General features: G+C 41.9%; 2 protein-coding genes across 9 annotated transcripts; one reads left to right on the top strand and one right to left on the bottom strand.

The window, feature by feature from the left end:
* Positions 1-35,613: 35,613 nt before the first annotated feature.
* LRRIQ3 (leucine rich repeats and IQ motif containing 3) lies at positions 35,614-121,450 on the bottom strand. 3 transcript variants are annotated; one of them, XM_084757662.1, is made up of 8 exons: positions 121,332-121,450; positions 116,092-116,340; positions 111,045-111,368; positions 97,885-98,018; positions 83,464-83,623; positions 62,808-62,937; positions 41,204-41,930; positions 35,614-36,115 (listed from the first exon to the last, which is right to left on the bottom strand). In XM_084757662.1, exons 2-8 carry the CDS (start codon positions 116,338-116,340, stop codon positions 35,965-35,967), a joined length of 1,875 nt encoding a protein of 624 aa, XP_084613788.1. In that variant the 5' UTR covers positions 121,332-121,450; the 3' UTR covers positions 35,614-35,964. The 3 variants fall into 3 exon arrangements, with proteins under 3 accessions (XP_084613788.1, XP_084613789.1, XP_084613790.1); XM_084757663.1 differs by lacking the exon at positions 121,332-121,450 and adding an exon at positions 121,000-121,205; XM_084757664.1 differs by lacking the exon at positions 121,332-121,450 and adding an exon at positions 121,053-121,209 and having other exon boundaries at positions 35,618-36,115.
* Positions 119,587-129,132, top strand: FPGT (fucose-1-phosphate guanylyltransferase). 6 transcript variants are annotated; one of them, XM_084757668.1, is made up of 4 exons: positions 119,587-119,727; positions 120,774-120,884; positions 122,635-124,232; positions 126,252-129,132. In XM_084757668.1, exons 3-4 carry the CDS (start codon positions 124,211-124,213, stop codon positions 127,703-127,705), a joined length of 1,476 nt encoding a protein of 491 aa, XP_084613794.1. In that variant the 5' UTR covers positions 119,587-119,727; positions 120,774-120,884; positions 122,635-124,210; the 3' UTR covers positions 127,706-129,132. The 6 variants fall into 6 exon arrangements, with proteins under 6 accessions (XP_084613794.1, XP_084613791.1, XP_084613792.1 ...); XM_084757665.1 differs by lacking the exons at positions 119,587-119,727; positions 120,774-120,884 and adding an exon at positions 121,277-121,414 and having other exon boundaries at positions 122,635-122,802; positions 124,140-124,232; XM_084757670.1 differs by lacking the exons at positions 119,587-119,727; positions 120,774-120,884 and adding an exon at positions 121,507-121,642 and having other exon boundaries at positions 122,635-122,759; positions 124,140-124,232.
* Positions 129,133-144,179: the final 15,047 nt, after the last annotated feature.

The raw sequence follows: 144,179 nt of genomic DNA, 5'->3' as shown, positions 1-144,179 counted from the left end.
TGGGTTAAAGTCCATGATGGCAGAGCAAACTCTTTGTAGCCAAAACAGCTGAAAACGTGTATCTTGATCTGCAAGTATAGAGAGAGCGAGCAGGGAAGGGGGAGAGGGAGAGAGAGTAAGAAGAACAGGGGAAACTTGACAGTCCACCCCCAGTGACATATCTCCTTCAACAAGGTCACATCTCCTAATCCTCCTTCAACAATTTCACCAACTGGGGACCAAGTATTCAAATATATGAGTCTGTGGGGGCCATTTTTATCCAAACCACCACAGGTCAGATTCCATTCCTACACTGGACTGGAATTCCAGTTGGGTATTCATGGAATAAATGCAACAATAATGACAAAACATAGTCCTCTAACTAGGCAGTTTTATCTGGACAATGTCAAACTGCAGCCCTATAAACAGAACATGTCTTCCCCTTTGTGTCTCTGGGTGAATAGAACCAATATATCTCTCCAGGTGACTTACTTAACACTCAGAATATTCTGCCTTTACAAAGCTTTCCCATTCCCATCCTTGGCCTGGTGAATCCTACCTGTCTCCTCTGAGCATGAGAACAGTATGTACCACTTGGAGTCCAGTTACTTTTTTCCCTCTTAGGCCCCTTATCTTTGAACCACATTCACTGGAGCAGCACCCCTGAGGCTGGCTGTTCTCAGAGAAGATGCTGCCTCACTCAGAGAAGATGCTGCCTCACTCAGGGAAGATGCTGCCTCACTCAGGGAAGATGCTGCCTCACTCAGGGAAGATGCTGACTCACTCAGGGAAGATGCTGACTCACACAGGGAAGATGCTGCCTCACTCAGGGAAGATGCTGCCTCACTCAGGGAAGATGCTGCCTCACTCAGGGAAGATGCTGACTCACTCAGGGAAGATGCTGACTCACTCAGGGAAGATGCTGACTCACACAGGGAAGATGCTGCCTCACACAGGGAAGATGCTGCCTCACTCAGGGAAGATGCTGCCTCACTCAGGGAAGATGCTGCCTCACTCAGGGAAGATGCTGCCTCGCTCAGGGAAGATGCTGCCTCACTCAGGGAAGATGCTGCCTCACTCAGGGAAGATGCAGACTCACTCAGGGAAGATGCTGCCTCACTCAGGGAAGATGCTGACTCACTCAGGGAAGATGCTGCCTCACTCAGGGAAGATGCTGCCTCACTCAGGGAAGATGCTGCCTCACTCAGGGAAGATGCTGCCTCACTCAGGGAAGATGCTGCCTCACTCAGGGAAGATGCTGACTCACTCAGGGAAGATGCTGACTAACTCAGGGAAGATGCTGACTCACTCAGGGAAGATGCTGACTAACTCAGGGAAGATGCTGCCTCACTCAGGGAAGATGCTGCCTCACTCAGGGAAGATGCTGCCTCACTCAGGGAAGATGCTGCCTCACTCAGGGAAGATGCTGACTCACTCAGGGAAGATGCTGACTCACTCAGGGAAGATGCTGACTCACTCAGGGAAGATGCTGACTAACTCAGGGAAGATGCTGACTCACTCAGGGAAGATGCTGACTAACTCAGGGAAGATGCTGCCTCACTCAGGGAAGATGCTGCCTCACTCAGGGAAGATGCTGCCTCACTCAGGGAAGATGCTGCCTCACTCAGGGAAGATGCTGCCTCACTCAGGGAAGATGCTGACTCACTCAGGGAAGATGCTGACTCACTCAGGGAAGATGCTGACTCACTCAGGGAAGATGCTGCCTCACTCAGGGAAGATGCTGCCTCACTCAGGGAAGATGCTGCCTCACTCAGGGAAGATGCTGCCTCACTCAGGGAAGATGCTGCCTCACTCAGGGAAGATGCTGCCTCACTCAGGGAAGATGCTGCCTCACTCAGGGAAGATGCTGTCTCACTCAGGGAAGATGCTGACTCACTCAGGGAAGATGCTGACTCATTCAGGGAAGATGCTGCCTCACTCAGGGAAGATGCTGCCTCACTCAGGGAAGATGCTGCCTCACTCAGGGAAGATGCTGCCTCACTCAGGGAAGATGCTGCCTCACTCAGGGAAGATGCTGCCTCACTCAGGGAAGATGCTGCCTCACTCAGGGAAGATGCTGCCTCACTCAGGGAAGATGCTGCCTCACTCAGGGAAGATGCTGCCTCACTCAGGGAAGATGCTGTCTCACTCAGGGAAGATGCTGACTAACTCAGGGAAGATGCTGACTCACTCAGGGAAGATGCTGCCTCACTCAGGGAAGATGCTGCCTCACTCAGGGAAGATGCTGACTCACTCAGGGAAGATGCTGTCTCACTCAGGGAAGATGCTGACTCACTCAGGGAAGATGCTGACTCACTCAGGGAAGATGCTGCCTCACTCAGGGAAGATGCTGCCTCACTCAGGGAAGATGCTGTCTCACTCAGGGAAGATGCTGACTAACTCAGGGAAGATGCTGACTCACTCAGGGAAGATGCTGCCTCACTCAGGGAAGATGCTGCCTCACTCAGGGAAGATGCTGCCTCACTCAGGGAAGATGCTGCCTCACTCAGGGAAGATGCTGCCTCACTCAGGGAAGATGCTGCCTCACTCAGGGAAGATGCTGACTCACTCAGGGAAGATGCTGCCTCACTCAGGGAAGATGCTGCCTCACTCAGGGAAGATGCTGACTCACTCAGGGAAGATGCTGACTCATTCAGGGAAGATGCTGCCTCACTCAGGGAAGATGCTGACTCATTCAGGGAAGATGCTGACTCACTCAGGGAAGATGCTGACTCACACAGGGAAGATGCTGCCTCACTCAGGGAAGATGCTGCCTCACTCAGGGAAGATGCTGACTCACTCAGGGAAGATGCTGCCTCACTCAGGGAAGATGCTGCCTCACTCAGGGAAGATGCTGCCTCACTCTGGGAAGATGCTGCCTCACTCAGGGAAGATGCTGCCTCACTCAGGGAAGATGCTGCCTCACTCAGGGAAGATGCTGCCTCACTCAGGGAAGATGCTGCCTCACTCAGGGAAGATGCTGCCTCACTCAGGGAAGATGCTGCCTCACTCAGGGAAGATGCTGACTCACTCAGGGAAGATGCTGCCTCACTCAGGGAAGATGCTGACTCACTCAGGGAAGATGCTGCCTCACTCAGGGAAGATGCTGCCTCACTCAGGGAAGATGCTGCCTCACTCAGGGAAGATGCTGACTCACTCAGGGAAGATGCTGACTCACTCAGGGAAGATGCATACTCACTCAGGGAAGATGCTGACTCACTCAGGGAAGATGCTGACTCACTCAGGGAAGATGCTGACTCACTCAGGGAAGATGCTGCCTCACTCAGGGAAGATGCTGCCTCACTCAGGGAAGATGCTGCCTCACTCAGGGAAGATGCTGACTCACACAGGGAAGATGCTGACTCACTCAGGGAAGATGCTGCCTCACTCAGGGAAGATGCAGACTCACTCAGGGAAGATGCTGCCTCACTCAGGGAAGATGCTGCCTCACTCAGGGAAGATGCTGCCTCACTCAGGGAAGATGCTGCCTCACTCAGGGAAGATGCTGCCTCACTCAGGGAAGATGCTGCCTCATTCAGGGAAGATGCTGCCTCACTCAGGGAAGATGCTGACTCACTCAGGGAAGATGCTGACTCACTCAGGGAAGATGCTGCCTCACTCAGGGAAGATGCTGACTCACTCAGGGAAGATGCTGCCTCACTCAGGGAAGATGCTGCCTCACTCAGGGAAGATGCTGCCTCACTCAGGGAAGATGCTGCCTCACTCAGGGAAGATGCTGACTCACTCAGGGAAGATGCTGACTCACTCAGGGAAGATGCTGACTCACTCAGGGAAGATGCTGCCTCACTCAGGGAAGATGCTGCCTCACTCAGGGAAGATGCTGACTCACACAGGGAAGATGCTGCCTCACTCAGGGAAGATGCAGACTCACTCAGGGAAGATGCTGACTCACTCAGGGAAGATGCTGCCTCACTCAGGGAAGATGCTGCCTCACTCAGGGAAGATGCAGACTCACTCAGGGAAGATGCTGACTCACTCAGGGAAGATGCTGCCTCACTCAGGGAAGATGCTGACTCACTCAGGGAAGATGCTGCCTCACTCAGGGAAGATGCTGACTCACTCAGGGAAGATGCTGCCTCACTCAGGGAAGATGCTGACTCACTCAGGGAAGATGCTGACTCACTCAGGGAAGATGCTGCCTCACTCAGGGAAGATGCTGACTCACTCAGGGAAGATGCTGCCTCACTCAGGGAAGATGCTGACTCACTCAGGGAAGATGCTGCCTCACTCAGGGAAGATGCTGACTCACTCAGGGAAGATGCTGCCTCACTCAGGGAAGATGCTGACTCACTCAGGGAAGATGCTGCCTCACTCAGGGAAGATGCTGCCTCACTCAGGGAAGATGCTGCCTCACTCAGGGAAGATGCTGACTCACTCAGGGAAGATGCTGCCTCACTCAGGGAAGATGCTGACTCACTCAGGGAAGATGCTGCCTCACTCAGGGAAGATGCTGACTCACTCAGGGAAGATGCTGCCTCACTCAGGGAAGATGCTGCCTCACTCAGGGAAGATGCTGCCTCACTCAGGGAAGATGCTGACTCACTCAGGGAAGATGCTGCCTCACTCAGGGAAGATGCTGACTCACTCAGGGAAGATGCTGACTCACTCAGGGAAGATGCTGACTCACTCAGGGAAGATGCTGACTCACTCAGGGAAGATGCTGCCTCACTCAGGGAAGATGCTGCCTCACTCAGGGAAGATGCTGCCTCACTCAGGGAAGATGCTGCCTCACTCAGGGAAGATGCTGACTCATTCAGGGAAGATGCTGACTCACTCAGGGAAGATGCTGACTCACTCAGGGAAGATGCTGACTCACTCAGGGAAGATGCTGACTCACTCAGGGAAGATGCTGACTCACTGTGCACACCTTCACCTTTACTTTTGCTTCTCCGTACCTGGTGTTTTTAGCCTTTCTGTCTCTATCTGTTGACTCTCTGCGTGCAACCAAGGTTTTGTTCCACCATGACAGCATTCCTCTTCTTTTACAAAGGCCACTGTATATTCTTTACTTAAGCCCATTTTTATTTGATAAGATAAAAGGTGAAATAATTATCTGATTTGAAGAGAAGTCAAAGCACACTTATTCACTATTTTAGTAGAAAAATGACCCTCCTCCCCTACATAATCTATGTATGTAATTTAAACATCTAATATGGGCCTAGTTTTAATTTCTTTCTAATGATTCCATTCACCATCTTTCTGTCTCAACGAAGTGAAAAGATTTATGAACATTCAAGTTGAACAAAGGGAAATGTTTAGAAGTGCTATCAAACAAAAGTGCTTTGCAAACAAGAGGTCTCAGATTCTGTCTAGGGATTTGGGGAGCATTTGTGTCCCTGGCTGGTAGGGTACTACACTGCCTCCCATTCCTCCCTTAAGATTGAACATGCACTGCCATCTACTGGTCGGTATGGCAAGTTCAAAGGAAGACAAACCACTTCCTCCCCCCTCACACATCTGTTGGAAAGATGGAGTCCTCCAGAAACAGACCTGACAACACATGTCTGCGCTCTGTGCACCCACCATGTTTGTCCTCTCACCCTGTATTTTCACAAAATGGTTTTAGGTACAAAAATAGTGTGAACTGTGTCAGGGTTAAAAGTCTGAATGAAATTGACTATTGTATAATATTAGTTTAGTTGTATAATCTAATGAAGTTTCAACTCAAAAAGGGTAGCCTGTCCAGAGCAGGACCAGTGTCCCCTGGGGGTTGGGGAGAAAGATATAACCACAGCTCTCTTCACAAAGAAAAAGAATCTGATCTTCACAAGCACTCCCATTGCTTAGGACTGCTTAGCACAGTGTAAGGAAAACACAAGAGAAGAACAAAAGCTGAAGTGAAACACACAAAAAATAAAACAAAGGAGAGGAAGTTCTCCCAGTTGTCATGGTTCCAGAACCATTTTCCAGTTTTCAATCTTCAAATGGACCTCTCTCAGCAATTAAAACCTTTTGAATCACTGTAAGATAAATGTAAGCAGCTATGAAACAAATTATATCTCCACTAAGGAAGGACAATTAGGAACAATACCCTCCAGCTATATGTTAATATTATACTTTTGTGCATATTGGGATTCATTTTTCTGTTTGACATCAGTGATGGGGCTTTCCGTAAGATTAATGACTGAAACAGCTACACCAGCAGCCGCTCGAGAGCCTGCAGAGACAGGCAGGAGAGACATGGCACAGTGAGGAGCTGCACTGGAAAGTGAAGGCAGCAGGGGAATCAAGCCTCATGCACATGTGAGTGCACACACACACACATACACACACATGTACATGCCTGCTTGTACACAAATGCACACAGGTGTATGCACAGGGCATGTGAATACACATGCACAAATGCATGCATGAAAGTTTATACATATATCTGTATATGTATGCACACAACTTCATGTGTAAATGCACATAGCATATTCACATACATGCACTCACACAAATGCATATATATATACACACACACACACATGCACACAGCATGTGCACACACCTACATGCATGCAAAAGCACACATATGCCTGTACATACCACATAGACATACACACACAACTTTGATAATTATCTTTTAATATCAAATTTACAGGCCACAGATGGCAAAATTTAAGTGTTCCCCATCCTCTATAGGTAATGGAATCACCTCTACATGAAGACAGTTCCTTGCCTTAAGCAATTTCCTTTCAAGTGCCAGATGCTTCTACGCTGAAAAGGAATGTAAGTAGATGTGTGTGCTGTAGGACAAAGAGCACAGCCTCCCATTTTCATAGTGTCTGTGCACCGTTTCCTGCAGCATGTGTGCAGCTGTCACTGCGGGCGGACACTGCCCACCAGCTTCAGAGTGCACATTTCCCAGGTATTAGGTGCTAATTAGGTTGATAAATCACACTCATTAATAGTAAATGAAGTTGCCCATATCTTCTATGCTATTATTACTTATTTCTGTTCTGGATCAATCAATTGCTGAAAATACATTAAAAGTTTGCACCATAATAAGAAAATCATATTTATCTATTTCTGTGGTGTGTGCGCGTGTGCGTGTGCGTGTTTCTTATATTTTAAGGCAGTTGTACTAATTATTCTCTTTATTCTTAATGATGTTTTTATATTATGTAAGTAATTTGATACTACTCTAAACAGGCTAAACTTAGTAGGGGAAGGTTCAGGGGTCTTCTTAGGCACTCTCACTTCTGACCACAAAGGAAGAAACTTAAGTGTCCCTCGATGATAAGTTCTATAACTCACTGCAGAGATTGGCAGGAGCCACTGGAGCAAAGTATGGCACTCGCAGCTCTTTTGTGGTAGCAAAGTGGTACAAACAACTAGATGGTCTGGGGAGGGGGAGGCACCCAGGGCAGAGTCTGGGAGGATTCCAAGCTCTTGTTGTTTTTAGATAAAATAATCTAGGTGTTTTTCAAGAGTCATATGGAAATAATGGACGAGTCACTGGGTGAGTAAAATTCACGCCGTAATGACACATAATGACATTCTTCAGTCACCAGAAGATACAGAAATGAACAAGTGAAGAATGTTTGGTCCATCGCTGGTGGGACAAGGAGAAAGTCTCTTACATTGCTACTGCAGTATGACTGGCTTTATTAACTCTTGGAAATGTCATCGATGTGTACTTATCTACAGATGGATGCATGCGAACCCTTTGTGCACCCAGCACTCTTCCTTGGCATGTATGCTTAACGGTCACATTGAACAAAAGGTATTAGAAAGACATGTCAGCTTTATTCATACAGCACAAAAATAGGGAGAATTCCATCTAACCGAAGATCTGAAATGGAAGCGAAGCCGTGTGACCCTGGCTGCTTGGAAGCCTTGGGTAGGAGTAACCCAAGTTCACTCCTGTCTGCAGGAAAAGGAATTCAGTCCAGGATGAAAACTCTAGTGAGACTGCCTATCAACTTTTTTAATTAAAAGCTGGGAGGCATGGCAGCTCTAGAGTTGGTCATTGGTCAGGCACACGCAAGGTCCTGGGTTCCACCATTGGTACTGGGGAAAAAGGGGCTTAAATGTGTAATATTATAAATGCAAAAGAAAAAAGAAAAATTATTTACCACAACATAGATGAATCTTGTGCAATAATTTTAATAGAATAGAGTTAGACAAAAATAGTAAACCTTATGATTATAATTAAAATAAAAATTCAGCTTAAGACAGAAAAATCTATGGTGATAAAAGTCAAATTAGTGTTTGTCTTTGCAGGGAAATACTGAACAAAAGAGACTTGGGGAAATTCCATGGGGGCACAGTCGCCTTGATCTTTACTGTGGTTAAATGGGGGTCAACATCCATATGCAACATATATGCCTAAGAAAGCATGCCTAAGAAATTGTATGTTGAAGATACAAGCACTTGCTTCCACACTATGTACCATGCTTCAGTGAAATAATTAAAACATTAGGGTGCATGAAGATAATTGCTCTGAGGGCAACCTCCCCTTCTTCAAGTCAGCAACAGAAATAGAATGCCGAGATGAGGTGTTTGGAGTGAGAAGGAGGGTGGGGAGGTGGGACTATAAAGGCGTGACCTCATCAAAGAAGTCAACATAGTTCAACAATAGCCTTTTGGCGAGTAGGTTGCAGAAAAACAGAGCTAACAAATGCAAGGAGGAGTGTTCCTCAGTGTGGGAGTCCTCAGAAGGGAAGTCCTTTGAATCGTCGCCTCAGTCCTCTGCTTCAGCATCTGGAGTCCTGAGGGCAGCTCACTTTCTGAGATGCTTCATTCCCGCAATCCACTTGTGTCGCCAATGAACAGGCTACACAGAGAAACCCTGTCTCGAAAAACCAAAAAAACAAAAAAAACAAAACAAACAAACAAACAAAAAAAACAATGAACAGGAACAGGCTGCGTACTGACCATAGCCTCCCCTCTCTACAAGGAAGGTGGCATTTCTGAGAAGCAGCTGCATATCTTGCGGTTCTCTTTCTAAGAATCCCCCGTGTGTCGGGCCATACTGGCTTTCTAGGACCACTGCCACACGGTGCTACAATCCGAGCAACTTAGCGACACAGATGCTTCACCTTCTAGTGGTCAAGGCTAGAGATCCCAGCTCTGAAATTTCTGAGGAATCATCTGCTCCACACCTCTCTTCTAGTTTCCTTCGAAGTGACATAGTTCCACTGTACACGGGTGATCTCTTCTTTTGTAAGGCCAGGGTCACACTGGGTTAGGAGGCACCTTGTTTATAGTCTGCAGAGAGTCTGGTTCAGGGAGGGATCTTCCTGTTCACAAAACGTCCCGGGGCAGGGCGTCAGCACCATCGGAACCCTGCACTTTGACACGTGACACCAGCTCTCCGTAGTTTTACTTCTGCTGTCATACTGTCCTTTCCATTCACCTGAGCTAGGTGTTCGAAAGCAATTTCTTGTTTCAGGACCTCATTGGCTCCATGTAACACCCACCATTCAAACCCACCAACAACACCTGGCTGTTCTTCTCTCAGGTGGCGGTCATTTCAAGAACTCCTTGCTGATGATAAGGATCCCGTGACTCTGGATGCAAAGGCGTTCTGTCCCTGTGGATGCAGGAATGCCCTGGAAAGACGCTCAGCACATGCACCAGGAGGTGTGGGAATGGGATCACTAACACATTACAACGCTGACCTCTACCACAGCCACAGCCTACACTGGAGCCTTCCCACCGCGTGCCTGGATCATTTGAACAATTCCCAAATGGGTTTCTTTCGTCCACTCTCACCTCCGACAAATGCATTTCCCAAGATGTTCTAAGTCACCAAATTCCTCCTTCAACAATACTATATTAGCTCAGAATGACCCTCAAGATAATGCCCTATATTTTGAAAATGTCTTTCAAGCCCTTATTGAAGTGAAATTCAACTGTAAATGCACCTCATTCCCTCCGACCTTGTGAAAATGTCCATGACTTTTTCTCTTGCTTAGAATATTCTTTCACAGCCATCCCCTGCTAAACCTTTAATCCCTGCGTAGACCTTTGCATATTCTCTATGAGCTAGATTAGGTGCGACTTTCCACCTCTATCAAGATCTGACAGAGGACACAGTATCTAAGTCTTCTTGTTGCTTTTTAACGTTCTGTTAATAGAAAACCAATTTTATATTTCCCTAGCACCTCTATAAATAGCTATGGGCTCAACATCATCTGTTATCTATCCTATTCACCACTATGTTTGCAATGGCTGTCGGTATATCCCTTCACATAGAGCTCAAAGAAGATTTTAGAAATGGATAAATTCAGAAAATAAATTAATTGGTTGCTACCAAGATTTGTTATATATAACTATCCCCAAACTCATTTTAGAACATAAGATTCACTGCTACTGTTATAATGGATTAATAGAATATTAAGCTAAAGTTTTAAAGTGAATGTAGGGTGAAGTTTTGTTGAGTTTCATCCAAATCACACGAGACACTAACTTTTCTAACGTTGTTGTACTATGGCCAGAATTGCAAGTCTTAGATGTCAAAAGATGAAGCAAACGCATCCATTGGGGCCACGCTCTCCTGGCCTGCAGTTCCGCAAGGGGTTGATTATGAACTCAGAGATGGGAGATGCACAATAAAATGTGTGAACTATCACAGGCATCGTGAGGTGTGGAAATGCACAAGTGCCACTATTGTTCATAAAACAGAACTGTGAACACACACGTGTGCACACACACGCATGCACACACACATACACACACATGCACACACACACACATGCACACACACACACACACACACACACACACACACACACACACACACACACACACACATCCAAGATTTACCAGGTAGAAAATCACTTTGAAAAGGATGAGGAAAATGCTGTGAATTATAAGCTCTTTCTGTTCTGCCTTATACAACAGGGATCCTGAAACTTCTCAGGCCTCCATTACACTAGTTAGTGTTCAAGGAATGAAACAGAAGTAAAACAAATGCTCTGACTATATATACACATATACACATACACATGTATATATAATTTATATATATATACACACACACATATGTGTGTGTGTGTTTGTGTGCATGTGTGGATAGGTGTAATTTGCCATAGTTTTACAAATAAAGTACCCATATTAAAGCAAATTTTCCTATGGGCTAGTGTGTTGCTCCCAGTGGCTGTAAACTCAGACGCCTATCACAAGCATATCCAGCCACGGGGTGACAGGCGTTCATGTAGCACACAGTTCTGAGATGGCTCTGCACTACCCTAGCTCTGTGCACCTTTGTGCAAGGAGCTGGAGCCTCAGACCCTGGCTCACCTCATTGACAACTGATTACAATGGCATTCCTTAGTGACAGGTCGCTTGAGCCTCTAGTCCAAAGGTAACAGATCTAATGCTGTTTCCTCTCAGAGCCACTCAGCTTTCTAAGGGGAATTATATCTCTCCATGTTCTCAGTGCATAGCGAGAAAAAGGTCCCTCTCTTCCATTCTTTCAGTATGAAATAATGTAGCACAATTCTATTCTCTAATAAAACTGTACGTAAATTTCAATAGAATCTACAATGTTTTATTATCTGTTATCTCCTAAAGTAAAATATAAGACAAGCAGAAAATCCTTCCTTGCATTTCAGTATTTAATTTAGAAGTGGGACAACTTCTGAGAGGACCAGTCAGCACAACTTAATGCCTCTCTTATCTGTGTCAACAATGTCATAATTGAATCTAAGTTTGCTATTAGGGAAACTTGGGGGACTTATCCTGGTCATTCTCCTGGATGCATGCAAGGTCCATCCTCAGTTACCGCAGAGCAGTGTATGGTGTCAAGTCAGCACATCTCAGTTTTCAAACCATTGCCTGGTCCAGGTTTTATCTACCAAACCTCATAAAGCAGCTGTGCCTCGACTTGATGCATTGATGAGTCAAAAATCACCAGTAATACTAATACTAATCACCAGTAATACCAAATATTAATAAATAAATGGAAATGAAGACTGTGGAAAGTGACTTAGCTGCATTCTAGGATCATAAAATGTATTTTCTACGAGGCAAGCAGGGTTTGAAGGTATTCTGTTGAAAAAAAACTCTAATGAAATTTTATTCTTTCTTGGTGTAAGTTATACATGCACAGAAGTCTGATGCACTTTAAAGTATAAACAAGGGATAAGCAAATAGACTTTAAGGGGCTGTGGAGTAAGAATTCAATTCATGTAATTGAAGAAGAAATTGATCCTGCATTTTCAGCCACTTATGAAGGAGTACTGAAGTTCTTGGGACTACTCGGAAGCTGTGGGACAGTAAGGAGCTGTCAGTGATCTTCTTGAGACTCTATTAAGAGAATAGGTACCTGGTGATTACAGTTAATTAATTAGTTAACTAATTAATTATTGAAAGGTCTATGAGGGAAGAAAAGGCTCATGAAAACAAAAAGAAAGGCAACAGTTTTCTGAGTATGTGCAGCTTACAGGTCACTTGAAATCATTTAACATGCCAAGCCTTTACTGCCCGTGTATTAAACGGGAGGAATCATCTTATACACTATAAATATTGTACACTCGGGCCTATGGGCACAGTGTTAATCCCACTGAATGAGAGTAAGGACCACTACCTAAATTCTTGGGTTAAGTTAAGCAAGCCTTATCCTCTGTCAGGCTGGGTTATCTCCCCAAAGTGAGGTTTGAAAAAAAATAGCATCAAACACAGGAAAGGGTCGGGTTTAAATAGTCCCAAACCCTCCAGAACCAGGGGTTTTCAAGAGCAGGGGTTTTCCAGAGGAACTTTGGTTATGTTGGTGCTTGGCTGAACATTTTAAAATTATTTAGCAGAACATGTTACATGCATACAGGGTACACACAAGGTGTGGCTCAAACTCCCTCCAGTGGGGAGCGTGTCAAATTCCAGAATCAGGTGGAAGCATGGTCAGCTTGAGGTTTGCAGCCAACAGAAATGAACTTGTTTTGACCACATAACAGAATAGCTTCTATTCCTAAGACAGAGTCAGGCTGGTCCATTGCTCCTCTTTATCTTCTGTGTCCCTTTCAAATCCTTGATAGGGAATGGTCATTTATATCTGCCATTGGCAATATATCCCAAAGGATGGGATAATGCAAGCATCTTAGCATTTTCTCTTTCGTGAGACACAAAATTTGTATCATGGCTATGTCTTCTCTACAGCTGATGGGTTAACATAAAAATAATAAGCTTTTCTTCACAGCATCTTCTTTGTCCTGCATAGAGCAGGTTAATTATCATATTGTAGAACTATTTTAGTTAATGAATCTACCTGTTGGACTGTTTGGTTTTACCAGGTGTCTTTTGACAATGAGGGAACTTGGTATGCGAAATAGGATATGTGTGTTCGTGTGTGTGTGTGTGTGTGTGTGTGTGTGTGTGTGTGTGTGTGTGTGTGTTAGTATTTTGTTCCCTTTTCTGGGGAGTTTCCTTTGTATCTATTATTGCAGCCTTTGTTGAGGGTAAGAGGCAATGTCTTCTTTTAACTACTTCCTGCTGAAATTAGAATGCAGCTGTTTGCCCAGGAAGGCTGGAATGCTAGTCAGTGGCTGGAAGGAGATTAGGGCAGTGGCCTATTCATCAGAAACATCTGCTGTCCTGACCGAGCTGTAGAGACCTGACTGGCCTGCCTCAGTGTTCAGCAAATAGGACTGCTCAGGGCTGGCATGCTGCAGGTCACCTCAGGAGCAGCTGATCTCCAGGTGATGTCAACCAGGCAAGTGCAACTCTGCCAAGACAGCTGCAGAGTATGGGCAAAAGCCAAAGTTAAATAACTAAAAGAAACTTTTTATTTGGACCTTCCAGGCCCCTAGTTTTAGTAGCTGAAGGAGGGAAGGAGTCCCAAGGCCAGGGAGAGACCCATCCCAACCTTAGGAACAGGCAGATGGGGAACCTCAGGTGTTGGCTGACATTAGGTGGAGTCCTGTTGACCTGTCACAGATGGATCCAAGTCTCGTGACTTCCCCAATTCCCTGAAGCTTACTTGAATTATGTTTAGTTTATAAAATCAGATAAAAGGGGGACCTCTTGCCCCTGTATATGATCATAGGGTATCAAGTCTCTTCTTGGTAGCCTGCTGTCCTTTCTCTGAGTGCAACCAGGCCTCCCCATCCAGGGGACGTGGTCAAATATGAGGCACCAGAGTTCGTGTGAAAGTCAGACCCCACTCTCCACTCAACTGTGAAGAACGTCCTGTCCATTGGCTAGATCTGGGTAGGGATTCAAAGTTTACTTCACGTACTGTCCATGCCTAGTGCCATAGTTTGAGGAGGACCCCTGGGCCCAGATCTTCTTGTAGGTTTCTAGGACCCTCTGGATCCTTCTAGTTCCCCATTCTTCCATGCTTCTCTCACCTAGAGTCCCAGTAGGATGTCCTCCCCTCTGTCCCACTTTCCTGGTAAGTGAACACTTTCATGGGACATGGCCCTTGGGCTAGTGTCCAGATATAGAGGTCCCCCTCCTTCACAGTCATAGAGGAGGGAAGTAAGGGGAAATGGGAGGGAGGGAGGAATGGGAGGATACAAGGGATGGGATAACCATTGAGATGTAATATGAATAAATTAATAAAATATATTTTAAAAAATTTTTAAATCAGATAAAAGCTGTTGATATATTAGCAGTATCATTGCTTGCAATCTTACTTAAATCCTCATTAAAGAATCAAGCAGGTGTCTGTAAATGAACTGAATAGACTTACAGCTTGAGTCTAGCACAAGCTATGCTAGGGGCTATAGAGCGTGAATATTCTTTTTGTCCAAAGAGCTGGATATAGATCGGAGAGATGTTCTGTTTTGTTTTTCAGTGTGATGAGAAGCATCTTCAAATCTATATTTAGAGGACAACCAGTGACTGATAACAGTAGTCAGTGTTTTACCAGCTTAGGAACGCCACTGATCAGTGTTGAAGCTCTGAACCTTTGAGATCTTGGCTTAGTAAATGTATAGAGTAGCCTGCATTTAACTCTTTGGTTGTTTTCTTAGATCTTCTTTTTTAATTTTTTAGTAATTCTTACATTTACATTTATATTATTACACCTGTGAAAATAAACTACATACAGAAAGAAGAACCACAGAGCATTCAGGAATTACATTCATGTTACATTCCTAGTGTGTTGGCTGTTTGTATTTGGCAACCTTGAAGAAAACATTTTCCTATCTCGGTGAGTCTAAATTTCTGAATATAACTCAATATCTATCATATCTCATCTCTGTCAACTTAAACCATCTATGTAGACCTAAAAACATCTTAACCCCTAAGCAACTAGGCTTAATTGTGAAACTCAACTATTTGATCTTCAACCCTATCAGAGACTTGAGAAGGAATAAAATTAATTACCTGAGTAAACAGGAAGCATGGGTTAGCAGCTTTCAAATTTAATAATAATAATAATAAAATAACAGAGACAATTTTCTGCCTGAACAGTCACCCATATCTCTCTAAAACATCATCTTCCCATTGCCACCCTCCCTTCCTCTTCTGCTTATTCCCCTCCCCTAGACCTCTGGGAACAGCCTATCATCAGGGCAGTCTGCATCCTCTTCCACTGTGTGCCCCCCAGTATCGAGGCCCAATGCATGGCAGAGGTTCAGCAGCAATCCCAGCTCCTTCCCCATGCAGAGAATGCACAATTAATTGGCTACATCTGAGAAAGGTGTCTTGGTTCTCTGCCTGCGTTGTTCTCGACTGGAACCTCAGTTAGTGCAACCCCCCACCCTGTGCCTCAATTCACAAGCCTTGATGGTCTCCCTGTGGGGCTCCTGCTCCCTCCAGGACCCTCCAACCCCCAACTCTTACCTGCAACTCTCAGCACACTGCCCAGAGTCCAGCTTCAAGTCTCAGTAACTGTCCCTATTCCCCGCTGGGTGGCTCTCAGAGGTCATCTATGTTGAGCTAAAATCCACTTATAAGCGAGTAAATACCATGCGTGTCTTTTCTGGATCTGGGTTATCTCACTTAGGATGATCCTTTCTAGTTCCATCCATTTGCTTGCAAATTTCAAATTTTTTTTTAAAATTGTGTAAATGTACCACAGTTTCTTTATCCATTCTTTGGTTGAGGGACATCTAGGTTGTTTCCAGATTCCAGCTACTTCAAATATAGCTGCTTTGAACATAGTTGAGCAACTGTCCTTGTGATTTGGTGGAGCATCTTTCTGGTATATATATGTCCAGGAGTGGTGTAGCTGGGTTGTAAGGTAGAACTATTCCCAATTGTCTGAGAAAGCACCAGATTAGTTTCCAAATTCTTAGATCTTTATAGTTTACTTGAGTTTTTATATCCTCAGACCTTTTAACATATTTATCTTACAATATTTTCTCAGACTTTTAGAATTTACATAAATTTAAAACCTTTTTTATCTGATTATTTACCTTGAGACCTGGGTAGTTGATTACTAAGAGCAGTCAATGCAAAGCAAGTTTCTTTAAATAGTCAAAGTTACACCTGAAACCTGGTTATCCTTTAATATGAAGCCTGCCGTAAGAAAAACCTGTCTGTGAGTTTGCCCTTCTCCTCCAGAATCGAACAGCTCTACGAGGGCAAGGGTGCATGGATTGCATTCATGAGATGTTAACCTGATGAAGCTACAGTTAACCATCAACACCATGTGAGCTAAGAGAAAGATGAACTGTACCAGGAGGTGTAATCCACGTAGACAGAGACTTGTTGTTAGATAGTTACCAGCCTCCAGCAGTAGTTTCCTTGGGAGCAAAGATCACTCTTCAGCTGTTACACAGGGCAGCACTGGGCACAGGCCTTCAACTGTCAGATGCAGAAAGGCTAAGAGATTTTCCTCTGAACAAGAAAGTTGGTGAAACTGACCTCACAGAGCCAGAATATGGAAGTTATTCAGTGACTACAGCTTTGGTCGAGGCTTGGTAGCAGGTGAGGGATGGGGCAGTTCCTCCCACTGGTTAGTGTCATCACAATCCAGACTCATGCCCCATCTGTCTTCCTTGGAGAGCTGCCCCGAGGAGCTGGCATCTCTATATATCATAGGAAGCTTTTTCCATTAAACATTGTAAATGCTGTATTCAGCAGATCTCTGAAAACTTTTGAAGACCATCTTTTAAGAATACCTGATATTAAATACTTTGTTTTTAGCTATTTGCCTTAGGCTTAACCCTGAAAACATATATAGGGGGCTAAAAAAGTTTATTCCTAAAAATAAATTATATTTGTAGCCAGCATAACAACAATCATAGTGTGAACATATTAAAGAATTTGGTCATTTATAAGGTGGCTATCAACCTGCACATCTTAATTACTATAACTTTTTTACACTCTATGACAAGTTAGTTACTTTTATAAGATTAGAATTCAAATTTATTTTTAAATCGATTGTCATTTTTATTTTAACATTAGCTCTTAGAAACACTGAACTGTAGTCGAGTTTTAGACTGGGAGGGCTGTAGGCCCAGTAGAAGAATTTAACAGGAAACACAGGAGCCATGGATGCCCCACCTTCATCTAGCACTAAGAGTCAGTCCTTAGCATTTGCACCGCTTGCTGCCAATAACCAGCACCTGGGTAGCAAAGTATCTGGGCTTTCATCCCAACAGATAGTCTGCAGAGCCAGCACCAAGCTCTGCACATCACCAAAATCTTTGTTTCCAGGCAAGACAAACTTTAAGATGCCATTTTTACTCTAGAGTTCACTGTGGAACCTCCAGTTTTGGAATCTTTGTTTGCTTCTCAGTTTCTCTGAGTTTTGTTCTTTATCCATCACCTTCTTCTTGTTTTGCTTTAGACTCTTTGTGGCCATTTTCATCTAGACCCTGAGCTTAGGAGTCTAATTCTACGAGGTCTTTACAGACCCTCCCTGGCTGCTCAGATGGTGAAAATCACATGCATACGTATAGATATTGAAGGCTATGTAGAAATCATTTATGTAACGTTATAGCAAAGTCTGTCAGAAAAAAATCCTTGTGCATAAAAATATCAAATAGGAAGTAACCCATCCCGTCGGGCAGAGGGAGAAACTTGCTACGGCATAGTGAGAGACTGCAGTTCGGCCTGTGTCCTTCACCAGAAAGAAATCACCTTAAGTTTTTTTGTTTGTTTGTTTGTTTGGTTTTGTTTTGTTTTGTTTTTTACTTATTGTTGTAGCAATGGCTTTTGGGGGGGTCTTTTTGTCATTTTCGTCTTGTCTAGAATTTTGGCTAAATCCTGTCTAATGACACTAAACCTCCCCTGGGTCTTTCAGGTTGTATTTTAATCAGAAAACTAACTAATGATGGTGGTCCCAGGAAGTGACTATCAGCTTGGCATCAAAGTCTGTGCTGAGAGACAAGCAGGAGGCACCCCAGCTGATTTTCTCCCATGAGCTTCTTCTATCTTCCCTGTTTTGGTTTCTCTTTTGAGTGGGGAAAGACTGGGCAGCACTGTGGCCATGTTTATAATAAAACGGCTTACATCCCTAAGATGGAATCAGGCTGGTGCATCAACAGTCCTATGATTTTTGGTATTGAGGTGATATCACACAATGAAAGTATATCATTTTATTCAAAATAACTATGACAGGAAACACAAAGTTTCTACCTGAGAGAATCCCAGATAAGTTTTATGAATAACAAAGAAAATCAATTGCTACCAAAACACTTTCTTGATAATTTTAGTTAAATCAATCTTATTATGGGGCAATAACTTTAGAAGGCTAACTTCTAACTGACCCCAAGACTAAGCACAGTATTTATGTACCAATCTCCATACTGGTCACCTAACACCCACCTTTGTAAATCATCTTTAAGGACCTAGATCCATGGGGGCTGGGAGAGATGGCTCAGCTGTTAAGACCATTGACTGCTCTTCCAGAGGTCCTGAGTTCAGTTCCCAGCATAACCATCTATAATATGGTCTGATGCCCTCTTCTGGCCTGTGGGTGGACGTGCAGACAGAGCACTGTAAATATAATAATAAATAAATCTTGTTTTAATAAAAGGACTAGATCCTAAAATAAGACAGTAAAAAATATGCCCTGATGCAGAGGCGTCCTGTAAAGGTTGCTGAGCCATGGTGGTGACACAGTGACTATTCTGAGAGTGAAGCTTGGGTTCTATTCACCCTAGCAGCCTGCATTGTATGTCTTTTTGCTAAATAGGCTAAAATGAAATCACCCTTTGGGTATGCCTTTCATTTAGAAGGGAATCATAGGAACCTGCCAACCATTTTGTTGGTCATTACATAATCAGGAAGCCTGTGCTCTATTATATCCAGTTATTGCACCCATTGATGACTCTTCAGTTACTAGGTGAGCTGGCAGCGTGTTCGTGGGAACATTCTCTGTGACTGGTTAAGCTTTTGTAGACATGCTTTCCTTTCAGAAGCCATCTTGAGCCTTTGTGGATGCAGGACTAAGGTCACCTTCTCATCGTGACAGACCATCGCCTGTTGCATGCTGGGTGACATGCCCTGCATGAATGTTCTCTGTGTTTTGTCAAGGCATTAACAAGAAATATAACAGTCCAGCCACCGTGAGGACATTCGTTCAATTAATGGCTTTCAAAAGTGATGTTAAACTGAGTCCACGTTCTAGGTGTAGTACAGGAATGTTTGCAGAAAATGCTCCACAAAACTGCAAGTGGCAGGCTTGATTTAAAGACATGATTGTGTCTAATGTACAGTTCTCTGGAAGTGAGTGGTGGTTAATCTTTAATGAACAACTTTAATGAAAAAAATTTTATTTACTCATTTACTTACTTATTTTTTTCATTGATTACAGTTATTTACAGCCCAATTCTAGCTTTGCTCCCTTCTCTCCTCCCAGTCCTTCCCTCTCACCTCCCTTCCCCCCATCCATCCTGTCTCACCTACCTCCTCAGAAAAGAGGAGGCCTCCTGTGGATATCAACCAGCCTTGGTGTATCAACTAGATGCATCTTCTTCTTTTGAGGTGGCCCAGTCAGGGGAATTGGATCCAAAGGCAAGCAATATAGTCAGAGACACACCCTGCTCCCACTTTAGGGGTACCACATGAAGACCCAGTTGCACAACTGTTACACATGCGCAGAAAGCATAGGCCCATCCCATACATGCTCTCTGGTTGGCAGTTCAGTCTCTATGAGCCCCTGTGGGCCACACATTAGAGATGGATCAGAATTTGAGGGAAGGGCCAACCAATGACTGGCCCACCTGGAGACCCATGCCATGAGAGGAAGCCCACTCTTAATAATACTAATGATATTCTACTATATTTGCAGATAAAAGCCTAGCCTAACAGTCAACAGAGAGGCATCACCCAAAAAACAATGGAAATGGATGCAGAGACCCGCAGCCAAATGTTAAGTAGAGCCTGGGGAGTTCTGTAGAAGAGGGATTGGAGAAGCCAGAGGGGTCAAGGATACCACAAGAAAGCCTACAGAATGAAAACTTTTAATAAAAATCTGAATAAAAGTTCAGGGATCAGAGAAGAGTTGTGTCAAAGAATAAGAGGTCAGATGCTTTCCAGATTGTTGCCTTCACAGCTGGGCACGAGGTTATCTCTGCTCCTTTTACAATCACACACTTGCCATTCAGGTCCTGTAGGTGCTGAGAGCTACACATGCTATTTTGTTTTGTTTTATGATTAATTTTAAAGTGGAAAAATATCAAATGCCAAATTATGAATAGTTTTAAAGCATCTTTTTAGGTGGCTCCATGAACAATAGGTAACACACTGGGGGGTTAGGATAATTTTTTACCAACTTTATCTGATTAAATGGACTTTCAGAAATTATATTTATTATTTTGTCTATCATTTCCATTACAGTATTTAATCTTAGCTACAAGCTGGATTCGATGGATTGATGCCTGACAGAGTAAGGAACTATGCCCTGGATGTGTCCATATGGCATTTCCATTAGATTGCAAGGAATCTGATCAGATCTTAATCAAACCTAATCAAAGATTTAATCTACCAAGAGATTCAAATTTTAAATAAACTTTTGGGGGGTTGGTGATACGGTAGAAGGTCAAGCCTAGTTGGAGAAGGTAGGTAACTAGGAACAGGCACTTAAAGGCCATTTCTCTTCTCTGGGCTCTGTCTGTTTCCTGGCCACCATGCATTAAACACTTTCCACTGGAAGGCTTGGCCTCACCAAAAAAAAAAAAACAAAAAAAAAAAAACAGTGGAGTAGATCCAGAAGACCTCAAACTGAACCCTCCAAAAGATGAACCAAAATAAACCTGTTTTTTAAAGGTATTTTTGTCTCCGTAACAGAAATGTGACTAACACGTTCTTGCTATTTCTTCTTGACTTGTAAGAACTACATACTAGTCCACTGGGTTAATGAAGACCTTCTGTGATTTAAATCAACCTTACAGCTCACGACACAGAAATGGACAAAACAGAATCTTACATAATACTCTTCATTTACTCAGTGAAGTAACAAAATTGCATTCCATGGACGATACAAGATGCCATGATGGTGATGGATGAATTTGGTCTTTCTTATGATTGACAGCTTGAGATTCTTGTCATTTTCTTGCCCTACTTTTGTGTCTTAAAAAATCTCAAATTCATTTGTAGAAAGTACTTTGTGCATCATGAAAAATCTGTAAATATCTCTCTTGCTATATTGATGTCAGCTTCTCTCTTGCTGTGTTGATGTCAGCTTCTCTCTCACTGTGTTGACATAAGCTTCTCTCTCTTGCCATGTTGACATCAGCTTTCTTACATCTTACATAGTTACTTTTCACAGTCAGACTGTTGATGTTTTTAGCTGTGTGAAATACATTCCTATGACCTTCTGAAATAAAAATGTCCTTGCATATGTTTATAACTTCAAGAAGAACAACATCACCTGAAAAATATGGGTGATAATTTCTAAACCAACCATTTAGCTAAGATTAAGTGGGAACAATAGACATTATTTTTATGATACTGATGTTCTACCTTTTCATACTTAAGATCATACAACTCATTTCATGTTATACACCTCTTTAGTTATTGTTTATAATTGCCCAACTTCTTTCTAATACAGAAAATATTTTCTTCTCATTTATTTCCTATTCCTAGCTTGAAACAGTTGCTACTGATACCATTAATCAGCCTTCAGCTATATATACTGTCTCAGGTGCCCCTCTGCATCATGGGAAAAAGAGGAGCTAGATGCTTTGTTGTAGCCCTAGATGATTGAGTACACTAATGAATTCCATTTGACATGTACTCTCAGAAGCATCAGGTGTACAAGAGAAACACGTTATAAATGTCCTAGGTCAGATGCCAAACTTAATTATCATAGCAAAGAATCCACTCATAAGTGCTCACTGTAATGTCATTGCTGACAATATTAGGAAAATCATTTCATCTATATAAGTAAAACAATGGCTTCACAAGATGTCTGTTGGCCAGCAGATGAGTAACAACAGTTAATTTAAAGGAAGTTTACAGCACATATCTGCTGTGAAGTCACAGAACATCTACAGTCAGAGAACATACATACTCACCTGCTTGCCTGCGTCTGTTAAAATGGATATGTTGACATTTTTATGGGTTAGAGCATGCTGCCGAGGGAATGCTGATGCCCACAGTGGACTGGGTCTTCCCACATCAGTAACAAAGACAATCGTCCGCAGACATGGCCACAAGCCATCCTAATATAGATAATTCATCACTGTCCCAAGGCGGTTCTAGGTTGTGTTGGCAAAGCTCATCATCACACTTATAGTTTCCTCGTTGTGACAGCCAAGCTTAGAAAAGCTGTACAGTTATATGGAAAAATATGGTATCAAAGGAGAGAGAGAGAGAGAGAGAGAGAGAGAGAGAGAGAGAGAGAGAGAGAGAGAGCGCAAAGTGTTCTCATGCCGAAGTCCAAGTCTTTTCCATTTACTCAGCACACCCTTAAGTAGCCTACCCTCTCTGGCTCCTCCTGCTCCATCCACATTCTCATCTAGACTCCTTCATGGTGGCCTCCTATTGGCCTTCTCATGTACCGCCATGTAAATCTATCTATCTATCTACCTCTTGCCCTTTATTTCTTCCTACAAGTTGATTTCCCAAGCCCCATGGCCTTTAGCTTTGTAACCCACTAAGTTACCATATTATCATGAGTGTGGAATTACCCTTTGCCTATTTTCAATGAGCTTGCTGTTTTGTCTGAGTTTGAGGAGCATTATTCATGACCCGAGTGTCACTCCTTATATTATAGTTTGAAAGCATCTCCTCATGCTCAAAAGGTTGCTCCTCAGCCTGTTTCCCATGGTCATGCCGCGCAGAAGCTCCTTGGTCTGAAGAACTCCCACTTGTCTGTCTTGCTCCTGTACTGTTTGCCTCCTTCACAGTGGTTTTTTCATTTCCTTGTGCTTTACTCTAGTAGTTTCATGATTTCTGATTTTATTCTTATGTTTTAGTTCTTGTAGAGTCAACATTTATAATTGGTGAGAGGCAGCTGTGTAGTTACAGTCTTCTGTGTGTACTTTATGTGCTGGAGAAACTGCCCTCTACCAATGTTCCTTCTTAACCTGTTCCTTGAAATCTTCTGATCATACACCCGACTTGTCCAGGTGCCTCTTCCATGCCGATACAATGCTACTTTCATTGCTATAACTTCCTTTTATATCATAAAATCAGTAGTATGGCTTTTGTGTCTTTTTCTCACGTGGCTTTGTCTACTCATGAAGGTTTCTGTGTAGTAACATATAACTCTTTGAGTAATGTTTCTGATTCCTTAAAGAGAAATATTGGCATTTTAATAAGGATTCTCTCAATTTTTGTAAGATAGACATCTTAGCAATATTGATTAATCAAATCCAGAAGCAAAAGTTGCCTGTGTTTTTAATCATAAACTGCTCTAATAAATGAACAAATGTAAATTTTGTGAGACTTCCACACAAAAACAACTTTGTACATTTGAGTATAACAGAAATATTGTGTTTAAATTATATGAGAAGCAGAGACACAGTGAAAGCAAAACAAACAACACATAGCTTTTATGATTTTTTTTTGTTTGTCTAATTTTTCACTCTGTTGCTTCTATGTATCATGGTACATACAAGTGACATAAAGAGGTCCCTGAAGCAGTCATGGAAGCCTGTACTTCAATTTTTTAAATGTATGCATGTGGGAGTAAATTATAGATGTTTAGAGATAGTAAAGGGCTAGTGGTATCAAGGACTATGCCTCAACACCTAGTGTGGGTGCTGGAGCCCTGAGTGTCTGGGGAAGGGGAGAGATGCACATTGCACTAGTGAGAGCAGGAGTGGTACCTTCCACACCTCAGACAGAGGCGATAGTTCTGTGGGTTACTTGGGGTATTGTATGGGTTCACTTCCTCTGCCACTTACCCTTTCATGGGCACTTATAATCTGACCATTTTTCTTTCTATTTTATTTTCTTGGGAAAAGAAAAGATGGTGCCTATAATCCTTTGACTTCCTCCCAGGGCAAGTACGTTCTAGTGGCTCATACACAGAGGGGCTCAGGAAGGATTCATTTCTTCTTGACAAATGGGTGGACTGATTGCAATGGATTAACTTAATACTTACTGAGAAAAGGAGGATAATTGCCACTTAGGAAGGCATTGCAGAAATCTTATGGGTAAGAGTAAAAGTGCAGATGCAGAGAGCACACAGGAGAATCCCTGATCCTAAATATGACCAATCTATATGCCAAATGTGTGGCATCTTAGAAACTATTTAAATTGTAGCACAATTATTATATTTATTTTTTCTTCATTTTAATCCAACCTGCTTTCACAACAATAGGCTTTCAAATATATTTTTAAATAATTTTTGTATAAAACTTAGAAAATTACAGCTTAAAAAGCATGTTTGGTGGTAGAGTATGTATTTAAAATAATCTACATGAAACAATAGAGCTTTGTCATTTTGCTGTCCAATAATAACCACAAGGTATTTGTTTGATATCTGTGATATATTTGTAGTTGAAGCCTCTCTTTTTATATATGAGTAATTATGTCTCCATCTGCTAGTCTTGCCATATGGAGAAGAGGCAGGGAGACCAAGAAAATAATGAAGCAACTCATCTAGTTGTTTGAAAAGCAAAAATATATAAGAAAACCAAATCTGTTGAGATTCCCTTTCAACGGAACAGTGATTTTATACTGTGAGGATGCTGGAGAGAGAGAGAGAGAGAGAGAGAGAGAGAGAGAGAGAGAGAGAGAGAGAGAGAGAGAGAGAGAGAGAGAAGAAGAAGAAGAAGAAGAAGAAGAAGAAGAAGAAGAAGAAGAAGAAGAAGAAGAAGAAGAAGAAGAAAAAGAAGAAGAAGGAGGAGGAGGAGGAAGAGGAGGAGGAGAAGGAGGAAAAGGAAGGAAGGAAGGAAAGAAGGAAGGAAAGAAGGAAGGAATGAAGGACGAACGGACTTCTGGGAGATAAGATGGTTAATGATTTATAAGACATCCATTTCAGAAAACACAGCACAGCAGCTTCTCCCCAGTGCCCATGGTAACACCATAGTAGTGAAGGACAGTAACTCTTTTTTAACATAAGAGTAGAAAGGGGTCCCCAAGAATCTGATCTGATGATGAGCTTAGGCACCGTGGTATAAGTGTGAACTCTTGCTTTAAAGAAAAGTCAATCTGGAGCACACAGTCTCTTACCTATAATTTACAGAAAGAGGAAAGGTAAACCCAAGAGACTACTGCTCAGTCTGAGGAGACTCTGGGACAACAGACATGAACAGAAGCAGATATCAACAACTCAAAGTTAAGACAGCAAAGTCTCTGTGTTTTAACCAAACAAGCAACATTACACCACCTAGCATTACAAAAAACGAGTAGAAATAAATTCACTAACAATGCTGATAATTCATAAGATTATATAATTACTGATAACATTATAAATATATAAACATACAGTAGGAATATGCTTTAAAAATAAGTAAAACTATCTCTATGTCACACAAAACAAGTACCAATAAAAGAATCATAAGAGCTCTTTAAGTAAGAATTTCATACTGCCCCTCTTTAAAGAAAGTTTATGTGGCTGAAGAAAGAAAGTTAACTTTCAGTTCCTGTTTGTTCAGTGTTCCTGCTCAGCTCCTTTTGTCACAACTGACAGGTAGATATGTAGTCACCAACCATGTGCTTCCAGCCGCAGCCTGAGCTTTCATTTCACTTAATTTCTCAAGCTTAATATTTATTTTGTTTATTTAAAAATATTCCAGTGCAAGGAGGAGTTGGATGGGATTCTTTAATTTAGCTTCTCTGAAAGAGTAGAAGGACTCGCAATGACAGTAATTCAGTTAAGACCATCATAGAGAGAAAGGAAATAACAAAATCTGTAACAAAATCAGCACAACTGAAAATTATTATAAAAATAATCCCATCCCAGAAAAAAAATTCTTAACATTAAAAGTGTGATTATATCTATGGCAATTCTCCTTATCTCTCCTCTGGTCCCATTTACTTCTCCTTCCCAAGATCTTCTCTGTCTCAAAAGCCCATGAACTTTTGCCAATACGTGGGGCCCATAACAGTCGGTAGTAAGAAACTCAGGAGAAAGCAACTAACAAATATGAAGCACCAAGCAACCCAGAGATAGCTCACTTCTGCATGTTGTCTTTTGCCCTTCATACTGTTGCCAGAAAATGCACATGAAGAAATGAATAAACAAAGTTTTTAACTCATGAAAATATTCTTATCATTTCTATAATTCTAATGATTCATTTTGATTATCGACTTGACAAAATCTGGAAAGAGAGTCTCAATGAAGGACTGTCTGCAAGCTTTTTGCTTGTCAGTGGAGGATTCTCTTTACTAATGAGGGAAGGTGTAACCACTGTGTGCATTATTTCCTAATCACAAGGCCCTAAAGTGCACCAATGTAGAACAACCCATGTGAGTGTAAGCAGGTGAACATGCCTGTGCTGATTTCTCTCCTGCTTTTGCTGCAGAAATGACATGACTACTTATCTTAAGTGATTCCCTTGACCTTCCAAAAATTATGGGCTGTAATCTGGAATTATAAGACAAATCCTTTCTCTTCTAATCTTCAAACAATCTCTACTCTTGACCTTCCAAAAAGTATGGGCTGTAATCTGGAATTATAAGACAAATCCTTTCTCTTCTAATCTTCAAACAATCTCTACTCTTCAAACAAAACTTGAAGAGTAGAGTGCCCTGGTCGGTTCAGAGCTATTGCCCATCATGTGATTGTAGCCATGTGATCTTGCCTAGCTAGTGATTACTTCTCTGTGTGAGAAGCCCAGAAGATCCTTCAGCTCTCGCTGTCCTCCTCCTCCTCCTTTAAGCTATTCCAAGCATTCTGGTTGAACGGCCATATTTATAAAGAAGCTAGTAAATGCCGAGCATTAGCTGCTCTCATTTTATGGGCCCCTTTGTCAGACTTATCCCTGACTTCATTTCTCTTATTCTATGTACTTTTTCTAGAAAAAGGGATCCTTGGCAATTGAATGAGCTCCAAATTCCTCCTCTGCCTTATTCCAGCCCAGATGTTTGTCTGGGATGTGTTCTTGTTTTGTTTTGTTTTTTTATCAGTTATTTGCATTGTTCAGAGAAAGTACCAGATATTTTCTCTCCAAAGCATGGAGAATAGGCCACATAGTCTGCTTCCTTAGGTTCCTAGACATAGGGTGAATCCCTGAGTGATTACCTCATTTCTTTTCTATCACTGATCTTTTCTTAGACCAAATTTGACCATAAGTATTCATAGATATAAAAACGCACATACTCCTGAAGTCCTTTGCACATCGGGAAGGAACAGTTCAGACAGGTGTCTTAGTCACTATCCTATTGCTCTGAAGAGACACGATGGCCAAGGGAACTCTTATTAAAGAAAGGGTTTCATTGAGGACTTGCTTACAGTTTATTAGTCTATAGGGATCATTTTCACACAAACCATCTCAAAAGACATTCTTCATAACGGAGACATTTATGTGTTATTATCACAAGGTGAGATGGTCAGGGTCTGGGGGCCACTGACCCTCAGCCCAGCTCTGTTTGTGAGGTTTCCCACTGTGTTAAGCACAGTAACTAGAGCTCTCTAACTTGCATGCTAGGGTCTTTGGAGCTACAGCTCCAAGTCTCTTCAAATAGAATAAAGCTGATACCAGGTTTCCTCTTTGCCAAAACCCTCCTCTCAAAAGAGGGGTGCAGTGGGGTTGTGCCCACTGGCTGGGAAGCAGGAGAGGCAGCAGAGAAGAAGGCTCCAGGAGGAGAGTGTTTAACAGCTGCACATGCAAGGAGAGGGTAAGCACCCTTCCAACACATGATAAAGTGCTCCATTCCTCACTTAGCTCTCATAATCACTCTCCTCCTTATCTAAGGAACCACATTTTCACAAGTAAAACTCTAAAAGAAAAGTTTGCTTTCAGGCTTAAATTTTCTCCTCTGTGTGGGGAAAAAAAAGTGGGTGGTTTTTTAAAAGTCGCATAAATGGGGATTTTTAACCTAAAAGTTGATTCAACTCATATATAGTTGAAGTGGTTATTCAAAGAAACTTGCGTAGGGCATTTTCATCTCAAGGTCTTATGGCACTAAATGTTTTTGTCTCAGTTTTGCCAATATACAGAATAGACTCCTCAACCTGAGGACTCTACCCAGGATGAAACCTTTTCATAGAAATGATCTAGTGTTTACAGGGTAATCCTTTGTTATTGAAAGCATTGCGAGGGCTAAGCAGTGTAATTAAGGATAATAATTAAATGCAATTAGAATTATTCCTCTTTCCTAACTAACGGCAATTAAAGTAAATACAAGGGATCCATAGTTAACTTGGTGGAAAAGTATTTAATCAAATTCTAATTCCATATAAGCACCAAAAAGCTTAACACAAAAACAGTAAGAAAATGCATTTAAACAGGACACTACACCCTGTCAGAACCAATAGAAGTTTGCACAGGTATAGTGCAACTGAAACAGAAGACTGGTACTGCTTTCAGGATCATGAGTAGACGAACACAGAGCAGTGAGGAAAGACTGAGGAAGATGTGGCTAATAAAGAACTGCAACAGACCAAGGTGATAGAAGGTACCCACAAAATGATCTCTGAGAGGAACAGGGCAATTGCAGCCTGTACAGTCTGTCTCTGGGGCCATGTGAGAGATGAAAATGAGCCTGTTTGGTGTGTGCTCTTAGAAATGCATCAAGAACATCACAAGAGTACCTACACAGTCAACTAACCTGGGCCCATGGGGCCTCACAGAGACTGAGCCCACAACCAAGAGCTTGATTTTTACTAAGAAGCCAAAACCATACAATGGAAAAAAAGACAGCATCTTCAACAAATGGTTCTGGTCTAACTGGAGGGCTACCTGTAAGAAAATGCAAATAGATCCATATTTCTTACCCTGCACAACACTCAAATCTAAGTGGATTAAAGACCTCAACATAAAAACAAACACACTAAATCTGTTAGAAGAAAAAGTGGATAAGAGCTTTTAACTCATTGGCAAGAAGACAATTTCCTGAATAGAACACCAACAGCCCAGGCTCTAAGGTTAATAAATAATAAATGGGACATCATAAAACTGAACAGCTTCTGTAAGGCAAATGACACTGTCAATAGAACAAAACACCAGCCTACAGACTGGGAAACAATCTTCACCAACCCTACATCCAACAAAAGACTAATATCCAAAACGTAGAAAGAACTCAAGAAATTAAACACTGCCAAACAAAATAACACAATTTTTAAAAGGAGTACAGAGCATTTTAAACAGAGGATCCAAAATCTTGAAATTTGCAGGCAAATGGATGGAATTAGAAAAGATCCTGAGCAAGGTAATCCAGACCCAGAAAGACACACACGGTATATACTTGCTTATAAGTGGATATTAGCTTGATATAGATTTCCTCCGAGAGACTCCACCCAGCGGACAATAGAGACTGATACTGAGACTAGCAGTCAGTCTCTGGGCCAAGTGCTGAGAGCTCTATGGAGGAGTTGGGGGATGGAAGGACCCAAAAAGGCCAGGAGCTACACACGAAGACCATCAAGTGAGAGAGACTTAGATCAGATTACTCTACCACACCGAGGCAATGTCGTAAGATAGAAGAAATGCCACTCATTCATTATTCATTGTCAAAGCATGACAGTATCTCCACATGCTTCAAACAGAAACAGACATAGATGGATATAGTCAAGAAAGGTACACAGGAATTTAAGAGAAAGACATAGTAAGTTATTGCATAAAATGTTTTACTAAAACAAGAAACTCAGGGCGTGGGCTGCACAGCCTGAGGCATCAGCCAAAGACATTGCAATCAGAGAACTTAAAGCCCTTGTTCAGATGTAGCTCATTCTCAACCTGGAGGGGGAGGGAGAACAGGGACATCCTCTGACGTGAACTCTGGTGGCACCGATTTGATCAACGGCCCTTGGCTGGGCAGCCTTGCAGGCACACTGAGGAAGGGGATGCAGGCGATCATGATGAGACCTGATAGGCTGAGGTCCACTCCCCGACCCTGGTCAGAGGTATAGGGGAGGAGAATGGGACAGAAGAGCAAAGGAGGGTGGGAAATGGAAGGCAAGAGCAAGGGGACAACAATTGAGATGTAATATGAATACATTATAATAAATAAAACATAAAAATTAAAACAAATCTTTAAAAATGTAAAAGTGTTATGGCTTTTATAAAGCATAGCAAGTGATGCCATAAACACAGTGGTGGAAAATATAGCACCTTCCTTGAGATTGTGGCCGCTGGTAGGCTTCCCAAGCCTAGTGTGTGTCTCCCCACCATGCACATACCTGCATCACTAACTGGACTCATGAGTTAATTAATAAATAAACCAATAAAGATAGAAGGGGAGTGAGATGAGAGTTACTGGAGGTGGGGAGTTAGTCAGAGGGGAAAAGGGGGGTGCATAAGATCAAGATGTGTTGTATACAAGTATGGGAATTTAAAGAAAAGTTAAAATATGATTTTCAAGTAGACTAGGGGGCTGGAGAAATGGCTCGGGGTTAAGAACACTTGTTGCTTTAACTGAAGACCCAAAAATGATCCTCAATACCCACATGACAGTTTACAATCATCCATAATTCTAATTTCAGATTTTTCTGGTACACCTATATACATGTAGGCAAAACATGAATACACATAAAATAAAATAAATCCAAGAGAGAAAATATATGAGGGATATGTAGTGTCATCAATTGCTTCTGAATATTCTAGAAAAATAACGCAAAGTCACTGGTAACTTTGCTGAAAGTATTTTTATTTTATTTTATTTTTTAACAAGTCGGCATTTTATTAGCATGTCTAGCATTTAGGCAGGTTACATAAGACACTTTTGTAAAGCTGTATGTTCTCCTGTAATCTCCTGAAGCCTGCCCTCCTTGAGTGTTCATTGTTTTCTCTCTGTCCTGGGTCATGGGAATACCTCACAGAGCATTCAGTGTCTTGCTGCTATTTCAACCATTTCCACTCTCCTACTCCCAAAACTCACCAGGTGGAACCCATGATCTCGGGAAGCGTCTGTTCCTTCTTGGTGCACTCCTCCAGCAGCTAAGGTCCTCCCTGCAGCTGAGGAAGCTCGTCCACTAGACTCTTAGGAATATCTTCCAGAATTTCCGCCACTGGGTCCCTCGGGTGAAGTTGCTCAGGTTACTGGCCACCTGGGCTGCCAGTATGTGGGGAGTGCACTTATTGTTCCCATTTGTTTCCAGAAAATGCAACATGTCTTGTGTTGATTATGACAACAACATGGTCTCCATAATCACTCAGCCGACAGTACATGGGCTTATGTAATCCTTGAAGCTTTTTCTTTTTTAATGCTATGGCTTTAAGTTTGCCAGGGGGATGTATTTTACCATCTAAGAGATGCCACATTCCAGAAAAAGTGGACCATTGCTGGGGCACCCTAAAGAAGACAGACGTGCCTCCCGGCCTCCTTTAGTTCCCAGTGACCCAACCCTGTTGAAGGTATTTTCAAAACCTGCAGTGCAGTACGAGGAGACAGAACTCTGCTTATGCAGGATTGATAGACACATTAGAGAGGAAGTGATTTTAGATAAGATTTGAATGGCATAAAATGCATACATTTAGCAGAAGGGGGATAGTAAACAGATGAATAAAAAGCTGAGGTAGATAGAAAAATTCACCCAAATGGGAATGATGATTTGATTATTTCAATGCACACATTTATCCCAAAGAAATATGTACATATATAAATTTATCTGTCACACACGGCCTTTCTCTGTTTAGGTGTACTCTGTAAGAATAGTCCTCTACTTTAAAACAAAGGGTACAGAAGGGTCAAGGCCACCAAAAGAAGACCTACAGAGTCAACTAGCCTGGGTTCATAGGAGTTCACAGAGACTGAACCACCAGCCAAAGAGCATGCATGGGCTGGACCTAGGCCCTCTACACATATGTAACAGATGTGCAGCTTGTTCTTCATGTGGATCCCCTAATAAATGGAGCAGGGGCTGTCTCTGACTCTGTTGCCTGCCTTTGGCTCCCTTTCCCCTAGCTTGGCTGCCTCATCGGGCCTCAGCTGGGGAGGATGTGCTTAGTTCTTCTGTGACTTGATGTGCCAGGGTGGGTTGGTACCCACGAGAGGATAGGGGAGGTGATAATGGGTGAGTGAAGTGTGAGGGTGGTACTGGGAGGAGAGGACGAGACTGTAAAGTGATTAAATGAACAAATGTAAAAACTAAAAGTAGTAATTAAAAAGAACAAGCACACATCACAAAAGAAACAAACAACAAATCTTCCTGCTTTGGCTGCCTGTGGCCACACTTCTCCCACCATTAAAGACTTTGCCTCTGAGACCCTAATTGAAATAAACACTTCCTTCTATGAAAAAAAAAAGCAAATAAACAAACAACAACAAAAAAAGGCTGCAGGCTGCCCACTCTGTGGCTCAAACCTTCTTCAGTCTCTTGTTTTTGAGAGTCGCCTTCTGTTAGCCTTTGCTCCAGGACAGCACTTGACTTAACTGCTTTCATAGTGTGGGCAAGTATGATGTCGATTACCTGCACCCATGCTTTAGGGTGATTCACTAACATGAGGGAGGTTACAATAAGCATCATTTAATTTTTTTCTAACAGTCAAGGTTTATTTATTTGGGATACAGAACCTAGCACCCTTTCATGACATCTAAAACCTTGTCAGCAAAAATACCTAGAGAAAAGGTCAGAGAGTTATGTCACCTGGGCGAGCTCTGACTGGTCTGTTATATAAAATACCCAGCACTGGAGGGCAAGCACTACTAACCACTGACTTCTTACCATGGCTGCAGGAGAGCACAACAGAAGGTGAGTGGCCATGACAGTCCATATGAGCCACGGAGTCCTTAGAGAAAACTCCATCCACCTTCGGGACACATCAACAGCAGATCTGAGTCATAGTTCTGTCTGCAACGTTGGTGTCCTTACCAAACAGAGATGCTAGAACCATACAGTCTGAGTTACTCTTGTTTTTTATAACAAGACTTCTACTTATTAAACAGCTGTTAGCTCCCATGGTTCATTTGATTGTTTGATTCACAGGAGGAAGGATCGTATGAGTCAGACAGGTCAAGAACACTAAGGAACAGGACAATAGCAACTAAGCAAGGCTCACGGAGGCTGACATAGCAACCATGGAGCCTGCATGTGTCTGCCCTAGAGCCTCTGCATGAATGCTATGGTTGCTAGCCTGGTGGTGTCTTTCTGGAACCCCTAACAGTAGGAGTGAGTTGTGCCTGGTCTCTGCATCTTGTTGATGGCATTTTCAGTTGCTATCCCTGGGAGTCCAGCTCCTTTCTGAAGGGGAATGGAGAAACAGTAGAGATGTGGGGGTTGGGAGGATTGGAAGGAAAGAAAACTGCAGTCAGCCTGTATTGAATGAAAGAAGAATTTGAAAAGAAATACCTGTTAGCGACCACTAGATGTGATTAATGGACACTTGGTATAACACCCCAAGCAAACCAGGAACCCAGATCCTTTCCAAGTATGGCTCGCTGGTTTGTCTGGTCTTCCCATTGGTCAAATAGGGAGAATTGATGGAAGTTGCGCAGCCGTACCACTTACAGTTTAAATGTGTGCTCCAATTACTTGCAAGAGAGACTGGGATGTAAACCCGAGAGAGAGGGAACTGAACTGATGAGAAGATAGCCAGCACACTATAAAGACTTGTGGATGACAGAATTGATGGAATATAATATTTAATAATTAGGAAAAATGTATGATGCTGGAAGGTACTGTAGGTGGGAAGATGGAAGAATGGTAACAAACACAACTTTAATTTTAAAATGTATTTTTTAAAAAAACCAAACCTTTAGGCCTTAAATGAAAAGCATCACATTCATATTTTGGAAATGTCAGAGACATGTAAGAAACATGACCCGGATACAGACTTTTAGATACTTTAAAATGTGAACAGTGAGAAACAGTAATACAATGAGATCAGCTTAAGACAAAACATACATGAGACATATAAAAAGGAAAGGTGGTCTGTGTAGGGGGATGCATGCGTGTGTGTGTGTGTGTGTGTGTGTGTGTGTGTGTGTGTGTGTGTGTGTGTGTGTGATTTATCTGCTTTAGTGTGAAGCACTATAGCCACAGAGAGGGGGAGAATCTTTTTTTGCCTTTTAGCTCAGAGTTGCATGGAAATGGTCAAGGAAATTTGGGTTGTATGTTATGACATAAAAGCTGTAAAGTATGGAATGGGAGAATCGAAAAACACAGTCAATGTTGATACCAAATGAGTAAGTTGTTCTTAATACACCACACAAAATGAATGTTACTATTCTTGTTCCTGTCTGCCAAGCAGTCTCTCTATCCGAGATTAGTAAATGCTCCTGTAAGCAGAGAAGCATGCTCACCTCTGCTTCTATAGACTGACAGTCAACAAATGCTTAGCTCGTGCAAAACACCATGCTGCTTGATGTATGCTTCATTCCACATATAACTCTCCAAATAACACTAACTGATATGGATTACTATTTTTGTTAAATATATAAAATATACATGTAACTTTCAAAGGTTGAATAGAAAACAGGAGTAACAGACATTTGCTCATTTGCAGTGGAAAACTGTTTGGTGGTGATCTCTGTAGCCAATTCTATTTCTCCTTGTTCTTTCTGCAGAATGATTAAAAATACCAAATGAGTTGCTTGTTAGTCATATGCTAATTAGCAGGACGATGGGAGTTGTTACTGTGGACTTAAATAGGTAGCTATCATTTTGTGAAAATAATACTTGCATTAGATAGCCGTCCAGCACCGAAGCACACATGAAGAACTACAGCTGTAAAGTGCTTAATTTTTAGAAAATTACAATAGATTGATAAAAATCAGAGGGGTTCTGAAGTATTACTACTTTTAAAGTCTATGCATATAGCTGGTGAAAATTAAAGATAGAATTGAATGGCAACCTGTCAGTGAACGCCACAGTGACATCAGTGCACACATTGTCCTAGATCATGAAAACATGGTAAAAGAGAGATGTTTACATTTTAATGTTTGTTTTTCAAATATTCTACCACTAATATTGAACACTCAAGTGCTATTTCTGTATAGTTTATGACTGCCCTGACATAGTTTCACACACTTTCCTGTTCATTATTTTCCTCTGTTCTCTGGGCGCATTTCTCTGTAGAAAGGACAAATACATCAAAAGTCTTCAAGGAAGATGGTAGAATGTTTAATTTCAACAATTTATGTCTTTTAATTTTTAGGAGTATAAATAATTGATACATTGGTGAAACCTTTATTTGAAAAATAAACAACATGCAAGAACTGTTTTAATAAGATAAGCAGGAAATATGTTATAACTCAGTATATGAAATTTGGTCATTAAAGGTTTTACTACATATAATATTTTAATAAAATTTGGCAATAAGGTAAAAAATTACCAGAGAAAATTGAAAGTAGCTTTAAAACTTCTCATTGTCAAAGGTATAAAAATCTGTAGTCTTTGGAAGACTTTTATATGAAGAAGTTATACAGCTTTGATTCCTTTTGGACATCAAGATACATAATGACCCTTTGTCTTCAGCACAAGAAACACTTGGAGCCTTCTTCTCTTTTTCAAGATGTGTATACTCAGATCAACCTTGTATACAGTATGTCTTCCAACTATTATTTCAAGAACCTTTAAATAAAAATAATGGCCACAACTCATAATTATAGTCAATATAGCATGGCGTTGGTTAATTCTTACTTTTTTATAAGAGACCTAGAGGAATAATTTGTCCTAATAAATTCAGCTTTTGCTTTAGCCTCCTCAAGTCTTTCACAGGCTTTTTGAAAGATAAGTGTATCAATAACAAATTTCTCTTCACAGTGTCTTCTGCGGGTTTCTTCAGCTCTATGAGGAAAAAAAGAAAAGTCAAGTGAGATATTTTTAGATTAGTCAACTGTGCACACTGGTGTGCTATGGATGGAACTGGACATTTTCCAAATGGACATTTATAAACAGGAAAAGGACACAGCTCAGTCTACATAATATTATTATACTGGTAAATGATACTCAATCCATAGTGCACTGATATTTATGAGATCTCATTGCAAACATCTGAGAATTTCCCATAATTCTGCTTAGATTTCCCCCCAAAGTATCGAAATTGCCAGTGTTATAAACAATAGACCTCCCCAAGAGCCAGGGAGTCCAGGCTTCCCTCATGGCTCTGCAAGTGACAGTATGTCTTCCCTCAGAATTCCTCTGCTAGATTCCCAGCTCAGTATATTAGAGTGTGGATGCCTTTCAGATGGATGGCATCAGAGCCAGCATGGCTGAGGCTCCAATGAGAAGAGGAGCATATACCCACTCAGGGAAGAGTACATGTGAAACCATAGTAAGGCGGCAGCCAGCCATCTGCAGCCAATAAACACATCAAGGGAAAACCAAACCTATCTGCGCTTATCACTATCAGACTTGCTGGAACTCAAGAGCAGTCAAAAAATAAGTCCAATTTACTTAGGCTGCTCAGCCTATGGTATCTTGTTACAGCAACTCCACTAGACAAATATACATTCTAAGTGAGAGAGACCTAGATCAGATTAGTCTACCACACCCAGGCAATGGCATAAGATTGAAGAAAAGTCACTTGTTCATTATTCATTGTCAAAGCATGACAGTATCTCCACATGCTTCAAACAGAAAAGGGACATAGATTGACATAATCAAGAAAAGTGCACATGGATTTAAGAGAAATATATAGTAAGTTCTTGCATTAAATCTTTACTAAAACAAGAAACTCATTACAGAACAGGATAAGATTAGAAGTGAGATAAATGCTGGTAATAAAGCCAATAGAACAAGGGGAGAGAAGAAAAAAAGAGATTCAAACATGAAATAACCCTACACACACACACACACACACACACACACACACACACACACACACATATACATACATGTACATATACATATATATATATACACACACACACACACACACACACACACACACACACACACACACACATTATATAGCATGAATGGCTAAGACTGAGGCAGAGGCAGCAACATATTACATATGTTCTGAGAACTGTTATCACTCTTTCCGCTCCAGTCAGCTGCAGGGGAATGGCTCGCTTTGATTCCTGAAACACTACATTTCTGCACAGGTATAATCAGAAACATGGAGTCAGGGTGGATGGAAGGGTTGAGTTATAAGCTTTCAGCTTACTGGCTGGATTTTCAATAAGTCCTCTAGATTCTCTCTGCCTCTTCTATTTCTTTTCCATCGTTAAGAACTGGATGGTCTAACTAATATGTTCCATTCAGTAAAAGATGAAGAGAGTTACACATTGTAAATTTCTTGAAGATGACTTGGAATTTAATGCGTCCCTTTAGTGGGTAGTAAATAGAAAGTGTAGGAATAGCCAGAGGATGGGAGAGAGGCTGCAGTTCTCTTTGGAAACAATGATACTCAGAGCTGTCCCTGTGGTCACTGCCAGGGAGCTGGGGATGGGGACACAGTGACTGGCCTCAGAGCTGTCCCTGTGGTCACTGCCAGGTAGCTGGGGATGGGGACACAGTGACTGGCCTCAGAGCTGTCCCTGTGGTCACTGCCAGGTAGCTGGGGTGGGGACACAGTGACTGGCCTCAGTGCTGTCCCTGTGGTCACTGCCAGGGAGCTGGGGATGGGGACACGGTGACTGGCCTCAGAGCTGTCCCTGTGGTCACTGCCAGGGAGCTGAGCTGGGGATGGGGACACGGTGACTGGCCTCGGAGCTGTCCCTGTGGTCACTGCCAGGTGACTGGCCACTGCAAGTCAGGTTCCATAGCCATTCTCTTGGTGTACAAAATCCACCTTGAATTTTAGGGGCTGAAATTTTGGATGGACTATTTAAGTTGTCCATGTCCGTTTTCTTCATCATTGTGAAGAGGACAACTCAGTTTAGACATTTTGTGTGAAGTAATTGAACACGACAGAGCATGCTGCCCAGGGGCAGAGCTTCTGACTGGCATGAGCCTGCTTCCAACTCTAGTACTGGGAAAGAAAGGAGAAGACAAGCCTACCATTTGGCAGTCACTCCTTAACTATCTGTTCTCAGTCTAGAACACAGATAAAGCACATAGCTGGCCATATAGCTGAGTAGAAATCAAAGCGAACAGAACTTTAAACATACGAAGAAGAGCAAAGTGCAAGTCAAAGGATTATATTGCAGTCATTATGCTGAAAGATAAAAATAATGAGCAACAGAAAAATGTAAATAAAATTACTATTCAAAAGAATCAATGAGTGATCAATACATGTGAACCAATTGTACTTGGACGGGTTAGCGTCTAACAACTGAAAAAGGAATGCAGTTCCACTGATTCTAGGAAAAAAGCACACTTAGCTATGGATACTTAAGGAAAACTACAGAAGGTCTATATCTGACATGATACACTGCAAAGCTAAAGTGATCATTGGGGTAACACCCTGTGTGTGAACCCCGTGTATGAACCCCATGTGTGAACCCCATGTGTGAACCCCGTGTGTGAACCCCGGAGGTGAAGTCCCTTCCAAAAGCATTTCCACTCAGCATCACCACCTGTCACTGTTTTCTTGGGTTCAGTGATTCTAATAGACTTCTTACATGCAATATTTATATTTTAACTATAATTATGATTAATGCAGGATGAAACTAATGGAAAATTTTACCAAGTTCAGGAATTTGAAGACATCACTACACTTTCAGTTCTTTTCAAACCACAGCCTATTTCACACAACCTCAGTTTCTGTACCAGGAACATTCATAGTAGAAGCTAACACTGACTTTAGAAAAATCAGTGTCTTACCCTGAAGCAGCAGACAGAGAACGCAGAAATTATCTACGCCTCCTAGAATACTGTGTCCATACATGTGCTGGGTAGAAGGAATTCAACCTTGAGGGCTAAGGGTCCTTTAGAAAATACAGTCGCCTGCTGGGGCCCTGGGGATACACTGGCGTTTGGAACTGAAGCTTCATATTTGGTGAAGGCTTGAAGCTGCTGTTGTGTGAGGAGACACTGAGGAATAGAAGAAGCTGGGTTTATGAAAGTCACAGAGTGGTGATTTTGTCTAGTTAGTGACGTTAGATCATGTGGATGGCTGTGATGCCCACAGGCAGGAAGTGGTGGTAGAGGGCAGTCATCACTGTGAAGAGAACACAGACAACAGAATGCCCAGAGTGATCTGGAGAATCTGGACCCTACAGTCGACAGGAGACGCACATGGCTAGCATTGCACAGGTGGGTGTCATCACATATTTTGAGCATGCATGTGGTGAAGGCAAGGGAGTAAAAAATTGGTAGACTTTGGGCACAAATGAATATGCAAGAGTTTAACTGCTCAGAGATAGAGCAGTGCCTAGAGATTAGGCTCCCCCGCGTGTATGTGAAAGTGAGTTATTAGCTTGGTATTAATGTGAATGCTGCTTGGAGCCCAGGCATGTTCTTGTCATGTAAACAGGGCAGCTCTCGAATCAAGTTGGAAGTTATGATTATACAAGATGCTGTTTGGAGAAAAGCTTTATAAGTCAGGATATAAAGACTGCAAAGAGCACTTCATCTAGTATGTGAAGTGTCCTCTTAGGGCCTGTGTGTTTCAACAGCTGTCCCAACTGTGGACTTTTTGTTTCACTTGTGTGTGTGTGTGTGTGTGTGTGTGTGTGTGACAGAGAGAGAGAGAGAGACAGAGACAGAGACAGAGACAGAGACAGAGAGACAGAGAGAGACAGAGACAGAGAGACAGAAGGGGGCAGGGAAAGAGAGAGAGATTGAGATTATTTTTTAAAGGAAAATAGGAGGAAACTTAAACTTGGCTGGCTAGGGAAGTAACAAGGGTTGGGGAGGAGTTGTGACAAGAAAAAACAACATGATCAAAATATATTGTATAGAAGAAATTACATTTAAAAACTAAGAAAAGAAAGAAATTGAAATATTTCAATGGCAAATAAATGAAAATGTCTTTGTAGCTAATCACTACAAGTTGGAAACAGAACTTGTAGATTTTCCCACTTTTTGTGCTTTGCCTCAGAAGAGGAGAGTCTAAAGATGAGAGGTAACTCCACAGAGATGTCAGCCATCCACAGGCCTTCTCGTGCATGTACAGACAAAGCTTTCTACTCAGTGGGTACCATGAAGTGTTGATATTTTCCTCACAGAAATGGTTCTGTAGCCTTCCTTCATGCTGCAGGCACATTAAAGAAACATGAGATAGTGTGAGTAAAGTCAGAGGATAAGAAAATACAAAGTTGAGTAAGAAATAGAGCCTTCTGTTATGGCAAGAGGTTAAAACTGTAGTGGAAAACATAGGGTAAGATGACTACAGTAAAACTAAGTATATGTGTGAAACATCATTCAGAGGCCAAAGACTCTGTGAGAAGGGACAAGGTATCCATGTCAGGAAGAATCTGTATGGTCAGAACTGCTAAGGGGGAGGATGTAGTTCAGTTCAGAGTGCTTGACTAGCCTGTGTAAAGTCCTGGCTTCAATCTCCAGCAACACACAAATGTGATGTGGTGACTGACACATGCCTCTAATCCGGCCCTCCTGAGGAGCGTCAGAAACTCAAGGTCACTCTCTGGGACACAGAGTTTGAAGGTAGCCTGAGCTACTACTTGAGACCCTGTCTCAAACAGACAAACAGAAGCAGTTAAGATTTACAGGAGGATACACAGAGAGGAACTCAGGAAAGGCTGGGGGGGGTGGCGTGGAGGAGGGGTACAAGTAGAGACCTGGGTGATAAGGACCGTGTGGACTCTTAGAGACTAAACCAGTTTAAATTAGAGACACAAAAATAACAAAGCTGGCTCTATCCTGGCTTCTGCTTAGAAATCAGTTTGCTTAATGCCTGGTAACAACTCAGCACACGATTTTTCCCCCTTTAGTTTACTTCCATTTTCCAAAGAATAAAGTATCAAGCTACAGGAAAGCATCCTGATAGAGCCCAGCGGTGGCTGTGTCTAAGCCGTCACATACCTCAGCTCCTTCATCTGCCTCAGCAAACTTTGCTTATGCTTTTCTGTTTTCCACTTTTTGCTAACAGTCAGACGCTTCTCTCTCAAGCGCTCCAAGTTGTAGTTCATTCTGTCCACGTGGATGATTCCCTTGAGCAGCTGGGTCCTCTCATTGTTGATTGACTGAACTAAAGAGTGGTCTGCGGTGTTTAGCTTTTTTTCAGCCAGGAACATAGATTTCCGCTCTCTAACTTTCGCCAGGTAGGTGAGTTTCTCCTTCCAAATTTGCTTTAAGTCTTCCTGGAGTGCCTCGTTATCCTTTTCCATTAGATTTTGCGCCATACTCGCTTTCTTCCTTAAGTGCTCTCTGATGTCGAGCCTAGCTCTCTCCTGGGCAACCTGTGCTGCGATCACGGCCGTTACATTCCTCGCTTCATGCTCTTGCTGCTCTCGACCTGATTGATATTTATCGACGTCATTGAACATGTGGAGCTGCATGCCAGCCTTGTGTGTGGTTAGAAACTCTCTCCTTTTCTTTAGCTCCCGATATGTCTCTCTTTCAATTGGGGGCATTGAACGCGAGGCAGGAAGCGGCTGGAGATAGCTTGGGAAGTATCCGTGTTTCATCTGTTTCAACATTTCCCCGTACTTGAGGGGTCTGTGGGAATATAAAGGAATCTTCATTGCAGGTACCCTAAACCTGATGTCCATTTCTTCTTCGTCAGACTCAGCTTTTGCCTCCTGCTGACCTATATCAGAGTAGACAGACAACATAAAGAGCTTATTTTCACTTCAAATACTTTGGAAGCTACATAAATTCACTGGGAGGACCTGAACCGCCTTAAGCACGTTTTCTCCAGGGTTCAACTTCTGATATCAGACAAGAAAAACACCACCATCACATCATCTCCCACGTCAATGAATGCGCTACTTCATGTAGTTTGCTGTTCCTTGTACCACCTCTCACTGTTATTTAACCTGTACGGCGACAGCATTATCATTTATCTTACATGTGGTAGTTAGACATAGTACCAAGTAGATAGTCATTTGGCATAGTTTTATGTACTTAGATATATTTTGTATACTCGGTCATAATTTTTATGGAGTTAGACATCATTTTTATATACCTAGACACTGAATTTTGTATATGGTTTGCTAAAAAGAAAATAATGAACAAACAGGTCATGAGTCAGGTAGCATGGTCACCAGTGGGAACGCAGAGCAGTCTGCTCTGTGAACAGCAGGGTTAGTTACAGTCTCCCAGCAGACCCCTCAGCAAGCTCGGAACGGCAATATCAAGTGGCATGCCCAACCCGAAGATGTTCAGAGTCCTATGCCTGGAAAGAGCTACAGGAAGTGTTCAGCCCTGTGACTGATCACTGCTGAGAGCAGAGTTAGCCCCTCTCAGGTAATATCCACTAATTGTTTATCCAGTACAAAGTAGTGAGCCCTGAAGTCATATGCACAAAAAGCAGACTCAGCAAGTTGTATTTATATGCATGCATGTGTGCATGCGTGCATACGTGTGTGTATGTGTGTAAGGATAATATAGAAAAATAAGCCATCAAACTGAGAGGGCAACAACTGGAAAACATGGAACATGGGAGGGGTTGGAGGCAAGGAAAGAGATAAAATTATGTTAACTATATCCTAATTAAAATTATAATAAAGAAAATGTTTTGATAATATTAGTTGAATTAATGAAATGATAATAGATATACTGAGGAGAAATGGGCTAAAGATTACCTGTCTATATGTGCAGAGGGAACAGCAGCAGCTGTGGCACAACCTTTGGATAGGAAGGACACTGACATAAAATAATGTGAACTGTCATGTTATGGTGCAGGAAAGAAGAGGACAGAGTGACATTAGCACATTTCTGTTCTGCATGTCTGACCCAGGCTGAGTGCAGAGAAATGCCTGGAGATACAATGGTCCACATTTTCCAGACATTGCTTGACACTGCTCTTGGAATAGCCTTTTATTCAGCTTACTCCACCAACAGAAATATGATTCGTAGAGTTTAATTTAGCACTCTTAATTCATATAGGTTTTTTTAAAATTTAGAGTAAAAAGAATTGGCATTTGAAATATGCCCTCTTGAGCATATACAGGGGGAGGTAATCCCCCTCAGGAACAGTCATAGGGGAGGGGAATAAGAGGAAAATGGGAAGGAGGGAAGAATGGGAGGATGCAAGGGATGGGATACCATTGAGATGTAACAAGAAAAACATTTTTAAAAAATCAAAAAAAAAAAAAAGAAAAGAAAAAAGAAAAAGAAAGAAAGAAAGAAATATGCCCTTAGAAATAACAGCTACTTTGGTGATTTAAACAGTAGTCCTGATACTACATAAAAACTAAATATTAGGGGAATTTCTAGCTGTGCTGAAACACCACAATACAGTAAAATATTATGGTGGAAGTTTGAGCACATCCATAGGTGTCCCTGAAACTCCTGCACTCTTAATGTATCAGAAGTGCTTTAACACTCACCACACACGGGTATTTCTTCTCACCCTCACACCATTGCTACTGTCTTTAACAAGGTATCACTTAAAAAATAATTTATTCAGATTATATCTCAATTGTTATCCCCCACTTGTATCTTCCTGTTCCCCCTCCCTCCCGCCTTCATCCTATTCCCCTCCCCTAGGTCTGTGACAGAAGGGGACCTCCTCCCCTACCATATGGTCACAGCCAGCCTATCAGGTCTCATCCTGGTAGCCTTCTTACCCTTCCTTTGAGTGCTGCCAGGCCTCCCCACCAAGGGGAAGTGGTTAAATAGGGGGCCACCAGAGTTCGTGCCAGAGTCAAAGTATGACTTTTGACAAGTAACAGAAATGGAAATGTTCCTGTATAAAAATTGTGCTTGTTTTGTGTTTTGTGACCTCATAAAGGAGCACAGATCTGCCCATTAAGCTCTCCTTGAGTAAAATAAGGGCATGAATGGTTGCTGTCTCTGCTACAGAGACATATGGTCCACAGAGACATGAGACACAGGTGTCATGGAAGGGGTAGGTAAACCCCTGTGGAGATACAGTATGGACCATTGTAACTCCAGGATGGAGCTCCTGTGGAGGTACAGTGTGGACCATTGCATCTCCAGGATGGAGCCCCTGTGGAGGTACAGTGTGGACCATTGCATCTCCAGGATGGAGCCCCTGTGGAGGTACAGTGTGGACCATTGCATCTCCAGGATGGAGCCCCTGTGGAGGTACAGTGTGGACCATTGCATCTCCAGGATGGAGCCCCTGTGGAGGTACAGTGTGGACCATTGCATCTCCAGGATGGAGCCCCTGTGGAGGTACAGTGTGGACCATTGTATCTCCAGGCATTTCTCTGCACTCAGCCTGGGTCAGACATGGAGAACAGGAATATGCTAATGCCACTGTGTCCTCTTCTTTCTTGCACCATGATGTGGCAGTTCACATTAATTTATGTCAGTGCCCTTCTGAAAACAGAAACCAGCCCATTTCAAAGAAACCTTTCCTGGCTCATCACATTTCTTTACATCTAAAAAGGATCACAATTCAAATATGATTTAAAACTCTTTTATTTCTTTGTTTTTTTTCTTTTATATGTTTCTTAAGAAGAAGCCTAAAAGAGTGTCCATAAAAATAACGAATTTAATACTGTTTAGGTGGGCAACAAAGGAACACTGAGCTATGCGTTGGCATATATTCTCCATGTCTGAGAACTTGAACTCCTTGCTCATTTTTAAAATCTAAAATTAGGCCTAGCTGGCAAATTTGCCCCTCCCCCTAAATTCTAAAAATTGTCTAAAATGCAAATAAGGTGAGACAGCCATGCCGTCACCACACTGCTTTGTGTTTGATATTCAGTTGGAACATGCGAGAAGGCACGCTGCATCTCTGACAGCTTCAGTGTCTGTAGTTTGTGGTGTCCAGGAGTGCTCTGATCTCAAGCAAACCCATTCAAGCAACATTAATAGAAACACCTCAGAGGCTCTATGAATCAACTTCCAAAGAAGAAATAAATACAAGTGTTAGAAGCAGATGGAGCCTTCAAAGATCACACATATTCACAGTCTCATAAAATACGTACATTTCTGTACCTGTATCTCTTCATTGCTACCTATAACCTATACCTACCTATACCTATATTTCAGATGATTTTTTCTTTCTCCTGAATTATTTATTTCTAATTTTTTATAGTAATTCAGTCTGTTGTATTACTGATTCCTCTATTTTAATTTCTTTCTAGATAATGAGGCTGGTATATTCAAAACTACGTGGGCATTTATCTAATCATCTCAGTTTTCAATTTCAGTGGCTTACTACTATAGACAAGACCAATTTCCTTCCACTGGCAGCCACTTAACATGTCCTGTGATCTCACTGAAGAACTGAATCTAGCCTCCTAAAATTATCTTGATTGCACGTACTAATTTTTCTGTATATCTTTCAAGACCCCCAGCTTTACATTAGCAGGTACACGTGTAAGTCACACCGACAGGTCACAAAAAAAAGGCAATTCCTACTCAACTCCCTCTAAGTTCCAGCTATTACTCTGTCTGTAATTTTAGTTTCCTTCTTATTGGAAAATTGAGAATTCTTCATTTTAATACAGAGCACCTACCTCTCTTTAACCCAAAACTGTTCACATACAAATCCATGAATAAGTATATGAACATTTGAATATTTGTTGTGTTTCAGGTGTATTATTTAACAAATGAGGGAATCATCCATTAACACATTCATTGCTTCCTGCCCCAGGAGCTTCTCTTGAAGACAGGTGACAGCCCATCTTCAGTTAAGGACCAGTGCCCTGATGAACGTGCATATTCATGGTTAAGGGATTCTATTGGATGGATGAGGGCAATATATTTAGAGAAACTGACATAACTTCAGACGAGAACAATAAGAATGAACAGGAGAATATTCAGGGCAGGCAGTGATGAACATTCCAGAAGAAAAGATAAGCTATATTAAGGTAGGAGGCAGGAAATTGTGAAACAGATCCCAGTGAGCAGAAAGGAAGTGGTAGTAATTGCAGACAGAGAAATGAAGCAGGATCAGATGCTGTGCAGCTAGGTCACAGCAGATGGTGAGCAGTGGCGGCCATCGGTACAGAAGGTGTGCGATGTAAGACATGTTATCATGAAGGGAATAGACGTGAACTTGGGCCACAGGACAAGGGGAGGTGACTGTTGAAAGGACCAAACGGTGGTTCAAGCACTCTGTGGTGATAAACAGGAAAGCTGCAGGATGGCGCAGACGTGTGGAGTGCTTCATATGTGAGTTCAGAAGCCTTGCTGTCGAATCACATGGCATCAGAGTTAATAAAAAGCTATCGAAGATCACTAACAGCATGTAGAGTGCACAAATCAGTAGGCAGTGATAATGTTTGTTCAGAAAGGAAAACCTGGCAAGCTTCATTAAAGATGTGCACATGTGGCTGCTCCTGCAGCTTGCAGTGTCTGTACTTAATCACGTGCACAAGTACTCTATTGTAGTGTCTGTATGGTGTCTATATAGTGTCAGTATTTAAACATTTATCTACACATTCAATTCAAAATTGTATCCATTTTAATTTCCATTAAAATTTTTATTAATACGATCTATTTTCAAACTGTTGTCTTGTTACAATAAGAAGATCCATTTGAACCAACACATACTGTTTCTATTTACACGGTAAATAGTACACTAGTAAAACTCAAGGTAAGGAGGTAAGGGCTCACAAGTGCAAGACCAGCTAATCTACAAGGCAAGCTTGTGGCCAGAGAGGGATGTACAGTGAGATCCCCAGACCCCGTAAGCAGAACAGAAATGCTCTGGTCACTGACATTTCTCAGACTTTAGTGTGGACAACATTTGGTAGATGCTGGAGCACAAGTTGCTGTTTCTCAGTTTGCAGAGACTATTTCTGAGATAGTGCAGCATGGTTTTACTTTGAACCCGTGTGCTTACAAAACCGCAGTGCTAAGTGGATAGCTCCACTTGGGCCACTTCTCTGCGTGGGAGCCCAACAACCGGGTGCTGCTGTACCTGGCTTTCTGTCATCTCACTCGTTTTCAGGTCAGCGGAGCCCTGGGACATTGTGCTGACAGGCCTCATTTGATCTTTCTGAATATATTACAGGATTACAGGTTTATGATCCATCTGTGAGGTGCCAACTGGTCTAACTGATTTAAAAATCAGTGTAATCCTGACACACCCTTTCATATATGATGTGAAATGGTTGTTAATGCTGGCACACTCTCTTGAGTGCTCAGCATGGGACACAGCCTGAAACAGTGCACAGAATTTGCAGTGTTACTATGTGGAAGAGAAGAATAGGGTAACCGAGGGCGCGTGAAGGAAGGCTGCGTGAGGGTACTGTTTAGAAGCAGTAGTATTAACGTCTATAATGTAGAGTTTCTTCCTGTTCTGTGAAGGATAAAAACAGGATCTATGGTACTGGCCCACATCTTCCACTTTCTGCTTTGCAACTTACAATGCAACAGGCTTTCTGTAATTCTTCCCTGAGGCCCATTACATTTGCACCTACAGAATAAGCAGGTTGTGTAAGCTATGAACTATGAAAATTAAAGTTTACCACAGTTATATCTACAGGAATGTCACACTCTACTCTAAAGGAGCTGTGCTGGGATCATCTCACAACAGTATAGAAAGTGGATTTGTAGACAACTGGTTTACCCTGTTCAGAAGCATCTCCTTCCTCCCCGTCCCATCTCTCATTTGTATGTGTGTATACATGTACATGTGCATGTGTACATGTACATGTGCATATGCATGCATGTGCATGTGTGTGCATGCCTGCATGTGTATGTGAGTGTGTGTGTGCGTGCGTGTGTGTGTGTGTGTGTGTGTGTGTGTGTGTGTATGCATGTGTGTGTGTGTGTTAGGGGGTATGTGTACATGAGTATGAAGGCCTGGAACTGGAGGTGCAGGAGGTTGGGAGTCACCCAGTATGTGTACTTGCAACAGAATTGGCATCCGATGCAAGAGCAGCCCATACTCTTCAGTGTCAGGGCACCTGTCCTGCCCTCAGTTGTCTACTCCTGAAAATCATCCATTCTGTACAAGACCTGTCTGAGAGCATACTTTTCTGGATTCTGCCAGTGAAACCTAAATCCATTCTGACTCTCAAGTTTATAAATATGAAATAGTGAACACTAAAATCATAAAAATAACTTCAACATAAGATTTCAGGACTGTTCACTTTGATTTTAAATTAAATTAAGCATGTGGACCTTGGTTCTAACTGGTTAGGGAGCGCTTGCAGCTACTTCCTTGCTGTCTTTCGGCCCCTGCTGGTGGCAGCATACAGCAGACCTACAGCTGTCCCGCAATGTGTTTTAAAGTGATTTATATGTGATTTTACTTCATATTCCTTGGGAGATATTAAAGCTACTTTAAAAATTAACTGCTGAGCAACCACTACACCCACTGGAGTCTGTGTCAAAGGTGAGGCAGCTTGTTTGTGGCATGCAGAAGCTACACCTGCACTCACTAACTTGGTGACACTTTTCTGTGAAGATGTTGTTTCTGTACTAAGGGTCTTGGTAAACATGCATAAGCATGCTCGCCACACACATGCGTCACTGATGTCACTGTCAACTTTATCCCCATTTCACAGACTTGAGAACTGTGAGTTAAGAGAGCATATTGGGAATTGTGAGTTGTCAACTTTAATTTTCTGTACATTAAAGATGTACACATCTTTACATTAAAGATACTTTCGGCATGTAAAGTTTGTTGCATTCTATAAATGATTTTAGAACCAGTGCTTCTGTTTCTAAAAATGACACTAATAATTAGGCTTTTACAGGATGATGGGCATGGCTAGATTTCTGGGGACACTTGTAACTGCTCTCAAGGCCGTGTGTAGAACCCTGGGTTTTCACTGCTGTGTTATCTGTTCCTACCTTCGGTTTCCCCATGTATGCTTTCAACAATTTTGAAAACATATATTTAAAAGATTTGTTTATATTTATTTTATATTACCAATGTGTTGAATTGATTATCAGAAATGTGCTTATTTATCCCTAGTAACATTTTTAAATTTTATTTCTGAAGTATTAATATAGTTACTTGAGCCCCATGACATATAAAATTCTAAAACTCAAATGTGGTTAGTCTCAAAAACATACATAGCCACTTTAAAAAAAATTGTTCACATTACATCTCAACTGTAGCCCCCTCCCTCATGGCTTCCTGGTCCTACCCTCCCTCCATCATCTGCCCTACCCCCTTCCCTAGTCCTCAGAAAGGGGAAGCCCTCCTCCCCTGTCATCTGCCCTCAGCCCTCAGCCTATCAAGTCTCATCTGGACTGCCTGCATCCTCTTCCTCCGTGTCCTGGCAAGGCCACCCCGACAGGGGGACGTGATCAATGAGTGGGCGCCAGAGTCCGTGTCACGGGACCCACAAGGATACTATGCTGCATATATACTACATATAAATCAACAACTAATAAATGGGACATCATGAAGCTGAAAACTTCTGTAAGGCAAGGAACACTGTCCACAGAACAAAACGACAGCCTCCAGACTGGGAAAAGATCTTCACCAACCCTGCATCTGACAAAGGGCTAATATCAAAAATATATAAAGAACTCAGGAAGTTAAACACCACCAAAGCAAATAATCCAATTAAAAAACGGAGTACAGAGCTAAACAGAGAATTCTCAACAAAAGACTGTCAAATGACTGAAAAACACTTAAAGAAGGGCTCAACATCCTTAGTCAACAGGGAAATGCAAATCAAAACAACTCTGAGATTCCATCTTACACCCATCAGAATGGCTAAGATCAAAAACTCAAGTGACAGCACATACCAGTGAGGATGTGGAGAAAGCGGAATACTCCTCTATTTCTGGTGAGAGTGAATATTTATACAACCACTTTAGAAACCAATCTAGTGCTTTTTCAGGAAATCAGCAATAGTTTTACCTCAAGCCCCAGTTATACCAATCCTGAGCATATACCCAAAAGATGCTCCACTGTACAACAAGGATATTTGCTCAACTATGTTCACAGCAGCCTTGTTTGTAATAGCCAGAATCTGAAAACAACCTAGATGTCCCTCACCTGAAGAATGGATAAGGAAACTGAGGTACGTTTACACAATGGAGTAGTAACAACTACTCAGCTATTAAAAACATAGAACATTTCTATCCAATCTTTCCATCTTTGTTTTTTCCTTCTCCTATGTCTCACCCCCTTTCTCCTTATTTTTCTTCCTTGTTGCCTTCAGTTTACATTAAACAAACATTTCTTAAGTATCATTTCAAGCCCTTCAGTGATTTCTCATATGATAAAATTTGTAATAAATGTCAAAATTCATTTCATATTTATGCTTACTAAATGATTCTAGTAAATATAACTTCGTTACCCATTTTCCTGCAATTACAAATATCACATATAGTTTCATATGTGTCTATACAGGTTAGAAAGCACACAATACTTTGGCATAATACTCTTGTGGACTGTGTACAGTTCACCCTTATTCATTCAAATGCTCATTTCTCCACCTGACTGGACTCTGGATCAATCAGGACATTGCATTGTGATGTTTATTCTAAGTATCTCCAATTTCAAGTTTGTGTTAAACGGGTCACCATTTGTTCTCTGTGTTGTCAATAGAAACAAAGTAGCCAGTGCTAAGCAATAACAGAGAATAGGGTGGGGCATCCTGATCCAGTGAGGGGAGGAGAAAGAGGAGGTAGGAGTGGGTGGGGCCATGAGGTGAGGACTGAGAAGCATCAGGAGAAATGAACCAGGCCTAGGAGATGATTTAAAAGCAAGTATAAAGGAGGAAACTATTCCAGCATTGAGATTTAGGATGGAGTAAATATTGCACAGCATTGGGCTATAGGCTAATTAAATAGATCCTGGTGTCACTGTGTGACTACTTGATTATAAAGCCAGTTAAGGAGTAACTACTGATATTACTAAAATAATAATTCAATATTAAATATTAATAATAAAACACAATGCTTTCTGTAATCAATACTTTATGCAATGACTTTAGAAATTTGACGAAGAGGCACAACTATACATTGAGAGCTCGCCATCTCCAGTTTGCTGCATTCCAGGGCTCTACTTGTGTGGTTGGCATCCACTTCACTTCTTCTCCACATTGTTTCTCCACGTTTGCTAACGGTGCGCTACATTCCTCTAGATTATACAGTCAGAATCGCATATTCTATTTATGTTGTTTAATTAGTTACTATTCACAACAGTTAAAAAACAAAGAGAAATACTGTACTTCACAATTACTGGAGCCATTCCTTCATGGGGACTTTTTGTGCGGATTTGCAATACATATTTGATGTTGCTTGCTGTCAGCCTGAACAACTCATCTTTACTTTTCTTCTAGGTGAATCTCTCAGCTGTTATACTCAGCTTTAACTTCATGGAAGTTTGTGTTTCATGTTCTCAATTCTCGTTTCCCCCCCAGAGCTCAGGGTAGGTCATTCCGCAGCCCCAGGCTGCCATTATTTCTGATAAGCGGTCACTTATTAATCTCATTAAGGCTCTCCAGGAAATGGCGAATTATTTTTCTCTTTCTGTTTTCAAAAACATTACTTTGTTTGAAATACATTTACTTCTAAAACTATGAATGTAATTTCTTCTGACATGAATATAGATGAAGGCACACTGAAAGGATTTATCAATATGTATGAAAAGCATAGGATAATACAGCACCACTTTGACTTCTAATATGCATATTGCTTTCTGGGTGAACTTTCTTCCTGATTATGCAGGCTTGCCAGGTTTAAGTGCTATATTTTAAGTCTACGGTGCACGCCATTTCACCTGAAACCTCTGAAGCTCGTTCTCAAGCTGTGGCAGTGATTGCTTCATCTTAATGCAATAATATTTCACACAGTCTTCCCAAGGATTATTCCTTCTCATCATAGAACAGAGTCCATGTCTTCAGCTATGTCCTTAAATGTATAACATAATCAGGCAAATAGAAAGACACTTATTTTACCTAGAACCGTATTACCTTTCTCTTAATTCTATTCCATTTATTAGGCTTCTTCACAGGACATAGGACCACTTAGAATTACTTCATTCACTCATTTGTTTATTGACTATTTAGTCATTAAAATGTAAACCTCATAAAAGATGGGCAGTTGACTATTTCAGATTCTCCTCTGGATCAGCAATCCTCACCATCTGCTTTATTACCCATAAATTCACTATGAACCTCAAGACAATCATGTCAGGTGTGTGTGTGTGTGTGTGTGTGTGTGTGTGTGTGTGTGTGTCACATCTAGAAATGCATAATGTATTATGATTTTGAACTGCTTTTAAAATATTTACTTGTTTCAAATAAAACAATACACTCATTACACATTAAAAATAAGAGTGATACCACCACACAGACAGACGGCCCCACACAGACACACCAACACACAGACACACCACCACACAGACACACCACCACATAGACACACCACCACATAGACACACCACCACACAGACACACCACCACACAGACACCCAGTAGCTCACTGTGCTTTGTATCTGCTCCTTAGTTCAGGAACAACTTTAATAACAATCTGTTGACTAAAAGGTAAAATGCAAGTCTCTAACCAAAAACCAACAAAAGCTGAGAAATTAATAAATAGAAAATATTTTGTAAGCATAAAATCATGACCATTGGTCACCAAAAACCTGTTGTTCTCCTTGTCCAAGCATCCATCACAGTAATGAAAGAGCACTAAGAGTCCCGTACATATCAAAATTGGAGTCTGCATGCACTGTCTCCCAACAAGGTACGGGTGAGATTTTAGCATAAAGATATAAACCAAATTCCAGTCACTGCCATCTGCCTCATGTGCCCCCGAGATATGCTGACTATATATTAATAAGAAGAGGGAAACCTCAGGCACCAGAGGGCAATGCCATAACTCATGTGTGGTCCTCAGACTGTAAGCATGCCTGCTTCCTGGGTGAGGCCTCATCCTACTTCCTCTGATGGCTTCTTGAGCTTTCTGAAGCTTCTCTTTCGTTCGTCTGATCCTCACATGGGAACTTCGGTAAATACTTCAAGTAGAAGCCACAAAAGCCTCCCTTCTGGGGTTCCTTGTGTGTGTTGACGATTAGAAGACTCTGAGAATCAGACTAAGCTTCTCTGCTGACATCGTTCCTTATAACTGTGGCTATGACCCATTGTATTCCACCAGCTCGAGACACCAGGAATCACAATGAAATGTTGTGTTGAGGCATGTGTGATGTTTAGACCTTTTCTTCATAATTATGCCTCACACAACTCTAGGAATTGAATAGAAACTACTAGGGGACTATGCCAGAACTATAGACCAGAAATCCACACACTCTTACGCTCGCCACCATTTTGACCTAGGCATTGTGTGGAGGGTTTACTAGCCAATGTTTTAGCACTTAAGCTGTAAGAGGTAATTTTCCCCATATGGAGGCACACACAGTGCCTTGAGGTTGGAAGTCTTCATCTTCTTGCCTTACTTTGTAGGCCATAAGCTTGTCTCTGTTGGTCTCTCCTCCATGGAGTAAATGGCCACAGACAGACAGGTGCCAACACACAGAACCAATGCTTTCTGACTTCCTCCCGGGCAGCTACAAAATACTTGGCATATAGGTGGACTTCTGCGTATCCGAGGAAAATATTTGGTACTCAAAACACAACTGCCCTCTTTCCAGTCAAGGCGGGGCAACAGTTTGCTCACTTCTGACAGCCAGCTACTTAGAGGTGACTGTGTCTCAGGGTTCACGTTGTGCTGCTAGCTTCTGTATTTACCAGAACAAATCATCCCAAGCCCCATCGCAGACAAGCCCCATTGGAAGAGCTTGGCACAGTGAGGCTGACCTGTGGGTCAGGAGGCCTTCACAGCTGAGGAGGAGGAGCACATGTCCTCCAAGCTGATAGCACTTCTCACTTTTGTTCTTCACTCTGAAGGGACGAGCTGCTCTTCTGCTCACAAGCAAGTGGAGAGATTGCTCACATCGTCTCCATCTAACTTTGCAGGAGGCTGGCAGCAGAGGGGAGCACATGAGCGGGGTGCCAAGGTTGCTTAGTTACAAAGTAATGTGAAATATAGCCAATTTGATTTCTATGTGATCTTATCCCTCTTTGGTGTGCCAGTAATACCAATATTGAAGAAATCTGAATTATCATATAGAAGAAAAAATAAAACACAGCATTATTTGTTTTAATGTTAAACTGCAAAAGAAAAAATTTAGTTTATGTGTACATGTACTGTAACTGTATATTTGAAGTAATTTAGTTAATATTATTTCAATCTTACCTTAATGTTCATTGTTCAAGCAAACAAGTTAGGAGTACAGCAAAATGACTGCTAAAATCATATGACGAAAAGTTGGCTAAAATTAGTAATATATGAGAGAGGAGATGAATTTGGAGGTAAAGGTTGGAGATAGAAAATGGAAAGAAAACCCAAAACATTCTCAGAGTCTTCACTTCAGAATCTAAGTAGATCTGGAGGAAGACAGAGAGCGCAATGAAGGAAAATGACAGGAGACTGCACTAACATGATCACAGGTCCAGTATCAGGGACCGCTCGCCAGGACGGCCTTCGACCAGTCAGCCTTGTGGACTTACACTCTGAGCAGGGAACCCACTCAGAAACTATCATCCCCACAGCAGCTGCTGCTTCCTATCAGGGTTTGGAACTGGCTCCTTTACAGTTGCACACAACATGGAAACGATGAGAAAGTCCATCCATTGTCAGAGTTAATGAGGGATTAAACTGGCATTTCAGACACTGCATACTCTATAATGTAATCTGGGTGAGGCCTTTCAGCAACAAGATGTGACCTGTGCATCCAGTTTCTAATATTAAACATATTCTTGATTACTGATTCCAGTATGCATTCTTTAGTATTACATTAATTTGAATACAACATGAAAAGTGTTATCAGATAGGGAAGTATAACTACCTGTAACATTTGATTTATAATGATATATCAGTTTCAAAAAGAAAAACAAAATTATTTTGTTACAAAAATTAAAATTAAAAATATTAAAAGCATAAATGTAAGATAATAAGGTAGGTACAGATATTTGTTAGGAGTTAAATATTTTTGTAAAACTAACATTGTGGGGCTGAGTATACACGCCCCACATCACTGGGCAGTAGTGGCGCTGAGTGTACATGCCCCAACATGACTACTGGAAAACACCATTAAGCCTTACTTTTGAGGTGGAAAATGCTGTCTGCTCAGTATCTAGCCAGGAAGTCCTTGCTAAGAGCTCACATATGTTTAATAACAGAGCATCTGGCCTTTGACATCTTGAGAATCACATGTGTTTACCACTCTGGGGTGCAACAGAGTTATTTCCAGTTTCTATACACACTTCTGTGTGAAGAAAGCGTGACCCTTGAAGGAGATGTTACCTGGTTTTCAGAACAAAGATTTTTATTCTTCAAGAAAAAGTGGGCTGTGATATTCCACTACTCCATCTGTTACCTGAGTGAATTCTGTATGGAGTCAGTGAAGCTCACGGTGGGTAGGACCTTTGCTGTGTGTGTCTACTTTGAAGATGTAATCATGTTAAATTAGCCTCTGGGTAAGAGGAACTGAGAGGTCATAGACTCAACATTATAGTACAACACACCTTTGAGACATCACAGAGTCTGTGTCATCACATACTGCATCGCTCTAACTTACACAGCAGAAAAGGACGACTGTCAACTTGCAGGGTTATAATTGGGACACCAACTATGGTCATAAGTCCTTCACTCATTAATGTGTTGTCCATCTTCTAAAGAGTTAAAATTGTGAACATTGAATGTGTAGGTAAATAAATGAAATATGAAATGTGGATCTATGTATGAGCCACCGTGCCTAGAGATAAATGACTTATTACAAATAATGTTATGTTCATGATATAAGGTCACAAAATATATAATATAATATCATTATATGTTGATTCTAATAAATATATATTAAAGCCAATTATCCACAAAGTTATCAACATAGATGTTATTATTTTAAAATAACATTTTCAGTTGTTACTTCCAAGTGCTATTCACCCAGAGTTAAATACACTGAGAACCACTGACTGTCTCTCTCATGTCTCAAAGAAACATGTCCAAGAGCCCACACAATATGTACAATTAATGCTACTATAAACATTACTTTTTAAGGCTGTAGAGGGAGCATAAAATCCTATATACAAGCAAAAAATTGTGATCACTATTTTTTCAACTAATTGCAAAACCTCAGATACGATTTGGCAAAGCTCATGCACACAGTAAACTTCTCCTACAGGTCATGCTCGCACGCACCTGTTTGGAATGTGAAGGGTTAGGAGTCTTCATTAGATTCTTTAGTTTCCTTACAGTTGGATTTGCAATTATGGAAGTGGGACTTTAAGGTAATGCTCAAGAGGGATGGTCCATAGTGGGTAGGTCTGCTGAGGGGAAACCTACATGTCCAAGCATGAACTGATCACACTAGTAACTTAATCCATAGAGCATTATCTTGCAGGAAGTGCTCATTGCCAGACTATATAGTAAGGTAAACATAAGTTAAAGCCACGCTCCAATCACCTTTGCCTTAAATACCAGGAGGAGTGATTGCCTGACCACTATCTTTCCTAGACTTCCCCTCTCTCGTTTACATTTCTATATATTGAAAACTCCAAGCAATCAGGCATCAATTGTGGGTACAGAGAATTTATTTTTTAAATGTTATCATAATGATCCATCACACTTTACTTATAAAGAACATTTTTAATATAAATCTGACAATAAAATGTCTGTGTAAAATAATTCTATATTTCTCCTATTCACTAGTTTGATTTCTTTGCATCTGATTTGGAGACACTCTAGACATGAAATTATAGGTTGTGTGCTGAGTTCTCACTATATGTCAGGTTCTCACTCACTGTGTGTCAGGTTCTCACTCACTGTGTGTCAGGTTCTCAGTCACTGTGTGTCAAGTTCTCAGTCACTGTGTGTCAGGTTCTCAGTCACTGTGTGTCAGGTTCTCAGTCACTGTGTGTCAGGTTCTCAGTCACTGTGTGTCAGGTTCTCACTCACTGTGTGTCAGGTTCTCACTCACTGTGTGTCAGGTTCTCAGTCACTGTGTGCCAAGTTGTAAGTCACTGTGTGTCAAGTTCTCAGTCACTGTGTGTCAGGTTCTCAGTCACTGTGTGTGAGGTTCTCACTCACTGTGTGCCAGGTTCTCAGTCACTGTGTGTCAGGTTCTCACTCACTGTGTGCCAGGTTCTCAGTCACTGTGTGTCAGGTTCTCAGTCACTGTGTGTCAGGTTCTCACTCACTGTGTGTCAGGTTCTCACTCACTGTGTGCCAGGTTCTCAGTCACTGTGTGTCAGGTTCTCACTCACTGTGTGTCAGGTTCTCACTCACTGTGTGCCAGGTTCTCAGTCACTGTGTGTCAGGTTCTCACTCACTGTGTGTCAGGTTCTCAGTCACTGTGTGTCAGGTTCTCACTCACTGTGTGTCAGGTTCTCAGTCACTGTGTGTCAGGTTCTCAGTCACTGTGTGTCAGGTTCTCACTCACTGTGTGTCAGGTTCTCACTCACTGTGTGTGAGGTTCTCACTCACTGTGTGTCAGGTTCTCAGTCACTGTGTGTCAGGTTCTCAGTCACTGTGTGTCAGGTTCTCACTCACTGTGTGTCAGGTTCTCACTCACTGTGTGTCAGGTTCTCACTCACTGTGTGTCAGGTTCTCAGTCACTGTGTGTCAGGTTCTCACTCACTGTGTGTCAGGTTCTCACTCACTGTGTGTCAGGTTCTCACTCACTGTGTGTGAGGTTCTCACTCACTGTGTGTCAGGTTCTCAGTCACTGTGTGTGAGGTTCTCACTTACTGTGTGTCAGGTTCTCAGTCACTGTGTGTCAGGTTCTCACTCACTGTGTGTCAGGTTCTCAGTCACTGTGTGTCAGGTTCTCAGTCACTGTGTGTCAGGTTCTCAGTCACTGTGTGTCAGGTTCTCACTCACTGTGTGTCAGGTTCTCACTCACTGTGTGTCAGGTTCTCACTCACTGTGTGTCAGGTTCTCACTCACTGTGTGTCAGGTTCTCAGTCACTGTGTGTCAGGTTCTCAGTCACTGTGTGTCAGGTTCTCAGTCACTGTGTGTCAGGTTCTCACTCACTGTGTGTCAGGTTCTCAGTCACTGTGTGTCAGGTTCTCACTCACTGTGTGTCAGGTTCTCAGTCACTGTGTGTCAGGTTCTCAGTCACTGTGTGTCAGGTTCTCACTCACTGTGTGTCAGGTTCTCAGTCACTGTGTGTCAGGTTCTCACTCACTGTGTGTCAGGTTCTCACTCACTGTGTGTCAGGTTCTCAGTCACTGTGTGTCAGGTTCTCACTCACTGTGTGTCAGGTTCTCAGTCACTGTGTGTGAGGTTCTCACTCACTGTGTGTCAGGTTCTCAGTCACTGTGTGCCAGGTTCTCAGTCACTGTGTGCCAGGTTCTCACTCACTGTGGGTCAAGTTCTCACTGTATGTCATGTGGCTCATAATCTGAGTCTGCTGTTAAAAGTAATGATAAGAAGCAAATATTAAGAATTTTTTCATTTCTTCCTTTATATTCATTGTTAATGCTCCAACAGGGCTCTGAGCTTAAGCACTATTGGTCTTGTTCTTATAAATGTCCACACTGACTCCCACACTTGAAATTCAACAACTATTATTATCCTAAAACTTTTTTGTTGATATTCAGTGAAGACAATATTCGTTACTGAATTAATTTTATCAATTATATACATGTCTGCATCTTTGTATGGGAAACAGTGTTAAAAGCCATGTAAAATGTAAAATATGACCTAAAATAAAACAAAATAAGAGTTCAACAATAAGAAACCTTAACCTGGAAGTATAAACTTCATACACACAAAGTATTAGAGGAGCTAGAGACCCAAATTACTAGTGGATAATATGCTTATAAAGAACATGCCCTGGATTTAGTTACCAGTCTCCAACGTGCACAAACAAACAACTTCACATAAAAATTAAATCATGAAATTACAACTTAAATGTTGAAATTTCTTTCATCTGGAAAAATGTGTGTATATATATTTACATTAATCTATGCTGCTGCTGCTGCTGCTGTGTGTGTGTGTGTGTGTGTGTGTGTGTGTGTGTGTGTACATGCATGTTTGTATCTAGTCAAATAGAAGCAGTAATTAAAAGTCTACCAAGTCTACCAAGAAGAAAGAAGCCAGATGCTTTTAGCACAGAATTCTATCAGGCTTTCAAAGAAGAGCTAATATCAACACTCCTCAAAACATTCTACAAAATAGAAGCATTAGCCACATTGACCAATTCTTATTCGATACAGCTTCCCCATACCTAAATTACATAAAGATCTAATAAAAAAGAAAATTACAAACCAGTTTTATTTATGAACAAAGATCTAGTTCCCAATAAAATACTTGCAAACTAAATCTGAAAACATAGCAAAAAGGATGATCCACCGTGATCAAGTAGACTTCATCCTAGAGATGAAGGCTGGTTCAATGCATGCAATCAAGGAATATAATCCACATTAAAAAGAAACCAAAGGACCAAAACCACATGATCAAGCTTATTAGATGAGGAAAAGTCCTTTGACAAAATTTAACACCATGTCACGATAAAAGTTGTAGAGAGATTGAGGATGCAGGGGACATACATCAACATAATAAAGGCAGTTTACAGCAAAGCCATGGCCAATATCTAACTAAATAAAAAGAAGTTTAAAGCAATTTCACTAAAATCAGGAAGAAGACAAAGTTGTCCAGTCTTTCCATACCTATTCAGTAACATTCTTGATGTTCTAACTAGAGAAATAAGATAACTGAAGGAAATAAAGGAGATAAATACTGAAAAAGAGGAAGTCAAATTATCATTATTTGAAGATGATATGATAGTATACATAAGTGAGCCTCACAATTGCACCAAGGAACTCCTACAGCTGACAAACACTTTCAGTAAATTAGATGGATACAAAATTAATTTACAAAGACACTAACCTTGCTACATATTGATGGCAAATACAGAAAGAAATCAGGGAAAATAACTTTCATAATTGCCTCAAAAATATAATATAGTGTTATCTAACTCTAACCAAGCAAAGGAAAGAAGTGTATAATAAAAATTGAGACATTAAATCAATAAATTGAAGAAGATATCAGAAGATAGAAAAGTCTCCCATAGTCATGGATTTATAAGATTCATATAGTAAAGTGACCATCCTGTTGAAAGCAATGTACAGATTCAAGGCAATCTCCATTAAAATTCTAACACAGTTATTCACAGATCATGAAAGAACAATTTTCATCCTTTTATACATACATATACACCCCCACACACTAGGATAATTAAAACAATCCTCTATAAGAATAGAACTGCTGGAGGTATCACCATCCCTGACCTCAATTGTACTACAGAGCTATAGTTATAAAATAAGCATGGTATTAGCACAAAAAGAGACATGCCAATCCATGGAATTAAAATGAGGACACAAAGGTAAACCGACACAACTCTGTATAGCTTGGGATTTTTTAAATGAAGTACAGAAATACACACTGAAGAATAGATAGCGTCTTATGAATGGTGCTGGTCAAACCAAACAGCTGCACACAGAAGAATCCAGAGAGATGCATTCTCATCACCTAAAAAAAAAAAAACAACTCAGCTTTAACTTGATCAAAGGCCTCAACCTAAATCCAGATACACTGAATCTGATAGAAGTGAAAGTGATGAATAGCCTTGTACTCATAGGCATGGGGAACACTTTCTGAAAATAATACTGTTAACCCCAAAACTAAGATCAACAGTTAATGAACAGGACCTCATGAGACTGAAAAGCTTCTGCACAGGAAAGGACCCCATCACTCTGGAAATGTATCAGCCTACAGAATGGGATTTTCACTGGGGAAACAATCTACTCTTAAAGGTAGGCTGCACGCCCAGCAGTAGATGACCGACAGAAGCAAACCTCAGTAGTGTCTTTGGAGGTTCCTTATCTTATAACATTTTGTCAGAGATTTTCTCTTTTTTATTTCTCTTATTATTTTCAATATTTTATTATTTTTCTTCTCTCTTTTACCCTACAGGTCCTTTGTGCATATATCATGGCTTTTAGTTTAGTATTTTTATGGGATTCATGTCCGTGCAAATGAGTAGGTCTTGGCATCTACGTCTGTTTCTTGTGTCTTTTCCTGGGCTCTTGTCCTTCTGATTTGTGTGCTTTTTTCCTATTCCAATGTGTTCGTTTTGTTTCATTTTATTGTGTTATATTTATTGTTATCCCTTGGAAGCCTATTTGTTTTCTAATGAGAGGCAGAAATGGGTAGAGCTGAATGGGACAGAAGAAGAGAAACTGGAAGGAGTGAAGGGGGAAACCCTAATCAGGATATTGTTATCTGAACCAAAAATTATCTATTTTCATAAAAGGAAAAAATGGGAAGGAATCTGACTATGACTGCTCTCAGTGTTCACTCATAAACACTTGTTGGGAAATCTAAGAAGTGCAATGAAGTCATCAAAGCTGTGTTCCGGGACAACGGAAAAGAACCTCCCATAAACCAAAAGCTTCACTATTGCTATGTGACTCGTCGTTCTCTGGGAGAATATAGAATTCACTCTTGGAGACCACTTAAGAATGCTCACAGCACAGCTTACACTCAATAAATGAGAAAATTTGAAAGAGTAATAAAGTTGAATCACTGCAGTCAATGAATTCATATTTTGGAAAAGTGATGATGAAGCAAGACTGACCACTAACGCGTACAACGTTAAGGTGTGATAGTTTTAATTGTCAACCTGACACAATCTAAAATTACCCAGGAATAATCCTCAGCAGGGAACTGTCTGCATCAGGCTGACTGTGGGTGTCTCTATGGATACTACCTAGATCATCTTGACGGAGGTGGGAAGCCCCGCCCACTGTTGGTGGCACAATGCCCTAGGCACAAGATCCTGGGCTGTACGATGGGGAACCCAAGCTAAACGCTCACACACATGCACATTAATTCTCTGTTCTGCTCTTGAATATGGATATGGTGTGTAGCTGCTACAAGTTCTTGCTGCCTTGTTTCTGAAATGATATACTGTAAAGTGGATTTGTGAGCCATATAAACCATATATTCTTTATTATTTTTCTCAAGATATTTTCTCACAGAAGGCAAAATGAGCCTAAGATGTATAGTATGCATTAAACCATGTCAAACAATTTGATCATGAGAGAAAGCAAACTTCAGAAGAAAAAAATCTGGCCTTAACTCATACAACAAGCAAAACTGATTCGAGGAAGAGGGGAACCACACGCACAAGTGCAGTAATCTACTCACAACTCTAATTATTATCATATAGCAGAATCTATAAGTGCAGTAATCTATATTTATAACTTTACCTATTGTCATATAGTAGAGAATTGTTATGATTTGAGGTAGAGGGGAGCCAAGTAGAGAAGTGCAGCAGTCTGTGCTATAACTTTAATTACTACCATATAGTTACAAGATAATTTTGTAAATGCTGTAACTGTACAATGTAATCTTGTAAAGGAGAATTACTGAGATAGCAGATTGGAAAATAGCTCGAATCTCAGTGTGTATTTTAGGTCCAGTGTTTATGGCTCAAAATCAGATTGCCCAATTTCTCATTGCTTTATTTAGTTCACACTAAAACATACTAACCTTTGTGAATGTGATGTCTTGGTGTTTTTGATTTTCCATCAATATCTTTTGTTTTCAACTCATATGAAACACAGGAAATGTGTTTTCTGTACTCAGTAGAATATTTAAAGTCAGCAGGACTCCATCTCATCTGTGAAAACAAATAACGGCATTGATGGGTCTTGTTTCTTGTTGCTGTGACATGAGATCTGGACAAACAAAACACAACATAAGAAAGGGTTTGCAGTGCTGGTGCTCACCTTTAATCCGAGCACTCTGGAGGCAGAGCCATGGGGGTCTTTGTGAGTTTGAGGCCAGCATGGTCTACAGAGTTCCAGAACAGTCAAAGCTATGCACAGGATAATCTAGTTTCTAAAAACAAAACAAACAAACAAAGAAAAATACAAACAAACAAAAAACAAATGAACAAACAAACAAGAAAAGGTTTGCCTCGAACTCCAGGTTACTCCAGTATGAGGGAAGTCAGGGCAGCAGCAGCAGCTTGAAGCAGCTGTCCACAGTCAAGGGCAAACAGCATGGACTTAATGCATAAATGCTGTGCTAAGTTAGCTTTCCCCACTAGTGTTATAGCTCAGAGTTTTCTTCCTAAGGAATAGCACCACCTATGGTGAACGTGTCTTCCTGCTTCAACTAATCAAGATGACCCCAGCAGACACACCCACAGACCAAGGTGACCTAGAAAACTTTCTTGGAAATTCCCTTTCCAGCTGATTCTAGATTGTGGCATGTTGATAATAAAAGCTAATCACACCAGTGAAATCAAACATTTCAGGGTTTCAAAAGGCTTTCTCACTTGTGGCACAGTAATATGATTTTGATTCTTTAAAATCTGTAAGACAAGTAACATTAAGAAAAACTTTAAACGCTCCATTGCTTATTTCTTTGCTGAACAAGGAAGGGGAGATAAACATAGTTTTTGTTTAGATCACAAGTGGGGGATGAGAAAAAGACTTGTGAGAGAGCAGGTGATGCTTATCCCCTTAGAATTCAAGACACACACACACACACACACACACACACACACACACACACACACAGTCGAACCACCACGTGGGGGAGATTGGCTGTTAACCAGCTGAAAATGAGCCAAAAACAAGAGGCAGGGCCTTTGGAGACTTGGGATAGTTTCAGCTATTCAGCACTGCTCCTAGAGAGAACCGCTTGAGGGAAGGCTTTGGGGCTCCAGGCTCGGCCTGAGGTTCCAGGTTCTAATTGCTCCAAGTTACAGCTGAAGAAATCCTGCTGACTACGCCAGGAGAATCATTCCTCAGAACTGATATCCTTACGGTTTCATTATTGTATTCTTTCATCTTCTTTTCCCATTGTTTAGGTTAGTCATGTTATAAGTGAGGTACTCCTGGTTAATAAGTTCATAATAAAACGTACTTTCTAAGAAAAGAGCCTACAGGACAACCGTGTAGGGACAGCGGGCGATTCCCTGGGGTAATTCTTTAAGTGCAGTGAAAGGAAGAGGCTGATCCACAAATAACAAACACAAGATATTTTGTCAGGAGGCCTGAGGAAGGTTCAGTGTAAAAAAGGAAGGGTACAAAATTACCTTACAGAACATGAAATGTGCCACAGAGAGGAAAACAGACAGTAATGTGCTCAGAAAGGACCCTGAAATGGGTCCAGGATAAGCACAAATCTTTTTAGTACAACTGGACCAGATATGTGTGGGGAAAAACCAGAGTGACCATCAGAAAGGATGTGTGGGAAAAGAACAGAGCGACAATGAGAAAGGAGCTGCCAGGAGGACAGGAGTGACAAGTGTAGCCCATATCCTGAATGCATTGGTGAGGTGTTGAGAACACTCTGTTAGCTTCTTTTTTTTCACAGACCAGGAAGGTCACTTCGAGATTTCTGTATGTCATCGAGCAGTCAGAATTAGAGAAAAATCAGTCTCCATTCCTCTCATAGTGTCTGCATGGCTTTCATCACGGAACATGGTGTCCACATTTGTCTCAGAAAGATGGAGATGGGGAAACGATGGCAAGGGGCAGGCAGTGTTCCTAAACGTATGTCCTCAGAGGTTCTGCTAGAAACTTCTATCTAGTAAGATGTCATTGGCTTGCCACCTTTTCAAAGGAGCATATGAGGAATGTACCCAGGAGAAAGTGAGGAGGAGGCATGGCTAGAACAAAGTTGCCATCCTGGCACAGAGAAAACAAACAAACCAAAGAGCAATAACAACAACAAAGCACATAGTAGTAGATCATCAATAATGAATGCTACAGTGAAGAAATATTGTGTTTTATAAAAACTGTTACATTTATTTATTGCAGAAATGTTGTGTTCTATAAAAACTGTTACACTTATTTATTTATTTGGTGAGTGTGTGTGTGTGTGAAAGAGAGAGAGAGAGAGAGAGAGAGAGAGAGAGAGAGAGAGAGAGAGAGAGAGAGAGAGAGAGAGAGAGAGAGAGAGAGAGAGAGAAATAGTACAACTTTGGAGAGAGACAGTCAGTTTTCTCTCCCACCAGATAGATAAGATTCAAGTTGTCAGGCTCACTGCAAGCAACTTTCTTACCTACTGAGCCATCTCACTTGCCCCAGTATACACCATAGTAACAATCTGCAGAATTCACCTTATATAATAAGAAGCACTAAATTCTGAAGTCTTGTGTACTCATCTTCAGCGACATCTGCGTCATTTGTGTTTTAGATGTTATTAAAAACTTACATAGCACCTATACTGTGCCGGTGTTTTTATGCACTGTACAGATTTTTTGCGACCATTCAATACCCAGAACAGAGATCAGCTGTATTCTTTCACTGTGGGAAGGCTCATACATTTTGTACTCAGATCAACCAGGACTTATCCTGTGCTACCATCAAGTAAAAACAAGCTAAGCTTCTTCGGATGAAGTCTGGGATGTGAAACCCATTGTTTCTGCTCTGCCTTGCCATGAACCCACACCTTCGCCCCTGTACTACATTTAGTTTTCTGTCACACGTTCTCCTTCACACAATACAGGCATTTCTAGTTAAGTTTGGTCTCTCAGTTGGGTGTGGGGTGCATGCCTGCAAACTCTGCACTCTAAAGTGGAAGTGAGGGGATCAGAATTTCAAGCCCCCTCTCCCCCGGCTATATAATAAGTTCAGGGAAACATCTGGACTCTCAGTCTTGTAAATTTCTATGTGATAATCTCTGATTTGTTGACTGACAGTCACCTGTCCCCGGCAGTGGGGGACAGCACCATGAGGGCTCGTTGTTCAGGCAGGTGCTTCGAACTTGTTCCTCCAGGAACAAATCTGTGTTTACTCCTTCAGTGAAAAGTCATTCACTTACCAATTCTGAGACAATTTATTTTCATGATCTGCATAACAAAAATCACTATTTGTTCTAGAAATACAAATAGACTGTTTTCAGCTCACAGACTTTGTTTTCTACGATTGACAAGTGCAAATTTTATGACTCATGACATCAAAGCACAGTAGCAGAACAGGGTTGTAAGTGAACGTGTCCTTCTATTCACACTTAAACCCACTTCAACTGTGACAAAACATGGTGTAGCGCACTCCTTTTCAATTAAATCCATGGTGGTAAACTATAAAACAAATGCTAAATTCAAGATAAACTGCTCTTACACTCTCCTAGGGCATGTGGCCTCTAGAGCAACAGTGGCCTGAATTTAACATTTAAAAAGCCATCCTTAAGCACAGTGAGAACTTCTTTCAGTGAGATAAGAGGGGAAAATAGGCCTGAGAGAGGACAATGAGGAGGAAAAGGTGTTCTAATTCAATACAGACTCACAAAATATCGCCAAGGAATAACAGGATATGAAGAAAGAGGTTGTGTTAAATTCCATTTGAAACATAAATTGGTCCACTTTTTCTTCTAGAGATCATATTTTATCCTATCCATTAGAAAATTAGTTTAGCTTTCCCAGAAGTCTTGTTTTTACTATAGTTATTCCATTACCGAAAAGAATAAGAAAACAAAAAAGTATACTTGTCATACATTAGAAATATCATCTCTATCATAAATGATATTAGGTTGTCACATACACAAACACACATAAATATAATATATATTATATATATATATATGTAAGTATGTATTTAAATGTATTTAAATAAAGGAGGTCTAGTTAAGTAGAGCACTCATAATATTTATGTAATATATAGAATATGCATATAATAAAAACTTAATTCTTCAGTTTATCCTCATTCGTGTACTCACTTGTTGTTTCTCGTCATTTAACATCATTTTTACTTTATTAAGACAAAAGTGTGTGGTGACAAGCTCATGTGTTACCCTGAGATGAATCGTTAGGAAGACAATCAAATAATCAAATATGTAATAGTTAACCAGGGCTCCCAAAAGCTACTGAGGTTACAGAAAGAGGCTTCTCTGTTGTGTATAGGAAGAGAGAGAGTGGACGTGAGCTGTCTACACGTACTATTTGATCCCAAGCTCGTAGAGAGGAAAGTTATCAAAATGCTGACCACATATAAAAAGTACCTTGTTTTCACCAACACAAAGTATAATCTATATTATCTACACTATTATGTACCAGGCACATGTACATGATCACTTTAGAAAGTATTTAGGGTTATTTGGCCAAGGAACATTATAAACATGATAAATTAAATAAATCGTCTATCAGTTTGTCAGGGTGTGGTAAGCTTTCTTTTTTTTTTAAAGTAATTTATTCATATTACATCTCAGTTGTTAGCCCATCCCATGTATCCTCCCATTCCTCCCTTCCTCCCACTTCCCCCCTACTTCCCTCCCCTATGTCTGTGTCTGAGGGGGACCTCCTCCCCCTGTATATGCTGATAGGGTATCAAGTCTCTCCTTGGTGACCTATTATCTTTCCTCTGAGTGCCACCAGGCATCTCCATCCAAGGGACATGTTCAAATATGGGGCACCAGAGTTTGTGTGAAAGTTAGATCTCCTTCTCCACTCACCAGTGGAGAATGTCCTGTCCATCGGCTAGTCTGGGTAAGGGTTCGAGGTTGACTGCCTATTTTTTCCTTGGCTGTTGCCATAGTTTGCGGAGGACCCCAGGGCCCAGACTCGCCTGCAGTTTTCCAGGACCCGCTGGATCCTTCTATTTCCTCTTTCTCCCAGGCTTCTCACACCTAAAGTCTCAATAGGATGTCCTCCCCTCTTACCCACTATCCTGGTAGGTACAGTTTTTCATGGGGACGTACACCTTGGGCTAGTGTCTCGATATAAGTGAGTATATACCATTTAGCTCTTTTTGCTTCTGTGTGAACTCACTCATTATGACAATTTCTAGTTCAATCGATTTGTCCACAAATTTTGGAAATTCCTTGTTTTTAATAGCTGAGTAGTATTCCATAGTGTAAATGTACCACAGTTTCTTTATCCATTCTTCTATTGAGGGACACGTAGGTTGTTTCCAAGTTCTGGCTATTATGAATAAGGCAGCTATGAACATGGCTGAGCATGTTGTGTGGTAGTGCATCCTCTGGGTATATTCCAAGGAGTGGAATAGCTGGGTCTTGAGGAAGCCCTATTCCCATTTTTCTGAGAAAGCACCAGATAGCTTTCCAAAGTGGTTGTACTAGTTTGCATTCCCACCAGCAATGCAGGAGTGTTCCTCTTTCTCCACATCCTCGCCAGCATGAGGTGTCAGTTGAGTTATTGATCTTAGCCATTCTGATGGATGTAAGATGGAATCTCAGTGTCGTTTTGATTTGCAATGTTGGATAGCATCTCTGGTTACTCTTGAAATGGCAATATAGTTAGGCAGAGATCTGAGACGCTTAGTGTCCGGGGAAAGGGTATCAGCATCCTTAGGGGCCTGCCCTAAGGCCTCAAGTTAATCTCCTCTCAGCCTAATGTTTATCAATACTTTTATGCAAGCTCTGAATGAACATATAAGAACTGTTTACTACATTTTCTGATGAGATGGCAAGAGGACAAAGTCACTTAGCAGCGACCAGGAGTCCACAGTTCTGTCAGCAGACACGAATCACTGGGTTAGATGTATTGAGGATGTTTAATTACAGTGGATATTGAAGTTGGACAAATTAAATTAAATTGCTATCATTACATTAAATCAATTAAATTGCATTAAATCACTTGGATACACAGTGATAAAGACAAAAGCTCTGAGGAGTGGTTGCAAATCCCCTGCCGACAGGGAGTGTGCTGGGATCTCACCTAGTGTGAGGAAACTTGTCTAAGATTCTGTTCCCTTCTGAAGCCTCCGTCAGGCCCTGGAAATACAGTTTTATATGACTACAGACAACCTAGACTATGAAACGGAGCCTACCAACTAGCATAATCTACCAACTATGCAGTCTACAAGACAGTGTATTGTGATGTACAGCCATGTAACTCAGTTCTATGCAGTTGAAGGGAAGAGAAAAGGAAACAGCAATTCGGGTTTCACGTTTCCCCAACACTCTTCATCCTCTTTTTAATTCTGAAGTTTGAATAGTGCTTAAAATTTCCATACTATGTCCTGTCCATTGGCTAGATCTGGGTAGGGGTTCGAAGTTTACTGCACATATTGTCCTTGGCTGGTGCCATAGTTTGAACAGGACCCCTGGGCCCAGATCTGCCCATCATTATGTTCTTCTTGTAGGTTTCTAGGACCCTCTGGATCCTTCTATTTCCCCATTCTCCCATGCTTCTCTTACCTAGAGTCCCAATAGGATGTCCTCCCCTCTGTCCCACTTTCATGCTAAGTAAAGACTTTTGTGGGACATATCCCTTGGGCTAGTGTCCACATATAAGTGAATATACACCATTTGACTCTTTCTGCTTCTGGGTTAACAATTGAGTGGAGAGTGGGGTCTGACTTTCACACGAACACTGATGCCCCATATTTGACCACATCCCCTGGATGGGGAGACCTGGTGGCACTCAGAGGAAGGACAGCAGGCTATCAAGAAGAGACTTGATACCCTATGAGCATATACAGGGGGAAGAGGTCCCCCTCAGTCACAGTCATAGGGGAGGGGAGTAAGGGGAAAATGGGAGGGAGGGAGCAATGGGAGTAAACAAGGGATGGGATAACAATTTAGATGTAATATGAATAAATTAAAATATATTTAAAAAACTAAAAAAAAATAATTTCCATACTAACCATACCTAAAACTTCATATCTAATCCTGCGGCAATTCTTAGCACTCCTCACTCTTTAATAAACTTCAAACACATCTGTACACTTCTAATGTCATTCTATCCCAAATCTAGAATCTTCTAGTCAAATACAGCCACCTGTGTTGATATTAACAAGGTAAGTTTACACTGGTAAAATTACATTTCTTTATGGTTTTAAATGCCCTCATGGCTGTTTGAGTTGCTAACTTTTTACTGTGAGCTACAAAAACTCAGAAAAAATAGCCTCTGACCATATCGGCAAACTCATCTCATCTCTGGCTGTGGTTCGCTGAACACCTGCCACACTGGATATCACTCAGCCTCATAAACACATCTCAAACAAAACAAGCTATTACATGGCCCAGGGCCTTGTGCAGGGGTCTCTCTTTCCAGAACTGTGCATGGCTAGCTCCCTATGCTTCAAGTGTTCACTGCGAATAGTTTCTCCTCAGAAAATCTCCTGTCACAGTCTTGTGAGAATGACTCCCTGCCCTCAGTCTCCACTCAGCATCCTAAGCACACCACAGCAACCTTTTGTCACAATGTTTGCTTGGTTGGGATAAACTTTCTCCCCAAGTTTGGTCCTCAGGAAGAACTTTGTTTGCAGTGTTTCCTCGGAGCTGTGAATGATCCTGAAAAGCAGGACATGGCCAAACCTTTGGTTAAGTTTTGCATGAGATGTGACGCAAACAACTAAGGAACAAATCAGCTGACAAACAACAATGTGGGCAGCTGTGGCCTATCACGTTCTGTGAAGGATCATGGGATTCCTCCATTTTTACGGTAGAATCCAATAACGACAAACAAGCTTTAAGGAAATTGTAGCTTATCTTTTATAGCACCAAAAACTTCCAACAGGCCTTCCCAGTATATCAACAGTATTTTAGTCAATGTCAATGTTGTTCACATAAATAGAACATCATTACCTGATGAAATGTGTAAAACTCTGCAATTCCATCTTACACCTGTCTGAACAGCAAAGATCAAAAACTCAAGTGACAGCACACGTTAGAGAAGATGGGGAGAAATGGATACTCCCCCATTGCAGGTGGGAGTGCAGACTTGTACAGCCACTTTGGAAATCAATCTGGTGCCTTCTCAGAAAATTGAGAATAGTGGTACCTCAAGACCCAGCCATACCATTCCTGGGCATATACTCAAAAGATGTTCCACCATACAATAAGGACATTTGCTCAACTATGTTCATAGCCAGAATCTGGAAGCAACCTAGATGTCCCTCAACTGAAGAATGGATAAAGAAACTGTGGTACATTTACACAATGGAATACTCCTCAGCTATTAAAAACAAGGAAATCTTCAAATTAGCCGGCAAATGGATGGAACTAAAAAAGATCATCCTGAGTGAGGTAACCCAGACCCAGAAAGCCATTCATGGTACATACTCACTTATGAGTGTGGATATTAGCCACATAGTACAGGATAACCACCCTACAATACACAGACCTAAACACGCCAAATAACAAGGAGAGCCCTAGGGCGGATGCTAAATTATCATTCAGAAAGACACATAGAATAGACACCAGAAGTGGTTGAAGAGAAGGAACAGGATGGAGCCTACCATAGGGATTCTCTGAAAGACTCCACCTAGCAGGAATCAAAGCAGATGCTGAGACTCACAGCCAAACTTTGGGCTGAAGTGCATGGCGTCTTATGGAGGAGCTGGGGGAATAGAAGGACATGGAGGGGCCAGGAGCTCCACAAGGAGACCAATGGAGGCAACAAATCCGGGTGGAGGAGGGGGTGCTGCAGAGACTGACGCACCAACCAAGGAACGTGCATAATAGAGACCTAGATCCTCTGCTCAGATGTAATGTAATTGATAGGAGGCACAGTCTCCTTATAGACCCCCTAATATGGGGGAGTAGGGGCTACCTCTGACATGGATTCTGGTGCCCACTTGTTCATCACTTCCCCTTGGCAGGGTAGCCTTAACAGGCCACAGAGGAAGAGGATGCAAGCAGTCCAGATTAGACTTGATAGGCTGAGGTCAGATGTTAGGGAAGGAGGGCTCCCGCTTTCTGAGGACTAGGGGAGGAGGGGGATGAGAAACGGGGGTTGGGATCAGGAAGAGACAAGGGAGGGGGCTACAATCATGATGTAAAGTGAATAAATTAAAACATTGAAATAAAAAAAAATAAAGACATTAAATCACTCATGAGAAATATCTCATAAAAGTCCAGGGGCAGATGGCTTCTCTGTTGATTTCTACCAACTGTTGAAAAAAATTAACAACACGTCTTGTTATTCCTATATTCAGAAGAATTTGTAAAGTTTATAAACATATTCAAAAGGCCAGCAATTCTCAGACATTTAGAGATGGCAAAACAACTTGTAGTTTATATATTAACTATTTATAAATTATTTGTATAAACTATTACCAATATAGCCCATATATAAACTATAACCAATATCCTGTATATACACATATGCAAATCATCCCAAAAAGCACATTAAGATGCAATGACCAGTGTATGTAAGCAGATAAACAGAACCCATCACCTCAGGGTAAGAGATGGAAAATCTGATCATCTCAACAGACAGAGAAGAAGCAGTCGATAAAACTTAATGGGCTTCTTTGTGTGTTTTTTTTAATGAATATAACAGACATAGGAACCCCTATCTAACTGTGTTGAGGCCGCCTGTAACAAACCAACCCCCAAGTATATACAGAATAGGGAGTGAAAGCAGATCCCTCTCTAGACCATGGACAAGGACAGGATGCCTCTTTCTCCACTGCCAAGAAACATGGAAGTCCTGAGAAGTTAGCCCAAGAAAAGTGAAAACTGAAAAAGTAGAGAGACAAATGATGTTAAGCTAAATCAAGTTTTCTGCATAGTAAGTGAAACAACATGAAGAGGCAACCTACGCAATAGAGGAACACATACGCAATCTATATAACACCCTAGTCCAAAAAATAAAACCCACCAACCAAAACATACAACACACACACACTCATATACACACACGCACACACGCACATGCACACAAACACACATACACACACACACACGACACACATGCACACACATATGCACATGCACACACACAACACACACACACACACGCAATGCACATACATGCACACACATACGCACATGCACAACACATACACATGCGCACACACACACAACACACACACATGCAATGCACATGCATGCACACACATACACACACACATGCACACGCATATACACATGCGTACACAAACACACAACACACACACTTCTTGAAATTCAGCAGTAGGAGAATCTCTAAGCTTTCAATTTTTTTTATGCTGCAAGGTAGCTAAGACCAATTTCTTAAAAGTATATAAAGTGACTTGAACATGTTCCCTCTCATACCCCACTCCCCACCCCTACTTGGCTCCTCAGCTCCACAGACAGTTTGGCTTCTGCTTTCGGGTGATCTGTACATACATCATTGTATGTATTTCTACAGAGCAGGACCCGCAAATTAGCAAAAATATAAAATGTGCATCTTTCTAAAACTGATATAACTTGTATCTTCAGTTGTATCCATTTTACTATAAGCAACATTATTGCATTTAGTATTCTACTGTACACAGAAACATTTCTTTTTCCATTCCTCATTGTTGGGGCCACAGCCTTGCTCTTCTGAATAGTGCTGCAAACCACAGATGTCCAGACATCTCTGAAATCTATTGATTTGGCATCCTTGGATAAAGACCCAGGGAGGACCGAGCTGAGTCATATGTTAGGATTGTCTTTGCTTTGAGGAGTGCTCTCTATATTGATTTGTATTTTAAAAGACTGTACAAATAGACACTCAGTACATAAAAACATTAAATATGACTCATATTTCAGTAAATGCAAATCAAAACGTGAATGGAATAACATCTCATCCGATAAAAGTGGCTATGTGTTACAGACTAGAACAGCTAGTGCTGACCAAGTCCTGAGGGTAGGTAACCCTTGCAGTTGTTAATTGGACTATTAATTACTGTAAACACTATGGAAACAGTGTGTAGTTTCCTCAACAGAGTTACAAAGCCAGATGTAACAGGGTATGCCACAAGGTTTGCACTCACACTATAGAGTATCCTGCCCACACACCAGGTGCTTGTTTCTTTGGCTGTTGGTGTTTTTAAGACAGGATCTTTCTATGCACGTTAGCCTGGCTTCCAAGTTGTGGTCCCTGGTCCTCTCCTATTGCCGCATTGGAAGAACAGCTGTGGGCAACACTCAGCTTCGTAGCACAGAGAGTAGCAAAAAACAAAAACAAACCAAAACCCCAAAGGACCTGGTACAACTATTTACCAATTAGTGAATGGATTGGAAATATGTTACAAATATTTGGCAACAAAAATTAGCCAAATACCATAATTTCTAACGGGTTGAGCTGGAGATAATTATATTAGACGAGCCAGGTCCAGATAACTAGGTTCTGAGGCTCTCACTCAGATTGCCGGGCTCAACTCCTAGACGCTGAATAGAACACTGTCTCCTGGCAGCCGTGCCAAGTGGGTGGAGAAGGGGCAATCCACAAAGGGAACGGTATTTAGGAGCTGTCCTGGTGTGCTGCTCATAAAGGCAATAATGTGCACATACTTTCTCCATAAACAAGAGATATGGCTTCCTTAATGTAAGCAGTGTGCAATGTATACTAATGGAAGCATCGTTAAAAAGTATTTCAAAAAGTTTTAGCTGCAAGTTAAAATAAATTCATTTAAGAGTAAACTGTAGTTGCCAATTTTTGAACAATAAAAAAAAAAAAACCCAAGTGGCCCTATTTTATGTTTGTCAGCATTACAAGAAGTGTATATTTACTGACTAAAGGCTGAAATGTCACCAAGTGTGGCTGTTTGCTATGGGCATCGCCAGGATTTCTTGGGGGAATAGAGGCAGCAAAACCTACACTTAAACGTGGAGTCTGAACACTGCCTAACAAGAACGCCGAGGCAGCGGCAGTTCCAGTCCTAACAGCGTTTCTCACAGGATGGACGAGATAGATGTGGTGCCTGGAGTAGAGGTAAGTTGGGCATCATAACACTGTCAAGGACCATTTCACCAACAGGACAACACACAGAAACAGCCAATGCCTTCTATCTTAAACCAATAAAAATTCGTTGTAAGTTAGGTAAGGAATGATCCTTTTATTGATTTTGTTGTCTTTTTATTAGATAGGATGACAGCTGAAGTTTTATACTCTAGGTGTTTCAACGCAGTATATTTATCCTGGTGTGTTTCCTTCAGCTTAGGACTGGTGACATTAGCTCTCTTAGATGAGGTGATTTCATGAGGATTTTAATGAAAGTTCCAATTTGTTAAAATATTTTGTTGTGGATGTATTACTAGGTGAAGTTCTCTTTTCCACCTCACATTTATCTTCTATGCATGGCTGGCATCCCTAGTGTCCAATCAGCGGCAGGTTTTCATTTCTGTTATCCCGGGAATGAGGTGTGCGATTCCTTTGTCCTGATGGAAGATGAGTATAGACATCCAGCCCACTTCAGTGAAAATTGACCCATAATTTTGTTTTATCCTGAAGAAAAATACAGTGATAAAGTTTAAAGATGGAAAACACATAGCCAACCTTTGTGGGTGCGACAATAACTAGCAAACATCTGCAGACATTATACTCGGTCTGGAAGATAGTCATCAGCACTCTGCTTTTTAGAGCCCATGAACTCTATTAACCATGGCTGTCACAAGACCGAGAAACCAGAACTGTGTGAGTGGGACCAGAGACACATCAAGGAGGCACTTTGGGGCACTCTTCCAGGTGCACTGCTCATGAAGGTTTCTGTCTAAGGAAGTAGACGGATGCTTATTTACCATGGAAAGGCTGCACACAACTTTCAAAACAGAAGCAGAGCTGTGAGGACATCTTTCAAATTCTTAATGGTGCGTCGACTGATATTTTTAAGAGTATAATAATCTGCTATGTTTCAAAATGACAGCCATGGCACATTGAGCCAGATCACTGCTCTGATTTCACATTCCTTACTTCTAATCCCAGGGCAAAGAAACATGATAGGAAAACTACCTGGGAAATATTTGTATTGTCTCCAATAGCTGTGGACAACCTAGCACCCATTAAGTCAAACACATGTTCTGTCCAGTCTGTTCATACCGCAGTCCAAAGGCCTACCATATATGCTTCCATTATGGTCACAGGACTGTGACAACAGATAACTCCAGACCTAAACTTAACAGCTCCCTAATAATTTGCTATTGCTAATAGCTGAATGAACAATGCCAACAATTAGGTTTCAGTCTCATCCTGCGCCTTCATTATCCCTTTCTGCCTAGGTAAACTTTCCCAGTATCTTAAGACAGAGCTTAAGCATCTGCAGGGACTTGGACCTCTCAATGGAAAAAAAAAAACCCACACCTATGGCAGCTTCCTATCAGAGCCTGGCTTGATGGGAATGCTGCCCATGTTCCATAGCTGTTAACAACTGATCCAAGCTGCAAGGACAGTGACTCTTTGGCCCATATGACCCATGACTTCCTCTGTGGGTGTTGTCATCTACCTCATTTTTCTTATAATACACTAATATCTTGAACCCAAGGGAAAACAAATGCTTGAATTTGAGTTTGAATGAGTTGTTCAATGCTCTGAAATTTGTAGGAAGTTTGGACTCAATGGGAAATATCTTGAAAAATTTAAGAATAGGGGATCACAGGTGTGCAAGAAGACGCAAAGAGCTAAGAATGAGGAGCTTGGGAAGAGAGTGGACTAGTTTCGAGTATCTAGTTAACAATAAAATAGTTAACAGAGGAAACTGAAAGGTAAATAGAAACTCCCAAGACCCACAGCCTGCCAGAATCCACAGACTACCTGCCAGGCTTTACTGCACATTTACTAGAAACTTTCCAATATTTTTGTGTAACTACACCATTTCCAACCCAGAAATCTCAGCCGGGTGTGGTGGCGCACGCCTTTAATCCCAGCACTCGGGAGGCAGAGGCAGGCGGATCTCTGTGAGTTCGAGGCCAGCCTGGTCTACAAAGCGAGTCCAGGACGGCCAAGGCTACATAGAGAAACCCTGTCTCAAAAAACCAAAAAAAAAAAAAAAAAACCCAACCCAGAAATCTCAACACCAAAGGCAGCCATTTTTTTCTTACCCCTTCCTTAAATCATAATATGATGAAGTGAGAATCCTAACATTTGTTGTCTATGAAGCAATCCAAATGACAAATGTGCCTTCCTAGTTAAAAGTGTTAAGAGGGGCATCGTGTATACCACAGCTGCTGCACACAAGATACTAAAATAGAGATAGGTACCTTCTCTTGCCCAAAGGTCTCATAACAATCATTGATAATCCTAACTTGCTTCTACATTCTGCCTCATGAGCCTCTTATAAAGGGGACAAAGGATGGGTATGAACTGGACTGTAAACCCAGCATCCACTGGTCATGAGGCTGCAGGATGCTGAGACATCAGTCCTCCATCTCAAGGCTTCTGTCTAGGCTGAGGACTCCCCTGCCTACCTCCAAGCTGTGGCTCTGTTCTTGGATTAGGTGAGGTCCAAAGTAGGCACCTTCTTTGAAATACAGGGGTCACTGGAAGATTAGCCAGCTCATCAGACTGGATGCCAAACCCATAAGCTTTAATGTTGGCTGGAAAGTCTGTTACTAGAACCAGAGTTTCTCAAGCTGTCATACTTAACTTTTATTTGATAAGGTGGAGCCAGAACTGTAAATGTCTCATTTTATATGGTTGAATTAGAGGTTTGGCTTCATTGTTTTATATGTAGATATCCAACCATTTAGGCATCATTAAAAAAAAAAAGTAACTGCTCTACAAAATTTCACGGTGGTTTCTTGTTATTATTCACTTCATAAAACATGATAATTTATTCCTAGATTAAAGGTGATATTCCTTTGAGGTACATATTCATCTGTGGAACAATTCTAACATTGCAAAATTTTATTTAAAGTATCCTACTGAAGTGTGTGTCCAAAAATCCAGGGAGGATCCACTTCTACCCCATGCAATATGATACTAAGAGCAGCTACAGTTGGGAAATACCAGCTTTACCCAAGCTTGCCCATAGAACCTGTGAGAGATCAATCTGCTTTTCAGTCTCCAGGAATGCAGCTCCCAGTGACCTCAAGCAGAGCCAACAACAGTGCTCAGAGAGCAGGAACCACACAGGATCCACGTCTCAGCATACAGCCTTGGAACCGTGCTTGCTGCTGCTGCAGCCTCAGCCTGAGGAACCTTTTCTGTGGTACCAGAGCAAGGGACTGTCCTCGTCCTTCATCTTCACGGCGGTGAGATCATGAAGCCAGGATACATTCCCAGCAAAGAGTGCATTACATCAGCTCTCTTTACGCCTTTTACACCCAAGGCACATTTTCACTAGAGAAAATTTTACACAACTAGGAATGTAATAAGTATTCAAAGTGACCATTTATTGATAATAAATTATCTGAAATGTATCTTGAAACAATTAATTCTGTATACATACAATTTTGTTAAACATTAGATTAAATTTATATATTAATGAGATGTATGTACTTCTTTAGTTTTAGATAAAGAATCAGATATTGGCGGAATATTAGATTCTGCAGGGCACAGAATGTTTTTCAGAGTTGATTGATATTTTGATTTTTATAGTCATCAATCCTAAGGATGTTGCTTCACATAAAAAAAAAACAGTATAAAATGCCACAAGTCTATTTTGGGCCAGTTCAGTCACTGTTAAAAATACTGTCCTAATTCTAACACAAAATTCATTTAATAATGTGTTTATGAAACTCAAGTGGGAAACTCACATAGCATTTTTTATAGTCAAATAATCTAATAGGGGTCCGTCAAAAAATACTGCTTTGCTATGTGCTGAGAAATGGAGGACTGAGGGCAGGAAAACAGTAAAGTCTTCCTGCCCTGTGTCCTAGGAGAATAGGAAGCATTGGCACACCGAGGGCAGGCTGCACTCTGAGCCCAGGACCCCAAGCAGCACTCCACACACTCAGCGGCTTGTTGTGTGCTCAGGGCTGAGGCTTCGGGGAAATCAGCCCATGGCACAGGCAGGAGCCACCTGGGACATCACAGATGAACTATGTGCTTGGTTAATGTCACTCTGTGACATTATCATTCAAGATCCTTTCACTATTGCAAATGTCTCCTGCCTCCTATATTGTGTTCAGATATGCAGCACAACCCACAGTTTACGAATCTGGACCCCACGTATCCTAGACAACAGTCTCTCCTGTTGACTGAAGATCAAAAAGCATTGATACCAAGTCCACATGCCCAGAACTACTTACTATGTTCAATTTTCAGCGCCAAGAAAGGTCTCCTGCACGTGCAACCCCACCATGAGTGAGGAGATTACTGCCATATGTTTAAATATTACTCAGTAAACACACCCTCCGTAGTTCATGGATTCCGGAATCAAATCCCTGCTTCTAATCTGCTTTTTGACTGGGACCTGGACATATATGTGTGGGGCCGTGGTCACTATGTATAACCCCTAACATCAACTGTCATTATTTTATGCAAAGTAAGGAGGCTATACTCTGTGTTTTGAACTTACAGGTCCATAGTGACCAACTACTCAGAGCTCAGCAAATCTGTAAGGCTTTGCTCATCTGATAAGACCTGGGAAAGGCCTCATAGCCCAAAGATCATGAGTGTGGTCCCTCACTTTACAGATCAGGGCACATCTCACACTTACTCAGACAGTTCTAAGACCGTGGTTTAGTCACCTGTGCTTCCCACAAAGGACATATGGAGATTGGCTCTACATTCCATGCTGGTGGCAATGAACCAGCTGCTTCAGTGTTGAAGTTAGATTCTGAGGAGCTTGAAGAGATGCTGCTTTGTTCTAGACATTGCAGACAGACACTCTTTGTCAAAGACCCTAAGTAACTCACAGGGAGATGATGCCTTCAGCCATCAACCCAGACTCCATCCTGGACCCCGTCCAAGTGAGACTTCCATCCACAGCGGCACTCGTGAGCATGGAGCCCAGCAGCACCACAGACAGAGTGCCGGGTACACTCTGGACACCTACTTCAATGAGAACAACACCCGCAAGATATATTTAAAACCACATCAGATCACGACCTTAAGTCAGTTCAGTGAGAGGTAACAATGCAAACGACATAAGAAAAAGATAACTGAAGATAGGAATGAGAAACGCAAGCCATAAGACAAGCGGTCAGGAAAAGCCTGTGTGGGAAAAGGAAGCACAGCAGAGAACTGGCAGAAGACACCGGAGCGAACAGAGGACATTACACTTTGAGACCGCGTCTTCTGAATTAGCTGGGCTAGATGAAAGAGAAAAGTATCCGAGAGAGATACAGGACACCACTATGCAAAGAAAATGTCAGCACTGGGGGAATTTCAGAAGGTGAAGTCAGGATGGGGCACGATGAAATCAGCACTGAAGCCTCAGGTATCTTCAGAGGCATGTGCATGGCTAAGCACTCCGCCTAGACTCCATCCATCTTCATGTGCACACTTAGGAGGATGGGGCCCTCTCTGCCTCCACGGGCCAAGGGAAAAATCACTAGCTATTATAAGAGTAGAAAGAGAACTTCATGTCACTAAGGAAACACCCACATAGCAAGTGGGCATTTATAATGTGGTGACTCCCATGCTTCGCCCAGGGATAATAAAAGAGTGCCGCTGCAGCCCTGCGCTGTCTACAGACCACCATTCCGGGTTCATGATAACTAGAGAAAGAGAAGACAAAGTGATGGGTACTTCACTTTTCGTGCTTCACTGGTTGCGGACACGCTTCAAATCCTGAGAAGGGCCACCCGTCTGTGTGCTCACAGAGAGATCACCAGCAGTTACACCTTTTCGCTTGTTTGTTGGTTGGTTTTGCTCTTTCTCCATGAGGGTGAAGCAAGAAGCTTCTTGCCACCACAGCAGTGGCTTCCTGTCTATTCAATAGACCCTGAGCCATCTTAATGGCATTGCTGGTTTGAGGCAGGAGAGAAAGTGTTGCCCGCATGTGCTTACCTTCCGTGAGTCCAAGGCTCCGTAAGGGAACTCTATATTATCTAGCTCATCCTGAGCATACGTGTTCTCAGTAGCTTCCGAGAAAAGCAGAATGGGCTGTGCCAAAGGATGCTTTAACTAGTCTCACGTGCCCCACATCATTCAGAATGCCGAGCCTCCTTAGACCTAGATCGCAGGGCATCACTACAGTCCTGCAGCTGCGCTCCCAGCCTGCAAACCCAGCCACCATCAGTAGTGCCCGCAGGCGATGTGGAAACCGTCCCCATGCTCCATTCTTCATCAGACCCAGGCCCTGCGGCTCCCCTCCTGCCTCCTCAACGCCTGCTCTCTGTGTGGTACACTGTCTGTCCACAGACTCAGGATGCCCACTTCACCTGCCCGTCCTGAACACAATTCACTCTCCTGCTTCTGGCGTGCTCCACTCTTCAGATACCAAAGACAGGAACGATTTTAAGTCATTTGGCTGGGAATTTTTTAGCTCAGACAAGACCAAGTTCAGAGACACCTACTGCTTCGCGTAGTTACTGAATCCTGAACTGTGTTCTGCGTAACCCGCCCCACTGTTTTATTGATGGCATTTACAGGAATGACTTCCCTGTACCCAGTGTTTGCTTCCCCCACTCCTTTTCTTAGTCCCTGACCTGTGTTTTCATTGCTTATTGCTTAGATCCTGGTTTCTCTCAGGTTCTCTGAGGAAAGTTTTATTACTGAATTTGTAATAAGCCAAGCTCCAAGGCAGAACAAACTAGACAGGAAAGTGGTGCAATAAAACATAAAACCTTATATCAAATTGCCATTTGGGGTGGAAAAAGATTGAAGGCCAATTCTAAATAGAACAAATAAGTCCTCAAAAATGAAACTGACAAAAATAATTACCACTGTTTTAAGAAACTGAGATGAAGACAGCTTGTATTGTGGTCTGTGAGCAGTGGCTATAAACACTGGCAAAGCCTGAAACAATGTACACACTTACACACAATGAAAGAATAGGCTGCAGTAGTGATGGCTGGCAACGTTACTAATAGGAAATAAATTTAAAGCATTTTTTATATTTAGCAAAAAGTCATAACAGTCAAGTGTTCGCAAGCCCAATACTATGTTCTTTGAAACTTCACTAAGATTAATCATCTTTAAACACTGGCTGCTACTCTATTTTTTTGTTTTGTGAAACATTTTCTTTCTTTTTAAAAAATATATATTTATGTTGTTACACATGTACTATTAAACTACATACAGTAAGAAGAGCCACGACACAATCAGGAATTATATAAATGTTTCATTCATAGTGTTTTGCCTACTTGTATTTGGCAACCTTGAAGAAAACATCTTTCCTATCTTGGTGTGTCTAAAATCCTGAACGTAAATCAATATCATGTCATCCCTATCATCCTTAAAACATCTATCTAGACCTAAAATCATCTTACCCCTAGACAACTAACCTTACTCACTACTCGATACATGTGGTAACGACTTGCATTAAGTGAGCACACGTATTGAGCCTTGTACTTACTGTGTTAGGTGAAGAGTAAGCTGGCTTCAGTTTGCAACAATAACAGAGTCTCTGCACAGAGCAGACACGGCTCAGGTGGGAGCTACAGAGCCTTTTGGTTTTGTTTTGCAGTTTCGTTTTACTTGTTTTGTCTTTTCCCTGCCTGTGAGCTCTAAGATCATGAAGTGTCCTGTCCTCTGCAGCAAATTCACAGAGGTGACACTGATTTTTTGAAGGAAAGAGGTTAGGGTAGAGTATTTTGTCTTTAAAGCACTCAGTGTGCTCCAGGTTCAGCCATGAGCTTTGAGGACCGGAGAGCAGTCATATGCTGTCTTGGATAAGGACAGCGGAAGGACAGTGGGACCACAGCAGCGACACTCTTCCTGTCATGCTCACTCTTCCTGTAATGCTCACGCTTCCTGTCATGCTCACGCGGCTCAGGCTGTCCACAAGAAAATCCACGAGTCAGTCAATCACAGACACAGGACTTTAGAGGTCAACAAAAGGTTCGCACAGTGAATTTTACCACACTGGTAAGGCTTTACCTCTTACATGATCTGACGTCCGACCAGAGAAAGCCGGAAAACATAAGAGTAGTAAAAGCCATGCACCAGAACACCTGGTCCAAAGCTGGATCTAAAACACCTAGCCTATGACCACAATCAAAAGAGCCACAGAGTGCCTAGCACATAGTAGGAGTTCAGAAAAAGCAAGTGAGTTTCTTTCTCTTTCCAGTTTCTTTCATGGCAAATTTTGGCTTATCAGAAAACATTGGATATATGTTGCACCATTCATAAAGTTAAAATCACTAATTCTTAATAAACTACGTGTTTTTATACTTCACACAAGAAGCTTTATGTGACCCTTATGACCCACAATAGTTAAAAAAAAAATAGACAAGCCTAGAATGACACTGCAGCTGTTACAGAACTGATGTGGGGAGGGGCCAAAGCACCATGTGACTTCTGACACCCACAGATTCTAAAGTAGAATCTTAGCAACATACTGAAAATTACTTAAGTGAGGCTGCAGGCATTTCACTCCTATTACATAAGTTACAGCCCCAGTGTTGTGAATGATAAGAGCGGCACGTTGCCGGTTATACTTACTTGTTTCCAGTGCGCGACCTTCCCTTTCACATTACACTCCGGTTTGAAAAGGAAGACATCCTCCAAGAAGCTGTCTTCACGCCTTCCGCCTATGCAGATCCACTGTGTTGCAAGTACCCTGATCAATTTCTCCTGAGGCCTTTTATATATAAAATAGGGCCTGAGCATAAGGAAGGAGAAAACAACTATTAATTTTTTTTCTTACTGAAAAACTGAAAACTACTTACAAATTAGCTGTATCTTATCACACACAGTGACGAGCCCAGTGCACTACGTTTCCCTTACTGCAAGTCAAGAACCAAGGATATGCTGTCAACATGCACACACGATGTGTAAGCTGAGGAATGAATGCACACCCCAAAACAGCGCCATCCTTACACCCCGCTCTGTCCTGCGTGTGACTGTGGAAGAGCTGGCAGGTCTGGGCAGCCCTGGGAAGCCAGAGGTGAGCGGCAAGTCTCGCCTCCACAGTAGCTAAGTGGTGTGTGCTGTCTCGTGGGAGTCACTGGGCATCAAAGTTTATATCTGTCCCACTTTGTGGATGGAGAGGACGCACACAGAACAGTGATGTCTCCAGAAATAAGCCAGCAAAGAATTGCAGCATTTCTGCTAGCCATACCAAAAGGAAAACAAAGAGGCAAATACTTTCACCTTTTAATCCTACGCCATATGTAATGAGATGTTGTCTCGTGAACCATACCTATAAACTAACATCATATTTAATGGTAGGATACTGAATATATTCTCCTCTAAAAGCAGAAGCAAAGCAATGGAAGAGATGACCCTCTCGCCTAGCTACTCAACAATGTGCTGGAACAACCATTTGGTCCATTTTACAATTAAGTGAAAAACACAGGCTAACTCTGCCTTTGATTACAGAGGAAAAATATTCAGCATTAGTGAAAAAAATGTCAGCAGTGCCAACAAAGAGCAGGGGTACACTGATGATGCCAATATCTCTCATTACAGCAGCACATGGCTGGAGAAAAAGTCTGTTCTATATGATGGACACGCAAGAGGGATTAGATAAAAGCAGCAGGCACGACTTGACTAACCACCTTTGAACGAATATTGAAATGAACCAAGCCAATCTCTTGCAAATGAGTCGCTAAGACCAGCAGCATCTCTGTTAGAATGGTAAGCCAAGTAGGAAACATATCCTTCCTGATAGTAGAAGCAAAGCAATTCACTTAGTAGCATTCCTACGTCATAAACAGGCTCTATTTATTCCTCCACTGTCAATGCTTTGTCTACCGATTAGTTCGTATAAGATACAGCAGGACAGTAAAATGTTTAACAGCTCAAACAGAGTAGCAGCTGACCCCTCCAGAGGGGTCGCTCTCCTTTACAAAGGTGTTCCATCTTGTTCTGCGTGCATCTAGCCCATGGGGCAGAACACAGTCACCACTGGGACTGCAGCCAGTGGTGCAGCTAGATAAACATGGTCATCCACAAGAGAAACTTTAATGTGATCTCTCATGGTCAGCCATGGTCCAGCTTAAAGACACTGTGTTGCATCTATCCAAGTGTATTTTGTGAGAAGAGAAGGCTATGTTACTTAAATGGAGAGAAAATACGTAAAAATCAACCATCAAGTATATTACCATAGCTGAGGGCATCATAATGAGAAACTGAGGACAACATTCTGTCCCAAGAAAGTGGGGGGATGGGGGAGGGGGCGGTGGCGGCAAAGAGACCAGGCAGGTGGTTAGGGAGGCAATGCCACCCTTGGCCTGTCTGAAGCACCAACCGCAACCCGCAACCCGCAACCCGCTGAGTTTGGAAATCAGTCTGGAGCTCTGAGCAGCCTCATGCTAGGAGGATGACTTCTGGAATAGAGATAGGAAGTGTCCTGAGGGAAACCCCGTAACTAGTTAAACAGTCAAAGGAAAAGAGCGCTGAGAATTCTCAGAGGGCACAGGGCTAAAAAAAAAAGCATTTACTTAAGGAAATCCAAATTTCGAGTGTAAAGACAGGACTGGTCCAACCACTACCTGCATACTCTTCCCAATGCAGTTCCACGGGAGACAAGTCCAACTGAGTGGGTAGAGGCCTCCACATTGGGGCTCTCTCCACCAGGATCCACTTCAGGGCTATGGCTTCTCGCCAGGATGAGAAGGGACTGGAGGCAGCACCCAGTGAGAAAGGATGTACGGACTAAACACTCCTCCCTCTGCTGCTCCTGTTGGAAAAGCTCCAGCGTGGGTGCATCAGGGGCAGAACACTGAAGCCCTGACTGCCCCTCCTCAGTGATGAGCATGCAGGTGGTGTGATGACAGCTGAGGTAGTCAACACAGCTGAGGGCCCTGCTTTGGAAGGAGGCGGTCCTTTCCCCTCACAGCCCTCCCAGGGATGGGATCTGAGCGCCAGAGCATCAAATCATAGTGCTGCCTTGATCATGTGAAGTAAAGTAACTTGACCGGAGAGCCTGGAGGGTGTTCAGGCATAGAGGTGCTGTAGAAAAGCAGAAGGCTGCAGCACTGAGACTTTAAAGACAGGCTGGTCTGTAGGAAAGCAAGCGCTGCACAGTTCAAAGGAAGTACACACTAACTAAAACCGTCTAGAAGAAAAACACTCAGTAAATAATCCTGCATGTGGTATAGCACCCTTGCATGTTACAGGGCCACTTTAAAATGTCCTGACAAATAAAACATGAGCCACACTGAAAAGGAGCTGGCAGCACAGCTGACTCTGGAGAGAGCCAGATGACTTTAGCATTTCTAGGGGAATTAAGTGTCTGTAGATAGAAGAACTGGGCTTTTAAAACAGAGATCTTAGTAAGGCAAAGTGGGAAAAAATAAAATTCCATTATCAGAAAGTAGAGTAACAATACAAGTTAGTAGAGCAAATCAAGGATATACCTGCATTGAAATTAACACTACAACAAACACCCCAAAAAGACTTGGGTGGGAGGAGCCCATGCCATGGCACATCTCCAACAAAAGTTGCCTACGATGCTTACATAGTTTCAGTGTATAATATTACTGCATTTAAGTCTTTAATGAGAATAATCTTAAACTGGAGCAACTTATAATTCCTATTAGCTGTAATATTGCCACTTAAATCTGCGATAGCATTTATAAACTGTTGCTGTGTCACTTTATAGCTACAGGATGGATGCGCAGTGGGCAGTGAGGTTAGACTTGGTTTCAGAACCAATTACTATTTGTTGATTCATTACCCTTATGGGGCCTTTCACCTGATAAGTTTTTTTTTCTTTTCTTCTAAACAATAGGTCCTTAAACTTGATGGATCAGTAATATTTAACCTCCTTGTTTCTGACCTGGCTCTAAATCCCTAGAGTTTTAGTAACAACTCCTCATGACCTTTAATTTCTAAGTTGTTGCATTTAGTAACCCAGAAAAAAACGTTTGCACTTATGTTTCGCATGGGGCCTCTTACACTTTCTAAACATTTTAGTTAAGGAAAACTAAACATATTTTTCCATCAACATACAAATCAGTTTTTTAAAAAGTCTCTTTATGGTTTAAGGCAATCCTCAAATTCATCTCGGGGAAGTGTGCAACACACAGCAAAAAGCAGAAAGCAACAACACCACACCACAGAAATCATAATTATGTTAGAAGCTTTCTCTCTGTCTTCATTCTGGGCATTTACGTCAAGGGTCAGCAATTATGTTCTCTACAAATCAAAGAAGTGAATATTTTAAGCTTTTCAGTATGTAAGCTGTTTGCATATTTTTCATTTTTATGACAATTTAAAACTGAAAAAAAAATACGCTTCTCCTCAAATACGGGCTGTGTCAGTACTTGAGCGAGAGCAGCACCTTCAGTCAGGCAGGTCATCAGATCCTGACTGAATAGGACACTGGGCCTCAGATGCTCTTCAACACCGGGCCTCAGAGGCTCTGGGAAAACAAGGAAGTGTAAACACATATGCACAGAGAAATATTCACCAGATTTTTGTCACTATGACAAATACTTGAGACAATACGTTTTAAGTTTACTAAGAAGATGTACTAATATAGACAAAGCACAATGGAAGGGCAAGGGACAGTCTATAAGATGGAGGTGATAGCGCGTGCAGAGGGGGGCAGCGAGAGCACCCCAAGTGACAAGAGACTGCTCCAACTCACAGCGCCGACAGTTCAGCCCTTGGCCATATGACACTGTTGCTTCGGGTGTGACTTGAAGCTGAGCACCGTGGTGTGGGGCAGTGTGTGGCGGACCAGGCTGCTCACCTTCCTGGCTGGTAGGCAAAGAACGAGAGAGAGAGTTCACCGCCCTTGTGTAGCTGCTCCTTCTAACTAAGACAGTCTCCTGGGGAGGAAGTCTCTCTCACAAGCTGTGCTTCCTGAAGCTCAAAGAAGACAGGGGCCTGAGAAGGCTGAGACTCACAGATTCTACTCTGAGGCTGCACAAGTATTTTTTAATTAATTAATTTATTCAGATTACAACTCAATTCTTATCCCATCACTTGTATCTTCCCGTTCCTCCCTCCCCCCCACTTTCACCCTATTCCCCTCCCCTAAGTCTGTGACAGAAGGGGACCTCCTCCCCCACAATATGGTCACAGCCTATCAAGTCTCATCCTGGTAGCCTGCTTATCCTTTCTCTGAGTGCCACCAGGCCTCCTCACTAAGGGCAGGTGGTCAAATATGGGGCACCAGAGTGAATCCACACACATGAGGCTACACACGTATTAAATAAGAGCTGGGTAAGAGAAAGCTCTGGGGTGAAGCTGTGGGTGAGCTAGGCATGGAGCTCCAGGCCCACAGGAGCTGTCACCGTGCTGGGGCGGGCTGACGGTGCTGTATACCATTTTGACTAACTCATGCTTCTGTAAGACCCCGCACCCACACTCCTGTAAGTAACCCCAACAAATGGTTCATGATGCCCGACTGCCGTGGACTCTTTCCTTGCTCTGTCAGTGGCGCTACTGTGGTATAAATAGACAGTTGCTTATAGCTCTCCAAAGAGCATCGCGCAATACACCGCACCACAACTACCCACAATAACCTGCTTCCTTCTCCAGGCTTTTCTTCTTCAGTTTCTGCCATCTGCCAATAATACTGACAAAGCCTTGGAGGACACTCCAGACACAGCCTAGCAATGCACAGTTCTCACCGAGGGTACCAAACCAGTCTGCCTGTTGTGACACTATGGTCTGCCCTAACCTGGATTTGATTTACATTTTACAGAGCAGTACGACACCTGTATTAATAAACGCTTTTGTCTCCAATATGAGCAAGACTTTGTAGAACGGATATTCTTACCTATCTTCCTAAAACCTATTGCATGAGTCACATAACCTAGATTTAGCAGATACAGAGTCTTCCTGGGTTTGTTCTGTCTAAGGCCGTGGCTCTCAACCTCCCTACTGCTGCAGCCCTTTAATACAGCCCCTCATGCTGTGGTGACTCCCAGCCATAAAATTATTTTTCTTGCTACTTCATCAATGTAATGTTGCTACTGTTTTGAGTTCTAATGCAAACATCTGTGTTTTCTGATGGTCTTAGGTGATCCCTGTGAAAAGGCCGTTTGACGCCCACCAGGGAGTCTGGATGACCCACAGCATGAGAGGTGCCACACCTGCAGGGACTGTGAGAGGTTGCCATGCCTGCAGAAACTGTGCCTTTGTCTTTTTAGTGACGCAGCAACAGAAGGTCTCAGACTGATTGACACGAGGAGGAGCAAGGGTATTTCTTATAGTCCTAGAGGTAAGGAAATCCTAGATTCACTGGAACCACTAGGGAAGGCCTTGTTGCTACATTAAAAAACAAAAACAAAAAAAACCTAGAAATCAGCACATAGGTCTGTCAAGACATGTACTGACAATGTAGCAGCAGAGGCTGTAGGAGCAGAGCACTAGAACACAGTGCTCTGATGAGGTGCACACTCCTAGGCTTGCTCTATCACTTCGAAAGTTTTTCAAATACCACTACTAAAATGTAATAAATGTATTTTCTAAATTACATTCGAATTGGATATCTAAGTGCAGTATCCCCCCCCATGCCTATGAAACAAATATTTGTAAAATCATAAAAACATTGACTCAAGAATATTACTTTTCTAGGATCTATGCAGTGGTAGCAGAAAAAAATAGTTTTATTTGCCCATGACTTATCACTCACAGATGTGAGTACTGTATGAATAACATACAGGTTAGTAACCTCAGAAAAGTTATTGAAGAGATTTATGTGAGCATCTGGCTTATAATACTAAACTAGAACTTTAATACACAGCTACTAAATCTAAGCCACGGTCTACTTGACATCACACCAAACGTGCAGAATAGTTAAGGGAACTTTATTATACCCAATTTTATATGGTTTTCTCATAAAAGTATAAACAAGGTGAAGTGCAGTCTTTATTAAGAATTGCTTGACAATAATGAACATTAGCAGCCAAACTTTATCTGATGCGTGCATTCTCTGATGCTGTCTAAGTTCTCACTATTTTTTCAGAGATAGCTCAGGCTGCCCACAATCCTTTTGCCTCAAGCTCACAGCCCTGAGGTTACAAGTTTGAGATATACACACTCACTGCTTTCTGGATGTCTGTGTGTGCTCTCCCACCCGGGTCTCTTTCTTGTTCAGTGAGGATTTTGAGACATCTGCTATAGTGCAGGGACAGATTAAAGTTCAAACACACTATTTTTCCATATTGTACATTATTGAAGAAAAATCCAAGTTTGAGTTTGTTTGAACTCTTGGATGCTGTTATTTAAATTATTATCAATGTATGTCAATGCACGAAATGCTAGGTCTCATGACTACGCGCTCACATGTTTATATCATATATGTGGTCACGCTCACCTTTTTAGCCCCTGTACTACCCAGCCTCCCTACACTCCCGTGTTCTTTACACTCTGGAAAAAGTGTCACTTCTGCTTTCATGTCTGCATTGTTTTAAGCATGATTTTTACATGATTTTCACATAAGGAAACATTTTTATTTATGAATCCTTATTTCTCTCCACTGATGACTTCAAATTCTATCATTTCTTGCAAATGAGATAATTGTATTACTTTTATGACAGAATAAAACTCGATTGTGGGTTTATTCCACACTTTCTTCATGCTCTCCTCAGTTGTTGGACTCCCGACTAACTCCGTGTCTTGCCTCTTCTGACTAGAGGCATGGCAGATGTGCATGTGCTGCTGCCTACACGGCAGGCTGACTCCCACCCTCAGCTTGTCACCACGAAGGGTACAGCTGAGGGAACCTCTGACTCCTTTCTGTTGTGTCCACAATAATTTATACTTTCATTGACAGAGTTCCAGAGCCCTGCTGCCCACCTGTGCTGAAAACATTTTTGATGACAGCCATGCTGACTCGGTTGAGATGAAAACTCAGTGTTGTTTTTATTTGTATCCCCTTCGCATGTTTATTGGCCACTTTTAGCTCTTTGAGAATTATTTGGTAAATTCACTGATCAGTTTTTTCACTGGATTATTTGGAGGCCTGGAGAGAGACGGGCGTTGCTTGTTTAGTTCTTTAGGTATTCTGGATGTTAGTCCCCTGTGTGATGAATAACTGACAGAACAGTTCTTTTTCCCATCCTGCAGTCTGTCTTTCCATTCTGTTCCTCACTTCCTTGACTCTGCAGGAGTATTTTGTTTTAGGTGGTGGTGGTTGTTTTGGTTGGGCTGGTTTTGAATCTGATAAAAAATCCTTTAAGTTTTTGTTCTTATTTCTAGGGTTATTTGAATCCTTGCTTATGTCTGTATATTGAAGTATTTTGATTAATAATTTGTCATAGAACCACACACTGATCCATTTTATACCATCAAAATAACCCATCCTTGAACTGATCATCGTCCCGCCCTGTCAGGAGTGTTGGGTAGTGTAGTTCTGAGTCCTTCCTCTCATCCTTCCTGACACACTGTGTGTACTAGATGACACACTGTGTGTACTAGATGACACACTGTGTGTACTAGATGACACATTGTGTGTACTAGATGACAGCCGTGCCGTGAGCTGTGCAGACCTCCTTGTGGAGCCCATGGAGAGGTCCAGAGTTTCTTTGGAACTTCCATGTTTGGCCCAAGGCATTTCCTAGTCAATGACCATGTACGTGGAAGACAATATTGCTAGCCCATTTCTACCTGACACAAGACACCTGTACTTTACAACCTCCTGCAAGGATCCTCAGATGACCTCATCAACAGTTCTTCTGTTAGATTACTACTGGAATCCCGTGTTACCATACCCTGTTTTCTCTGTCCCTTCACAAGTGTCAGATTCATAAACTGACACCTTCCGGCTGCATTCTTCTCCTTGGCTATATATGTGAAATGCATTTCTCCAGTAGCTGTTTGAAATGCTTTTCTTGTGTGTCCATGTTTCAAAGACAAACCATAAAATGAGTGCATTATAAGTATTAACTCCTTTTTCTAATTCTTTAAATAATTTAGGGGTTATAGCTTAGAGCTTGCAAACTCACACTTGACATCAGGATTAAAGTTATTCTGTTTGTACATTTCTGCTCCTGTAGTGACTTTCATTCACCTCACCGAGGCACGCTGACGTAGTGGTACACTGTGCTGAAGGAGAGGGAGCTTAGTTGTCACCCCATGCACTGAAGATCTCAGAGAAATGAGGTCACTACTTGACGTCTGAGTGATAATAAATGTATTCACTGTCTAATATACAAATCAAAACTTATTTTTGTTGTTGATGTTGTTGAGTGTATTTTGTGTTGGTTTTTTTTTTTTTTGGTTTGGGGTAAGGTTTTTGTTTGATTTTCTTGTTACTGCTGTTGTTGTCTTGAGACATGTAATACAGGTTGCCATTCAGCAACTGTGCATCCATGGCTGACCTTAAATTTCTGATTCTCCTGTCCCTACTACCTAAATGCTTGGATTACAAGCAAGCACCCCCAAGCCTGGCTTTTATGTGCTACTGGTGATTAAACCCAGAGCTTTGAAGATGCCAGGCAAGCACTCTGCCAGCTGAGCTACATCCCCAGAGAAAGAAATCAACTTTTAATTCAGTTTACTGAATTTATTTTAACCTCACAGGGGCACTGGATTATATCAGGTGATTTTGCTGAGACACGGAGACGGTTTTTCTGCCCTCACTACCTTAAAAACAGTGTGCTAGTGAAACCTCCTGTGTGTCTGGCTGGGCAGAGGGTCTTGGCACGGAGCTTGAAAGAATACTCACTTCCGAGCTCACTCTGGTGGGCAGAATACAGTTTTGTTTTGGACTGACTTCTCCGTTTTCTGCATGACTTTTGTCACGAGTGTCTCCCAGCTAATGATGACTGCTTGATGGTGCTTTGCAGGTGCTCTTCCCCATGATTGACATGCAACAGAAGATAAAATTATCCTTGTGCTTCAAAAGTCCCTGATGTATGCTGCCAAGACCTAAGAAAACTGCTTTCCGAGTTGACGTGATTGGGTTGGAACCCCTCAGATATACAACTTGGAGGTAATTACTAGTGTGACAGCAGGGCAGCGGGGCGTAAAAGCCACATGGGTCAACTGCCCTGTGTGAAATGAGGAAAAATAAGATGGAGCTTTTAAACTACAGACACACACAGTGTTCGGGTCACACAGGGTTCAGCTGATGCTGAAATGGGCAGATCCTTCATTGTATCTCTGGTAAGCTAACTTTGTGCTCCTGGGATAAGCTTGGGCTGCTTATGAGGTATTAATGTCTGTTTGTACTGAGGAACGTGACGCCTAGGCCTGTCCCGGGACGGACTGACCTACACTTCTTGTTCTAGTAGTGCTCTCATCCAGTTTGTGACCATTCGAGGCAACAAGCAAGACGCGTTCCTTTGCTCTCTAACAGCGTTAATAAACAGCCTGACTACTCAAGTCGCCTAGGTGTGCACTCTCATGGTAAGTCTAATGTACGCTGGGTGTCTGGCTTTTTGTTGTGTTTTGTTTTGTTTTGTTTTAAGAAATCATCCATTTCTCATAAGACAGTACCAAGCAGTTACAATGCAATTATCTTGTTGTATTTTGTGTCTGACATCCTGACCCCTCTGGTCCCTTTTTTTGCTTTGCTATATTTTTATTTCTTCTCTCTTTGCTTCGCTGATCTATTGCAGTATTGCCAATTTATTGCTCTTTAAAAATAACTGATTCTAGACTATTGATTTTCATGTACTTTCCTATTGTTCACTGTGTGTTCTAGTTCCTCAGTTTGTTACATTTCCATTACCTCTGTCTACACTCGTATTAAACGCAGTTTCTGTTTTTTTTCTCCTCATGCACAGATGCTTAATCTTTGATGCATTCGTTTTATCCTTCCCCCACACACAATCAAATGAGCAGCACAAGCCACAAGATCGCATCCTTTTTTTCCATGCCTTGTGCACCAGAAGCTAACTGGCTGCCCTGCCATGTGATGCTATGCACAGCTATGATGTGCCTGTGATTCAATTGCCCTGTTGTATTTCGCTCGCTTCACACAGGACAGAAAGGCTTTCCAGTTGTCTCACTGGACCTTTGCTCCCTGCTGTCTCTTCCATGCTCACATTATGTCAGAGGGGAAAGGGCGTTTTGCAAATGAAATTATGACGATAACACCTGCCCTTCAAGCAGAGTATCTGAGAGATTCTCCTGATCAGTGTGAGGACCTGGGAGGCAGGAGCTCCTTGGGTACTGAGAGAACACATCAGAGAGTGTGAAGCACAAGACCCCCTGACCCTCTTCTGGCTGTCAGTCGTGGTGTGCTGACTGGTCGTGGTGTCACAGTGATGTGGTGCTGATGCTGCAGGAGAGAGAGATGTGAAGTTTGGAGACACGGAGACCAACTCTTTTACTATAGACTCCAACAGAAAAAAGTTAAAACAAAACTTCTGCCTCTGCTCAGCCACAGCCAAGGGAGTCCTTGTTACACAGAACAAGTCAAGCAAATAAATGATACATGAATACATTGTTTTGTCTTTGGAAGCATAATATCAAGTTGGATAAAGCTTTCAAAAATTAGAATGTAATAATTATAGGTCCTCCTATTTTACTCCTGCTACAGATATAATATATTGTCTTCTTTTGAGATTACTAAAATTGCACAAATGCATTTCATCTTATTTACTTGGACACAGAGCAAGTATGCTTAACATATAAATAATAAAATTATGACCTCAACTAAAATCTAAGTAGAAACCTAGCATTCAAAAGGTTCTCACCATATGGTCCTGTCTATCAAAGGAACTCATAATGACATAGTGCAAACTATGACAGCATAGTCTTTTCTAAATAAGACAACCTTTACTTTTTTGAAACTGTGACTTTCTGAAACTATACCTGATTTTTTTCTATACCTGATTTTTACCTATTTTATACACAAGAAATAGTCAACCACCTGAAATAAGCTATTTGAATTAACCTATAAACTCTGGCTATGGTTAAATATCAGTTTCTGTAACTGTTACTCTCATAACTATAAGATATTTTAAGTATAAAAAGTTCTTCTATGAAAATATAAAATATGAATCGTGGTGGTTAAAAAAAAACCTGATACCTGTAAGACTCTAGAGTTTAGAGGGGAGAAGACAGATGGAGGAACTAAGACACATGATGATCAGAAAGAAAACAGAAATAAATTCCCAGTGCACCTGGAAAGACAACTTAACAACCCTGAACTGCCGATCACATATTCCATGCAAGAGATAAAGCACACGGGGTAGGGTTTGGAATGGTTGAGGACTATGAAGTCCTCATATTAAAACCCAAAGCTCAGAGGAAGGACCTGGGGAAAGAATTAAAATTAAAATGGGAAACATCAGACAGGAGCGAGGTCTGCCATGGAATGGGGACAGTGGGACCCACGCCAGAGGACCCCAAAAGGCACAGCAGAGGGCACATCTTCAGGTCTGGAAGCACAAAGCTATCTTCTTAAGGATCAGGAAAATTGGTTTTGTCTTAAATGGACAAAATAAAAGAAAAAAGAAGCCATGTAGTCTCATACAGACATGTATATAATAAAGGATAAGCAGGAAATGGGAGAATAATCGCATCCCTACCAATAATAAGAGCAAGGCTAGTTAGCAAAACCTAGTTAGAAAAAAATAAACAATGAGCTCTGATGAGGACATGAACTACGGGATAGAGTGAGATTGCACAGGAGTCGGCAAAGCAACACTGGCTAGAATCAGGCAGGTTTAGAAATGAGGCAAGAGTGCAGAAAGGGGCTGGCACGTTAAGTCCAGTCAGACTGAGAAGGGGTAGGCCTACCACAAACATGACAAGAATGCTCCAATAGCAAGGAGAGGAGGATAAAATATTCATAAATCTAACGAGATATAAATCACTAAACAAGAAGCCCGTACTAGTAAGTTAAACTATTATGCAGCATTTTTCAGCCTATGGCTTCGCAGACTACGCCGCTGATAGTGGTGGGTTCCTAATTGGTCAAAGAGTGTTTTGTATATACTATAGGATTAAACTAATGTGTGAAATTATTGATAACTTGGTAATCAGAGTCTCCTGGAAGAAGAGGACAGTATTCAATGAAGGCAGTGAAGAGCCTGTGTCATTGTGGGAAGGATGGGATTATACACCGAGCATCTTGGCTTAGGAACCAGGATGCCCAACTGTCACAAGGCATCTGTGGTTCCTAAATCATACTCTTTACATGCCGGTCCTTGCTGAAAGGACTGGAGGTCTTCGCTGATAGTCCATGCCAGGCGTGAAAAGACAAAGCAGAAGGCATTATGACGATGCGGGACACGTGAAATCAACGGCATGGCACAGATGATACGGATTTTCTATAGCCCTTCAAGTCTTCCCAACCACCCACAGGTGAGCAACACCAAGCGGCTGCCCAGTGTGCAAAACAGATGCCAACTGCCCATCAAGTTTAAAACTTACCCTGGCAAAGACCCGAGACCCACACTGAAGGACAAGCTGAGACTCTGCGCATTGGGAGACATGAAGTGGATGCACCCAGTGCTGCACCTGAGCCGCACTCTGATTAACATCCGTGTCCTGTTACCTACGGCGTCTTCCCTACGACCTCAGTCTAGCTGCCAAGTAAGTATAAGCCTCTGTCCATTTGCTAAGATGTAACACAGATTTCCCTTCACCCACAGAGTGGTATAGCAGAAAATCCTCCACTCTGAAACATACAAGACTGATAATGCTTCTAGGTAAATTCTGCATAGAGGGTTTCTGGGAAGTGTATGGTACTTGGGCATATAAAGGAAAACTGCCAGGAGAAATGCAAATATCCTGCAGCATGGAGGGAGACACTTGTCAGACTAATGCCCTGGGGCCGAGGTGGAGCCTCTCTTGGCACTGCTCACTTTGCAGCATCTCCTGGCCTGGACACTAACATCTCCCACAGAAAGATGCACAGAGATCCTGGTCCCAGATCCCACAGTATCTTCATTTATTGCAGTGCTCACCAATCCCACAGACATTTATGGGCACTCATTGTTCCAGGCACACAGAACAGAACCGGGTACCGAGACTGCCTCGGGAGTTCTCAGCACTGCCTCGATGCAGGCACTGAAGAGGTGGAGCTGGAGACTAACCAGAGAAGAGCTCTGCCCTGCAGAGGTTCTCCTGCGCGCTGAGGGGGCAGGAAGGAAGAAGGCCTGGGAAATGCAGGCTACGCTTTCTGGCCCCAGAGAACAACAGTGGAGGGTGAAAGTGGCATCCAAGGAGAGCAGCTCCTCCTGCCCGGCACCGGACGCGCTATCTCAGTCCTGTAAGTCCAAGGGCACTACTATTAGTCCCAGCTCTTACCATTTTACACGTTTGGCAGAGGAAGACACCCTGCCTTGGAGCAGTGAAGCCATGTGCTTGATGGGACAAATCTTTAAAGAATCAGGCATCGCCTCTGTCTGGCCTGAGCCACAGAAGAGTGCTCACAACAGGACGCCCTCCCCACAGCACTTGAACTCGGATTACATATGCTGAGACAGCGGATGCTGCTCGGAGAAAAATAATTTTATCTTATGTCACATCAGCATCAGATGGCAACTCAAATCTGAGGCCAGAAACACAAACTAAGGGCATTAAGCAAAGATCCCAAGAAAATCTAAAATCCTCTTGTACTTTCAAGTTATATATGGCTACTATTACCATGATGTAGCTATATATAAAAATCCACATGTCCATTTTATCATATATATGTATCTATGTATGTATGTATTTATATCATATTACTATGCATGACTATGCTTATTATGAGAGAGAATTTCCACACATGTTCTTGGTTGCATCTTTAAGCTTAATAAAAATATCAGAGTATTCAAACAATTACAAAAATTGTACTTATTAGTTATTTCATAGTCAGTTTAAAATATAAATAGAGGTATCAAATTCTAATTATGTTTCATAATATGGCATTTTCCTTAAAACTAAGTCAAGCATTGTATAAATATCATTTTGAAAACAGAGGATACAAAAGTACAAGTTATTACAGAACTTACGTCTTAACCTTGATATTTTATCCCATTTCAACATTCAAGTGGTAAAGAAAAAGAAATATACCTCATGCGTTTCCTAACTATGTAACCACGTATCCATCTTTGAACAATCAACACGGGTGAATTATGAGCCAGAATTCCATTAATCCTTGAAATTATACGCTTGATATTTTTTGTTTCATCTTCATAGGTTGTACCCTGCATGAAGAAATTTTATCCAGTAATTTTTATCTTTCATTAGAGTATTTCCCAAATACCTAAATATATTAATAAAACATTCAGTGAAGTCTTTTCGACACAATAGTTAAACGGTAAATAGACTTTAGTATAGGTTAAAATATAAACATTATTACTGTCAAATAATTCCCATGTTCTGCACAATATGGAGATCCCTGGCAGGACCCTCCATTCCAGGCTGTTCTCCCAATCTCCCAATAATCATCCTCTCTGGGAAGAAGTGCTGTGTACTGGTGCCTCGTTATGCTTGAAGGTGACCTGTCCTGTGCACTGCTGTAAAGAACGGGCTGAATGCAGAATTCCTGCAGGAGGAACAACTCCTCAGAGTGGTACAGCCTAGGTGTGTGACTGGGGACTCTGCTTTGGAAGCTAACAGTGTCTACTTGCAAATCTCCAGACTTTAGGGTCACAGACTCACTCTGTCTCATTCATTGGTGACCAGTTAGAAATATACTCACTTTTTCTCATGTTTAAAATGCATAATAATACATTAGAAATAAAACATTTACATTGACTTGAGGCACTGTTGGATGACACTATTCCTACGGAGATGTGAACAAATGCCTGCTCATACCAGATAGAAAGTAACAAATATCCAGCTTAGGTAACCAATGAGTTTATTGGGGCTATTTACAGGAGTGTGGGTGAGGGTTACTCACAGGAACAGGGATGACTCTAAGGCAGCTACATCACAGCAGTACACCCCAGCAGAGGTGACAGATCCCACAAGCTAGAGGCATGGCGCTCATGTGATGATATACGGGTGGGCAGCTCAAGAGATCAGAGCATGTCTTCCAGGGAGCTCTGCTGGCCTGGCTCTCTTCCAGGCTCCTAGGCTGGCGGCATGTCCTCAGCAGTCCTCAGTGCTTACATGGTCTTGGAGAAGGCTAGGCTTGTGCACCTGCTGGGTTTCAGGGACTTCCTGTGCTTTAGTAGGCTTTCTTTTAAAACACTGAGTCTTAACCAGCTCCCTAGGAAGAAACTGCTGCACAATAGGCCTAATCCTAAGAACTACTAGTTCTGAAGCACTCAAAATGCAATTTTCCTACTGGACAGGATACTCAATTAGCCCTGTCCTTCTAGATCCTCCTCTCCCAACTCACACAGCGCTGCAGAGTTCTGCATTTGTTACTGATCATCATGTTGTGGGGTTTTTGTTTTGCTTTGTTTTGTTTTGTTTTAAGTTGGCCATAGCTTACTTTCTTTTCCAACAGCAGTAAAGACAGATGAAAATGAACAAACAACCCCGACGTGATCCGTGAATTAAGTCCTATTTTCTCCCTCTCTCTGAGTCTCCACAGGTTATTGCCAAGCAGAGGCCCCCTGGAGCCCATCTGAACACACAGCATGTGTGCTTCCTACACTTCTCTGTCCCCACTGAAGGTCGGCATTGGAGTTCCCGGCACACGATGTTTGTTCCTCACCATCCACAGGCTTCCTTACTGCTCAGTCTCACTGAGCTCTGCCCTCTAGGTCTGCCACAGTCCCTCTTATTGATCCCTGTGCACTTAAGAGTCAGACAGCAAAGCTTCGCACAGAGATCCCAGTACTTACACGTAGATGAGCTATTGGTTCAATGTCTTAGTCTTTCAGAGTCAGCTGCTCCTTTTTGACATCGATCTGATCATAGTCCCCTTCTGAGACAGTGCCCTTGTCACTCCTCCATTACACACCAAAGTTGTGAGCTTTACACACCAAAGTTGTGAGCTTGACCTAACCCCAGTGTCTTAGTTGGGGTTACCATGGCTGTGAGGTAACAGCATGACCAAGGCAACTTGGGGAGGGAAGGGTCCGTTTTGCTTACACCTTCATGTCACTGTTTATCACTGAAGGAAGTCAGGGCAGGAACCTGGAGGCAGGAGCTGATGCTGAGACCATCGAGGAGTGCTGCTTACTGGCTTGTTCCCTGTGGTTTAGACAACCTGCCTTCTTACAAAACAAAGGAGCACCTGCCCAGGGATGGCCCAAGCCACAGCGCAAGGGGCCCTCCCACAGCAACTGCTAATTAAGACTACAGGCTGATTTTATGGAGGCGTCTTCACAATTGAGGCTCCTCCTTCTCCAATTACTCTAGTGTGTGTCAAGTTGACCTAAAACTAGCTAGCACGCCAGAAATCCTGGGAAACTGTGACCATCCTTGTGTCACAAAATGGCTCATTGCAGAAAAGCATCCGTTCTCTGACCACTGCTTCATGTAAAGCTCCTGGATCCCCTTGTGTCTACTTCAGGCCTGGCACAGAGCTCTCATATCCCACAGCTCACCTCCTGAGGGCTTACTGAATTCTTTGGTCCCCACTATCTACACGAGTAAGGGGTTTTTGTGCCAAGCACATTCTTTCCCCTGTTCACGTGAACTTTGGCCCAACCTTGACATGAATCATAACAAAGTCTCTAAAGAGTGTTGTTTGGGAAAGTCTCAGAATGGGACATTCTCCCATGTTTTGCCAGCCTACAGCTTCATCTCACATTCTTGTGCTGAGCTCTAAAGCCAATCCCCCTGCTGCCCCCTAAGACCTCTGCAGAACATAGGGCCACCACCTGCTCTGCACCACAGCAGTCCTCCTCTCTAGGACTGCAAGCCCTTTCCAACAGTGAGGTCTACTAACCAAGCCCTGATTTGGTTTGTAATCAAACAAGCTTATATAATAATGCAGTTACATTAGTCTGCCTTCACTACACAGCTGAACAACCCTTTACCTTGCACAGATAGACAGACACTGCTAAGTCTGCTTTATCACTTACACTGGGCACCAGCTGACTGCTGCATCACTAATTTGTATTTTAGGCCTTCAAGCTTGACTTGAGTGTTTCAATCAATTGTTCTTGTCACACTCAATTTTCTCTCTGTTCTCTCTCGTCCCCAGTGTGAGTGTGTATGTGTTTGGAGGTCAGAGACAACCTCAGGTATTGGTCCTCAGCTTCCACCTTGTTTTAACAGTCTCTTTTTTGTTGTCTGCTACTATGTACACCAGGCCAGCAGGCACGTGAGCTTTCAGGGATTTTCCTGTCTACCTCTCATCTCATCATATGTGTACAAGGACTACAGACACACACTTCTGACAGGCTTTTAAGTTGTTCCTGGGGATTAAAGCCCAGGATACCATGTGATATAAATAGCACTTCACCCAAGAAATGATCTCTCTAGCCCCTCTCTCTCTTTCTTTTTGAGACAAGATTCTCTCTCTAGCCAAGCATAACCACAGGCTTCTGAGCCTCTTCATTCCAACTCCTGAATGCAGGGATTGCAGCCATCAACTTCTGTGACCCAGTCTCCATCTCAATTTCTTTTAATGATTTGAAATGGTATAATAATCTAATCCCACTTCTTTTCTCAGTCTAAATTGTGGTTCTTCTTCTTCTACAAACTTTAGGCAGCTAAGGGTTTCTTTCTATTTATTTATTTTTCACCTCTTTGCTAACTTCTAAGGGTCACCTTCATTGCTACTTTTTTTTTTTCTGCCTTACAGATGCAAATTATCCTCACAGTTACATTTCCTATCAGGAATTACCTCTTAAATTACAGCCTATAAAATGAACTTCTGGTTACATTTCTTCACTTATGTATCAAAAGTTGAGACCAGTATCCCCCTACTTCATCCAAATGTCATTCTGCGTTGTCTATAAAGACATTAAAACCTGTCATCATCATGTCAACTAATTTAATAAACCCTTAGCTCCTCTGTTTACCCTTCCCACACAGTAGACGCTTTGATTCTGTTGGAGCTCTGCTCCACATGCCCTGCCAGCGTGTTAAATCAGACTCTGTAAGCTGGCGAGCATGCTGCGTAATAACTCCTCTCTTCTGCCCCACCGCTCTGGTACAAAACAACAAACTAGGATGGGCATGGTACTTGGAATTCCCAAGAGAACAAAGCAAAGCCCAATATATACAATAAATAAATTAGAAACAACACCAATCACAATTGGCCACCTACCCTCTAACTGGCACCTTCTCACTTCAATCAAAATTGTTTTCTTTGTCTTGTTCCCATAACCACCTCATAAAATGTCTCCTATTCTCCAAGGCAGAGTGCTGGCTGCTTGCACCTTGATATGTGAATCAAGGAATGTTTATACAAACTCATTAAAATTTAAAGGTGTATGGTTGTTTTGTTTTGTAAGGTCATTTTCTTCACTGAATAACTTCTAGAATGTAAAACTCTTAAATATTTCCTTGGGGTTTTATAGGATGGAGTTCTGTCTCCTTGTCTCACATTTTAATGTTTGACTACTCTGTTGCTGACATGCTCAGACATGTCCTCCAACCTCCAACAACGCAAAACCGCTTCTTGCCGCTCCAATTTGTCAACCTCCTTCAACACCTCTGTCAGGTGTGCAAATGCCTCCTACTGTCTCAGTTGCTCAGGACCAATGCCAAGGCTTCTATTTGCCCAGAGATTTCTTGCATTAATAAAAGCATCTTAAGTATAAATACTTATGGTTTCTTCTCTTTTTTTTTTTTTTTTTTTTTTTTTTTGCCTCATGTTAAAACTAGAATTGAGCAGCTTAAATATTTTCTAATTTCCTAAACTGACCAGAACTCGTGATCTTTTCCACTGTTTTTCTTTCCTCTCTCCTACCCTCTGCTGGCTCCCCTCTTCTCTCTGCTTTTCCATCTGAGACAAAGTCTTCCTCTGTAGTACAGCCTGGTCTGTACCTCACTGTGTAGCCCAATACGATTCGATGCTTTAGTTTTCCCAGGACTAGCATCTTAGGCATAAGCCTCCACACCTAGATTTTACATTCTTTCTTTACTGAATCTCTTTAATTTGCATTAATTTCTCTGTACAGTTTTGATCTATGTGTAGCTGTCCTAGGTTTTGACTCTGCTCTGTATTTTTCTTTCCTCGACATTTTCACAAAATAACTGAACAACGTGGAAGCTTTCGAATGTCTTCGGGCAAACACCTTGCCAAATGTCAACAAGAATGTCATTAGTGGACGTATCCAAATGCCAAAACCCTTGGATACCTAAGCAAGTGACACCATCCCCTTTCCAAGGAGGAGCCACACATTCTATCTGTGGCGCTCTGACTGTAGAAAAGCTGCGTGACTCGGATACTGATCTCAGCCCTTACTACCTATTTGTCTGTCCACTGCTGTGATCTGTAAGACGGAGACAGAAATGATGCTGTTGTACAGGGCTATTGACAGAGTGCTTGGACCAGCAGCTGGAACACTGCAGTTGTCCACAAAAGAGCACCTCCCAAAAGTTTATAGCATTAAACAAAATGACAGGGATTCAGACTTTTTTAAAGACTTCTGAATACATTATTATAATTATCACACAACTAACAAAAAAAGAAGCATTGAGTAACAGCTTATTCAATAGTATAATGTAAGCTCTGAAATGAATACATCAGCTAAAAAGATGATTGATTAAACTAGTCAGTCTAATGAAAGGAAATATAATGAAATCTGCACAAAGAACATACACTTTTAAGCATAAATATTAATAATCAATAAGAGGAGATAGGTGGCACAGAAATAATGAAATGTCTGTGCTAATAGCATACAGGCCGTAGAGGTTGGTGTTAATGCTGGCATAAAGTACAGAGAAGCATTTCAAGAGAAAATAATATGGCTCTGTCATGTGACCCAGAGGCATCTACTTAACATGTTGACAATAGGGAAAGCTTTAAAAGCTAATTTTAAAAGTACATGTTATTCAGACTGCGTAAAATTCTAAGGTGGAATCATTTCCAATCAATTTCTTATCTAAGTAGCTTCTGTAGTTATTTAAATGTTTCATTTTATGTGTATCTGGTCTTTAACGTTTGTCATTTCTTTTTCCATTTGTGAGGGTTTTTTTTCATCATACTTTTCTAATATGGCTCATTGCTTCTATAAACTACAAAATGGACTAATATAATCACCTGTTTGCTTCACATAAAGTAAAGCCATACTTGTTTTACCTTTATTCCTTTGAGAAGCACATACTCTTGAACAGTATATGCACCATATAATACAGTGAGAATATAAGTGAAATAATTTTGCAGCACTTTAAATTTGTTTTCTGACCTTCCCCGGGTGAGCACTTGGGTACGGAGGCTTCTACTCTGTTCTCACTGTAGAGCTCAGACACAGGAAAGCCACACCGTGCACAGCGGTGTGGGATAACAGAAAGCAGGGCCCGTGACAGGCGATAGAAACATTGTTTTCTGTGAACGTGACACTTTTACACACATAGCTCACACAGCATTTCCAGATGCTCATCTGGGTTGTGACAGACATGTGCTCACATGGGGGTGGGTCAGCTTGTTGAACCATTCCCCCACTGAGAACACCTGGTCATTTCCATTGGGGGCTTGCTGAGGCTGGGGGTGGTTTGTCTCTCAAGATTATATGTATTAAAGGTTTTGTCTGTAAAATCGCACTGGAGTTAAAGGCTTTAAGATATAGATCCTATTGTGTGGGGCGGCGAGGGTTCCTCAAATCCTTGCACTTCCCACAAAAGGGACAGAGCGGAGCAGATCACCCCAATGCCTGAGTCTGGGGTCACCTGGCTTCTCACCATTTCATTTTCCATGTAACTCTCCCGTCTACGTGTGCTCCTCCATCTGCTGTTAGTTAACAACAGAGTTCGCTTAGCTGCCAAGACTGTGAGTCAAGCAGCCCCACTGTTTCAAGTCACCTGTTTCAGATGTTTTGCTATAATGGTGAAAACCTAACACAGGGTAGCTGTGGAGAAACTACTCAAAAGATCCATGAAGGATTGACTTTTGCCAGAGTAAACTCTTTATTTCTCTGAGATAAATTCTGAGGAGAGCAACTGGTGAGCCATACGATCATCCCATGATCAGTTTTAAAAGAGACTAGCAAAGTCCTTCTCAGAGATTTTTCTGCATACTTATCAGAATTTGGTGACAGTACTTGTTATATATTATTATTATTATTATTATTATTATTTTAGCCATTCTTTAAGAACAGAATATCTGTCACTTTAACTTGTATTTTAAGATAGACAAGAACCAGACAAATGGAAAGACAATCTGTAATTTAATGTATGTCTCCCTGATGGACGGCAACGTAAACAAGTACATGCTCAGTTTGCCCTCTGCACACCTCCTTTGATGAAAAGCCACTGACGGTCAGGCCATCCTTTAGTACCTGTGCTTTGGCTTTTCAGCTTTGAAAGCGGCATATGCTCCATACTCTAGGCCTGGATCAAATATTGCTGTCAGTGAGATGAAGTGTTCAGCTGTGCATGCCTTCATTTCAGTTATTGAACTTCTAGCCTTCAGTGCTTATGAGTATAAAGAAACAACTGATGAAGTTCTGACTTGAAGGACTAATATGTAGAGAGATAGATGATCAATGAGAGATAGATACATGATAGATAGATAGATAGATGATAGATAGATGACAGAGATAATAGGTAGGTAGATAGATAGATAATAAATAGATGATAGATAGATAGATAGATAGATGGATAACATAATGATAAATCACTTCAGATTCGAAAGCACTTTGATCTCACATGATAAAGATTCCATTCTTCACCTTCAAGATTAAATACTTTACAACTCTCACAAAACAAAATCAGTTTAGAATTCATTTTATGTCACAATTAAAGATAGGCAATACCTATTTGTTTATTTCTCTTTTTTCTTTTCACTTTTAAATTCATTATAGTTTATTCACACTGCCTTCTGACAGTTCTCCCCTTGCCCGTATCCTCTCATTCCACCCCGCTTCCACCCTGTTCCCTTCCCTGAACCCTCTGACAGAAGGGGACCTCCTCCTCCACCATCTGACCTCAGCCTATCAGGTCTCAGCAGGATAAGCTGCTTCCCTACCAAGGGAAGTGATCAAATTGGGGGCACGAGGGTTCATGTCAAAGGCAGTCTCTGCTCCCCCATCCCCTGCAACCATGGAGAACAAGCGGCCCATCAACTACATCTAAACAGGGGTTGCAGGATCTCTGAATGCATTGTCCTTGGTTGGTGCATCCACTTGTGCAGGACGCCCTGTGTTCAGATCTGCTGGTCTTGATGGTCTCCTTGTGGGGCTTCTGACCCCTCCAGGTCCTTCCATTGCCCCATTCTTCCACACAATTCTCTGCACTCTTCCCAGAGTCCTGCAGCAAGCCTGAGTGCCCCATTAGATGCAGGCCCTCAGAGGGCATCTACGTTACCCATTTATCAGTGAGTAATATATCATGCGTGCCTTTCTGGGTCTGGCTTACCTCACTAAAGATCATCTTGTCTAATTCCATCTATTTGCCTGCGAATTTGAAGATTTCCTCATTTTTAATAGTTGACTAGTATTCCATTGTGTAAATGTACCACAGTCTCTTTATCCATTCTTCAAATCAGGGACATGAAGGTTGTTTCCAGATTCTGGCTATATTGAATAAAGCTGCTATGAACATAGTTGAGCAAATGTCCTTGTTGTTTGGTGGAATACCTTTCAGGTATATGCCCAGGAGTGGTATAGCTGGGTTTTGAGGTAGCACTATCCCAATTTTTCTGAAAAAGCACCAGATTGATTTCCAAAGTGGTTGTACACGTTTGCACTCCACCAGCAATGGAGGAATGTTCCCCTTTCTCCACATCCTTGCCAGCATGTTGCCATCACTTGAGTTTTTGAACTTAGCCATTTGGATAAGTGTAAGATAGAATCTCAGAGTCCTTTTGATTTGCATTTCCCTGATGACTAAGGACATTGAGCATTTCTGTGTTTGTCAGCCATTTGATATTCTTCTCTTGAGAACTCTCTGTTATGTTCTGTGCCCCATTTCTTAATTGGATAATCATTTCTTGAGTTCTTTATACATATTTTGGATATTAGCCCTATGTCAGATGTAGGGTTGGTGAAGATCTTTTCCTAGCCTGTAGGCTGTCATTTTGTTCTCTTGGCCTTTGCCCTACAGAAGCTGTTCAGTATCAGGAGGTTCCATTTTTTAACTGTTGTTCTCAGAGCCTGAGGTGTTGGTGTTCTGTCTAGGAAGCTGTTTCCTGTGACAATGAACTCACGCCTCACCCCCTTATTATCCACACTCATCCTCTCCTCATTTAAAAACTGTTAACTCTCAGGAGTGTGTGCATTCCTATGAGGTCATTATTTCTAGTTTTCATAATACTCTATATTCAGTATATAACAATGGTAGGCTCTGAGATACATATCTCAAACATTATTTAGTAAAAATCTCCATGGACTCCTGTGCATTCCTTCTCAGGTGTACTCTGTTAAGTCTTTCCATGATCAGTTACTATTAATCAACACCACCCAAAGCTGCACTACCCAAAGGGAAAGTCCAAGCCACCGCTCGCCAAGTCTCTCAGTTCCTGTCACACGGCTTCTGCTCAGGGCTTCAGAGCCTGCGGCTCAGGGCTTGTTCCATGTGCTGTCTTCAGTTCAGACTTTCTCCTAAATGGTTTTGTAGTTCAGACTTTCCATTCAGTTTCATTCACTGTGATTGCTACAAGTCCGTTCCCTCCCTCCTGCATAATCCCCTCCTCCCAATGAGACCCCCACACACTCAGCAATTTGTGTTGCTTTGCTTTTTCATCACACTGGTTCCATCAGGTCATCTGTATGGCCATGAGGTTAGAATTCTCCCCTGGAAGCTGTTGGCCCCTCAGTGGTGCAGAGATGAGTACAGGGACCCTGCCTCAGGCTGCAACTGTAGCCCACAGTGCAGCAGGGAGGAAGAGCCATTAATCCCTTCCTGATACATTATTGACTACAAAATGCCTTTTTTCAACTATCACTATATTTTTTTAACTTTTAATCATTTTTATGTTCAGTCAAAATATTTTACTTCATGCAAGCTACTTACTCCAATTAAGGCTCTACCTTTGACCTGTGTAGATTTCTGGGGAAACATGTATAGCATCCACCATCTGCCCCACTGCCCTTTCACCACGGAACCTGCCAGCTGTGAGGAGTTACTCAAGCCCCACAGCTCTTCCACACCCGCCTGCCTTTCCACACTGCCTCGGGGCTAAGTTTCTCTATGTTTTGGAAACTTGGCATTTTATTTTCAGAGTATTTTTCTTTAACCAATGTGTTGGTAATCATTTTGTCTGCTTTTCTTCTCGCCTCCCATGATCAATTCCCTTTTATCCTCACTAGTTCCAGTGCATTCTACACATATGATGTGAGTATGCTTCAAGGGCTTCTTGTTCTCTCTGTCCTTATTGATCTCTCTGTTGTCCTCAGAGTATCTGCCTTCTACTGTGACTGCAAGCCCAGAGCACACCCTGGGAATTGTATCCCTTGAGTTCTAAGTATCAAAACACAAAACAAAACAAAACGAGAGAGGATCAAATTCATATTTCTCCTACAAGTTTGCATGTAGCTGTTTTATGATATGCTCGTCACTCTGGTTCCCTTACTTCTCCTCCTACATTCTATGTGTTAAACATAGACCATTAAATCTTTTGCAGTTTTAATTGTGATATAGTGTTGGCTAAAGGACCCTGAAAAAAGAGACAGACTTGAATTCATAGCTCTTAGTGCTCACATTGCTGTTTCCTCCTCTAAGGAAGGGGATACTAAGGACTAAGTAGATCTCTCCATAAGTCTCACCATTTTTCAGTTAGGAGCCTAACTTTCCATGCCTTTCATCTTGTTAGTTCCGTCCTTCCTCCCACTCCCATTTCCTCTCCAGCAACTCCTGGGATTTCTTTAATGGACGCTGGCAGTGCCATTCATGGAGAGAGCACACGGTGTGAAAGAAGGGTTGTGTCTGCAGTGTAGCTGCAATAGTTCACAGCACTAAGAAGTTCAAGTTCCACATCCCTGCTGTCTCCTTCCCCAGACTTTCATTTCCACCTTGAAGGAACCTCAGTCCTCTGCCTGTCCTCAAGAGATCACACACCCTGCCACCATGGGCACAACGCTCTAACTGTCCTCAAGAGATCACACACCCTGCCACCACAGGCAGAACCCTCTAACTGTCCTCAAGAGATCACACACCCTGCCACCACAGGCAGAACCCTCTAACTGTCCTCAAGAGATCACACACCCTGCCACCATGGGCACAACCCTCTAACTGTCCTCAAGAGATCACACACCCTGCCACCATGGGCACAACCCTCTAACTGTCCTCAAGAGATCACACACCCTGCCACCACAGGCAGAACCCTCTAACTGTCCTCAAGAGCTCACACACCCTGCCACCACAGGCAGAACCCTCTAACTGTCCTCAAGAGATCACACACACTGCCACCACAGGCAGAACCCTCTAACTGTCCTCAAGAGATCACACACACTGCCACCACAGGCAGAACCTTCTGACTGTCCTCAAGAGATCACACACCCTGACACCACGGGCACAACCCTCTAACTGTCCTCAAGAGCTCACACACCCTGACACCACAGGCAGAACCCTCTGACTGTCCTCAAGAGATCACACACCCTGACACCACGGGCACAACCCTCTAACTGTCCTCAAGAGATCACACACACTGCCACCATGGGCACAACCCTCTAACTGTCCTCAAGAGATCACACACCCTGCCACCATGGGCACAACCCTCTAACTGTCCTCAAGAGATGACACACACTGCCACCATGGGCAGAACCCTCTGACTGTCCTCAAGAGATCACACACACTGCCACCATGGGCACAACCCTCTAACTGTCCTCAAGAGATGACACACACTGCCACTATGGGCAGAACCCTCTGACTGTCCTCAAGAGATGACACACACTGCCACCACAGGCAGAACCCTCTGACTGTCCTCAAAAGATCACACACACTGCCACCATGGGCACAACCCTCTAACTGTCCTCAAGAGATCACACACACTGCCACCATGGGCACAACCCTCTGACTGTCCTCAAGAGATCACACACACTGCCACCACAGGCAGAACCCTCTGACTGTCCTCAAAAGATCACACACACTGCCACCATGGGCACAACCCTCTAACTGTCCTCAAGAGATGACACACACTGAAACCACGGGCAGAACGAAGAGGCTCTTTGCCTTGAGGATGTAGGTTAAGACAGGAGAGTAAATCCTGCTGCACTTTTATCTTTTTACAATTGTTACAAAATAATTAGCAAATCCCCAAATGTTTTCATCTAAAATTGTAAAACCATGTTCTTACAATATTCAAGGACTGCATGCCTTTACAGGGCAACCTTGCAACTGTCCATTTAGCCTTCTCATTACTGGTGCCCATAAGCCCTCCCAACTCGACTGCTGTCCACACTAATTCCTTGTTTTCCTCAGATTCCTTCTGTAAATGTAGCCATGTAATACAGTTACTTTTCATCAATGACAGAACACACAGGTAATGAAGGTCTCATGAGCTCGTGTCACCTCATTGTGTCACAACTGCCTTAATCTGTACAAAAGAATTTCGTGATGTTTTGATAGTGATGGAGTCACTAGTAATCTCTCAAAATTCATTTTGTTTGTGTGGATTTACATTCATTTATATCACATTTGAGGGCACGTTTCTGCAAAGCCATGTTCAGATTCTGTCCTGGATTTAATTAATTTGTTTTTCTAACAGCTACAGGGTTAAGCCTTCCTTCCCACTCTTATCTTCTCTAAAACTCAGTGCAATGAAGAATGCTTAACTTTTCAAATATAATGTGTAACTTCATGTTTCAAGTTTTCCTGAGTTCAGTATTGTATGCTTAATATGTTTGGTTATGCTAATATCAATAATTCTATTGAATAACAAGTAAGTATTTTACTCTCTTTCAATAATAATATATAGTGTCCTATGTCATTTCAATAAATTTTTTACAAGAATCAACATATATCAAAACAATTATCCTTCAAAAGATGCATTTAAACACAACTTGATTCTAAGATTGACATGTTTTTGTAAGAGGCATACAAGCTTTTATAAATCATCAGATATAAAGTCATTGCTAACGGTTTCAGCAGTGAATATTTTATAAAAGGTACAGAACAAAACTGTTAAACTGATTATATATTTCAGTCAGTACAGAATCTATAATTAAAATGTTATAGTATATTCTGATTTTGAAGGAAACATTTGTTGAGTGAGTTACCTTTATCAGTGCAGGGCAGATGTTAAAGAACAGCCTGTGGTTAAACATTTTGAATCTCTCTGGAAGATGCCAGTTCTGAATGATCTCTTCATCGGATATCACATAGTGGTCCAGGGCTTTCAGAGGCCAGATGCTATTGACAAGAACATGCCGGTAGCCCTTCTTCAGGCTTACTGGGCAGTCAAACATGGTCAGGCCTATAAGACTTGCACATGCAGCTAATACACAGATGTTCTTCAGCTTGGAAAACCCATTGTCATGAAGATAGAGGAGCTTTAGGTTCTTGAGTCCGCTCCAAAATTTCCTATCTGGAAGAATCTTTATCTGAAACAATATTTAAAAATTGTGTCATTCGTTAAAAACTCCTTGGAAAAATGGTGAAACATCATCTAAAATTCAGAGTTTTGCAAATGGTGCCTAATAAATAGCCAAAACCACAACTTCCAGTTTTCAAAAGGATGACAGCAAAGACGTGGTGGCTATGCTAAGCATCCTGAAGGTGTTCGACAATGTTCCAGTGCTCAAACAACCTAGACTGACCCTTCACTGCCCTTGGTGAAAGTTTGCTACACAACTTTTGTTTGTATTTGTATCCCTTCCTGTTAAAGGCCTCTCACCAAAACCTAGAGCTGGAATAATGTAATAATTCTTATAAAAGCAGGTATTAATACGAAGAATGGTGGATCCCTGAGGGAAACATCTATGCAGAAAATTGAGCCGCCCATAGAACCTATTACTTAGACACACACATTTAGATCATTAATAAATAGTGTAAGTAAGTAAGCAAGACACACAGCGTCTGGGGAAAATCATTATAGAAAAAAACATAGGGAAATTTGTTGGAAGGACCCCGCTATTTGAGGTTTCAGTCCTCCAGGTCAGGACAGGCATTGTCAGCTCAGCCAGCCTCAGGTGCAGGACTCCCTCTCCTCTGCCTGACACTATCTGGAGAGTGTCTTTAGACACAGATACCCCTTAGCCACATTTGTTTTTTTTTAACTTTATTAATTTATTCTTGTTACATCTCAATGGTTATCCCATCCCTTGTATCCTCCCATTCTTCCCTCCCTCCCATTTTCCCCTTATTCCCCTCCCCTATGACTGTTCCTGAGGGGATTACCTCCCCCTCTATATGATCATAGGGTATCAAGTCTCTTCTTGGTAACCTGCTGTCCTTCCTCTGAGTGCCACCAGGTCTCCCCCTCCAGGGGACATGGTCAAAGGTGAGGCACCAGAGTATGTGAGAAAGTAATATCCCACTCTCCACTCTTCTGTGGAGAGTGTTCTGTCCATTGTCTAGATCTGGGTAGGGGTTTAAGGTTTACTGCCTATATTGTCCTTGGCTGGTGCCTTAGTTTGAGCAGGATCCCTGGGCCCAAATCTGCCTATCATAATGTTCTACTTGTAGGTTTCTAGGACCCTCTGGGTCCTTCTACTTTGCCTTTCTACCATGATTCTCTCATCTAGAGTCCCAATAGGATGTCCTCCCCTCTGTCCCAGTTTCCTGGTAAGTGAAGGCTTTCGTGGGACATGCCCCTTGGGCTAATGTGCAGATATAAGTGAGTATATACCATTTGAGTCTTTCTGCTTCTGGGTTAACTCACTCATTATGATCATTTCTAGCTCAATCCATTTGTCCACAAATTTCGGGAATTCCTTGTTTTTAATAGCTGAATAGTATTCCATAGTGTATATGTACCACAGTTTCTTTATCCATTCTTCTACTGAGGGACACTTAGGCTGTTTCCATGTTCTGGCTATTATGAATAAGGCTGCTATGAACATGGTTGAGCAAATTTTCTTGTTGTGTGCTGGAGCATCTTCTGGGTATATTCCAAGGAGTGGAATAGCTGGGTCTTGAGGAAGCCCTATTCCCATTTTTCTGAGATAGCACCAGATAGATTTCCAAAGTGGTTGTACTAGTTTGCATTCCCACCAGCAATGAAGGAGTGTTCCTCTCTCCCCACATCCTCGCCAGCATGTGGTGTCGCTTGAATTTTTGATCTTAGCCATTCTGATGGGTGTAAGATGGAATCTCAGAGTAAGGCCCTTGGCACAGCTCCCTGCTAGCTCTCCTCTCCCAGTGTCTAAGGAATCATTAGGTACTGTGTTCTTGTTCGTATGATAGAAGCGTGCTGCTCCATGCAAAACAAGAATCCTTAGTGGTTTCACCCAAGTATGAACACCTGTCCTGGGAGCCCCCACCCACTCCCCGAGGGCTGTAGCCTTTGTTCTCCCTGAGTAAACTTGAACTAGCTCCTAGGGTGTCTGATCTCCATCTTGCTTAGGGCCTGCCTCTCACCTTCTGCTCCCCTTGTCTCAAGTAGGCTGGTGGCCATCAGCCCCCCAGGAAGAGGGGAACCACAGAAATTCTAGGAGCTGACAAACTGCAACTAAATCACTAGGTTTTCATGTACAGCTTCAGAAACATGGAACCAGTATGGACTGGGAAAGATTTCGATTATACAATTAATGACAGACCTTGGTACCTTCTTGAAGGAAAACAAGCAGTTTTAGGGATCGTGATGTTGTTCTACCATTTCTAGAACTGCAATAATAATGATAGGGGTCATACTGAAACAGGCGCTTATAACAAAGACACAGAGAGGAACATTTTTGCTCAGTGAACTTCCTGCTTACTGAAAAGACTTGTCCGATTAAGATTTTTCTGGTATTGTAGAAAAACAAAGAACAGACTGACTTTGCTTAAGTAACATTTGTCTGCTGCTAAAAAAGACTGCACAGTATTTTAAGAATCAAAGGAAAGGATGGTGGACTTGTGTCAAATACTGTTAATATTTTAGCTTATAAAAGTTATGTTGTGGAGTTGATGAGGGTAAATGATCTAAAAAATATCTCTGTTCTGTCATGCTTTATCAGTGGTGACTAAACTTATGACCAAGAGGAAGTTAAAACACATTCCAGGGACAAAAATGGTTTGGTCCATGTTTTGGAACAACACACATCTTCCCCTGTCTACTAAATTTTATGTAAATAAAGAAGCACTCTGAGTGTCAGGGAGTCAGGCTGCAAAACTCTCCCCATCCCTGTGCCTGGCTCATGCCTCCCTTGCTACTGTTGCACCCACCCTTATTCAGGCCCTGACCTCACCTGGGCTGGACCCTGGACATGTGTGCACTGGGTATTTGCAATAATTTGCAGTTATAATATAATGAATGTGCAGACACACTCACATGTCTGTATAGATATAGATCATTCCATGAAAATTCCTTAGTACAATTCCAAAGGGGTTATTTATCACTGTCGCATGTAACCTAAAAAGGGGACATACTATATATTCGCCATAGCAAACCAGTAGAAAAACCTTCCATGGACACCTTTTTCAAATATAGCTTGTTAACATAGGGTGATAATTAAGGTCATAAGTGAGGTTAAATAAAACCTCTAGAAATAATTAGGTATTCTTTTCAAAATAAAACTATCAACAGTAAAACATGATACAAGGTGTGGCAACAGAAGAACGAAGAATATGTTTATATCATTTGTGTTCAACTGTCTGTACCCTCCTTTTATTGTGTTCTGATGCCTAGAAGTAATAAATCATCTTCTATAATTAAAAAAACCCAAATGAGGTTACTCACATAAGAAAATCAAGAACTCAAAGCATATTGTTAATCCAGACTGTACATTTCACATATAATCTATGGGTCTGGAGTGATAGCTCTGTGGCTAGGAGCTCCTGCTGCTCTTCCAGAAGACCCAGAACCAAGCTGGGCAAACTCAAAATTGCCAATAAACTCAGAGAACCTACCCTCTGGCAAAGACACTCTACATAGACTCATAACTATACACTTAAATAAAAACAAAACACATCTTTAAAATAAAATAACTTGAAAAGAGTGAAACACAGTCTAAGAGACAGCTCAGTGGCTGAGAGTGTTTACAATTATGATGCTTGAGTTCGGTTCCCAGAACCTGTGTGGGATGGATCGCAGCCCTGTAACTCCAGCTACAGAGAACCAGATACCCTCTTCTGTCCTTCATGGGAAGCTACACACATTTGACATAGATACAGAGATGCTATACATACATAATTTATAAAGAAGTAAAGCACAACATATGCATTTTTACATAATTTCATTTAAAATTTTTTGATTACGTGTTGTTTTGTTTTTATTCACCTCAGTTTGCATGAACTTTCAAGCTTTTCTTTATATTTTCAATGGATAGGAAGTGTGGTGGCTTAAAAAAAAACCTGTTTTTTGTTTTTGCCTTGGCCCACTATTTCCTCACTTGGCTCCCTCTCCTCCATTTTGAAATAGTAATGTATATCCTGTGTCATTACATCTTGGAAGTGTGTGGTCAATCTTTTTTATTTTCATTTTACATGGGATTACAGCTAAGAGCTGCACGAGTCTCAGAACAGACTTTGGCCTTTGGACTTCTCACAGGATTGAGTCTGTGACGGACTACGTAGACTTTTGAAGTGGGACTGATGGCATGGCTACAAGCCAGTGGGGTCAGGGAGCAGAATGTGGTAGTCTGAAGGCAAACGTCCCTCCTAAGTCCTTAGGGAGTGGCACTATTAGAGGGTGTGGCATTATTGCAGGAGGTGTGTCACTAGGGGGTGGGCTTTAAGGTCTGAGATGCTCAAGCCATGCCTAGTGTGCGTAACATGTTCTTCCTGTTACCTGCTAATGTGGATGTAGAACTCTCAGCTCCCTTTCCTGCACTATATCTGCCTGCACACCACCATGCATCTGAACTGTGAGGCAGCCCCAATTAACGGTAAGTGTTTTCCTTTGTAAGAGTTGTCATGGGCCAGGTAGTGGTGACGGACACTTTTAGTCCCAGCACTTGGGAGGCAGAGGCAGCCCAATCTCTGAGGGTTCAGGGCCAGCCTTGTTAACAGAGTGAGCCCCAAGACAGCCAAAGCTGCACAAAGAGAAACTGCGGCTCAAAAACAAGAAGAATTGTCATAGTCATGGTGTCCCTTCTCAGCAATAGAAACCCTGACTAAAAGAGGAAAAGTGTTGTTGATTTACAGCATTATTTAACTGGCAAGCAGACAGTGCTAAGTTCTTGCCTGGTTTCCATGGAGATCAAGTTTGATGAGCTTTATGCAGCTCTGCAGCGGCTGGATGTCAGTGATGAAGTTGTTGGAGAGGATGCACACCCTCAGGGAGATGCAGGACTGCAGGTTCTCCATGGACTTCAGGTGAAGGCCATTGTACTTGACAAACACAAAGTCCTTCTGGTCTTCTATTATGTTCTCATTGTAGTGACTCCATTCTTCATGATTGGTGAGCTCCTTCGTGATTGTTCCATGAAACATCTAGGAAATACAGAAGCCTATGTTTAAGAATGACTCTCGAGGCTGAAGAAAGGCCCAGCAGTTTACGTGTGACTTGCTACTCTTCCAGAAGACCTGAGTTTGGTTCCCAACATGAACATGGCAGGTAAAACTGCTTGTTACTCAAGCTCCCGGAGACCTGATGCCCTCTTTGTGACCTCTAAGGATATCTCTATGTAGATGTCATATACACAAGTACAAAACACATACAGAGAAGCATATGTTTTTAAGATGTAAATTTTTACAAAGTATTACTTTCAAGTTTTAAAAGTCTACCCGAAAATAAAACATACTTGATAATATATAGTGATAATAAAAATAGGTAAAATAAAATAACAAATATTAAATTTCCATAGAATCTTCTATCCCACAATATCTTAAATGTCTAACATTGAAAAATTACTACTGTCTTCACCAATAAATCAATCAGTGAAAGGAAGACGAAAAGCTTAGTTTCCACTGAATAGAGAACATACAATTTACAAAATGATCATTTCTACAGAACACATCAAACAAGGGACAAACAAAACTACACCTAATTGTAGCATACATCACCGTCTTCCTTTAAACTCAATGCTTGATTTTTTAAAAAAGCACTATAAAGTATTAATAAGTTGATAAAAGTCCAACCTTTGTGGAAGAGGCTGGAAAACTCAGCTGTAGAGATTAAAGGCCACCCACACAGAGTGACATTTCCTAAAGAAAGGTCGCCATCTTTAATGTGTGTCTTTAATGCTCTACTTACCAGAAAACTAGTATTAAGTGTTATAAAAGCATTCAGAGTTTGAATCTAAAACTTTTAGATTAATGCCTTATTATATAACCTTTTATGGTATCTTCTATATCCATGAATTTGCTCTCACTATGGGATGATTTCAGAATTCATAGAATTCAGTTAAACATTCCCTTCAGGAGGATTCATAGCATGAATGGTCTACCAGGTAGCTTTTTACAAGACAAACTGTGCTTCCCATCAGAAGGACCAGTTTCTACCAACAACAGATAGATTAAATCTACATAGTCCAGATCAAAATAAATGTGAGAATTCATATGAAGCGAATATCAAAAGAGCACATTCTTTAATATCCTGGAATAACTTTATAATCTTCAAACTCTAATGTCACCTAATGAAATCCAGACTCTGGTCTATTTTTTCGGGGTCACAGAGCCAAAGGCACAGGGTCTTTTAATCGGGACATTTATGGACATTTTGACAGAGATTATCTTATATTACAAATGAACCACCATTGCAAAATTAAACCCACAAACCTGGAACAAGCAGCTATATCTCTGTAATGCACTAAGCTCTGTAGATCCTGAAATGCAGGATGCACCCAGATCATGTCTCACACACTTTAAGTATACAAGTATGGCAGCCTCTCCCTGGGTTTTCCCTCAGAAGACCTCCTGTATTTCCATTTGAGTGTAAAGTTTGGCTAACTTTAGATGATGACAAGGGCTTACAAGCACCATGTACACAACAGACCAGCATGGCAAGCTTCAAAGTAGAGCAAATCATATCTGTACTTTCACTGTAGCCAATAACTGTCCCACAAGGAATGAGGTGGAAAACTGGTGTACTATTTAGGGCCGAGCATTGTTCTAGCTTTTTTTTTTCCTTTGTCTGCACCATGACTAGTTGAAGGTTTCTGTTAATCGCCATCTACTGCAGGAAGAAGCTTCTCTGATTAGGGATAAGAGATGCACTAACCTATGATACAATGGTGTCATCAGGAGTCACTTTAGTTCTTTACATTTGCTGGAGTTAACAGCAGTAGGCTCGCCAGGTGAAGTCCATTTTAGACTGTGAGTGTGGCACAGCAGCTTAGCGCCTGCCTGTACTCACAAGGACCTCTTTTGAAGCCCAACATTTAAGACAACTCACCTTTAAAGCATGCACAAACACTACATTTCAGGAATATAGCATATTTCATCAATCCAGTCACCTATTAAGGAGATTTTAATTGACTTAAAGCTTGGGAGACTATAAAGTTGCTATAAGCAAATGTTTGTGGTTTTCATGTGTAAAGTATGTTTCAATTCATTTGTATGAATATCAAGGAACCCACTGTCTGGACCACGTAATATGCTTTATCTTGTGATGGACCAACTCTGTCTTTGAAATTAGCTGTACTCTTCTGTGTTTCCATCAGCAACAAGCTGAGAAACGATTCCTTCACAATCATACTGGTACTTGGTGTACTGGTATGTTGAATCACGGCTAGTCTGATGGCTACACAGAGGTTCCTAACTTTTCAAATCTGCAGTTCCTACAGATGTCTGTGTGTGCTTGTTTGTTGTCTGAGTGTGTTCTTTGATGAGGATTTTTGCTTCTTTGTATATTTTTTTTTGTTGGCTATTATCTTAATTTGAGTTTGAGTACCTTGTATTATTTTGGATATCAGTGTTTCAGCAATTATGTGTTTTACAATCTTTTCTCTAAGAGAGCCACTTGATTTGTTATTTTCTTAATTTTCCTTTTTTATCCAACACATAAAATCATACTTAAAGAAAACATGTTTTACACAATCAACATCCAGCCCAATACACCATCAAGATTCCATCTCTCTCTATCCAGCTAAGTGACTTTGTGCTCCACTGCATCAGCATACAAAGAATACATCTATAGTTATGTATGATTTTATATAGCCATGTCTCTGTATATAGAGCTTTTTATTTCAAATTACTTATCATACTGACTAGTCAATCCCGTTCACGTTAAAACATCTTTTTAGACAATAAAAATTTCTTCTAACAGCTTTATCTGTCTCCTTTTGTAAAAGCTCACTGAGTCCATTTCATGTTGCCAATATACTTGTGTGTGGGGCCATCCACTGAAGCATGACTGGCCGATCAGAGGCCACAGCCCTAAAGAAAACAGCCTGGCCTCTCCCAGCAGCCGTGACTGGTTCACACCCTCAGCAACAGTAGGACTTGTACAAGCTGTAACTACTGACCTGGCAAGATATATCTCCTGGTGCACCCACCATTATGTGCCTGTGGCCACAACCCCGTGTCCAGACAGGCAATGATGAAGCAGTCGCCCACAGATCAGTGCATCTCTCCATCCTCACCTGAAAAGCTTCGCGTTTTTCGCAGTGGATGGCAACCAACACAGAGACTCACAAGTGGTCAGTGTGTGGAATAGGACTATGCAATGTCAAGCTTCTGAAATCAATACATCTATATTACACCCTCCCCTCCCAAGGCTCAGGGAGCACTTCAGAAGGGAAGTAGAAAGACGGCAAGTGCCAGAGGAACTGGACACAGCAGGTGTGGCATCCGTGAACTCATGGCAAGCTGTGCAAGCACGCAACGCAACCGACTTGTACAAGCTCAAGACAGCAGACTACTACATGGAGTGGGAAGGTGGGCATGAAGGCCAAGACGGTATTTTCAAATTTGGTTACTTTTTGTTTTCCGCTCATAAGAGTGTCTGGTACCCAAATATGTAGACCATTTGGACCTTTATTACTTACTTTGGATTTCAACCTGGTTCTGTGGTTGAAACCAAGTTCCATCTATATTCGGACAACTCACAAAAATTTCTAGCCAGACCTGTCTTGATCTCCAGAACCACGTACATACCACACAGATAACATACACAATTCCCACTGTATAAGCACACACTTGTTCTACACATCACACACACACACACACAAATCCCACTGCCTATGCACACACTTGTTCCACTTAGGTTAAAGGGCTTCCCTTATGACCTCACTACTCTTCCTCATGCATAGCTTTCCTCATCTCCTTTGATGGCCATGTCACATACTACCAGGCGTCTTCTGCTAATTTCTCTCACGTCCCACACTCACTTAGGGACAGATGTTGCTAGTTTTGCCTTTAGAATGTGTCTACACTCTAAATAATTTCTCCCTATCCCCCCTATTATCTTTTAAATTTCCACTTTTTTAAACTGTTTGTACTACTATAGAAGCCTCCAAATAAAGCATTCTGCTTATTACTGTCCTACCAAATGACACATTTCAGTGCATCCCATTTAAAGATAAGGCACGTCACCAAAATCCTAGGATGACTCCAGTTCACTCAAAAGTAAAAATCAGACTCTGACTTCCATTGCTGCTACTCTCAGACCTCCCTTCCAACTCTGCTTTCTCATTTTCCTTTGGCACAAACCTACTGCGAAACAGTGATCTCCTCCCCACAAATGCTTCCGCGTTGAATACAGAATTAAATGCGGAGGTCAAGGCTCTACAGGAAAACCTAAGCTTACTCAGAAACACGGTCAAGTTCACAGGGAGATGCTACACAGAATTCTGAGAAAGATATTGACCGAGGAGAAACTTCTCTGGTCAGATTGTAGGGAGTTGACAGGACTTGTGTGTTTCAGATTGAAAAGTCTTCCTTAAATGTTGTCCCTGACTATGTGCCTATGTGCTGTGTTAAAGGTTACAGAGATTAATCCGTGGAACTCATTAGAAAGTGGGCTCTCTACAGGAGAAATATATATATTTTCAGCCAATGAACGTGTCTTCAAAAGAACTGACGCTTCCCTAGAAGTAAGTGAGCATAACTGAGCTGTTGCTGACTAAAGACAAAAGTTCAAGACTCTGCCTAAGAGGTTGTCCCACCGCACAACACCCCACATGGGGCCCCAGCCTGAGGTTTTGTGACCTGGCTTCCTAGGGAGGCCTCTGACAGGAATGGGAGCTGTGAGGGCATGTCACCTCAGCATCTGGGTGATGGTTCCACTATCATGGGCGGGTTGGTCCCCTCAGGCGCGCCAGACGCGGGCTGCCGGTCATGGGAAGTCGGGAACCCAGCGCCCAGCCCCGCGCAGCCGGTAACAAGTAGGTGCCTAGCTGCCCACAGAGCGTTGCCCGGGAAACGCCGCCTACGCATGCTCACTCCATCCCTGCCCGCCCGGCCTGGGGGAGAATCAATGAACGCGGTGACGTCAGGCACGCCAGGGGGCGGGGCGCAGGGTTCGGAGTGCGCGTGCGTACTGCCTGAGCTCCCGGAAGTCCGGTTATGGCGTCTCTCCGCGAAGCCACCCTGCGGAAACTGAGGAGATTCTCGGAGCTGAGAGGTAACCGCGGCGGAACCGAGGTCCCTGGGCGCGTGCACGGAGGGCTTCTCCCAGAGGACCCCGGGGCCGCTTCCTGTCCGCTGCCCCTTCCTGTCCGCCGGGTCCTGTCCAGCCAGCCTCTGCTTTCTCCCTCTGTCGCTCTCTGTGACATGTCAGGAAGGAGCAATTAATAACTGAGAGCGTGGCTGTGAGGCTGTGACTGTTACTAATGCCCCGCTTAGCTCATTGGTAGATGTCACTTTGCTTACAGAGTCTGAAGTAGTTTTTTGCCTTGTTTCTTCCTTTGCCCCAGGTCCCTGCCTAACTCCAGGTCTTCCTGTGCGAGCACCGATATGAAGGCAGCCACGGCTTTAAAATTGCTGTGTGTAAATGTGGCCTTTAAGAGAAAAACAGATGAGTGCTTCCCTTTCTCTGGACAGCTGTCTGATGAAATTGCTGTCTGTGACAGCCTAAAATGCAGAGATTTATATTTGGATATCAGAACGTTTGGAATTATTAAATCGTAGCTAACTCGCGCTCCTCCCGCCCCCTTTTTCCTTGTTAAAACTGTACTGATAGTTTTGTTCATAAGGAAGTTCCCACTGTGTACTAAGAATGCAGTTTGTCATTTAATGAGCTCGTCAAGGAGTTAGAGCCTGAGTTTTGTGCGCTATTCTGATTGCCTGTCTAAGTTTAGTTTGCTCATCCTAAATTAACAAAAGTAGCACGAGCTAGGCCTAGAGCAGCAAGACTGTACTGACAACTTCTTGGGAGGCTGTGGCAGCAGGATCAAAGTTCAAGACCTACCTGGATTACAGGATTAGATGACAGACAGACAGACAGACAGACAGACAGATAGACTGGGAAGAAAGCCCAGTGATAAGAGCGCTTCCCCGGCAGGCATAGGGCTCTGTAGTTAGTGCCCAGTATCACAAAGAAATTTAAAAACAAAAAGGATAAAGAAAAAGTTATGAGCAAGAATAATGAAAGACCATATTTCTAAACAGAAACAGGGAAGGAGTGGGTCTTGAGCTGACATCTCTCAGCCAGGGACCATTACAGGCCCTGATTGAGGAAAGTCGCTTCTGGATGCTAAGGCTCACTTGTTCGTTTTCTATCCTCTTATTTAGGAGGATGGTGATGATTATCCTATTGAAACCCCCCCCCCTTTTGAAATAGCCAAGCTTGTAAAAAGGAATTCTGGTAATATTTTAAAATGGTTCTTCCTTTTTCCCCGATAGGCAAACCTGTGGCAGCAGGAGAATTCTGGGATGTAGTTGCAATAACAGCAGCAGATGAGAAGCAGGAGCGTGCTTATCAGCAGCAGTTGTCAGAGAAGCTGAAGAGAAAGGAGCTGCCCCTTGGAGTTCAGTATCATGTTTTTGCTGATCCTGCTGGAACCAAAATTGGTATAAACTTCATGGGGATGCTTATAGCAGAACCTGGGCAAAATAATGATTGAAAGATAAGTCTTCTGTGCTCATAGTTTATAAACTGATCATCGCCACATGGGGCCTTTACAAACTTTAAAATCTGAAAATTAACTCCTAACAAGATAAAAGTTTAAATAAAGGTTCTGAACTTGCAGTGATTTGCAGGGAAACTCTTACAGAAAATTATTTAAAAGAATTTTCTTTACTTCAGTGCAATTTACACTAGATCTCATTAGAAATTCTCTTAAGAGCTTTCCCAAAGCAGTAGTTTCTTGAAGTAGTTACGTAAAGAATACATATATATTCTTTAAATATTCTTTAAAGAAAACATATATATATATATATATATATATATATATATATATATTTCCTGATTTGTATATGCTTGGCCTCTTAGGATCTAACTACGGTATATAAACAAACCAGTCACTTAAAAGTACCACAGAATATTGACTTAAACCCTGGTTTAATGCAACTTTGCCATCATTGCAAATAAATACATCATATTTTATCTTTGATCCCTTAAGGGGAGAATCGCAAATAATTCCCTCTACTTTTTCTTGTTATTCGTTAAAAGAAGGCCAACAAAAATCTGTTATTTAATTATTTATTTGCTATGTTTAACTTTTAAGTACTAAGACTTTTATAAGAATGTATCCCTAAAGTTTGTGGCTCATGTGACAAGTAAAGCCGAAGTCTCTGAGTGGCAGGAACAGGACACATGTACGTGTGCATGTGCATTGACATCACCCTGATTACCCGCGGTTGGCTCACCCTCACAGGGAGACAGTCAGCACTTGGGGGCTGTTTTTCTGTAGAGGGGAATTGGGTCTATAGTATATTAGTTATATATAAAATATTTGTACAGCCCAGGTTCTTACATTTTTAAAAAGTCTAACTAGTGTGTTGGGATATGTTCTGTGCTGCAAGAAGTCACTGAGCACATTGTGTGGTTGGTATCTGCACATGAGGTCACTGAGCACATTGTGTGGTTGGTATCTGCACAGGAGGTCACTGAGCACATTGTATGGTTGGTATCTGCACATGAGGTCACAGTCTCTGTCACCAGCTGTGTAATTTCACTCCTTTCATTACTGTTCTTCAGAGATCTCTGCCGCTGCGCACTGTGTTTCTCGATGAGCTGTTTGTTTGCTTATGTCCTGTGACTGATCTATTCTGCCAATACCTTTTCAATCTGTCTACCTCGAATTGACAAAATTCACATCTTCAAACTTGGCATACTAAACATACCATCATAAGAGAATTTTCCTGGTTTTCTGTGGAGCAGATGATGCTTTTGAATTGTTTTTAAGGAAATGGAGGATCAACACTTTGTTCCCTTCAGTGTCTGGAAAGACTCTACGGAGATAAATGGAATTCTCTCATGGTCCTGTTAATCCACTCTGGTAATTTATTCTTTACTCATTTGCATTTGTGGGTGCGTTTTCTACCTTTCATCTCTTAAGTGACTTTATCTCCCTTGCAAATGATTCCCCCGTACCTTATTTGCTCTTAAAACTCACTGATGGTGTCTTACTTGGGAAACAAATGTTCATTTTTTTTTATTTTAAGTGTATTATTTTTACACGATTCATTTTTAACATTTTAGATTATGTATACCATCAACTTTTATGGATATTTTATCATTTCATTTTTGGTTTACAAATAAATTAGTTTTTACAAAATCCATGGGAATGTGAACATTTCTCAGGAGTCTTGGGGATTTTTCTTGAAGAAGAAGCTGGATGATGATGGCAATGACTGCACTTTTGTCGAAGGAGCTACCCTGCATTTCTGGTTACTGATAGCCAAAAGCTACAGTACTTAACAGTTTTAGAACAAAAGAAAAAACCGACAAAGTAAATATATTTAGATGGAAGCACAGTGAACATTTGAGCAGAGGAAACCAGGTCGGAGGTCCTTGTCAGGACAGTGGGCGGCTTTTCAATCCAGGACATCCAGTCATAGGAGACTTCTGTTGCACTGGAACTTCCTTTATTTATCTCTATGTTCTAGTGGGCTGCTGAGGCTTAGCGTGTTGCCGAGGCTTAGCACTGGCCTGGGACATATAATTTAGAACATCCTTACTCATAGCTTCAAAGATGCTTTCTAATTCTCAGTTGCATACACTGTAAGATGACTGCATAGATGACATCCAAGTACATCCAAGTCCTGGTTCCAAGAAAAATTAGGAATGTAGAGCAATTCATTGTCTTGTAGAATAGTGTTTATTATAAATTTAGTAAAATTAATTGGACATTAGAAAATAAGTAGAAGCAAAGATAGAGGGCCCTCTGAGTTCTGGTATTTCATCCATCTCTGCAGGCTCTGGCAACCGTGGGCAGAAAGTATTTGAGGGGAAATAAAAATGTTTTTATAACAAACTTGGACTTTTCATAATTCCTGGAACGTCCTTGCATAACCACTGTTTATGTCAACGTTACATTGTTAGATGATATAAACATATTATCCAGTAAGATAGTGTGGGCTACATGCAAATATGGTGCCATTTCAGGGCAGGGAGGTCAGTGTCCTCAGATTATGATGTCTGCTTTGGGTTGTGAACCAACCAGTGTCTACAGATGCGAAGAGTAGCTATAGACAATTCTTAGAGTGTAAATTTTACTATCGTCTGATCTGTGTTCAAAGTACTTTCAATGTGTTCTTGACTTCATGCTAAGCAGGGGACTGAGGTAAATCCCCAGGTAACATCTGAAGCATGCTGACCACCGGTGAGCTCATTTACCAGACTCTTCCCTTCCCCAGAGCATAAGTCTGCGTTGTACTGTACACCTTTGCTTTGCATAAAAAGGATCCAAGATATTTAATGTGCTTAAGAGAACACATTTTAGGAATCAGGATATTTTGATGTCCGTCTTGGAAGGAGAAAGCCAATTAAGTGAAAAAGTGGTATAATTTAAAAAAAAAAATACTGAAGTAAATTTGTCTTTACTTTCTTTAAGTATGTTTCATAAGTTGAAGGCAATACGTCATGAAATAAATGTTTAACAGAGGTACATTTTGAAACTTAAACTGCGTTAGTCTTTTACAGCTTTTCCTAAGTTGTACATCCGTACTATATAACTTTAACCATGGTTAGAATGCACTGTTAGAAATGTGCATGAAGAACCAAGTTTTAAATGTGGTCTTTTGTTAGCTATGCAGTTGACTGTGAACACTCGCCAGCCAGGCTCTCTGTGTCTTTTGATTATTTCTCGACCCGGGGTCTTTAAAACTGCATTACATTGGATTGCTATAAGAGAAACAGTCTTTGATTTTTTTTTAAGTGTAGACTTCATAACTCTACTCTGAGTTTTGATTAGATACTTAGTATTAAATATCTTCAGAGGTCTGTTACCCTGTAAATGGTGCCATCAGATTTTGAAAATCTCTTAGAACACATTTTTAAATACAATGTTTTATAGGTGGCTACAGTCAGCGCCTTCCCAACGCAAGTGCTTTAGGAAAAGTCTTCACAGCCTTCCCACTCGGTGAGCCCCTTTATCAGATGCTGGAGTTGAAGCTAGCCATGTACATGGACTTCCCCTCACACATGAGGCCTGGAGTTCTGGTCACCTGTGCAGATGATATCGAACTCTACAGTGTTGGGGACGCTGAGTACATTGCATTTGACCAGCCTGGCTTTACTGCCTTAGCCCATCCTTCTAGCCTGGCTGTAGGTACCACACATGGAGTATTTGTCTTGGAGTCGGCCAGTTCCTTACAACACAGTGATCTTGAGTACAGGCAGTGCCACCGTTTCCTCCATAAGCCCAGCATTGAAAACATGTATCGCTTTAATGCTGTACATAGACAAGGAAGCTTCATTCAACAGGATTTGCCCGGGGATGACCATGCCTGTCTGCCATTGCACACGGAGTATGTCTACACTGACAGCCTGTTTTACATGGATCATAAAACATGCAAAATGCTACTTGACTTTTATGAAGATGTAGGCCCACTGAACTGTGAAATAGACGCCTATGGCGACTTCCTGCAGGCCCTGGGGCCAGGAGCGACGGTAGAGTACATCAGGAACACATCCCATGTCACTAAGGAAGAGTCCCAGTTGTTGGACATGAGGCAGAAAATATTCCACCTCCTGAAGGGAACACCCCTGAGCGTTGTTGTTCTTAATAACTCCAGGTTTTATCACATTGGAACAACGGAAGAATATCTGCTTCATTTCACTTCCCACAGTGCGTTAAAGTCAGAGCTGGGCTTACAGTGCAGAGCTTTCAGTGTCCTTCCAGATGGTCCTCAGTGCCCCAGTGAGACAGCCTGTGTCATTCACAGTATTCTGGAGTCAGGGTGCTGCGTGGGCCCTGGTTCAGTTGTAGAGTATTGCAGGCTTGGGCCTGAGGTGTCCATTGGGGAAAACTGTATTATCAGCGGTTCTGTCATAGCAAAAACTGCCCTGCCGGCGTATTCTTTCGTTTATTCGTTAAGCATGAAGATAAATGGGCACTTAAAATATTCAACCATGGTATTTGGCATACAAGACAATTTGAAGCACAGTGTTAAAACCCTGGCAGATGTAAAGGCACTCCAGTTCTTCGGAATCTGTTTCCTGTCATGTTTAGACATTTGGAACCTTGAAGCTACAGAGGAACTGTTCTCAGGAAGTAAGGTGTCTCTGAGCCTGTGGACTGCCCGGATTTTCCCTATCTGTTCTTCTCTGAATGAGTCAGTGACAGCATCCCTTGGGATGTTAGGTGCTGTGAGGAGCCGTTTGCCGTTCAGCCTGAGCCACTTTAAGCTGCTGTCCATCCAGGAAATGCTTGCCTACAAAGATGTGCAAGACATGCTAGCTTATAGGGAGAGGATGTTTCTAGAAATCAGTTCAAATAAAAAACAATCTGATTTAGAGAAATCTTAATTATATTTTGCCTATAGGCCTCTGACTTTTTTTTAATTTTTATTTTTTGCTTGTTTCAGTAGTTCAATATAATAGAAATTGTATTTATATAGGTGCTGTAGCATAGTAATGAGAAAGGTACTAATGACCACTTCTGCTGGGAGAACATTTCAGGATTAAATGCAGAAAAGTGATGCTGTTTAAGATGTTTGCACTATTTTAATTTTGGGTTTTGGTGTTTTGTTTTGTTTTGTAAAGATCAATTTTGGGGGGCATGGCTTCTTTCACAAAATAAGTACTCCTATTGGAGATGATGATTTTCTGAACTTAATTTGGAGTTTTTCTATCTTTTGGGATTTCACCCAATAAAGTTCTAGGTGTCATTGATGATGGTCTTACTTGACTTGTCACAGTGAGACCACCTCATGGGGATTGGACAATCCTTTTACAGGGGTCACCTAAGACCATCAGAAAACAAATGTTTACATTATGATTCATAACAGTAGCAAAATTACCATTACTCAACAAAAATTATTTTATGGTTAAGGTCACCACAACATGAGGAACTGTATTAAAGGGTCGCAGCATCAGGAAGGTTAAGGGCCTCTGGGCTAGAATAAGGCATTTGATCTCTTGGAACTGGCAGTTGGTTCTGACCTCCATGTTGCTTCTGAGAGTCAAACCTTGGTCTCTGAAAGTGCTATAAAATGGTGTTTGTGCCTCATAGACCTTGCCCACGTGAGATAAAAAGTGCATGTGCATTATTTTATTCTTATAAACTATGTCTGCTCTTCCATTGCACGCAGAACTCAGTTGCCCAATCAGAATGCAGTAGGAATAGCTGAGAGCCAGGGCTCACCTCACCATGGACATTGCTTAATCCTCACTTGATCATGATCTCCTGGCTTGACCATGGGGCACAACCCCATGTTGTGTCCATAGGTAGTGGTGCTGAGAACAAACAGCCCAAAGTGAGGTAGTTAGAATAGGAAGTCTGAGAAAATATTCAGATCATAACTTAAGGGAAATGGATTGGGTGGAATTCCAGTTTATATATATCTATTTGAGGATAAACACATTAGTGAAATGCCTTTAGATTAAAGCTTAACACAGGCAAGACTTGTCGTGCTTGTGTTTAAATTGCCTTAAGTAAATTGTAGTAATTGCTGTGACAATTTTATTTATATACAAATTTTCCTAAAAATATAACAAGATGTGTCAAAACTTCGCTACTATAATATGTATATATAAATATATATTTGTCTTTTTGAGATTACCAGGCATAAAGTGTGATACTGTTTGACAATTATAGATATACTTATTTCAATGGGTGTTCAATGTTAATAAATGCTTAAAACTAATTTTACTTCAAGTCCTGTCAAGGATTAGAATTACAATTTCATGTTCTAAGAAAAAAGCATAATTATAATAAATTCTACCATTACTTACTTGGTTACTTGAATTTTTTATACTTATTATAGCTTTCTTGTAGGTGCATTTAGATGTAGAATTATGTCATTTCTCTGCATATATACATAATGGAACAAATAGCATGTAAAATACTAACATAATCAAAATATTCTGCATTTTTAGAGGCATAGTCTTCCTCTCCTGAAGCACTAAAAAATCAATCCATATTTATTAATAAACACTCATCCCCAAGCACCAGCCACTGTGACTTCACAGGCATTGGCAAGACTACAGTGTAAATTTTCCTTTATCTTGAGAATTTCATACATGCATGCAATGAATATGATCACATGTATTCTTCATCTCCACAACACTCCCATATACCCCCAACATGTGTCCTTCCCAATTTTATGTCTTTTTTGTTTTCATAACATACTAAATCCAGTTAGTGCTTGCCATGTGCACATGGGTGTCGAGCATCTACTGGAGCACAGCACATCTATCAGTAGTCATATCCTCAAACGAGTGACTCTCCTTCCTCTAGAAACTATCAACTCCACTGAAGCGCAGTGGGTCCTATATGCCATCCACCTCCTCGGCTTGACTTTATCTGGCTTCATCTCTTGTAGTAGATCCCAAGTGTGAGCTCAGGACATTAATAGCCACGTCATGACCAGAGGACAGCATTTCCTCGGCATCCTTCTGCTCTTAGACTTTGCACAGCTTTTTCTGTTATTCTCCCCAAGCCTTGGTGGCAAGACGTTGACATAAGGGTCCCATGTAGACACAAGCACTTCTTTAACTCTCAGTACCTTGACCAGTTAGTTGCGCATCTTCTGCATATAAGTTACAGCAAAACTATATTGCTTACTGTTGTCCCTCACCTGAGCGTTTAAACCTAAATATTTCTGATTGGATGCATCTATGTAATAAAAGACAAGTTACCACTCTAACTGGAAACTACCAGTTCTGCTCCTACGAAAGTTATCTTGTATCTGCATGAACAAAAATAAATCAAACTTGGCACATGGCCTAGCCTTGCCAGTTTGGCAGTAGTTTGGCTGACCACCATTTTGAGCTAGGGCACAGTTTAAGGCAAAGGAATAGTAAGATATGCAGATTCCCCACTGCATTGATATTTGCAAAACTGGAGCCAAAGGAGAAGGACACTTGTGAAGAGTTACTAGCACTGTCCATGTGCACAGCAGTGTTAACATGTCAGTAGACACCATTGCACATGGAGTGGCTAGCACTGTTTTCTTCCAGGCTACTTGGGTCAGTGGTCTGTGGTTTGGAAGCCTCTGCATTCAAGGCAGTCACTCAATGTGAATACTGCCATGCAAACAGCACCTTTATCACTGCGATTGCCTGCTGCTGTCCCTCTGTTCACGTCTTTCTTGGCTATGTGCACTGTGGTTTTTCAGACATCATTTGGTGTAGGTCTAAAATAATCTATCTTCATGGGTTCTTTTAATAATCCATTATTGTGCTGACCATGGGTGCATGGTAGGGCCATCCACTGGACCACCACCCCTCCATCCCCATCCGCTGGACCACCACCCCTCCATCCCCATCCACTGGAATACCACCCCTCCATCCCCATCCACTGGAATACCACCCCTCCATCCCCATCCACTGGAATACCACCCCTCCATCCCCATCCACTGGAATACCACCCCTCCATCCCCATCCACTGGAATACCACCCCTCCATCCCCATCCACTGGAATACCACCCCTCCATCCCCATCCACTGGAATACCACCCCTCCATCCCCATCCACTGGAATATCACCCCTCCATCCCTATCCACTGGAATACCACCCCTCCATCCCCATCCACTGGAATACCACCCCTCCGTCCCCATCCACTGGAATACCACCCCTCCATCCCCATCCACTAGAATACCACCCCTCCATCCCCATCCACTGGAATACCACCCCTCCATCCCCATCCACTGGAATACCACCCCTCCATCCCTATCCACTGGAATACCACCCCTCCATCCCCATCCACTGGAATATCACCCCTCCATCCCCATCCACTAGAATATCACCCCTCCATCCCTATCCACTGGAATATCACCCCTCCATCCCCATCCACTGGAATATCACCCCTCCATCCCCATCCACTGGAATATCACCCCTCCATCCCCATCCACTGGAATACCACCCCTCCATCCCTATCCACTGGAATATCACCCCTCCATCCCTATCCACTGGAATACCACCCCTCCATCCCTATCCACTGGAATACCACCCCTCCATCCCCATCCACTGGAATATCACCCCTCCATCCCTATCCACTGGAATACCACCCCTCCATCCCCATCCACTGGAATACCACCCCTCCATCCCTATCCACTGGAATACCACCCCTCCATCCCCATCCGCTGGACCACCACCCCTCCATCCCCATATTTACCCTTCAAGCACTTACAGATGATGTGTTCATGATATTTTTGTTGGCTGTCTAGACTCCTTCAAAGCTTTCAAAACCCTGAATGCAGTAAACATCCTGTGAATAAGTCAGCAGTGTATGTGCATAACTTTTTTATAAAAATTTTTATCCAACAGTGCCCACTCTTCTGCAGAATGTTTGGGTGGTTCTGGTTAGTTTTAGTTTATCGTTTTATTGTACATAAAAGGATTAAAGCATTTTAATCTTAAGGCAAAAATCTTTTTTAAACTCAGCTCTGTTGAAATCAACTGTTCATTTCATTTGCAGGTTGAGAAATGTTCTGCAGCTCAATGAAGTTTTACATGAGTGGTTTTCCTCCTATTGCATGTAGCCTGGGGTTTTGGGAAAGTAAATTATAACCATACATATGCTGTTTCTCAGAAGGGTTTAAAAGTAATTGTAATAAAACCTAAAACCTGGAAAACTACAAAAATATGATAATATTTATTAATGGTCTGAATGCAAATTCCAATACACTGCCTCACTGACAAAGTTGTAAATTAACTTATAAGTTTTCTGACTGCACATCTCTCCAATTAGCTTTATTAAAGTTTAAGAAGAAATTATAATTAGAGTTCAGTAGAATTTCTAATGAACTAAAATCTAGTTCAGTGAAGAGCTGTTAGCAGACGCTGCCTGTGAAGAAGGGAGAAAAACAGAGCTTTAATGACATTTTTCCTCTCTTGTTACAACTGGTACACACACACACACACACACACACACACACACACACACACACAATGTATGCCATAGGTTCAACAGTGAAAGTACTGACTTGTGAAGAGTTATGGAGGCTTCTTCATCCCATCTCTCTAAGACTATAAGCACGATGCTGTGGTGTGCTGTGCAAGCCTGAGGGCTTCAGTTTGATTGTCTTTACCAAGGCGAAAGAAGAGAACTGATTCCCAGAAGTTATCCTCTGACCTGTGTACACATGCTGTAGCACACACACACACACACACACACACACACACACACACACACACACACACACAGACCACTAATTAAGTGATCAGTAACAAAAATCAGCTGTGCTACATCCATTTTATGTATTTTGTCCACATTTTTGAAGTTATGTAATAGCGACCATAATAATCTAATAACAAATTGTTTGTGTGAATAAGCACTTGTCTGCCCCCATCTCCCTCCCTCTCTCACTGGCAACATTAACATAGATCACTCCATTTAGATGGCTCTCTTCTTCGTAATACTAATTCCAACAAGCTTTTCCATCTCTGTAAATGACCCAGCCATCCACAGAAGGCAAATCCTAGGCTACACCCATGACTGGCATCCTCTCCTTCAGCCATTCCACCCATTTCCACGGGGAGTCTAGTCTATGCTGAAATCACAGGCAAACATCAACCACTTTTGTCTATTACTGAGCTACAACTATTACTAAATCTAATTAAACAGTCCTTTTTATAAGTGAGGTACACCTCTCTGCACAACAATTTAGAAAAACCTATTAAACTTTTATACTTGTGCATGAAGATCAAGTTATAAAGAGATTACAAAGGGAAATATAGAAGATTTGTATTGAGTTATATTGGATAGTGAAAAGAAAAAGACCTCGACTTTGCTGATTGGTGTACCTTTAAATCCCACTTTTCTCTGTTAAAGAGTGTCTTTAAGGATGGAGATTCACACCAGTCCCTGACATGCTGTGTGTGCTGGGCCGTGTGCACTTGTGCCTGGTTGGCATCTAAAATGTGTCTCACATCCTCATTGTCCTTTCTTTCTGCAGACTCTGCATCCGCATGCTAGCTGGAACTTTGTTAGATACAGACATCATTGCCTTAGACTATGCTAAATTCCAGGGTTGTCAGGAACCCCATGTGTCTGAAATTCTTGGATCATGTATCATCACACCCAGACACCATGGCTTTAAACGCTTTTTTCCTTCTAATGAACTGGATCTTCAGGGACTTGGCAAGTGGTCCTCTCACAGTCCTGTGGTTCTCCTGTCTGTTGAGGAGTGCGTACGTCTCAGGCTTTTTTTAAAAAATACATGTTGTATACTCCATTCTCTTAATAAAATAAACCATCCTTACACAAATAACATATTCAGCAAATTGCTTAGAATACTTTGAGCTACAGAGGAAAATAGTAGAAGAGAAAAGCTATCTATGTACCAGCAAGGACAGCGCAGAACTAATAATAGTTCTTGGGAATCCTTCACCATCTTCACTATCAAGAGCATATTCACAGGGCTATTTTACTGCAACCCACACTTTTTCCTTTGGCAACTCATCTCTTTCCTTGGCCAGCATGAGCCAAGAAAAGCCCTTTAGCTAACATGAGCACATGCAATAATATCTCTCAGAACCAAAATTATTGTGATACTGTTAGAGTGCCTAGTCCAGCAATGAAATGACTTTATGGTTGGGGCTCACCACAGCACAGGGACTTGCATTAAAGGGTTGCAGCGTGAGGGGAGGTAAGAACCATTGCTCTAGGTTTATCATCACACATGCAGACTGAGAGGGATGCTAAGAAGAACCGAAGGCCTTTTCATTACCAAGGTTCGCCTTCCCATAGGCGCAGCTCCCTGCTCACAGATGACATATTTACCCGAAAGAGTTGGGTATACGGCCGACTAGTGCCAAGTCATGCTCCTGCGGTCACCAGTCGACTGTTCCCATCAGTACCACAAATTCTTTCCTGAGAAATGGCTCTGCTTACTGCAGGGTGAGAATTGCTGTGGCAACAAAAGGACCCTCCTTAGGCTGACTTGAGTGGACTCCATGGGTAGTAGGTGTCATATTTGTAGACATTTAGACAATAACTACTCTGAAAGCCTATTTTCTTTAACTGAGTTTGAGACATTTTATCATCTCCTCCTCTGTGTAAGAAATGCTGCAGGGCTGCAGCGTCCCAAACACCAGGTGTTACGGTACGACCTCAGAGAAGCGGTAACTTCTGAAATCGCTCTACAGATACAGCACATTGCTCCTGAAAATTTGAATTTTCTATGAATCTTTTGAGTTTTCCAAAGGCATCATAATTTAACAATAACGTTCTATTGGATGTGGAAATTTCCTTGTAATGTTTCATTCTTATAACCAAGGACACCATTTTTTCTTCCTGTGTATTGTTCTTTCTAACTCTACTGGACCAGTCTCCCAATTCCACAAAACATTGATATTTTCCTGTCAAGTAACTTAAAAACACCTCTTTCCCAACTCTTTAGTGTTATTCCTGTGTTCCCCTGATACTAAAGCCCCTGGAACAGACAGACTGAACTCCCATTTACTCTCCAGCACTGTTCAGATGGTTAATTAGTCTTTGTGGTGGCTTGAATGAGAACATCTCCCACAGTGCATTCGGACGCTTGGTCCCCAGTTGTAAGCATTGTTTCAGGAAGCTTGGGGTGAAAATGTGGCCTTGTTGGAGGAAGTATGTCATTGGAGGCTTTCAGGGATTAGAAACTGGCAGTCCGCAAGAGAAGTGGAGATGGAACAACAGCCCTCATTCACACATCACAGCTTGGAGCTCTGCTGCAGGACCTGACCGTAGAGGTCATGATCCATAAGCCACACCACCCAAAGGCACGCGGGGAAGGAGCGCGTTGGATAAGGGAGCTCTCTGTGGCTGCGGCTATCTGGATAGGGCTCCTGGCTGGAGCTCGTCTTCCAACACCATTGCAGTAGCTAGGTTCACTGTCACTATGGAAGGACCTGGGTCTAACAGTGCCCGCCATGGCTTACACAGCCTGGCCTGGTTCCGAGGCACAGGATTATGTGCAGCTACTAACTTTTTTTTTAAGCCAGTTCTGAAAATGCAAGATGAACAGTGATGACTCATAATAATCATACAATTTCATCCACATTTAGTGGACTCAACCTGCAATAGCGGAGAATAAATCATACTTTAGTAAACGTGTCAATCACTGACTTAGGGAAGCAATATTTTATAATACTGTCACAAATCTACATGATAATCCCTAGTGCCAGATTTCACTTTTGACTAGCTTAAAAAGCTAAAATATTCATAAATTCACATGAAGCCAGATGGCTTCCCACTGAATATGCATATGAATGATCTTTTTACATTATTTATTCGAAGAAGTGCACAAAATATACCATCATCGTGGTACAGACTGCTAATAAGTTTGTTGAAGAAAGGAATCAAGGAATGACAGGTGTCCAAGGATAACTGTATCTTACACTTGAACCTTGATTTCACATGTATCTTTGAATTACAGTAAAATCAATGTAGGTATTTACTTAGTTCCTGAAATATTCAGATACGAAATAAGGTGTTTAAGAGAGATGGGACTTTGTCTCAATCAGAAAATTTTAATTTTATTTAATACTTTCATAATTTATAAATTTTAAATAAATTTTGGTCTCTAAAATTTCACATGTATAACACACTTAAAGGAAAAAGTCATTCTTATAAAGTTGACAGTGTTGAAAAATGTACATTTTTTTTCAGGCCAAAGTTACAGGTGGGATTTGAAAGGAAAATGTAATTTCCTCATTGGAGGTGGCACCTTGAGTGTGTCCTGCGGAGGCAGAATGATCCTTCCTGCTTCTGTCTTACAAGGTTTGGTCTTATCCCCCTGCGTGTGGACATATGTGCCTTTAGAAGCCACAGGACATCCTCCTAAGACAGTGCCTCATCTGTAGCCTGGAGCTAATTGCTCAATACCAGGCTGGTTGGCCAGCAAAGCCCAGGGGTTCCCCTCTCTCCACCTCCTCAGTGCTGGGATTACAAGCATACGCATTTACTACTGTCTTCTTTCCCTTTAAACCTTGTGATTGACCGCCACTGTGTTACAAACTCCCCTGGGTAGTTCAGTAGGAAGAAGTCAGCATTTGTCTGTTCCCGGAGGAAAATAATGATCATGATTATACCAATGGTTTCTCCGGGTCCCTGTTTTACTTTTCCTTTCCTTTTCTGTCCTCCAGGGCTGCCTGTGTCATAGTACCTTTTGGTTGGAGTAAAGGATAACGCGCTGACTTCTGGGTGAGCTCAGATTGAGATATATTCTCAGGGAGCTCAATTGACTATGTAAAAGTTCTCCACCGAGAATCTACAACCCCAGAGTCCTGTGTGCTCCCTTACTTCTCAGAATGGACGTGCCAAAACTGCAAACCCCTAAAGCAAAGACCAAGTGCCTATTCCACACATAAAAGCTGACTGTTTTAGTTTTCAGTCTCTGAACTTGATGCGTTCTCTGGTTTTCATAGAGCTAAGAGCCAATCCACTGTCATCCATTTAAGCATCAACCATCGTTCTTGACCAGTTAGTCATCTTGTTCCCTAGCGATGGGATATTTTTTCTCGTGGAGAGAATTTAGAAGAAGGGGCGGTGTCCCTGAATGACAGATTCACAGGAATATTATGAGCACGGAGTATGAGAACCTAAAATGTTACATTTATGATGGAGCTAGAGAAAGAGGTCACGGTAAGGACGTGGACACTGCCCCTCTCAGTCCGTGTAATGCTAACCGTGTGACAGACAGTGCGGCCCATCTGCATGCTGCCTAGGAAAGTGGGGGTACATCACTTTAAGTCTTTCCCAGAAGAAGTCAGAGCAGCATATAAAGACCACACTGAGTTCTACCTATAGGTGTTGCATTAGAAAATGAATTCATATAGTTCCTTCAAAAGAGCAAGGTCATATGAAATAGATGAATCTGATAGACACTGATATAAACCTTGACTTCAAAAAATCAGATAGAACTCAAATGTCAGTCTTTTATAAACACGAGGGATAGTTCTTCATTTTTTCCTCATTGTTCATGATAAGACAGAAAAATGCTCCACTAATACGTGATTAGAAGTACACAATTAAAGGGTGTCAAAAAGTATTCAGCCAGAGTTGCCAGCAAAGACTGCCTCATTACAGAAGATCCCACAGAACTGACCCAAAGGAAGTGTAGGAACCGTTCTCATTTTGTTTTTGCATGGGAAGATGGAGTGGAGAGGGTGTTTGGGCCACTCGGGCCACCATAAACTGCATAGTGAGTGAACGACACAGGCCTGAATGTCGGCTGGGCTAGAAAAACTTCACAACGACGTAATAAACATTGACTCAAATCTTGAGTATTTACTCTGACCCGAAATTTAAAATTGCAAAATTTTAATTTTAAAGGTGTATTTTTATACTGTCTTTCAAGAACGACATCTAGGGAATGTTTTTGTTTAGGTGTAAATATCACCTCTTGTCTCTACAAGAACTCATGTGTATGGAGGTAAAGATCCCTCACTCATGTGGTCCCTTGATAGAGAGCCGGAGCTGCAGCGGCTGCTGTCATGTCCATCTGTGTGGTGTAGTTAGCTTCTACACCCAACCAGCGTCTGCCACAGGTCTTAGAAATAATGTCTCAGCAAGCAAAAAATTTACGTAAGTTTGTATTTCATAGTGCAACAAATATTAGCTAAAGTAAAGAAATTGTCTTCAAAGTTTTTCAGAGAATGTAAAGAAATATAATCCTTTTAACTGTTAAGCAGAGACTCAACAGAGAAAAGTGTCCAAATTGAGGAACAATCTAGCTCTGTCCTCAGCACCATTGTAAGCTCACTGCCACCCACATGAGAATCAAAATCAAATGAAGATACTTTGACTGCCCAAGGTGATACAACCTGAGATGGTTTCATCAAAATTGCTAAGAGACATTTTTAAAGGGGAAAGAATATAATCATTCCAAAAGCAGAAAATCATGCTGTCTAGAAACTGCTAATAAAATTATTTAAAGCACATCTAAAAACCATGTACAAGACCCCAGTTGTCATGAACAATATCCTTATTTCTAATAAAAAAGTTCTCTCTCTTACAATAATGAGACATCTCAAAGATAATCTCTACATATTTAAGTAAGAAAACACTTAGTTTCATTTTCTTCTTTTAAAATTATGTCTGTTTAAACCACTCATCTTCCTCAATGTATCGTGAATTTCCATGTAATTTCCATGTTCCTCCCATTCATCAAAAACTGGTTTCTTCCCTCCCTGGTCCTTCTCTCTCCCACAGCCATAGTCTTCTGTGTTTCCTTGCTCTTCTGGGCTGCCTTGGCTTAACGGCTTTCCTCTTAAATGTATTATCTTTTATGCTTGCATTTCACACCATCGCTGCTGCTTTATGTATAATTCCTCTGTCATTTGGTATTTATGACTTTGCTTAACTTAGCCTCATCAATTTTTACTCTCAAGAAAAGATCCAAGATGAAATTTAAATTGCTTTGGTCCCATCAGTTTTGTTTAATTTGTTTTACTGTGTAGTGCAATAATGGAGATTTTAATGAACATCGTCTTAATAATTTCTCTGAACCCTCGGAAGTCATATAATGATCTAAATAGTGTCCAAGCTCTCAATTTATCATATGTTGGAGATTAAATTTTAAAAATTCCTTTCCTCTAAGATTATTTAAAACTTCAGAAGCAACAAGACCTATTTCTGTGATTCTGCTTCTATTACCAGCCCATGTTAACCCCTTCCACATCCTTATATGGTATGCACATTTTCCTCACCAGTCATCACGACCCACAACATGGTCTACTCAAGCTCTGCAGGCAAATTTCAAAAAGCACTTTCCTTGGCTCTTTGCTTTATTTATACTTAAAAAAATTTACTTTACACCCTATCATAGTGCTCTCCCCCCATCTCCTCCTGGTCTCACCCTCCCTTCCTCTTCCTCCATCCTCCCTCCCTTATTTCCTCAGAAACAGGAGCCCCACAACCCACTCCCCCAGCTCATGAAGTCACATCAGGACTGAGTGTATCCACATCCCCTGGGGTCTGTTAATGCAGCCCTGCGAGGGGGAAGTGACCAAAAAGCACAAAGACTCTAATGTTAATGGACAATGTTAGTTCCTGAAAGTGCTAGTGATGTGGCTCACCAGGTAAAGATGCATGCCATACAAACCTGACAGACTAAGTCTAAACCTCAGACCCCAAAAAGGCTGGGTTTCCAAAGAAGAAGCGGCACACTTCACAGTCCAGTTAGTCTGGAGCTCTGGGTCAGTGAGAATGGACAATGGGCTAGCTTGCATACCCACTTTAGCATCAGAAGCAAGAACAAACTGCATTAAGTCAGGGGTGATGAACACTGACACCTGACAGTTCTCTGATTTCCAGGCCCACCATACAACCTGACATGCATAGACAGGTGCACACACATGGGCAGACATACACATGAACATAATGAACAAATTATACATGATAGAAAGGTAGATAGATAGATGATAAATAGATGATAGATAATAGATGATAGAGATAGACAAAAAGAAAAAAGATAAATTAGATAGATAGATAGATAGATAGATAGATAGATGATATAGACAGATAGATAAAATTTTAAGTTGCATAAAGGGCCCGTGACATGGATCTACCATGAAAGGCACTTGCTAGCAAGCCTGACTATCTGAGTTTGATTTCCAGGACCCACATGGTGAAGGAGAGAAGAAATTCCCAAAGGACAACCTCTGACCTCTGCACACATGCTGTAGGACTCACACCACACCAACATAAACACACGTGCATACCCACACGTAAGCAAAATTAAATTTAAAAATAAACTTAGGAGGTTGGGGAGTGACTTTAAGCATGTATTGCCTCTGCAGAAGATCCAGATTCTCCTACAACTGCCTAGAACTGAAGCTCCAGGCGGGTCAGTGCCCTCCTCTGGGTCCTGCTGCACCTGCTCTCACAAGCACACATCCCCACATGGAGACACACGTGCTCACCTAATTTTTCAAGAGGCATTTAAAAGCTTGTTGACATTAATCATTAGGTAGTATTTGTGAGTAAGATCTCAGCCATATACCCTTATTTAAAAAACTAAGGCCAACAACCCCAAAGTTTACAAGGTCTTAATGGATAGTCAAATGTTTAATATGCAAATGAGAGAAATGATTGTTTGGAAGTTTACAGCACTGTGTTATTTAGCCTGTAGGATGGGCATGGCCTCCTCTGTAGTCACTGCACGCTGTGTAGCACTAGCAGCATCTCTCCCCCTGTGGGGATTGATGGCAGCCAGTTGTATTGATTCTTCGACTTCCCTGTGGTTCAGTTTAGTATAGTCTAATACAAAAGAACAGACGTCATATCCAAATCTGTCAGCACTTGACTAGGCTGTTTTGAATGTTAAGATCAATTTTCTCAAATACCTCATGACCCAGCAGGAGAGGTACAAGCACTGAGTTTATTCTGTTATGTGCTTTATAGATGTGTGAGCATCACTCAGAGATGAAGGTTAGAGCATCTCTGGGAATGCCTGCTCCTTTCTTGTTTGTTCCTGAAATATCTATGAGTTGAGAGGTGTGTTTCACATACTCTCCTGTTACCTACATTTTTTATTATGTTATGTATATAATATTGCATATTTATATGTGTATGTATATATGTACATGTAATATATATATATAACATCACATGCATTATATATAAAGATCATTAGATACCTAATGGAAATAGTTACTGGAAGCTGGGTGTGATGACACCCATCTGTACTTACAGTACAGGGATGTGGAGGCAGTAGGATCAGGAGTTCAAGGCCCACCTTGGCTACATTATGCTTTCAACCTAATTTAAGATACCTAAAACCCTGTGAAAAGAATTTAAAAAAACTAATAGTCTCTACAAGCTACTCGTAGTAAAGTTACAAAGAGCTACCCTAATGTATTATGTCAACATTAACTAGTTCAGACTCTCCAGAAGAAATGAGTTCTCTTTGTAGTTCAAAGACAAATGTGTCCTTTGGAGGTAAGTGTTGTGTTTGTCCAGTGTATGCTTCAAGGACCATGACCAATCGGCTTCAGAAATATAATTTCTTCCCTGGATTCATACATAAAGTATTAAATCATGGAGAATAAATTAAGGTAACTATTTATGTAGTCAGATCTAGGCCTGTGCTCAGGAGACACTGGGTACTAGTCAAAACAGATTATAGCATAGTGAGCTAAATTAACAATCAGACTCAAGACTTGAAGCCTACGTCAAGTCTATTCTACAGTCACCCACTCTGGAAGTGTCTTTTCATCGCTGGCTCAGCCCTTAGGTGCTATGGGGAGTAGGGAGACAGTACGGCACTGCAGGAAAGATGTGTCGTGAGAATCCAAAGATAATGTAGCCAAAGTAGTTTGTAGCATTGTTCAGAATGCCCCAGGGATGTTGAAATATTCACTGCATCCTCAAATAGCAGCAGTATGACTTTCCTCAAGATCAGATATAGCCGAGACTGCCACTCTTAGCATTCCAGACTGGGAGAGTACAGTAGAGGCTCACTCCCTCAGTCAGTGCTAACTTAAGTCTTTTCATAAAAAAGGAGAAATGTCCTACAGGTTACAGTAATTATGGATTGTCCTTGATACTGTGCAGTAGGGAAGAGGAGTAATTTGTAACTAAAACACATGCACGTTTTTCACAAGTTACTTACTTGCTGTACCACATCTCCAAAGCACTTGCCCTTAAAGAAGAGAGTCTCTTCCAAAAGAAGCCAGGAAGCTCTGTGGCCATCAACTGTCCTTCCTGCTCACTCACTGAGTCAAATGCCAAGGCCTGCTACTGAGGTTGTGGTTAAATCTGATTGGACCAGCCATGAAAAACCTAACTCCTCCTTGTTGGGAGGTAATCTGATGTATTTTGATGTTAATTACTGCTCGATGTCTCTGACCCACCTTTTGCTTAGTAAAAAGCCATCCCACCTGGGCAGGGTGAAGGAGATAGCTGGAGCTAGGAGAGAGAGGAATTCTGGGAAGAAGAAGGACTGCCAGGAAAAAAAAGAGAGAGAGACCTAAAGTAAAGAGAGGAAGGCTGCCATGGGTTAGCTGGAAAAGCACATGGCTGGTGTGGATGGAGAATCCGGCCCAGATGAAGAACATGAGCAAGTATTTGGGATTATGGATGGGAGGTAGCTTGATAGAAGTTATTAGAAGCAGATGGTGTGGGATTGAGGCAGGGATCCCATGCCTACCCCACTATGGGAGGTAGTTAGAGGATTGATATCTGCCCTGCCCCAGGTTAACTAAGGCTATCTTAAAATACAACAAGTGTCTGTGTCTTGACTGATAGCTGGGCCTACAGATAATACAGATACTTTATAAAACAATACCTCCTCACTGTCTTATCCATTCATTTCGAGTTCCCAAGAAGACAGGTGTAGGATTTCAGTCATTAGCTACTTAGTGTAGCTAAACAGCTGACGTATAAAATGGAAACAGGAAAGCAAGTGGAGGGCAGTTCAGAGTGTTGGAGCGCTGAGATGAATAGCTCTGAGGACATGTCGAACCTCTGGGCAAACGTGAAGGTTGATGCTATTTCCAGGACCGATGGGCAGGGTCGTGGAGGAAGCAAATGCCAACAACCTGATAGTTATGGCTACCGGCCTTCCAGGCAGAAGATTACCAGGAAATGGAACAGAATAATGGAGGGGCAGACTGAGCACTGAGGCTGCCTCTTCTTGAAGGCACTGAGCAAAGCACCGCTAAGGAAGCGCCCAACACACCAACTCAGATCACCCATAAAATCAGACTCAGCCCTTTCATGACACTTTTCTGTCTTGGAGCCAGGAATGTGTGAGAAGGTGGGTATGGGATCCCCACAAACTCAAGAACTGCCACCGTTGACTTCCTCATCCTTGGAGGGCACAGACACATGAGCGGACCTAGCAGCCTGTGCCTTTTCTCAAGCCCTGCTGTCTCCTGTTTGAAAGAACAGGAGGACAGCTATTGACTCAGCCGGGCAAGCCTTCCAATGCTGTCATCTAAATGATGTATGTCGTAGTCAGCCACATGTCCATAGATTCCCCAGAAACTACAATATGTTGAACCTTGAAATAACTTGCTATTCCTGAATCCGATTAGTTTTCTTTGCACTTTGAGGAACAGCCATGAAACAGGTAAATGGTAATTGAATAAAGAAACTCAGTATAAGTAGAATTAATGCCTTTTGTTTCTATCTTTTGTTTTTTCTAAGAGAGAAACTTTAGGTATGGAAATGGCTGCCCAGAGCAATACCAGTCATTTGTTGGATTATGATTATAACAGTATTATTTCCTAAGTAAGCCAACCTGTAGGAAGAGAATAAGAAGGTTCGGGGGAGGGGAGGCGGGGAGTTGTAACGCTAGTGTTCTGCTACAATGGAAGAGCCTGGAGAGACTGTCTGCACTTGGATTCGGGCTTCAGAACACGTGCTTTCTCCTCCCTGGTCCTGTGTCCCTATTGCAGGATGATCCTGTGCTGCCGCTGCATGGTTGGTTGTGTGGGCCGCAAGAGCTCTCAGGAGGAACGTGGGCACACTGCATGGCCACAGCGCAGATGAGGCAGTTGATTGATTGTTGTTCTTGTGCAAACGGGACCCTTGCCCTGCGGAATTTAAATTCTTCATAAACTTTGCTTCATGATCAGTCACTAAGAAGCATGGTGTTCTTGTCGCCTTTTTATTAATATGCTACCCCTGTTAAAGAGTGAGGACGGCCATGTAGGCTACACCACCAAGGGCTCCTCACACTGGTGTTTAGCACAAGGCTTCTCAAGTCCTGTTTGTTTTGTGGATTAATCTATTATCCCTACAATGTTTGCATATGACGGCAACTATAAGTGCAGACATTTTAGAGAAAAGGTAACATTGACCAATAAGAACCTTGTGGATAGGGCCTGCTTGTTTAGATTATAACTGA

This window comes from Acomys minous, assembly GCF_964271855.1.
Source record: "Acomys minous genome assembly, chromosome: 14".
Taxonomy (NCBI): Eukaryota; Metazoa; Chordata; class Mammalia; order Rodentia; family Muridae; genus Acomys; species Acomys minous.
The sequence above is the reverse complement of the archived record's forward strand: the minus strand, read 5'-3'. Positions and strand labels throughout refer to the sequence as shown.

Bases quoted from the DNA above. Each gene is read 5' to 3' on its own strand.
- FPGT (XM_084757665.1), top strand. From the start codon at position 121,357: ATGGCGTCTCTCCGCGAAGCCACCCTGCGGAAACTGAGGAGATTCTCG. The intron at 122,803-124,139 runs GTATAAACTTCA...ATTGTTTTTAAG, and splicing joins TCCTGCTGGAACCAAAATTG to GAAATGGAGGATCAACACTT. The intron at 124,233-126,251 runs GTAATTTATTCT...AATGTTTTATAG, and splicing joins GGTCCTGTTAATCCACTCTG to GTGGCTACAGTCAGCGCCTT.
- LRRIQ3 (XM_084757663.1), bottom strand. From the start codon at position 121,047: ATGCCCTCACAGCTCCCATTCCTGTCAGAGGCCTCCCTAGGAAGCCAG. The intron at 98,019-111,044 runs GTAACTCACTCA...TTCTTCATGCAG, and splicing joins TCTGCCCTGCACTGATAAAG to GGTACAACCTATGAAGATGA. The intron at 36,116-41,203 runs GTATGTGACGGC...TTTTCCTCATAG, and splicing joins AGGCAGATGAAGGAGCTGAG to AGCTGAAGAAACCCGCAGAA.